At 38.8% G+C, this 144,179-nt stretch overlaps 2 protein-coding genes and 1 long non-coding RNA gene across 7 annotated transcripts; 2 read left to right on the forward strand and 1 right to left on the reverse strand.

The window, feature by feature from the left end:
* Positions 1–1,006: 1,006 nt before the first annotated feature.
* Positions 1,007–82,414, forward strand: col16a1 (collagen, type XVI, alpha 1). Of its 4 annotated transcripts, XM_028461366.1 has the most exons (71): positions 1,007–1,303; positions 6,239–6,356; positions 19,083–19,151; positions 19,229–19,346; positions 28,511–28,634; positions 29,268–29,549; positions 30,670–30,750; positions 34,417–34,485; positions 38,471–38,503; positions 40,334–40,369; positions 40,487–40,537; positions 40,769–40,801; positions 40,964–41,008; positions 44,123–44,161; positions 44,888–44,950; positions 46,863–46,907; positions 46,989–47,084; positions 47,297–47,335; positions 49,154–49,198; positions 49,279–49,314; positions 49,409–49,531; positions 50,116–50,151; positions 51,414–51,449; positions 51,560–51,658; positions 51,897–51,941; positions 52,209–52,244; positions 52,324–52,377; positions 53,267–53,317; positions 53,415–53,555; positions 55,826–55,861; positions 57,838–57,945; positions 58,226–58,345; positions 58,441–58,494; positions 58,570–58,611; positions 59,725–59,760; positions 59,840–59,893; positions 60,313–60,381; positions 60,469–60,522; positions 60,914–60,940; positions 61,602–61,658; positions 62,324–62,368; positions 62,512–62,583; positions 63,197–63,250; positions 65,525–65,575; positions 65,834–65,953; positions 66,095–66,136; positions 66,244–66,315; positions 66,399–66,443; positions 66,932–66,976; positions 70,545–70,598; positions 70,684–70,737; positions 70,866–70,919; positions 71,011–71,055; positions 71,152–71,205; positions 71,295–71,330; positions 73,074–73,136; positions 73,227–73,298; positions 73,438–73,491; positions 73,616–73,660; positions 75,421–75,465; positions 76,958–77,011; positions 77,128–77,181; positions 77,306–77,356; positions 77,784–77,873; positions 77,987–78,022; positions 78,128–78,172; positions 79,113–79,307; positions 79,455–79,518; positions 79,792–79,968; positions 80,076–80,153; positions 82,165–82,414. In XM_028461366.1, exons 2-71 carry the CDS (start codon positions 6,281–6,283, stop codon positions 82,356–82,358), a joined length of 4,818 nt encoding a protein of 1,605 aa, XP_028317167.1. In that variant the 5' UTR covers positions 1,007–1,303; positions 6,239–6,280; the 3' UTR covers positions 82,359–82,414. The 4 variants fall into 4 exon arrangements, with proteins under 4 accessions (XP_028317167.1, XP_028317169.1, XP_028317168.1 ...); XM_028461368.1 differs by lacking the exon at positions 63,197–63,250; XM_028461367.1 differs by lacking the exon at positions 40,334–40,369.
* A 4,729-nt stretch (positions 82,415–87,143) lies between these two features.
* col9a2 (procollagen, type IX, alpha 2) lies at positions 87,144–110,221 on the reverse strand. The gene is made up of 32 exons (XM_028461371.1): positions 109,982–110,221; positions 108,866–108,940; positions 107,012–107,047; positions 106,843–106,905; positions 105,979–106,032; positions 104,600–104,635; positions 99,951–99,974; positions 99,759–99,812; positions 99,617–99,670; positions 97,739–97,789; positions 97,604–97,660; positions 97,447–97,500; positions 94,216–94,269; positions 94,016–94,069; positions 93,536–93,589; positions 93,378–93,431; positions 93,231–93,284; positions 93,076–93,129; positions 92,943–92,996; positions 92,110–92,154; positions 91,982–92,035; positions 91,838–91,891; positions 91,712–91,765; positions 91,547–91,618; positions 91,187–91,222; positions 91,047–91,091; positions 90,581–90,613; positions 90,356–90,502; positions 90,210–90,264; positions 89,866–90,054; positions 89,707–89,784; positions 87,144–88,457 (listed from the first exon to the last, which is right to left on the reverse strand). The coding sequence occupies exons 1-32, from the start codon at positions 110,051–110,053 to the stop codon at positions 88,252–88,254; spliced, it is 2,076 nt and encodes a 691-aa protein (XP_028317172.1). The 5' UTR covers positions 110,054–110,221; the 3' UTR covers positions 87,144–88,251.
* On the forward strand, positions 90,804–98,029 carry LOC114472200 (uncharacterized). Of its 2 annotated transcripts, none has more exons than XR_003675067.1 (4): positions 90,804–90,925; positions 91,067–91,310; positions 91,402–91,514; positions 97,574–98,029. It is a non-coding gene; the product is annotated as an uncharacterized LOC114472200 (long non-coding RNA). The 2 variants fall into 2 exon arrangements; XR_003675068.1 differs by lacking the exon at positions 97,574–98,029 and adding an exon at positions 97,375–97,507.
* Positions 110,222–144,179: the final 33,958 nt, after the last annotated feature.

Below are 144,179 nucleotides of genomic sequence, written 5' to 3' on the forward strand. Positions count from 1 at the left end.
GTCAACATAGTCTCTTCAGCATGTTATGTGTGTCAATATTGGATCTGCGATAAACAAGACTTCATAACCCTGCAGGTTAATGTTCGTATTGACTGAGTTTACTGCAGTTTACAGTAAAATAGTTTTGGACACTAGATGCATTAGTAGTATATTAAAGAATCTCTTCTTATTTCGCAATTACGGCCAAATCTCTGTAAAATCTCATTGGAAGCTTTATGGATAAGATTGAATCTTAGTCATTTTCAAGAAAGAAATTGAGGAAATTAAAAAAACTGGTCACTGATGAACTAATGATACTTGTACCAGTTCTTGTTCCCAATAAATGTATGGCAGTGGCTATCCGTACCGTTGCCATATCAATATACCGACATTCTATCCGTACACAACGCCCCTATTTGGCCAGTTTAGGTCACGTGATAAGTCAGTCATTGGTCAGTTTAGGTCGCGTGACTAAGACTAAACCTTACCCTAAACCTAACCCTAATTTTTTTTTCCAATATTGGGTTATAACCTGACCCTAAACCTAATCCTAAGACGCTACATACTTGTACTTCGGTAATTGTACCAATAGCACCTGGGGTTGTCCGTATGCCAACTGTACAAATAGACACTTTCTAAATGAATACCTTTAGCTAGCCTTTTTTTCCAGGGGTCACCCCAGAAAGCAAACAAAGATTATGTATAAAAACTAAGTAAACGGTTGTATCTCCTCAAGCGGGAAAAAGTCTAAAAGATTAGGAAGCACTGCTTCCTAGGTTATTAGTAGGAATGTACAGAAATTGTGAAGAATACATGAGGACTGTTTTTTTGTTCTTATTATTACTGTGTATTTACTGTGTGGACAAGGTGATGTCACCACGTGTTTCAGAGTGGGATCTCCAACTGTGAGAGAGAGAAAAAAACAGGGAGGGGAAATGGAGGAATGGGTTCTGGGAGGAGATTCAATGAGAATCAGACAGAAAAGAAGCGGCTATAAAAGCATGTAAAAGGAGAAGAAGTTGACAGAAAGAGAGAGAGAGAGAGAGAGAGAGAGAAAGAGAGAGAGAGGGAGAGAAAATCTGGAGTTAGAGAGAGGGGAGGGGGAAAGTTAGACTATCTTGCAGCAACTTTTTTCCCTCCTGGTTTTTCTTTCTTTGTAGAAGAAAAAACAACAGGACCCAAAAACTCACTTTGGAATACTTTTGTTTCACTTTTTATTTTATCTTTAAATAATCAACCAGCCAGATTTTCCATATGGATTTTGACCTGTAGTAAACCTATGAATGGATTAAGGTGGTCACTTTCTGGATTTACATAGTTGAAGGTATGGCCTTTGTGAATTTATGTTCGAACATAATAGAACTGTTTATCTAAGAAGCGTAGGTAAAAAAAAAATAAAATAAAAAAATAAATAAAGTACTGTTCATATTAGTGGCAAACACTAGAGACATTACAATATGGTAAAACATTGTACCTCTGGAAAAAAAAAAAAAAACAATATAAACATTATAAGCAGATGTCTTGACACATAGTTGGCACAAACTATCAAAAAATGTATCTTTATTCTGATAGGTCGTCCCTAAGATCTACTTTAAGGTATTTGGAGGTTTTCAAGTAAAGATGTTAAAAGTCACTGTCATCAGTGATGCAAATTACTCACTTCTTTTTATATACAAGCCATGCACCTCTCATAATGAGCTCAGCTGAGTGAGTCTTTATGGCTTACATCCAGCCCCTCTGGCATGGAAAAACCACATCACAGCACAGCTTGCCTTTGTTAGAACTGCTAAAAATTGAAATAAAATACTGTGCAAATCAGATCTTACCATGCAACTTCCAAAATCCACCTAGAAAACAAAGGGAAATTGCAAAAAGGGAAGACACATCTGCTTTTGTCATTACAAGAACCATTCTGTGTCTGGTGGTTTTTTGCATCCTGTCTGTGTACCCCTTAAAACCCACCCCCAAATGTTCAGCTAGCAACATTTGGTAAAATACAGGATTTGTTTGCAGGCCTACCTTAGCAAACAAAGTCAACACCTAGTAATTATTAAGAATAACACTTTTCCAGTCAGACAGCCAATTACATTTTTTTGGCAACTTGTTACTACAACAAATTGCAACATGAGCTTAACTCTCCCTGTTTTGTTTTGTTTTTTTTCCCCAACTTATATCCATTAGCTAAGGAAACATGATGATGCAGGCCAAGTAGACACTGTACCTCATTTTAGTCCATGATAGTGACCTGCAGTGAGTTACTGCATTCACTTAACTCTGGCATTGTCTTTGTCTCACTAACACCAGGCAGTCAGATTTATGAAGCGGAGCACTAGGAAAACAGCACTTTGCCTCTGCAGTCTAAGAGCTAGCTGGGACACATGGGTTTAAGACACTTGGATCATGACATCCATTCCCCTTCTTGTTTAAATTGTAAGGATGAAAAGTGCTCCAAGGGCATGGAAGATCTATGTTGAACAAAGATATAGAAAGTTCTTTGGAAATAACACTCCCTGTTATGGCTGGTGCTTAACACGACTCACAAAAATTTAAGTTACGGCTTTGAATTTAACGCATGGCAAGTAAAAACATGCCTTAGTCTCCAAAGAGTGTCAGACAGGTTGGGATATTATCTTGGCTTGAACAAAAGTGCATCTTTTGCTTCTAGTCACTGTGTATCTGGAGTGTGTATTAAAGCCTCCGGGCATCTTTGGTTATTTTCAGCCACCTTTAGACCCCTAACTCAACAGGAATGCAATGAGCTTTCATATTTTTCCAAAGCATGTCCAACGTCTGGGGTCAAAAAGAGTGTAACTGTGTGTGTACAATGCTCCTGCTTGCACAGCAAAACGTGTAAGGTGTGTCTTACAACAATCAGGCTGAATATTGACGAGCACTACAGTATTTATTCCTTTTTTTTCATGACATAATATTTTGGGTTAGTATTTTTTTTTTAGTGAAGCAGTCTAGTGAAATGTTTGAATGGAAATAATGTATTGCCCCTCAGTTTTTCTGTTCCAACCATGATGTTGTCAGGGTCAAAATAATAATGTATTAAATGATGATAAAGCAGTAAACAGACTCTTGAAGAAATCTATTGATTAGCCTATATTGTATTGTGAAAGCTCAGAATATGCAATTAGTTTTCTATGTGTGGTTGATTGGCATCAATCAAATCATTTAGCAGTTTGTTTAACATAAGAAGGCAGTAATTTTGTAAGTTATGTATTAACTTTGAATGACTTAAAATTACAACCAGCCCTCTAGTAGTGAGGTGGACATAGACTTTTGCCTCTAAGATACTTGCCTCCTGTTATACTTTACCATTTGTTTTCAACACTGTCAATGGCAATGTTAGCTTGTTAAGGTTAGCTTATGACTTCATTAGGCTACTGTTTTTCTGAAGTATAGTCTTGCAGCTGTTTGCTCTTAGTTTGGCTCCTAAATTATTTGAGGAATGTTAAGTTGTCAAGAGTCCAACCATCTTTTTTTTTTTGTCTTACATAAAAGGGATCAACTCCACTTGTTACAACAAACCCTTAACTGAGCTCATTTGCCCTATTTTCCACTGCAATATTGTAAGGACTGCTTTACTTAATGTTGTTTCCACCTTTATACAAATGTAAATATATACTTAAGTGTAAAACTGGCTTGAAAGTAATAACTTGTTTAGGCCTTTGCCTATAAAAACCTCTGCACTCTCCAGAACTGTGCTTGTATGTCAAAGAAACCATTTATCCACGTCTACCTGTCCTTATATAATTTAGGTCGATTATGCTTGGATTCGATCCAACTTTCATTTCACTTTCCTTTCCAGCCTTGGCTCAGAGAAGACACTCCGGAGGATTCAGTCAGGGTCGCAACCCAGCTGACAATTTAGAGGCTGTTTTTGCAGCTCAGCAGCAAAGCTGCTCTCAGGGTGTGTGTTTTTGTTTGTGTGATCGTTCAGAGTAGATTGGAAGCAGATAGCCTGTGAATGAGCTGTCTATCAATCTTATTCCAGTAAAATGCTGGATGAGACAGCTGGCGTAGCACTGAAGCACCTCGTTGCCCGACAGACACTTAGTCTGGGTTTAAACAAATAGCAACACGTTTATCTCCATCTTATTATCCTTAACATTCATAAAAAGTCATTTCCTCCTCAGGTCAATACAAAGAACTTTTTTAAATTGAAATCTGCCTTTGTGTGTGTCTCTTGTAAAGCGGATATTGTTCTGTCAGGCAAAAACAGAGACTGGAAATTCATGGCGGTATAAAATTAAAACCAAATCATGTCATCATCATGACATTCTTCAAATTAACACATTTTAAATTAGTCTACACAGCCCAGATTTAAGATATGAACATGTTCTTTATCAATAGTATTGACAGGGTTACATTTTCTGGCAGCGATTGAGACTTTTGGACATTGACTATTTATCCTGCAGTTGCAAAGACACACTCGATGGTGACAGATGTTGCAAAGATGGAAAGGAATACTTCACCACTTGTACCATCAATGACAAATCTTGTGGCTTTTAGTATTGAGATAGCTTGTCGCACAATATATCATCCCACTCTTACAATTTACCTCTTTTTTAAATTTTGGAGTGTCCCTTATAATTGGGAATCAAAATATGAAAAAGCCAGGTTTGCAACTAACAAAATCAAGTGCTTGCTGTTTGGTGATTGTAAATGTTGGTCATCTCTTTTGCCTCCTAGTTCCGACCATTAGCTGTTGCATGTTCAACTTCTTAATTGTTTAATTTTCTTTATTAACTCCAAATACAGTAACTGAATGACTCATGAGCCTTAATTCCTACGAGGCCCAAGGCCAACACCGTGGCTTAACCCTACCACCCATTTATCTGCTTTGATTGATAATTGGGGAAGTAGCTACTGTATATGGATAGATGCTGATTAAGTAGTTTTTTAAATTATTGCCATATTCTTACCATTGAGCTTAAAATTAAATGTTGGGTTCATGTGGCATGCAGCCTAAAATAATTACTACTGCTTAGAATGTTCACATTCTGCCATCCAACACCATTATTACCTCATTCTTTGTTTAATCATTCAAAATGCAGACCGTAACTGACTGAAAAATGTCTCAAAATGACCGCCCACATCACAATTGGATTCATAACATCATAACACAATGTGAGCCTTGTCCATCTGTTCCCCCCACAACAAATCGTGGACTGAAACATTATCCTCCACTATATTCTCAGTTTGCAGCTTGCTGTTCACAGTCAAACCTTCGATGATGCTCTGTCCTCAGCCATAGTACTGTAGTCCCATTCTGCTCATTGGAGTGTAAATCCTTTCTTGTGGCAGATGGCACTACTGTGCATAGAAGCAGGTCTATACGGCCTTGGCTACACCTATAAACACTGCAGGGTTATGGGGGTCATTGCACAAGCTGAGGGCAAAGAGGGGTCAGATAGGTTGTTTTCATGTGAACTCTGCCGATGTGTCTTCAAGTGTACCGTTTTTGTGTGTCAGTGTGTGTACATTCTTCCGAGGTTATAATGAAAGAGACCGTCTGAATAAAATGGACAAATGTATGTAGTGTGAGGTGGTCCCCAATGCCAGAAAACCTCTCAGAGGGTCAGTTTGTGTTTTCTCTCCCTATCTATCTCTGCGTGAGCACATATGTGTGTGTCTGCGGGTGTGTGTGAGACATTGTTGATTGGCCACGTGGAAGCATCTGGTACAAAAGAGCCATGGCTCCAGTGGAATAGTCTCCAGATGTGTTTGTGTGTTTTCGCTCTCCTGCCTGCTTGAATCCAGACCAGCCAGCCGGCATTTTACTTTCATGTGTTAATGTTTTCTTATTTGAATTTGCATACCCAGCAGACATTGTTTGCATTATTACTTTAGGACTTTAAGAATGACATCTAAAGCTAAATAAATGTGTATGTGTGTTTGTGTTTGTGACTATGGGTTTATTCTAGCAATATTTACATTTGTGCGTGTGTGGGTTTGGGTCCAGCACCTGCTTTGACAAAAGCCAAACAGATGGACAAGATAATGATTATTATCATCAACTTTATGGAGTTACACTCCCCAAAGAGAGCAATTGTAGTTAATTCATATGCACCGAACAAAACCAGCATCATACCACATAATTATCACATCAACTGTGACTCACTCTTAAATGTCCATCAGAGTCTCTTTAAGAATCAGGCATAATGTCGTGCTCTAACAGAGCACATGACATATTTACAGAATGAGGGGATTTCAATTTTTTATTTTTTCCTTTAATTTGTTCGTCCATCAGGTTTCAGCTAAGGTGAAGAGGTGTAAGCAGAGGGGCGGAGTCATGCAGCTCCTGTGCTTCTTTATGGTTTTGCTGGTTTTAAACCTTGGATCATGTGACACTCTGACGTCAGAGGAAGGTAAGTCACATTTTATTCAAACTTTAAAGACGTCAAGTTCATTTTGCTTTTGTGTTAAAGGGGACATATCATGCTAAATCCACTTATTTAGCCCTTAAATGCATTTTGTTGTATATTTAGAGTGCTTAGAAGTACAGAAAAAATCAAATTAGTCTTATCAGGTGCTCCGTAGATATCTTTATATTCTGTTTTGCTCATATTTTTCAAACTGTTTTGATTTTTCTATTCTCTATTACGTTTTTTGAACTATTACATCACAGTATTTGCAGCGGAACTACCAAATTAGGACATCAACTCCAGGTCCAACACTTCGAGCAATCCGCCATTTTTATTTCTCGCTTTTATTTTGTAGTTCAAGCTCAAGGATGCCGAAGTTACGAGAACATGAGTCAAAATGTTGGGTTGTTGGATGTAGTAACCCACACGCTTCATTACACCGTCTCCCAGCATCAGAACCTTTTCAAAGTGCCTGGTTGAGTTTTATTTTTCACGGAAATGTACCCACATCAGTGGGTAAGGTCATTTTTGTGCGCGCGAAGCACTTCAAGGATGACTGCTTCTGCAACCTCCACCAGTATAAAGAAGGATTTGCTGAAAGACTTTGTCTGATTGAGGGTTCAATTCCTTCTATCTTTGGAGACGACGAACAGAGCACTTCGGTAAGCTGTAAATAACGCTAAAAAGTGTGATAAGACGTCCCTGTCATTGTTTTGTTAGCATTAGCAGTTGCACCGTTTTCAGACTTCATATGTTAGCGCTGTGTGCTCGTTTTAGATCCTTGATGATATGGCCTACGTGATTTAATTTAAGTCTAAAGTTTTCATTAGTCATTTCATTTTGCCGTTTTTGTCTTTGAAAAGACTGTATTAAAATGCATTTTGTGACGTTAGCTTGGCGCTAGCGTTAGCTCGGTGCTTGTGTTAGCTCACTTGTTAGGGTTCTGCAGGTTCATCATCTTCATTTTCATCTCGCTCCACTGGGTCCGACTCTGGCTCAAACATGTAAGGCTGGATGGACAAGTCTTCCGTTGTTGACATTTTGTAAATAACCTCTGAATAAAAAGTTTATGCGCCGCTACATAGCCGTATCTCTTCTATCAAACTACAAAAAAGGGCGAGCAGGGTGGAGTTGAACCGAGTGTCACCTGAAGTGTCTCATTTGCATTTAAAGAGACCGCACCAAAACGAGTTGCTCTCAGAAGCACATCAGAAAAGGGGTAGAAAAGGGGTCTGTGGAGCTATAATAATGAGGAATTCAGACCCAAGCATTGCAGTTCCGCTTTATATTGACCACAACTGTATGATTTATATCTAAAAAGGAAGGATTTAAAACCATGATATGTCCCCTTTAAAGTGATTATGTAGTTATTTTTAATAAAAACAACAAAATGTATCCATCAAAAGGTAACTGGAATACAATTAATTAATGTAATAAGATATTTCATAATTTAACTAACAAACCTCCCTTAGTTTTACAAACTTGTAATTGTCATTTGTGCCACAAGTTGAACTTGTCAGACTCTGTATTGCAAAAGTATTTTATTGACCAACATGATCTCACAAGGGGTCAGTATACTGTCAAGTTAATTTATTTATTGTTTTGTGCGTGCTAACAGGATTTCCTGCTAGTTGGAACAAATTTTCTTTTTCTTTTTTTCGTACTACCTTAAACAATTTTTTTTTTTTCCTCTCTGAAGATAAATCATAACTGAATAGAACCGATCGGGTTAGAGTCAGGGTTAGGGTTGGGCACCAAGAACCGGTTCCAAACGTCCGGTTCAGAAACCGTTACGAAAATGTTTGCATTACGATTCTTTTTTTCAATTCCTAAATGCCCGCACTAGTTTGTTTCCGCGGCTTGCTCGGTTTGTTTACGCGGAATTTGTATAAGCTGCGTGCAGAACACGACTGCAGTCTGTGTGTGTGTGTCTGGCTACGGTTTCGGAGCGAAAGGGAGATTGGAGCTAATCACTGGTAAAAAGCCCAGTAAACCTCTGGAAAACAATCACCAGGAATAAAAAGTTGCTCCCTGGTAAAGATAGTAGCTCTAACAACAGGTAAAAAAATAAACTGGTGATATTACAGCCTGTGAATTCAGTACGGGGATGCATTTACTCCACCTCTGGAGTGTGTGCCAGCCATCTGGTGATGGCCTGTTTCGTTTACCGCGTTTACCGAGGTCCGTATGTGTTTAATAAGTCCGTGTGAAAGTCTGCATGTTTATGTTTCTGTCCATCAACTCTTTTCATTATATCCATGTCTTTTAAGGCTCTTATTAAATAGTGTCGGCTGGAGTCCGGGCTGCTGCCATCTTGAATTATGTCATCACCAGCGCGTCATCACCGCAAGTCGTGCAAGCACAGAACCCAAAATTAACTTGAATTAACTAGAACTGTTGATTGAATCAAAATTGAGAATCGGAATCCAAACGATGCCCAACCCTAGTCAGGGTTACGGTTATGGAAAAAACTTCCGATTGAAATATCAGTATGAAGTTCACTATATGTAGCATGGGAAAAAAATAGGAAATCATCTTAACAATGTTGAAAAATAGATCACATAATTTGCATGATTCAATATTCCTCATGAGAATGGGCTGCTCAAGACCAGGTACAACCTTTTATCACCTGCATGCGTGCAGGGTCCAGCCCAGTCCAAGCAACTAATTATTCCAATTCATCCTCAGGGTATAAGTTCTACTCACTTGGGACTTTCTTGAGCCTCCTTTGAGACATTTCTCTACTTGTTGTAATGTCATGAAGCATGAAAGCAAGAAGGAAATACACAAGCTTAGTTTCAACTGCATCCATTGATGTCGTCTGCGGGCATGTCCAAGTATGTCATGCTAAGGCATCACTTGGTGATTAATGCCAGAGAATAATGTGTTGGGATGTAGGTATTGCCAAAAGAAATGCACAAAAAGATACAAAGCCGTTTCCATTCTGTATGTGTGATATTGCACTCCTTACAAACCAGACATCCTGACATCCCCCATAGCTGAAATCATTATGCTGTGACTAAACTTTCTGCCTCCTTTAGTTGTAATTTCAACAGCCACATATGAGACAAGTATTGATTCCTTCAGCAATAAGCTATCTAGTAAAAGAAAAACAGAATTCTAAAATCTAATAAAAAAATCACCCATACTGACACTGATTGCGCAAAATGAAGTGAAAGTGGCTATATTTGGTTTGTCTGTGGAAAGTTGTCAAAGGCAATATCTTTTGTAACTTCCTTAAGCCATATTTATTGAAGGTTATGATTTTCCACCAGTAGAAGAAGAAGAAGAAATAAATATTTTTTTTTAACCCTAACAGGCTTTCAAGTGAAAAGTCTTTCCACAATAGCACACTTAATATATTGCACAAAACCAAACATATATCGAACAAAGCTTTCTATAAGCCTGTGAAAAGTCCGAAAAAAATGGTTATTGTTTGGTCAATAATACCTCCTGTAGGGCTTAATATGTGACTTAATGTCGGACAAGCCAATCCAACACTTGAAAGAACAATCTTTAAAAACATCTCATCGTAAAGCTGAAAAAGCTATTTGGGTGAAGCACAGGCTTTAGGTAATGCATCTCTGAGTGTGAGTGATAAGGCACAGAGCATGACTAAAAAAACATCCTTGTGCTGGATGCTAGTGGTCGCTATTGGCCACGCTGTGATCACAAGTGATGTGTTGTTAAAACAGATGCATGTGGAAGTGTTTTCATGTTAGTGTATTTGCTCACAAACAGCCCAAATGCACAAGATAAATGACTGCTATTGTTATGTTTTGTTTTTTTTATTAGTCAGGATTAGAGGTTAGATTTTAGGTCTGAGCCCAAGACCGACCAAAAATTCTGGCCTGGTCGGGCCGAGAAGTCACGCATTAGAATCGGGTTAGGGTCTGGTCGGACTTCAACATTTTATTTATTCATTTTTTAAAATCTCTACTACATTAATATTATTTTTAATAAACATAAAAACACTACTATTTTGTTGTGGCATCATATCTAAAGTGATTTCTGCTAGTAGTGGGAATGGATATTGACGGCGTTGTGTTTTGTTGTTCAGCGTTCACATTGACTGAATATTATTTGCTGATTTTGCTCATTCCTCACTTGCTGCTGGAGCACAGGGAACAAATATGATTGTGTGCTTCAGTCAGGTCTGCACTCCATGCACGGGCCGCCTGGTCTGGTCTGCTATGCTGTAACGGACTGGGTTCTATATTCTGGTTCTGATCCACTTGTGTGTATTCAGTGGTTAACTGATGCTGTCATTTCTCATGGCATCATGGTTACGTGCAGCTTTCACTGCCAATGTGTGTCTTTGTTTACATGTGTTCTGAATATTGATTGGCTGGGAGGCTGAGGAAAGGGTGGGCGAGAAGACTCGTGAACAAGTATGTTCCCAGTGTGAGTGTATCACGGTGTAAGACGGTTTTTTGTGTGTTTGATTGTTCATTTTTGGCGTGTTCCTACGAGCCTGTGAAACTGTGATAACAGCTCAAGTCACATCATTACAATACCTGTTGGGCAGAGCTGCGGTGCATGTGCGCGCCCCCCTCCTCCCTAGCCGCACGAGGCACCGCGCTACTAATCTACTGACAGCAATACATTCAATAAAGTAATAATTTACGTCGGGTTTGCTTAAGGCTTGGGCCTACAGTTTAAGTTAATGGGTCAGGCTCGGGTTGGGTCGGCCTTTATGCCCGCGGGCCCGGGTCGGTTCGGGCTAGATTTTTTGGGCACGATCTAACCTCTAGTCAGGATGCAGGAGACTATTGTTATCCTTTTCTTTTCCTTCAGTCATAGATTTATGGCGCATTTCAACTCCTTCAGCAAATGATCGATTTTGACAATTAAGATAAAACGATAAAAAGATAAATCAAAAACTCAGCACAGGGGTGCGTGTGCTTTTGTAATTTGTAACTTTTTTTCAATACATTTTTTTTGCTAACCATTCAACTTTTAAAGTATTCAGCTGTTTGATGGGTAATGCTAGGCTAATGTTGATGCTAGACAAATGCTAATGCTAGGCAAATGCTAATGCTAGACTAATATTAGGTTAATGCTAATATTAGGCTAATTTTACGCTAATGTGAGCAAATGTTAAGGTTAGGCTAATGTTAATGTTAGCTAATGCAAGTTAGTGCTAATGCTAGCTAGTGCTAAGACTAATGCTAGGGTAATGCTAGTTAATGATAATGACATTTTAATGTTAGGCTAATGCTAATGATGGCTAATGATAAGTTAATGCTAATGCCAGAAATGTCTCAATGCCACGGGCCAGCACCTGCATCCTCACTTACATTTTCTTCAGGAAATACATATATTCTAGTTTTGCTTGCAACTGCCATAGCGTTTTATCACATTGCATGTTGGTCAGGATTAGTCTTGTGATACCACTTAGGGGGTAATGAATTTATAGCACTCTGTTGGTAGCTTATGCTATGGCAAGAGTGTGTGCTTGTGTGTGTTGGCCCCCACGAGACCATAGTCTGAGTATTTTAGATTAGACCAAGTCAACGCTCATCTCCCAAAGGTCTTTCCTTTCAATATCTGCAAAGAAATTGTTTTCTCGGATACAACACATCCACCTGCACCTCACAACCACTTTCGCTCCCACACGCCACGAAATATCCCTGATACCCATTCCAATCACTATGTTTGTGTGATTTCTTCACTTAAATCCCAAAGGTCTAGTTCAAAAAAGCAGGTAGTGAGGAATCAAGACGGATTGACTAATGCTCTGATGGTATTAGGCAGAGAAACCAACTTTGTTAAATTATTGAAATTCTTTATGTGTGAAAGCAGTATAGTAATATTTCTGCACCAAAGAGCTCATTCTGCATGTTTTAGAAACAACCCCAGTTCACCACACATGATTGAAAAAGCTTATCAGGCTTTCTGTAGTGCTGAATATATATATTCAGCACTATAGTGCTGAATATATATATTCAGCACTATATATATATATATATATATATAAGATTCAGGTGTTAGGAGCAGGGAGACATGCAAATATGCTGTTCAGACTTAAACACCCCTTGCCATATACTTATTAAAGCCAAACATAAAGGAGTATGTATATTAGATTTTTTTCTCTCCAATGTGTGCCCTTGTTAAATACTCTATTTACCCATAAGAAAGAGATTATCTAGTATCTAGCTCAGAGTAATGATTCACAGTAAAATTGTTTAAAAAAATAAACATTTTCAGCATTTGCATATTATCATACCTTTGTGAAATTGCACAAGTTCCTAATTCTATTCTTTGTTTCCCCACGGATACCAAACTTTAAGCTTTCCAAAACAGTTTTTTTTTTTTTTTTATTATTCAAAAAGGGGTTCCCAAGGTGAAAGATCTAAAAATACTGCTTTGTTCTGTCTGTGCAAACCACCCATGTGCACGCTCCCTGACATGGGTTGCCATTAACAATGTTGATCAGTGTCAATGCAGTCATAATAATATGAACCACGTGTTTATCACTGCACATTTAAAACACACTTGAGATGAAGCTCTGCATTCATTTTCAGTCATAGGATAACATAGTCACTAGTCCAGGATATTGAACAGATTATGGAGGGTTCGTCAAACGTTTTTGACGTTCGATCACTCGTTTTCTGGTGAAAAATAGTGTGTAAATGCGTGATATTGTGAGGTATACCGTGTCATATTAGAGCACAAATTTAAATTAAAAGAGAAAGACAAATAGAGAGAGAGAAATATAAGCATTTCAGAATGAGAATTTTAGTTTTTTCCATCCGTTATCTGCGATCATGAAAAATCAGTGGCCCTATCTGTCTGCTTTGTACGGCTTGATAAGAAACAAACAGTTATAGGCTACTTAGCTTAATCCCAGTCTTACTTATAATTGTTTTATGAAATGTATTAATTTTAGGATTAATCAAAACAAAGTAGATTTACATGATGGTTTTATGTATCCGCCATTGTTTAGATATGCATTCATCGATCCTAACTTGCTGTTGCACATTTAGTACCATTGTGGTTTTGTTTGAAACAAGGAGTGAGTCAACATGATCCTTTTTTATCTTGTGCGTAGTGTGTGTAGAATCAACTTACATCTGGTTGTGAGAATATTGTAGGAGGGATGTTGGAGGCCTACAAAGGGAGAATGAGTGAGCTCATTCTCCAGAAGTCCTGTGTTTAAAGTCTTCCTCTGCTCTCTACGGCTATTTTATCTCTGGCTAAAAAAAAGAAAAAGAAAAAATGTGCTCTCATGTTTAAAATTTGCCAGACGAGTAAGGATAATACACACTCCTTTCTGCTCAAATCTATGTATGAACAATAGGCCATATTTGTTGCTTTAAATTACTTTATGTGACCCAACAGGTCACTTGTCTCTACATAGGACCCAAATCAAAGCTTGTGCTAACTCGTGTGAGTACACTTATTGATGAAAACGCACTTGTCAATTTGCAATTGGCGTTTCTTCTCATTCATAGTATGTCACAAGAAATCAGCATCCTAAAACCCAAAATGATGCATTTTTGATAATTTTTTTATTTTTTTTGGCAAGGTGGAGACTTGGAGAAAAAGCAAGTTTTGTGTCATTTTCTGTCTTGGCTAGACTCGCAAACTGTCCATCAGAGAGAAAGTGGACAGAGCCAAGACCATCAAATCTCTACATGCAGTAAGCAGGATCCTGGCCTAGCACTTCTACTTTGTGCTAATTAGTTTGTGAAGAAGCAAAAGCTCTTCTTTGATCACAACATGAGAGGACCTGAGGTTCAAGTACCAAAGTACAGTATAACCCTTGCCAACCAGCTAAATTGGCTGAGTTTGCAGCACTCCACTATAATGCGACCCTTCCTCTCATTGATGATAAAGTACTTCTTTGCTGAAATCAACAAGAACTTTAGCTCTCAGTTTAACAAGTGAATGCATGATCAGCAATATTGGTGGTAGCAACAGTTCATGATGAAATTGTAGATTTTTTACGTTATTCTTCAATGTTTTAAGGAATAAAAAAAATAGAATTTGGGAATGAATCAATTGGAATGTAAAAGTTGTACAAAAACAGAAATAAATCTTACCTTGGACATCAAGTCAGAAGTGAAAGATTCTACTAATATCTGGGGTCACCAACAACAAGGGCCTGGGCCTTTGAGTTAAAACAAAGAAAGAAAAAAAAGTGGTTTCATCTGGATTTCTTGACATGTATCTAGATTTGCTAGAAACAAACAATTTTATTCCTTAAAGGTTACCAGTACATAACTTTAATTACAAGCTCTATCAAAAGAATGTATATAATACTCAAGGTTTGGTCAGATAATGCTCATCATAAGACCTATAGAAGCCACGAGTATTGAGTGACTAATCCTTCAAGGGCTACAGGTTGTGACACAATGTCGCAGATTAACAGAATTACTGAGTAGAGAATTACTGAGTATGTTTACTGAGAACGAGAACTTACCCGTCTGTCAAGTCAATGTCAGGTTCTGGTTCTCTGACGTACCGGCAAACTATCCCGTCAATGAATGCCATTTGTGGAGAACATCCATGCAGATTTGGTGTAACTGTAATGCAAGCAAACAAACAGTCTGCTATAAGTGTATCTTCTTTACTACAAAAAGACCCAATTCTCAAACAGTTCTAATTAGATCTAACTGCTGTCAAGTATAGTATATTTCTGTTGGCATTTTCTGCCACAGAATCACCAGAATGTTATGAATTACTGTCATCACAGGTATCATCTCAAGTGTTGGAATGAAACAAAAAACAGAACAACAAATATGTACTAAATGGTGATAAAAAGTAAATGGTGGCGATTTCTCAACTTCTTAAATCCCTGCAGTTCGAGATATCACGCGAATCATTGGGCAAACGTTTGTAACACAGAGGGACCAGTAGGGACAAATATATAGACGTGAGGCAAGAATCCTTTAAAGTCTGGATGAGTGTTTGAGAACTTTCTCAATGTTCAAAAATACCGATTTATTTCAGGTTGATTTTTAAATTCTTTATTTATACTGGTGTATTGTTCTTTGTAGGTCAACTCTATCCTATCACTCCTTACCCGAGCTCAAGCATCAAAATGTCATTCTTCTACCCTGCTATGTATGAAAAGGCAGTAAAAGGTTACTTTTCATTTATTTTTTTTAATCTATAATATCTGACTGTGTCGCATTTTTATCTCAGCTTCCCATAGAAGCACTGTTTGACACATTACTCCCACACCTCGATAAGGCGCGCTGGGACATGAAAAACTCGACGAGAATTAATTTTGATAATAAATTATGAAGCAAGAGTGATTATAATCTCTTTTGAGTTTAGCTTAGAAAATGAATTAGTTTCCACTCATTGATTGTATTTAATTAGATAATTCCTTTTTTGACTTCAAAGCATTTCGTGTTCCTATAAAAAACATTTTTTATGAGAAAATATAATAAATGCACAATCATAGATTGTTACGGAGCCCCAGACATGACATGGTAAAAAAAATACTAATTTGCGGCCTCGAAATACTAATTTGTTGCCACAAAATAATACCGTGGCTTTTGTAAACAAGAAGTTACGTGTTTTTGCCCATTGTCAACCCTGTTTTTATTGTATCTTAAACGCTTCTACAACCGCCCCGTTGGCTGAGTGGTTAATGTCGTGATTGTTGCTTTATTTTCTTTCTCAATCGCGGAGGATGGATCGGTACCGTGTCCCGACCAGGTTAAACACAGTGTAGGACCCAGACAGGAACTCAGAAAGACACAGAAGGTTTGATGCTGGTTTTATTCAAACAATAGTTTGTAGGTTGACTGGTATAAGGATGATTCCCAAGAGCAGAGCCTCCCGAGTGCACCAACATGGGATACGACCCGTACAGGCTGGAGGAAGAGCTCTGCTTTTGCTCTTCTTCTGGACACAGCGACAGACAAACACACTGTGCAGGTTTCTAACTGCGGTCCGACTAACCATAGACCAACTGAACCCACTGTAGTGAAGACGTGAACCCACCCCTGCCAGCGTTGTTCACCCATACTTAATATTTAATGCCCAAATTAAATCAAACAAGGAACCTGTGCACACAGCAGACACCACCCACTGTCCTGGTCCCTCCTCCAGCCACACCAACACGTCCTCCCTTTTCTACTGCTGATAGACTCAAACATCCATACTACACACAATCACTCTCTGATTTGACAGACGAATGACACCCACACATACAGACTATACACCTGAGTACACACACTCACACACAACCAACTGTCACGCAAACACCAACACTAAACTACCTAAAGGAGCTGAGACACTGCCACCTACCTGGTGGAGGGTGGAACCCTGTCGGCCCGTTGAAGCAATTTAAAGTGTTTTTTTAAGAAAGTGTCTACTTGTACGGTTGCCGTACGGACAACCCCCAGTGCTCTTGGTACAGTTACCGAAGTATATGTACGAAGCGTCTTAGGGTTAGGTTATAACCCTATATTGCAAAAATTTTTAGGGTTGGTTAAGGTTTAGTCTTAGTCACGTGACCTAAACTGGTCGAATAGGGTCGCTGCGTACAGATAAAATGTCGGTATATTGATACAGCAACCGTACGAATAGCCACTGCCTTTTTTTAATGAGACACATTGTACACACATGTTCATTGTTTCATCAAATTATAGTACAGATTGTAAATTATAAAATATGAACAAGCAACGCAAAGGTGCAAAAACTCATCATTTACTGTTTACAACAGCCGCAGTGAGTTTACTTTGCATCCGGTGTTGTGCATGTGATGTGTCTGTACACACAGAGCTACGCACACTCACTTATTAACACTTTTAACGGTTGTACAACAGAAATAAAAGCAACACGGTGTATCCACAAGGGCAGCTCAGCACCTGCTCCTCTTTGACTGCATGTGCCGTTGCTACAGCAACAAGTTGCTAACCACCAGGAACGTTGTATTTTGTGGCCACGAATTTGTATTTTGTGGGAACAAATTGTTTTTTTCGTGGCCACAAAATATTTTTTTTATTCACCATTTCATGTCTGGGGCTCCGTAGATTGTAGTTCTACAATATATATATATATATATAATCTACTTTATTTTAAGTCCACAAAGCTCTTTTGGCCAGCATGATTTACCAGGGGAAAGTTTTTATATTTATATACAAGTATCTTTAAGGAAAAGAAAACTAACATGCTCTGAATGTACAAATCAAACATCATGTGCGCGGTGTAAAGACTAGCCAGGTGAAAACCTCTCATACCAGATGTAAATGATGTTGGAAGCACTATGGGTTGGCCTTGCTTCAATGCCTGCGGCGCATATAGGAGTGCTGACTTAGCCAGGTTTCACATTCAACTGCTTGAATTGTTCAGTTGAAGTTGAATTTCCATGATGAGGCTTAGTAAATCTATGTCTTTGCATGTTCTGATTAAAATAAGACTTGAACGATTTGAGGTATAGGGTCACATTGTTAAGGAGGGGTCGTCATTCTTTTCTTGCATATTAGTTACCTATGTATGAGTCTCTATCCTGTCTCGTTACATAGAAGTGGCTGATTATGCAATTGAATGTAGTTTCGCTTTTAATCTGTTTATTAATTAGTGAGCAGGAGGCATCTTCACTATTGTTATCCGTTAGTTCTTCTGTCTGTGTTTACTCCTCCTACATCGTTTGTCCGATTTTGACATATAAGCTATCTAATAATTCTGAAGGTTTTATGCTTGTACTTTTATAATTTGTAACTTTTAATCTTTTTGACTTATTTTTGACATATTTACATTTTTTTTTTCTTTTCTTTCCCATTTATTTCTAATTTAGTTTTCTAACCAGAAATTATTATTATTTGTTTGAATGTCTTCAAGAGGACCCGGACCACTTGATGACATGTTACACATATTTATTGTCTATAATTTAAACAAGAGACTTCTTGACAGCCATTTAAAACATATACATGGAGTCACATTTCCCTGCTTGTGATACCAGTGGCAATGCATGATTTACATTAACATTATTATTGGTTATTGATTGACAGCAAATAACTTTATTGCATCATAAACCAACATGCTCTAATTTTTTTCAATGGTGTAATAAAAAACATTGGCTTTTCTTTTGGGTGTGGTTGCATTTGCAACATTAAACATTTAATCATTACATAAACTTAACAAAAGGTGGTTTTATTACTGCTAACAAAAAGTAAAACTCCTTTTGTGTATTTTTTTTCTTTTTTTTTGCTCACCTCATGCCCTTGGTGTTCCTGCTGTCATTGCCTTGGGGAATTTAAAAAAAAATTTTTAATCTGAAATGCGTACCCAGTAAAGCATCTTCCTCGGGGCTGAGGTACTCGGCCCCAAAGAGATCAATTAAACGTAGATCATAGCGATTCACAACGTCTACCTGCACGTTCTCTGTTTTTATACACATCTCACATCTTTGAGCTTTAATTCAGGCATGGCACTCTGACAGATAAGACTTTTCCTCTGGCACCTTTTCCTGACAGGGTGAGAACATATCCATCAAGTAGAGGCGGCCATGACAGACGAGCTTGGTGCTACATAATCTGTCAGATTAGGTTGTGTTTCTCTCTGCAAGGCTTGCACAGTTTCATTCATCAAACTTTTTTTTGAAACGCTCAATTACTACCATTTGATTTAGGTGAATATGCATGTAACATTGGTGCAATTGGTTACCCACAGTACTACCTATTCTAGTGTGAACAAATAATAACACTCCCAGTTAGTGTTACATATTTTCACACCTATCAATGCGTTTTGGTTTTGTCTCTACAGATTTACAATGCCCCTCCTTAGAAGTGGAAGATTGGAAGTTTCCCCAGACTTCAAAGCACAACATCACTGGTAAAAAGGAAAGCTAAAAAGAAAGTTAGTATTTCTATCATGAAATATGTGCAATATTAAATGCCAATTTCTTACAGGTTTTGATCTAGTGAGACAATTCTCTATGATAAAGAGCTCAGACGTTAAGAAGATCCGCAACCCTCGAGGGTTTATCGTCCTCCGCCTGGGCAAGGCAGCACTTATACGTCCTACAGAGTAAGTGGAGTTTCACATTTTCTTTCTTTTTTTTAAAGCGCCTGGGAATGATAACTACCGTTTTCAGATCAATAAACCAAAGGTACTCACAAAGGTTGTAATTGTTGCTCACAAATTTGTTATTGACCCTATCATAAACAAAAAGTGTCGTGTGACTTCAACTTTGGAAAAGTTTTGTGCAATTGTAGTGTTTGGAGTCCCATTGAACAGTGGTTCTCAGACAGTCTTTTTATGTTCAAGTACCCCCTTTCTCTTATTGAATCCAAGTACTTTGTTTGACTTCAACATTTTGATTTTAAAACTATTTAAAAACAACTATAGAGCATAATATTATATATATATATATATATATATATATATATATATATTTTTTTTTTTTTACTGCATTTTAGTAGCAACAAGATTCACAAAGTGAAAGTATAGAAATGCAGTTGTTTAAGATTGTGTTGTTTTAATTTAAAAGAAACAATAATAATAATAATAATACTAATAATATTAATAATATTAATAATAATAATAATAATCTATTTACATTTTTCAGAAAGTTAAGGCAACCCGGCATCCCGACCCAAGGTTGAAAAACACTGATTTAGTGACTTCTGAATACATTTATTTCTATAGTTTTAACTATTTCCAGTCATCTCATGCCTGAAGTGAGACCAAGACTGACACTTTATTTGTTAATTTTCCACTCTTTCACTGTCAAGTACCCCCTGTAGTACCATTACGTACCCCTAGAGATACACGTACCCCCATTTGAGAAAAACTGCCATTGAAGAATGCAAAAGATGGTGCCGAAGCAACAACCTTTCTTCAGGAAGTGATTTCTTTGCCAGAAAAGACAGTAAATCGCTTGACGCCATTTTTGTTTTAATTCCTTGTGGTAGGACGTCACTCCGATTTCAGCCGTATTTGGGTGTTTCCGTGGAACGCATCAATAGTAGATGAGAAAAACTTTTGAATGGAATGCAGGCACAGTTTTAAAAATATATAGTTATCGGACCCCAGCAGGTTTACGACACTTATTCACGTCAAGGAATGTAAAAACGAAGTCTCCTTTACACCAGAGTTTTAGCAGAGTTTCACAACGCAGAATGACTGATCACTCTCTGGCAACTCGAGCCTCAGAACTTCAGCTGTGCGTATCATTGGCAGTGGTGTACAAAGCTGACACTTGGCAAACCCTTCACCGCGGGTCAGTCGGTGATTGCATTTCCAGAAATACCACATCATTTTCGCTTCCTTGTTAGGATGATGTAAGTGCCCTCTGGTTTTCCGGTTGAAACATACATATTTATCTTAACACTTTTTTCATTATGAACCGTCTGATTCATTTGACTCTGCGTAAGCTGTAAGAGTGATGTCTTAATTAGAGGCCCAGTACAGATACAAGCCAACAAGCAAATCAAATTTACAAGCATTTGAGTTTATTGGCTGCATCTAAGATCTTGTTCTGGACTTGATTCTGGGCAAGGGGTAGTGAAGCAATAAAAAACTGTTACGCTGGCGTGCATTTTAAATGTTTGACATAATGTGAGAATGACTTATTAGGTTTTCTCACTTAATTATTCCACAGCTAACTGGCCCATTAGGTTGATTGTGTGTTGATCCTTCCCTTCCTTAATTGTAGGGTTTGGCCGCCGTGTTTAAATTAGCTACACAAATACATTTGTATAGCGCATTCCTTGCCATTTGCCTATTTTCTTTTTTTAGTTTGTTTGTTTGATTTAGAGATGCATATCTCACAGGCTTTTGTCCACAAATAGAAGTTTTCAGAAGTTGCCAATGGGGTCAGCCTGGAGTGTTTTATCACTCACAAAAAAATACTATCCGCCCTGAGCTGTGAAGTGTGGTCTCCACTTGCTTGAAAGCTCAATAAATCAATCCACAAACACATTTTTTGGGCTGAGACATTTTGCTCTAAATGTGTCAAATATATTGTTTGTTTCGGGGTTTGAGAGTCGTCGTTTCTAAGAAAAGAAGCAAAGCATGAAAAAAAAAAAAAAAAAAACCCTCCCAAACTGCCACCTTTTGGAAAATCAGTGGATTAGAGGTATATCTAAAAAAAAAAAAAGGCATGGTTTTGGAGAAAAGACGGCAAATGTGTTGTCTTCGCTGATGGGTGGGGATTTTGTTGTGGTTCACGGTTTATTGAAATTTTAATGACACTGTGAGCTTGGATGTCAGTGTTATAAGTGATGAATGATACTCGTGTGATTCCTTTTTAAGCAGAGATTTAACATAATCAATGGTGGCACCTTCACATTGCTTCTTCCTAAACAAAAAGCTTGCTGACTATTCTAAAAAAATACAATTCAAACCACAAAAAAACATAAGTGGTTCCTCTTTTTACTGCTGCCTGTCTTCCTTTACTTTCATGCTTCACCAAAGCAAGTCAATGAAGTTTAACTCCCATGTTATATCCTCAATATTTTTCATTATACAACCTACATTGTAGTGCATTAAATGGGATTCAAGCAATATGAAAAGAAGTGAAGAAGTGAAGAAGTGTCGTAAACAACGACTGGAAAAGAAAGCTCGAGGAGTAACAACAGGAACAATGACTGCAGACGAGAACACATCACATAAAAAAGGACAAAAAAAAAAATGTTAATGAAAAGATGAAATTATGAAGAAGATGAGAATGTTTGACTAGGGAAGAAACGAGGTTTGATGTAAAATTATCTGTGTTCAAATCAGGGGACGGATCTGGATAAGCATAATGCTTTTTTCCGTCGCCCTTTCCGACATGCAAAAGGACAAAAAAAAAAACAAAAAAAAAACAAATGATGTGATTTTGCTCTGAATGTCAAAATGAATTTCTGTGATTGCAACCATGTCGGAAATGAACTGAATAAATAAATAAATAAATAAATAAATAAATTAAAGGTTGTCGTGATGTGGCACATATGCCAGTTTAGTGAGCAGACAAATTATTTGTCTTGTCAATTAACTGCAGAAAGGATAGGTCACTGCATTGCATGGAGACGCTCTCAAACCAAACGCAAAAAGTGCGCAGAATTCCGCATTTACACAAGCGCGATGGAGTGGAATTCCGCTTGCACACGACATCGCTAAAGTGTGTGAAACGCCCTTATTTATCCATGTAATGTGCGCGCCGGGTGGCTTGGTGGCAACGTAGAACCTTTCTTCTTCTTTGCTTCCTGTTAATCCCAGCGCGAAATGCAACATGGCAAACACAGCGAAACGGACGAGTGGCAATTTGGTGTGGACAGATGGCTAGCTGGAGCTCGGTTGTCATTTTGGAATTTTGTTTACCTCCACTGGCGCGTGCTTGTGATGTCATCTGTTTGCGACGGGAACCGTAGTTTGCCGTTTATACTGCTTCTTACACGGTGGCGAGACAGCAGAGCGTCACCAGGTTTCCCACTTTGGAAGGTGTTCTGGGAGGTGGTCTGGGATTCTTGCGTTCTTACCTCATGAAAACCCCGGTGCCGTTTAAACAATACGGACATCTGGGTAAATATTTTCTGGTTTTCACCCGAGAGCGTTCTCGTGTAAACAGGGCCTAAGACTAAAGCAGAAGAAACACTCACTAACAAAATCCACAGATACCCTTTACGTCAAAACTGTTTGAAATATTACAAATGCTAAAATGCTGATATGTAATCACCCCCGCCCCACCCACCCAATCCCCCATCCCTAGGTTGGCTCTTGATAGACATATGCAAATAACACCTCAGGAGGGAAGCATGAAAACATGAAAGCTATTGCAGAATTACACTTTACACTCACTAACCAGAGCTAATAACCATAGGTGAGGTTTCGAATGTCAAAGAGGAAATCTTTTTGCCTTTCTGGCCCTTCTTCCTCCGCACCAGACCATATGAGCATCGTCACTGTATAGTGCAGATCCTGCCCCAGTCTAACCTTAATCATCTGCTCCATGAACAAGAAACAAAGAAACTTGAGGTCAAATATTCATGACAAACATTGGTGATATCAGAGACAAATGAAATGCAGAAAAAAAATTGTGTACGTTGGTTTCAACCATTGTGCATGTGTTGCCCTGCAATGGACCGGGGCCCTGTCCAGGGTGTACCTCTGCTTAGCCCCCAATGACCGCTGGAGATAGGCAACACCAGATCCCCCCGCAACCCTGAAAAGGAGCATGTGGGTTAGACAATGGATGAATGGATAGGGTTTCAGCCATATTGGCACTTTTTGAGAATATATTTAGTACAGGGTTGAGCAACTTTTGTCACAGCAATTGTCTAATCCAAGGGCAACATTATTAAAATTTGTCAGCATTTAGGATAATTAACAATCTGTAGATTAATACAGAATAATTTGTTGTAATTTTGTACAATTTTCTCTCATTTTGTATTATTTTGTTGTCTTTTTACATATTTATGTTTGGAGTCATTTTTGTGTATTTTTCTGTTTGTTTTTGTAGTCATTTTGTATATTATTCTGATATTTTGTGTTTGTTTTTTTTTTTTCCATTTTGTACTGTTATTTGTAACGTCATTTTTGTGTATTGTTGTATTTTTGTGTATTTTTGTTTGGTTTGTCTAATTCATTTTGTGCATTTACTTTGGGTACCACACAATATTAGACCAAGTGCTGCATGTAGCGACGGGCCGCCAGTTTCCCATGTCTGAGTTAGTATATGTGCACATATTTTTGTAATAACTTTTGTAACATATTGACAGTAAATGAGATCACTTTGAAAGCAGGATAATCCACAGTAATGTATGTGTGTACACTCGTATTCATAAATGTATAGCATTATTTAAGAATATATTGACAGACTTACCCTTAGATGTCCTTAGATTAGTACCACAGTGTTCACAGCATACATCCACCTCAGGTTGTCTGTCTGATTAATTCAGATTGATTAAAGAGTATGATACATGTAGAGTAAATGGAAAGCTGCAATCTGATTTGAATCAAATGCTATGCTACTCAGCAAAGACACTCTAGCACTGAAACATTTTAATCAAAAGTTGAATCTAAATCATGTGAAAATGTAGTAAAAACAACAGATATTGACTGTATAAGCACAAATGTAGAAACAGAAATACTGTATATTTGCTTAAAGGTGACATGTTAATTCTTTACATGCTGACAGTAAAATGAGGATGTGCACCTGAGAAAAAAAAACATACTAGTATTTTACTAGCATGATTTAAACTTGCATTCAAAACAAAAGAAAAAAAAAAAAAAAAAAAAAAAAACATTAAAAACCTTCAATTGTCCAGGCGACATTTGAATGATGGCATTCAACATTGTTGTAGACTCTGTGGAATAACGATATCACATTTTTTTGTTTACCTAAAAGCCCTTCTCTCTCTTTTTCATATTGAATTTCAGTCCCAAAGCTCCTTCAATCCATCACAACATATAACAGGGATTTAAATGTGTTATATGAAAGGCTGGAATTACTAAGTAGAGTTGAGACGTTGTCAAACTTGTGACTCCTTTTTGACCACTGCAAGATATATGTCTTGACTTTTTGATAAAATGCATACAGTGACTTCAGTGATGTGCCGTGACCACTATGGTTGGGTAGGCACGTTGCAAATCGAGACCACCAATGACAATTTCATATGTTTCTGCTGGCAAGTGTTAATTCAATTCAAATTAACTTTATTTGTATGAAGCAATTTACAACAAAGTCATCTCAATGCACTTACCGGAATATAAAATTCTTAATAAGAAAGAAAAAATCCAACAAGATCCACATGAACAAGCATTTAGCCATCTAACAAAATCAACATCGTAAAACACCATTAAAGAAACGTAAACAATTATTTAATATAGCCTCCATACTCTCCCAACAAGATATATCTCATGACACGGCAGCACATCCGTTGTTTGTGCTGGAAACACAGAAACACGAAGAAAATGACAACAACAACAACAACTCAGACCAGCCTCAGTGAGGCGCATCCTAATCAAAATCTCAATTCACCCTTGGGTAGGCACTGCCTACCTTGCCTACCCTGACGGAACATCACTGAGTGACTTAATGATGAGCTTATTTAAATTAAAGCCACCATATGATAAAAACTGGTTGAATGGTCTAAGTAGGTTCTGATTATCGGGTTCAAAATATTATTTCCAGAGATTCTCATAAACCCATTTATTAATGCATCACACAAATTGATGCTAACTGTCACTGATAGCTCTGAATTCAATCTTCACATTCCCCTTCTAAGTTTATCAGTAGCAACTGTTGGGTTATTTTGTGACTGCAGAAGTATTAGGAATTCTTTAGACAAAGCTGACTTTTAGCTATTTTGCAAATACTGTCATACTCATCATCACCAGGTCTAAAGTAGCACATGGTAAACACCGTACCTGCTTCATATTTGTGTTTTATGATGACTTTGGACATTATAGCATACAGGTATTAGTTCAATGCAATGCTCAGCCTCAGTACAGCCTCCCCGAAACGCAAAAATTGATGCAGGCCATTAATCTTAACCAGAGTTCCTTTTATGATTTGACGTTTGAATTAAATTTTGTGCCATGCTTCAAAAAGCCTGGGGTCAGGGCTTTCATAAAATAGTTGATATGAACCTTGGCTGGGCTCTATGAAAAATATATAAACTCTCACATCTAAAATGCATTTCTGAGAATGTTCACTAGGTATGTGTTGCCAGCATAAAACTACTCGTACAGTCATTGAAGTCTGAAATGCTCTCAGAGCCCACAGTATATGACTGTTGATCTAATGAAAAAGGTGTGGTCAGTTGTTTTGCGTTGCACGTTTGATGTTGACACAGTCCCAATAAAATGATCTGCCAAGATCAGGCGATCAAAGAGCAAAGGAGTATTGAGTCAACACGTAATTTCTCACGGGGTGGGATTATTCTGAGTATTCCTGTCTCAATTGCTTTCATGGGAAGTGCCAGGGGATAATGTATTCAATCAAAAACAAGCATACAGTACATCGCAATTCAGCAAGTCTTGAGACATCTTTTTTTTCTGGAATTGTCTTGTCTTTTCAGAATTAAATTGTCTGTAGGTGACATTTTCATTTTTAATGGCAAAACTGTTTTGGAAAATGTATGTTTTACTTCTTTTCATGTTGGATTTGTTTCATTTTCTTTTTTTCATGTTTTTAACCGAGAAACACAATTATTGTTCTCCCAGCTTGGATGAGACATTATCTGACCTTATTCGACCCCATTAGGAGATTTATCTCTTCACTACTTGTTTGTGCCCATGTGTGTCTGTGGGTGTGTCCCATAAGCAATCTTTCAGAGTCTAATAAGACGCATATTAAAAAAAATGAAAAAAAAACCTGTGTTACTTTTGACACCTGTCATTTCACAATAGTGCAAACTAACTTTTTTCTTGCATTCTTTTTTTTTGTTTGTTTTCCCCCCAAAGAATCTTAACATCTTTTTTTAAGATACTCCACCTTCAAAAAGTCAAAATGCAAATTCCTTTCAAAAATACTTTGTCAACAATACTTATTCTTATTCTCCCTTCTGTACTTTGTTGTACTTTCTCTGACATTCTAACTTGTTTTTCTCATTCCTCTTGTTTTCTTTACCTCAATCCCTTTTTGTTTGGACATCATGTCGTTGGGTGTTTTTCCTCAGATCTTCCGTCGGTCATAAATCACTGTCACCCTACTCCTGAGTGGGAAACCAGCTGCCAGCATCAACAGTTCAGTTTGTTTGTCTGTGTGTATGTGTGCGCGCATTTGTGGGTCGCTAAGCATTTTTCTATATCACTGAGCAGACATTTTATTTGGTTTGTTTGTGAGCTTGTCGTCTATCAATACATCTAAACATTTCTTTGTAAATTATTTTTGTGCCAATCAATACTGTATTTTTGATGCTATAGATTAAAATTGAGGAAAGAGCCTCACAACAATAAGGTCCTTAGCAGAGGTAATGAATGAAATTCCAAATGCTCTATGGACATGACAGTCTAGGAGCTAACACAAGTTTACATTACAGCTTGAGTACAAAAGGTTTGGGTGCTGGAACCTGAAGAGCATACATTGCTGAACCACCAAAGTTAAGTTGTCCGGTTGGTGCAATCGGTAGTGGGCGATCATCAACCAGATTTGTGTCAAATATTTTATTTGTTTAGTCTGATCACAGAAATAGCATTCTTGAGCGTTGCCACTGGTGTGAAATCCACTAAATAACAACTTAAAGCCAGTCATTGTAGTTGAAATCACATTTGTAGTACAACGTTTGTAGGAATATGGTTTTTAACTCACTGATGAAGAATCTTTAGTTGATTTTGGTGCTTAACCCATTTACGAATGGCCTAAAGGTGGTGCTAACACTGGAACATATGAAGCACATATCAAGTACATCAATAAAACAAGGTGGAATTGTACTCGAGACGTGGCTGATCCAGAATCAGTAGTTCTTAAGTGACTCATTTAGTGCAAACTTGATTTAAGAACAGCCAAAAGGTGCCACAAGTGCTGTTACACTAGCGCCTAAACTAAAGTATTTGGCACAAAACTGGTTGATGTACTCCATTATGTACTTCAAACTGATTTTGGGGGGTAATTCCAGGAACTTTAGAATCACCGTTGGGGGTTCAGCAATGGATTCCAGCACTCAAACCTTTTGTACTCAAGATGTAATTTAAATTTGTGTCAGCTCCCGCACTATAAGGGATGTCCGGAACCACATTTTGACAGAATAAGAGTATTTAAGTATTTTCTGATACCAAGTGTAGATAAGAGCACCTATTGATACAAATAAGATGCTACAGTGAGTTTAAAATTTAATTTTGTTCATGTTGTTCGTACATTTTACTTTTATTCTCACTGTCAATAATTTTCAGGTATTTCCACACAACTGAAGTTATTTCACAACCAAACTGCCTCATTAATAAATCGAATGATTTGGATGAGGCTAGACTTCCATCTTTGGTATTGGAGCTTGTTTTGAGTGCACACCTCTGTATCATGTCCAATGCCGATGCATCTCTAATTGAGTATATTGCAAAAAGTTTGTATAATTGTGTTGTTCACGACCTTCGCAAAGTCTTCTGGGTCCTAGGTTGTAGGTCATGATTCAGAGTGTAAAGAAAGTCATTTGTTATTAAAATGATTGTATTATGTAAGTATTATAAGTAAAATAGATGGAGAGGAAAGTGTTTACTTTTTATAGTAGTAGCAGAGAATGTCTGACATTGAAGCACTTCTCTTTCAGTGAGGTGTTTCCACATGGCCTCCCTAAGGAGTTCACCCTGATCTTCACCTTGGCGTTAAAGAAGGCTGCCCTGACGGGCACCATCTATCTTTTCCAGATATCAGATCAGCAGGGATACCCGCAGGTGAAGCTCACACCTTCCTTCTTGCATCCTTGTCAAAAACTCTCTTTTAAAAAGCCTTCTCTCTTGTATTCTATTTCCCCTCCCACTTTTTGGATCTTTATTCATTCATGCTGCCTCTTTTTCTTCATTCACATTCAATTTCAGTTCTTTTCTCACTCATCCTTTCGATTATGTGTTAATATTTCTTCACTTAGGCTATATTCCACCTCTTTTTTCATCACAAATTCTTTGGGCTTGCTCCTCCCTCTATCCTCTCCCACACTCCTCCTTCATTCACCTTCATTGTTTTTCCATTGTGTTTGTGATGAAGCATGGAGTCCCTCTGAGTCCCAATAATCACCAAGAGCTTGAAGCTAGATTTAAATACTCCATCTGTATGATGGATGACGGCCAAGTAGCCTCATTAGCTGTGATTGATTGGCTGTGCTGCTGATGTGTGTAGTTAATATGTCTTCTGCTTTAGCTCATCGTCATGTTCTACTGCTTTGTTAGGCTGTATTACTGTGTACATATTACTCATTCCTGATGCCACTGCAGGTCAGACAACCTAGGATATGGTGTACTTTTTCATCCACTGATGCTGGACAATGCAACATGTCTCTGATTTGTTTCCATATCTGTTTTAAAACCCAGCTCTCTGTAGATCTCAATGGCCCTGATGGAACTCTCTCCCTCCGCGCGAAAGGGGTTCAGCCTGGAGATGACCCGGTGAGCTGTGTTTTCGACGGGGAAGGGGTGGAGGCACTAATGGATTTACGTTGGCACAAGCTAGCCCTCAGCGTGCAAAATGGGTCCGCCGCGCTCCATGTGGACTGTAATTCCATTGAGACCAAGCCCCTACAACCCTATGGAATTCTTCCCATTGACGGACACACTTTGCTGGGTATTCGGGCATCAGACGCTGGATCTGTGCAAGTATGGAATATGTTTAAATACCAAAGATACCGAGAACCAATGCAAAAACTTTCACTAATGTAATTCCAAAACATCCCCCATTTGCTTAAAGTAATGAGTTTGGAGAATTAATCAGAGTTAGGTTCAGTCAGGAAAACATGGTTCATCATGAGTAACACTGAGTAATTAGAAAAACTTCAAGTTTCCTGCTGAAGAATATCAGGCTGTGCAGCAACTCTTAAGGAAATAAAAGATCAGCACTGGGAACAAATTAGGGAGCCAAATCCACAAATGGGGCCTAAGTAATTAATCATTACACTGATTAATGTTCTACAAACTTACACGCAAAGGGCCGTGTGAGATATAACTACTACTGGCAAAAATCAAGCAAGAAGTACAAAATAAAAATACCAATGTAAAGAGAGCACAAACTTTTAGGTAGAGCTGAGCCTTTTCATTTTATATTAACTCATCATCATTATAGGTAGTCTGTAGGTAACAAAACAGACTTAAAACCATGTTTTGTTATTGTTGCCAAGATACTAGGTGTGGTACAATATACTGACTTCATGATACGATACAATACAATATTTGTTTGGCAAAAAATATCAGCTTTTAGTTTGATACTCATACTCTTGCATTTACATGATGTGACAATTGAATTACTTGTCGCACAATATATCAACCTGACTTGACTTGTTAATTTACATTAGATCTGAATAAATTTGACAACTACTTGTAAGAAGATTGATAAACTACTTTCCATATACCTTTCTTTGTGCATTTTAATTTTATACCTGATCAAAAAAGCAAGCCGACTTCTACAGAACATAGATCCTTAGACTATAAACACTGACTACATGAAATAAAAACGCATTTAGATTGATGTTCAGTCAAATTGTATTTGACCTGCTGAGTAGGTTTTTCAATAAAGTAAGGGTTGAGTATAATGACTTAGACAAACACATTTGAGCCACCTGATGAAGTACTTTCCAAACGTTTTAGTTAAATTAGCAATCAAATTCCTTTAAACTCGTTTAAACGTTTCAATTACTGAATGTAGCTTGGAAGCTGAACACGTAAAGTGGTATCCCGCCAACTGCAGCAAATGTTCCCAATGCACTTTCCTCCTGTTCTACAGATGGACATTCAGCAGGTGATGCTCTATTGTGACCCTTTGCTGGCTATACAGGAAGCTTGCTGTGAGATACCAGGAGCACGGGTAAGACCATGTTACAATCATTTTGAGCTAAACAGCTTAACACTGGTTTTTACACAGTACCATAACTCAAACTTTTAATTGAAATGCAAAGACAGATTTAGAAATGTTTATCTTCATATAAAATCTTTTCCTAAACTCAACTGGAATATTTACTTCTTTGCTATAATTAGATGCTTTTTCCAGGGAACATTTGATCTTTGGTCAAGCAACATGTTAATGGTTTTTAAGAGAAGTGTATTGTGCAGAAGATGGAGTTTTAAAGCTATTTTCAAGCCGTAGAGCAACAGATCGCAAACTTTTTTTAAAAACAAAACAGAAATGTGGACTAACCTCATGCCGTTATTAATTTCTGGTAAGGAAAGAAACTAACAATATGTGGTAACACTTTTCTTGAAGTGTTATACATAAAGCAGTCATTATTACGATATGACACCTGTCGTTAGCATGAATAAGGTATCGTGAAGACTTCATTACCCTATCCCATTAACCTTAACCCTAACCACTAACCCTATGTAACCCCACTAGATCCCTCCACCTAACCCAAAAAATGCCAACATAGCTCCAAAGGTTTCAGAATTTAGCGAACAACACGTAATGACAGCCTTCATGACGCCTTCTTAATGCTAATGACAGATAGTGAGAGTGTATGTCAGCCTCATGTATAAAACTTCAAGAAAGTGTTAACCACTATGTTTATTCATTGGCACCACTACTACCATATAAAGAGAACATCTGAACACATTTTAGGAATTTGCTTTATAAACTAAAGATAAGATAAAAAAAAAAAGGTTTTACCTTCTTGGGTTCTGACCCAAAATTTGAACAACATTGCTTTAAGCAAGACTATGCTTGGACTTGTTTCTTGTATTTTGCACTATACTGCAAGGTAAATTACAATAATGTGTTTAGTTTTAATCTTCCCCAAGCATGTTTTTGGAACTCCAAAACTATCCAATCAGGAGCATTGTTTTTAAAATTGTGAACTTCCTTTTTCACCCCACAAACATGTTGTCGCCTGTTTTCAATGTTAGCGGTGAGCTCGCTTTTGAAAAAGAAAAGAGTGAAGAACTTATCCATGTTGTTCAAGGTCAAATGAGGAAGCCAAATAAAAATAGATGTGTAAACTGTTTCATTTTTTTTGTTCTTGGAGCAACGACATTGCCAGAAGTTTTACTTTGTAATCTCAAACAGCAGCCAGCAGTGATTGATTGAGGACTCCCGTCGTGCTCATGACAATGCCGCAGCAATACCTATTTTAAAAAGGGCTCACTGATTTAACATAGTTCTTGGGTGTTCAGTGCACTTGCTCTTAACCTATAGGGTTTGCTGACTTTCTCGAGGATGCTTCAGTACATTTGACATTTCCCATTGATGGGCTTAGCTCTTAAACTACCGCCAAGTGAAGCAACCGTAGCCACTTGGCCCGTTTTGTCACTTGAAAGTAATGGTCTAAACCCATTTGTGGTTGCTTTTTAAATGTCATGTATTAAGCTCACTCAAACATTAGAATGTATGAAAGGGCATGTACCAGTTGTCCTCCACAAAAAGAGCCTGGATTTACAACTTCTCCAAGCTTCCCCTAGTTTACCATCTGGTGAAACTCCTACAAAGTAAAAGTTATTTGTCTGGGTTGTTTCACAGAACAATTTTACAACCCCAGTGTTGTCTTTAACAGGTGGAAACAGGAAGGCTTCCCTCTCTCCCACCCACGAGGAAAGGCATATTGAAACATGTTTTCTTAGTAACAACCAAAAAAAAAAAAAAAACTTCTTTCCCCTTCAAACAATGTATACAGGCATTTTTTTTCCTGACTTTATTAGCGGCTTTTCAGTGCTCTCAAGTAAAATATCTTCTTTATTTTTTGGCAATCCAAAAAGTAATAAAATATTTCTCGAGATACTGCAAAAGCAGCCACAACAATAAGAATCCCACACATAGTCACACACTGTAAGTAGATAGAACTGCTAGCAAAAGCTGTCATTACTCAATCTGACCCAGGGTCATTCTAACCGCAGGTGAAAAAACCACAGAGTCAGCATTAGGCCATACAAAGAAAAAAATACTTTGTTGGCTCAATTTACTCTAGAGGTACATATACATTCTCGTTACTTAACAAAACTGTGTCTTGATTACGTGCTATGATTTCCTCATTTGTTTTAAAGAGGAAAAGAACGTTGGCTCATTGCCTTACATATTGTGTAGGTAGAGCTCTTTACAAACAAGTGCTCCCTTGGTCACATTATTGACGCTTCCTTAAAAAAAGCCAGTCAAACTATTTAGACCACTTAACAAAACTCCTCAGAGGCTTTTTGTCAGGATAAGATTCTAAGTTTACAAATGAATTGGGGCTTAAAGAGTCCATTGTGTAATGTATCACATGTGTAATGTGTTGCTCTTTAAAAATGTAAATAAAGTTTAGGGAAATAGGTAGCTTTGGAGTAATAATGAGAAACAAAATAGACCTCTAAATGGTAAGACAAGCTTTTGGTTTCTTTTCAAGTCTATTTCTTTTTTGGATTTAGCTAATTTGTTCTTGTTATTCGACTTGTATTGAGTGTTTGCTTATGTATGTCTACATTATTCCTCCTCATTGCCAAAAAAAAAAAAAAAAGATGAAAAATAAAGTATCTCCTTTGGAAAAAATGATGTTTACAGTCCTCTGCAGGGGAGAGTGAAAGCTGCAAACCGATAACAGGCTTTGAAGACGAGAACCTCTTCCGCCTAAATTTCCTTTGCTGCAAAGCTTCCTCCTACTGGCATTTAAATTTGAAATGAGAAGTGGAAAAGCACTAACCAGTGGAGACAGTCCAATGTATAATAATTCATGACTAAAGAATGTAGTTTTTTTTTTTTTTTTTTCATCTTTTTCGTTCTATCAACTACAGTAAGTTGTAATTGGCGTTAACATTCTTTACAAATTGTCATTTAAAACTCAAGTAAATGCAAACCTGTGGAACCATGTTACAGTTCTATGGATACACATAAAAATCACAAATTAGTTCTGTTTTCCTAATTTAAACACGTTTAGTAAAGTTTTTCCAAGCAACAGCAACAACATATTCAATTCAACTTTATTGATATAGCGCAATTTACAACAGAGTCATCTTAGTGTGTTTATCAAAATTTTAAATTCATATTAAGAAAGAAAAAACCCAAAAAGATCCATGTGAACAAGCATTTAGCAACAGTGGGAAGAAACAACTCCCTTTTAACAGGAAGAAATCTCCAGCAGAACCAGGTTCAGAGGTGGCAGCCATCTGCTGTGACTGGTTGGGGTTAGTGGACAGAAGGACCAACAAAACAGGATAAAGAGATAGAACATCAGAGTGTCCCAGACTAGTTGAGCAGTGAACCGCAGATCAGGAACTGCCATCATCAGCTTCACGACACCTGAAACAGAGCAGGGAAAGAAGGGCGAGGAGAAGGCACTGACTGCAGAAAATTATGATACAGTATTATCAAGCCAGCCTGCCTTGGCCTTGGGCCTCACTCCCAGTGGCCTAGTCAACACTTATTATAAAGGTGACCAATCTATTCCATATAACTGCATACGCAATACTATGGTTTATTATTTATTCTTTACAACATGACCAAATGGAAGGCAACATAATGATTACAAATGCTTAAAAATCTGACTTTTCCTCACCTCATTTTAAAACCTTGTAGTGTCCTCCTGATGCATCCAAGAGCCGCCGTGCTGCTGAAAATGACCTGTTGGATAACACCTTCAACCAGGTACAGTAAATCACAGACACTTTCACAAACAACTCATGAATAATAGGAATCAGCAATTGCAAAACTAAATAAAGTCAAAATGTAAGATTGACCTACTAAATTTCAACATTCAGAAAATTCCCAACAAATCAACTAAATGTGGTATAGATTTGCAACTTTCAACGAAATGTAGACCCAATACTGAAGAAACTTTTGTACATTTAAACCTATTGCAAATTCTCTAAGACCATCACTGTAAAACATACTAAACCTATGACTTCCCATGATTTTTGCTCAATTGACACTGAACTTGCAACAGCAGATCTTCAGACTGTTCCACACCAAATAATCCACAGTTATCAAAATATTGAGCCTACAGTGCCTCAAAATGTTTAAGTGTAAACAGTATTACCAACACACTTGCAAAGTATTGTTAAATACATTTTAAATGATCATTGAAAAAAAATTGCAAACTTTTGGAGTCATTGTAGATGATGTTTGGAAAATATCAGAATTTTACCTCAAGAATTGATTTTATTAAATGTTTTTTGTTTTTTTGTTTTTTTTTTGTTTATTTTTTTACAGCATTTTGAATTTTTCTCTCATACGAACAATTGGAGTCAATACAAAAATAGCATCTTTAAATATCACTTTTTCACTGGAGCTAATGAATCATTAATAAAAACAAATGACCAAGGTTTAGATCCAATATGTGTATTTTTAGATTTTTGTCCTATAAATGAATTTTTGACAGCCGTCCACACTCTAACAGCTGCTGTCTTGTTTTGCCTAAAGTTGCCTGGCCATGACCATTGCTGTGCAGCAGCTAAAATTAAACCTTTTACGCCACACACAGGCACACACACACACTTCGAACAGCTTCATTATTCAATCTGTTCTGAGATTTCAAAGTTGATCCCACTGGCAAGCTTGCACGTGCCTGTATGACTTGTTTCAAATGACACTGCTGTTTTTCCTTGAAACTCGAGCCTATTCCTCTAGTCTTCTATTCCTCTGGTCTACTTCACTTCAGGGTGAATTATGAGTCAAGCCGAGCGTCAAATGCATGACGAGTGGAATACTCTAAAAGACACTGATTGTAGAGTATATTTTACATAACTGGTTGGTTCACTGTAAAATCATTATGGTTTTGTTATCTTAATTGATGATTATTATATGAATGGAATCTACATTGTTGGTGCTTTGTTGAGCGCTAGAGTTATATTGGAGCGCTCGTCAACAAAATAAACATAGATTTTTTCTTACAACACATATATGTAATCCTTCCAAGTTTTTGTTCTCAAGACAATTTCTTGTTGTCTTGTTATAGCATGGCTTTGATTCCAGGTTTTTACCATTTTCTCTTACCTTTTCTACTAACTCATTCATACTCTTACAATCCTGTGATCAGGTGAGATGTTTTAGCCATAGCGAAAACACCTTTAAATTAAGCATACTAGTGTTTGCACTTGGTACACTAAGGTAAATTAATTGATTTAGTTGATTTTCCACAACACAGTTTGTCCAATTTTGTCTTTTTAATTAGCTTCAACTCTTTCACATGGAAGTCTATTTACAGGTTGTAGAACCCAACAGTGTGTGGAAGGAAAAGTCAAATGAAGCCCTTTGTGGCTCCATGCCTCCAGGGGAGCTCCAAATTGCGTCAAGTGTTGTCATTTAAGCAGTGGTAGGTGTGGGTTGGGGAGATTAGCCTGGAGTGAGCGTATCAGATTTCTGTTGCTCACTTTTCATCTCTGCTTGAGGCCCACAGCTTGAAGCCGCAAGATATAGAGGCAGCAAGTAAAGGGGTAACTGTCTGGATTTCTGCAGTTAGTAGTTTGGTTGTATTAGTACAAAATGAAGACACAATTGAGAACAGTAAAATGAAAAGGTATTACTTGACTTTTTTGCTGTGAAAAATCACAAATGCTTCCTTGGTAGCTTGACCAGTTGCTAAGTCGAAAAATGCTGTAAATTTACACGCAAAGCAATGACCAACCAATATGAATCAACCCACAATAATCTAATCTGTGGACATTTAGGGTGCGTTCACATCGAATGGTTCGAAGGCTGTAAGATTTGTTTGCTCGGATAGTCAACCTTGTTGGGCGATGTAAACACGCAAACAAAGTCTACAGCGGATCAAACAGGCAAATTATAGAAAGATTGTTTCTGTCAGTCTTGGAGCATTTCCAATTGAAGCCTGGAGTGATTAGGTTAGCTGTGAACACAATACGTGCTCGGTGCAGACTAAAATCAGGAAGTATTGGAGATGACGTAGAGTGCACGCCATTGTGGGTGGTTAGGGGAACCAGCTATGGCGCAAAACAGAGCATTAAAAACTACCAAAAGTATGTCTGCTTGTTGCTGCTTCATTGTTGAATGTTGTGAAAGAACAAACGAAGAAGGCAGAAGTTTTTATTTTACCCATTGTACTTTACAGTTAAGGCTCAAACATACTCGGGTGGACACCTTCAAAGCGGAGTTCGAGCGGTGGCCGCAAGGAGTCCGCTAGGCCAATTAAATGTGAAACTCAGATTTTATGGCCGCAAGGACTTCTTCGCATAATTAGTGTCATACAAAACACTGCTCGGCATGGTATCGACCCGCATTAAAGGTAACACCGACCTGCATTTCACCCGTCTGGTGAAACAGAACATGTACAAGAGCCTAGAGGAGAGACTGACAGACGAGCTACGACAGTAGCGACACCTTTAAAACACGTCCCAGGAGTACAAGGACTACAGAGAAGCGCTAAGGATTGTGGTAAATGTAGGATTGGAAACTACTATGCGGCGGTGCGCCCCGATATGGATGCTCTGAGGAGATCGCACAGTGCGAGCGGAGTGCATGTTTGAGCATTTAGTCCAGAATTGAGCCGCACAACTTGTACTGAACTATAACATTGGGATGCACATAACCTTGTGCTGGTCATTGGTTAAAGATTGGACTGTTATTTCTCTGTGTCCATCATTTGTCATATACCAGGGATAGACATGACTTATCTATGTATCCCATAGGTACTATATAACTGCAGTGGGAAACCAATTGTATTATCATTAGGTTTTGTCAAAAGCTTTGTTGCATTGGTTCAAGAAGCAGTTTTACCAACAAACTTCTGTTTCTGACTCGATGAACAGTTTTTCTAATGAACCAACTTTCTTCCCCATGAAATGTAATCAATCCTAAATTATAACAAATGCCCCTCATCTGCTTTTAAATATCTAACTTTGAAAAATGTAATCTAGTTTCTTATCTTGTTTATTACCACTGCCATCAACTATAATGGTATTTAGTTTTCTCCAGGCTTTATGTTACAACCCTCAGTACATTGTGACATATTTATTTTTTACTACCAAGTTCAACACTAGCATTAAAATGAGTACTCCTTTATCCTCTTTGATAAAATGTCTTTTCATTTCTCGCTTCCACTTTGCCTTCTTTAATAAATTATTCCTGCTCAGCTTTCCACTGCTTATTTCATCCTGTTTTTTGTTGGCTCCTTACTTTTAATCTGCTTTGTAATTCAACACGCAGTAGGGTTCACTTCTTTGTTTACCTCAGGGCTCAAGAGATGTACTTCTCCCCTCCCTTTCTCCACGTTGTGTGTTTAAAAACAGATTAGAAATAATCTGGTAACTTTCCTTGCATGAAACCATTTTATCTGTGGATTTGATGTGCGTATTCTATGTGCATTTTATTTGATGCAATTAATTCATTGACAGAAATAGGATCAGTTACTGTACATATCTCAAAGGAAAAAAAATACATAAACTGTAGACATAACGTTTTGACAATTTTATAAGATTCCATTTTTACCAGTCAAGGCAAAACGTAGACAGCCAGGGTAGATTCAGATTACTACTATTGTTTATTTATTTATTTTCATTTTTTTGACTTAACCCTAAACACTGTTATAATAGAGAGTAAGGCATTTTAGCCATTAAAAATTTTAGACATAGACAGTGAAAACTGACTGATTCTTCTTCTCTTTTTTTAACCACAGGACATTTTTGCATCGAAGGATTTAGCAGAAAAAGTAAGCCTCATTAATCACATTTACACCTGTGATTGGACTGGATAGAAGTTTTCCATCGAGAACACTCATTACCAGAAAGTAATATCTTAAAAGAAAAAAAATGTTTCCTAGCTTCAGTCACTTTAAAAATGCATATAGTTTCTGAAAGATATACACACACACACACATATATATATATATATACATATAAAGCCAGCATGGTGACTGACTGAGGGCTGCTTCTGCCTGCATGTGTGCTGAATCTCAGTCGGGAGTTGCTACTGCCCATTAATTTTGTCATTCACATGCAATGAACATGTTCTGGTCACAAATAGAAGACAAAACTCTAGATGCTTCATTACATTGCTCCTGTGTGTGCTTACCAACGCAGCTGGCCGCCCCCCCCCCGGCCTTCCTCAGTGAAGGTGTTACCTATTTAAAGCACACCACTTGCTCAGCCGCAAGGAGCTAGGAAACACAAAGAAACAAATGTGACTTCTATTCAGTTCTGTGGGTTTCCTTTTAGTACTCAACCACTTTTTTGACACACGGCATGCCTACAGGAATGCATTGACAAGACAATACCGTACAAAGCATCGAAACCATAAAGTATGCCCTATAAATGTATAAATGTAAAGGCCAAATAGTGTCTAAAACAGTGGTCCTCAACCATTTCAGCCTGCAACCCCCAAAACAGTCACGTGGAGACAGGGCCATTGATAAAGGGAAATAAAGGGGAGAGCTTTTTGGGGCCCATTCATAAAGTCAAAATGATGGTCAATTGTTCTATGAATCTGTGATAACCACTTTGATTTATTTATCTGAATGATATCCACTGTTATCCAGGAAGTTTATATTTATTTGCTCTTTAGTATATAGTCATCTTAAAGATGTAAATCCTAAATGAAATAGGTTAAAGGTGACCAAAAATGGTGGAAAAGGTGGTAAAAAGGGTTCAAAGTGTCAATATTGGAATAATTAGTAGAAACAATTAAACACAATGGGCATGACAAATTGTGAATGTGGTTAAATTGGCAAAAATAAAGAAGAAATGTAGTGAAAAGAGGTTAAATGAATGCATCATTAGTTAGAAAATGTGGTGGAAAGGGTTTAAATGTTTGGTGTAGTTGTAAAAAAAAAAAAAAAAGGTACAATTATGCAGAAATGGGCTTAAATTGAATGCCTCTGGTGACCCCCTCCCAGTGCCTCACGACCCCAAATGTGGTCCTGACTCCAAGGTTGAGAACCCCTGGTCTAAAAACAATAAAATGATTATAAGGCATTTATTAAGCAATATTTTTTAATAAGTAGATCTAAAAGCTTTTAGGCAAATAAAAAAAAAAAAAAAAAAAAAAAAAAACAGCTATGCATTATGTCTCTGCTGTTCCTTACACTTGTTTTTTTTTCTTTTTTTGGTCACGTTAGCAAGCTCCAAGTCACGGCTTTCATAATTATGCTGGCTACCTGTTGTGCAAAGAGTTGTATAGAGAAATACACGCAGATTTAGGGTGGTTAGCTTTATTTCGTTGTTTCTGCTAAACCTGCTAGAGTTATTCATGGGCTTTTTCACGTTTTCTGGAATCGGCATGTGTTTGTGCGTGTGTGTGCGTGTTCTCCTGGGAGGTTGTAGCTGCAACTCTGATCTAGTGTGTGTGACTGTGTGCGCGTGTGCCCACTTGTTATGTTTTTTTTACACTGCATACATTAGCAGTGCAGAATGGTATAGTTTTGTGCAACAGTGCCACTATCAGGTGACAGCAGAAACAACACAATACTTCCCTCCTAAACTCAGTGAACAGACACAATCACTGTGTGAAAATTAATAAGTGTTTCTTCTTTGTGTGCCTGTAGTGTGGGGGTTGTTTACTGCCGAATAGGGAAGAAAATGTAAGGATCGTTGATCTTTACTTTCACTTCTTTTCATTAGATGGTGTTAGAGAAAATTGAAATCCAGGGCATGTGTAGCAGCGTCTGTGTGTGTGTGTGTGTGTGTGTGTGTTTCAGGTTGTGAACTTTGGTGGGATTGCCAGGATTAAAGGAGAAAAAGGCGAGCGAGTGAGTAAGGCTATTGCGGACAGACATATTGTGTATGTGAATGTAATATCTGTGCTATGTGTGACATCATCACATCTGTCTGAACACGCCGAGCTTTATCCATACAAAGACTGTTGGAAGATGCTGCAGTCTTGATGTGATGCTGTCTTTGGAACACTTTCACTGTTGATACTTTCTTTCTCGCACAGAGAAATCTTTGCTCATCTCTTCCTCTTTTTTTTACTATTTCAGGGTGAATCCTGTTCTGGCTCCCATTCAGGCCCAGTAAGTAACTTTTCCGCTGTGTTTCACTCTTTGCTGAAGTGCTTCATCTGGCAGAAAAACAATGTGTTTGAGATTTGGCCTGCAGCACAAGACGTGTGGAATTTCCACCAAAATAAAGTGCGTTGTGATAACAAATGCCAACTAACAGTTTTCTGACCACAGTGTACAGATGGACCCAAAGGCCAGAAAGGAGAGAAAGGTGAAGTGGTGAGTGCCAGTATTCTATAACAGTGTTTCTCAAATGGGGGTATGTGTACCCCTAGGGGTACGCGATGGCACTACAGGGGGTACTTAAAAGAGAGAAAGGGGAAAATTAACAAATAAAGTGTCAGTCTGAAATGAACGGATATGATAAAACTATTGAGATAAACCAATTCAGGAGCGACTAAATCAGTGTTTTTCAACCTTGGGATTGAGACCTCATGTGGGGTCACTGGAGTTTAAATGGGGTTGCTTGAAATTTCTGATAGATTTTTGAAACTATGATTATTATTTGTAATTAAAACAACACACAATCTTAAACAACCATATTTCTATACTTTCACTTTGTGAAATTAAAATCTAGTTAAACTAAAATGCAATGAAAAAAATAAAATATTGAGCTAAAACATGATCAAAAACTATTTCTAGAAATGGGGTCACGACAAAAAAAAAAAAAAAAAAAAAAAAATGGGAACCACTGCACTAAGACTTTGGTCATTCCACTTATTTACAAAATTGGACTCTTTAAAATGTGTGTTTTAACTAATTCATTCAATCATTATGCTCTATAGTTGTTTCTAAATAGTTTCTAAGCAAAATGTTGTAGTCGGGGAACAAGCGGGTCAGAAAATGGATGGATGGATGGATGTTGTAGTCAGACAAAGGGGGTACATGGATTCAGAAATAAGATAAAGAGGGTACTTGAGCCAAAAAAAGTTTGAGAAATACTGTTCTATAGCACAGTTGGATCTGCTCTCAGCTATTTAAGCCAGACTTTTCTTTAAACCCTTATTTGCAACCTCTAAGTTTTAGTCAAAGCTGTTTCTGGCTATACGTGCAGTGCGCAGGTGCATAAAGCTCCATTAGTCACTAGGGGGCCCCAAACCTGATTCATACGCCTTATCTGAGGGAGGAAAAAAAAAGTATGCATCTGTATCCATACATGCCTTAAAATAAATGTAGGATATAAGAAGAAAAAAAGCTGCTATCATAAGTGATGATTAGTGGTTTTCAGTTGTGTTACTGCTTTTAAAACTTTACATTTTAAAACACATTTTTTCCTTGTAATCTAATTTAAGAACCTATCCTACTTTAGTGGCTCAATTTAAAATGTTTACTTTCAAAGAGAGTTTCTAATCACTGTAACCTGTTTAAATAGTACAGTAGAGTAGATTCTAGCAAACCATTGAAAGGATTAGGAAACTCTTAATGTAGCATAGTTTCTCCCAGCCACTTGCATAGGGCCCCAACTAAGGTAAAAACAGCTCTGATTTCAGTGAATTGTGAAAAGAGAGTGATGATAAATTTAATCATTTGTCCATTATCTGCTGCACTTTAGAGCCAAGGGTTCTCAACTCATGGGGCAGCGGGCCCAAAAGTGGGAAAGGGACATATGTATGTGACTTACACAGACATGAAATATTTTGACTGAAACAAACAAATAAGGCAGTGGCTATCCGTACGGTTGCCATATCAATGTACCAACATTCTATCCATACACAGCGCCCCTATGTGGCCAGTTTAGGTCATGTGAGAGGTCAGTCATAGGTCAGAGTAGGTTGCGTGTCTGAGACTAAACCTTACCGTAAACCTAACCCTAAAAATTGTTGCGATATTGAGTGATAACGTAACCCTAACCCTAAACCTAAATCTAACCCTAACAAGTGTTGCGATATTGGGTTATAACCTAACCCTAAACCCAAACCCTAAACTTAACTCTAAAAAGTGTTGTGATATTGGGTTATAAACTAACCCGAACCCTAAACCTGAACCCTAAACCCTAAAAATTGTTGCAATATTGGGTTTTAAACTAACACTAAACCTAATCCTAACCCTATGACGCTATGTACGTGTACTTTGGTAACCGTACCGATAGCACCGGGGGTTGTCCGTACGACAACCGTACAAATAGACACTTTTAACAAATGAACTGAAACTGAAACAAGGGTTTATGCTGTCTATTACACAGTAGGTGGTTAATTTTTTCAGTATTCACCAGCAGTTGTTTGTTAGTCTTTTAGCAGGATTATGTCAAAGGTACCAAAGATAGACTTTACACCATGGAAATTTCCATCAATTTTTGGAAGGGATCCAGATAAAAATACAGTTTTTGGATCAGTTTCAGAATTTGAAAAATCCTTAACTCTCATCATTGGCCAAACTTCAGAAACTCTTATCTCGGTTCATAAGTGACCGATCTTTATGAAATTTGACCCAGTTATGCCAGGTTGCTTCATCAATTAACCCAATGGATTGTATTGGAGTTTGTGTTTTTTTTTTCTTTTTACATTTGGACCTACTGTATCGTTATTAATGGGGATAGAACATTCTTTCAAGCCTTTAAAGTGTGACAAAGATAGTATTTAAAACTTGGCAGAGGTTTGTGTCTTCTATTTCTACAAAAAAGCTTCTTTTCTTTCATTATTTTCAGCTGTTGAACATTACCAACCTCTAGCTTTTTCGATTTAAAATTTTTGATCTGTTTACGTTTGTTGCCCAACCGTCTTGTTTTTATATTTTTCAGGCTATAAAATAAATGACGGGAGCTAATAATGTTCCCATACATGGGTCTTGATTTGTTATCGAAGAGTGATGGCCAGTCTCTACACCAGGCCAGCTAAGAAACACCGCTTTATTCATCATTTTTTGTCAAAAATGACGTGCATATAATGAAAACCGTAGAAATGAGAGATACATATTTCTAAAGAAAATCAGATAGTCCTACTCACATTATTTTCTGTGCCAAAAACAACTCTGATAGGGGATGGACTACAGACTGCGAAGAGTAAAGGCCTTTTAAATGTGATGGATTTAAGGAGACACCCATAACTTTGAAAACCAAGCAAATTCAATTGAAAGTTTCATTTGAAAAGTTGGCAAGAAAAAAAAAAAAAAAAAAAAAGTAGAAATCTAACCTAAATTGTATAAAAACTATATTTGGCTAGTCAAAGATGATTATTTTACTCATATATATGTATGAAGTGTTCTCGTTGGCCCCTGCTGCTTTTCCATATGGGCTGCTGAGCAGTCTGTGCTGTTTCCTATGCTCCAGTGATATGTGATGTCTCTTCAGAGTCGGGTCAGTGATCTGGGATTTGTTTCTATTCCCCTTCTCCACAGGCGATCGCTGGCAACTGGGATGAGGCAGCTGCATACAAGGTGACAAATGTAGGATGCTCTCCCTGATGAACAATCAAGAAATGACATTATCCTTCTTATTTCTGGAAGCACCAACTGTGCATTGATAATGGGGACTTCCTGTGTAACTGAAGCAAGTGAACATAGATGCCTTTAACTTATAGTTTCTTAGTAACTCAGTACTCTAAAATGAATACTTTTTTTTCAGTAATGAGTAATCTAACATGTTACTATTGCCAAACCAGTAATCAGATTATTTAAATCAGTTACTATTTAAGTCGTTTTCCTCACGTTTGCGACAAGTCACGTTTTCAGCAGGAGGAAAACTTTCATGTTACATACTCAGACAAAATATGACAAGTACAGGTACAATACGTCAGGTCAAAAATGACTGTCTATTTTAAATATATTTTTTAAGTATTTATGTTAAGGGAAGTCAAAAAAATAGTGTTTTTATGCTGCTAATAAAGTAACATGGAAGCTAACGTAGTTTTACAATCAAGTTATCAGTATAGTAACAAAGTTACTTTTTAAAGGAGTAAGCAGTAGTCAGATTACTTTTTCAAGGTAAATGTGAATGTTTGAGTCATTTGTTTCAAGTTTAGTGCCATAAAATGACCATTTAACCGAACATGGCAATTCATTTATCTATGTTTTGTAATTAACCGTAATAAAGATGCAACGATCCCAGGGATAAAGCAAATAACTGTCATCTTGTTTATTTGTAACCTTTCTTTCACTGAATAGGGAGAAAAGGGTCAGAAGGGAGAGATCGGCCCACAGGGTTTGACAGGCACACCAGGCAAAAATGTAAGTGTTTTCCTGATGACTTGATCACATGATATGTGCCTATGTGTTCCTTCACTTTTGGATTGTATTTTTGTCTTCATTTTGTGTGTTTTTGCCATTATTTGTTTTGTATTTTTGTTGTCATTTTGTATATTTTTATGGTATGTTTGCGTGTTTTCATCAACCTTTAGTGTGTTTTTTTTTTTTTTTTTTTTTTTTTTTTTTTTTCAGTTTATTTGTTTGTTTGTCCGTTTGAAAAATTAAATCAAAAGTTATTTCACAAATTATGACAACATGTTAAACAAAAATAGACTTTATGCCCTGGAAGATTCCGTTAAATCGAGGATGGGATCCGGATCAACATCCTGATTCTGGATCAGTTTAAGAGATGTTAAAAAATTCCTGTTTCTTATCACAATAGTAATAAAAAATAAATCATAAATGAATTAGCTATTTTTTGAAAAATGTTTTAAAAAAACAACAACAAAAAACAGGTGATAATCAAAACAAATATCAACAAATTGTATAATTTGCCGAAATTTTTTTCAATTTTTAAGTTCAAAACAGGGATTTCGGTGAAGTTTACACGTTTTTATCCCTATCCCTTTTTTTTACCTGTTTGATTTATCTCATTTTTTTTCATTGCTACTATTATATATACATAGTGTAAATATCCTTATGAAAGTACATATCATGGTATAATATCCTATAATACATTATAGATGTCTATACGTATGTTCATAATTGACCGATCTTTATGAAATTTGACTGATAGCGCTTCGAGATGACTATTGTTGTCATTGGCGCTATATAAATAAAGGTGAATTGAATTATGTCAGGTTTGTTTCTCAATTACTCCACTGAGTTTCATTTGGGTCAGATTTAGCATTTCATTGCCCATACATTTGGAACTAGTGTATTGTTATTAAGACATACTGCATACATAATTTATTCCTTTAGTAATTTAATAATTTAAGTCTTTAAAGGTGTCTTTTAAAAGTCTTTTAAACTTGGTGGTCTTTCAGAATGAAAGGTTCATCACTATAAAAGTTTATCACAATAAAAGTGCATTGGTATAAAAAGTTCATCAGTATCATGGTATAAAATATTAAAAACACACAAGTTCAGAAAGAGAGCATTTCATTTCTTATTATTTAGTAGTGATGCTGGTGTCTATGGTGTGATTTCTGCTTTCTCTTTTTGTTTGGATAAATTCTATGTATTTTTTGCTGTTTTCCTGTACACCAGTTGCTTCTGTCTGCACCAATGGTATCCACTTATAGCAGGCTCCAGTGGTTATTTGGTAAACCTATACATTAGTGAGGCTCTGACTCTCCTCCTTCCTGTCTTCCATTGAGTTGAGTTGGTCTGTCAATGCCTCCTGGATTAGATTTGGGCAACAAAGCTCACCACAATCAATGCTCCCTCATCGGCTATGCGGTTTGTCTCCCACAAAGACGGACGTCTTTTCAGGAAGAATTAAACCTTCTAATCTTCCCCGTTTGTTGCAGAGATCTTTTAGACACATGAAAAGTTTTGAGGAACAAATTACAATGTGTGAGTGCTCTTGAGATATTTCTCCGGTTTCAGCATCAGACTAACTCACATGTAGTGACTCATCAGACAAAAGTGCTCGTCGTAGCCAGATGGATTTAGTGGAGGATGGAGTTTTTTAAGCCTCCCATCCATATGACTTCATGAATATGAATGGGCTTGTTGATTTGACTCGAATCAGGCAGGCGGAAAAAATATTGCAGATGCAACAGTGAAGAGAATACATCTTACCGTCTCGGCAATTCTTCTTTCTTTTCCCCCCCTTGTGGAAAGAGAAGTATAAAACATATGAGAGAAATCAACAATTATGAAGACATTTTGGAGACACATCAGCTGATTTTACTGAGTATGTCACCCTTTTTTTGTCTGTCTGTCACAGGGTCAAGGAGGACGCATCTGTGTGGTCGGACCCAAAGGGCAGAAGGTGTGTCCGTCTTAAGGTCGTGAATCTGAAACATCACCTACATCTATTGATATTTTGGACTGATGGACTGTTTTTTTTTAGGGTACCCCTGGTATGGTGGGTCCTGAGGGGTTGGCCGGGGAGCCAGGGAAGCCTGGACTGCCAGGTCTACCAGGTATTGGAAAACCAGGTCTTCCGGTGAGGATGCTTTAATACTTAAAGAATGTTCTGAATCAAAAATAGAAGAAGCCAGTGTTGTTATACAAGTGTTTTTTTAATGTCTGTTGGATTTGATCTCAATGTAGCCAAAGATAGTACTCAGAAGTAACTGCATTTCTTTGTCTTTGACAAAACCCTTTGTCTTTAAAATAAAGTCTTTGAGGTGAACTATATTCCTCTTTTCCTTTCAGGGTCCTCCTGGTGGACCAGGAGGTGCAAAGGGAGAAAAGGTAAACTTGAAAACCGTATTTGGTGCTAACTTCTTCTCTAAACCTCATCTGGTATAGTCATTAAAATCTTGCAGCATTAAAGTTACATGAGAGTACACAACATCCCCTCATCTGTTTGATCACATATTCAAGTACCTTCACAATAGAATTAAAGTGTAGTGAGCAAAATAAGCAGCACACTTCTCTGTGTAGGGATTTTTCTTTGAAGTTCCATTCAGTTGAATTTGGAGTAAATGCGCTTTTGCAGAATTAATCGCTATATATTTAAAAGTATAGTAACAATTATCCCAGATAGCACGCATACGTCTCGCCGATGTCGGCCTCAGATCGTGCGTCGGCATTCTACTCCTAATGCGTCATTTTGTGTGTTTTTTCCACCCAAATCGGTGATACCACTTATAAAATTGTAGAACTGTAAAATGTCACTTCCATGAAGCTGTTTTTGTGCTGGGGCTCTTTTGGCTATGCTGCTGAAAATACATTTATGATCATGAACTGTGTCCTCTTTATTTTGTTCACACATAATAAGCAGTATTTAGTGGTATGTTGTTGTTGTTGTTGTTGTTGTTGTTGTTGTTGTTGTTGTTGTTGTTGTTGTTGTTGTTGTTGTTGTTGTTGTTGTTGTTGTTGTTGTTGTTGTTGTTGTTGTTGTTGTTGTTGTTGTTGTTGTTGTTGTTGTTGTTGTTGTTGTTGTGATATTGCCATATTCCTATCAGATTTAAGTAAATACTCGACTATGGATATGGAGCTATTTATACTAATTGAATGATCAAAGCTAAATAAAGGCTAATATAAGCTGTAAAGAGGCCGATGTCTCTGCGACGTCTGCCCAATGAGCAAACGCTCTCCATAATACTTGTCGCCGATGCAACTTTATTCATCATGCCGACGTTGGCGAGATGTATGTGTGCTATCAGGGATCACACTGACTCAAGGTACAGGCTGAAGCAAGATCCAATAGTGTCAAATGTGAACACATGACGAAACAGTCATACACGAGACGCGTGAACTTTAAAAACAACCCAAGTCAAAATGGTTTTGACCATTAGCAATCATGGATTTTGGCAAATTTGAACCAAAGATAGACCTTATGCCATGAAAGACTTCATTACAACAATACACTGATTCTGGATCATCTTCAAAAATTGAAAAAACCTCATTTCTCATAATTAACAAAATTTATCATATCTCGGTACATAATTGACCAATCTTTACCAAATTTAACTCAGTTAGTGGTTCCTCAATCAAGGAATTCCTCTACGCCACCGAGTCTTACACGTCTTTAAAGTCTGAATGATCGAGGTACAATGATGAGAGTGCACTGATCCAGATATCTGTGAGAATCTGGAAAAAGGAGATTTAGTTCTTGGCAGACGTTTGCGCGCTATAAGTGCTCTTGTTTAGTGCTTGTAATATTTCACACAAAGAAAAAAGCAGGTCTCCTGACATCATGACAACCAAACAAAGTACTGTGGAAAACACAGCATTATGTATAGTAGAGTTGATCAGGTACTTGGCCTATGTAGTGCAATGCAACTCCCCAGAATCTAACAGGCATCTGTTCATAGGTAAAACATCACAAACTCTGCTTGATTCCATTAATAAATCATTTGATTAAAATTCTTTAATGACATAGCAGATAGTTAAACTCAGATGACAGGACTGGCAGAGAACTCTAAACCCCAGTTACCAAAACACATTATTCTATTTCACTTTAAATATAGGGAATCATACCATCTTCTTTTATCAGTTCCTTATGCAAAGCACATTCACACACTCTTGTCAAGCCATGTCTTAGTTTTCACTTTGTGCATACAGGGTGAAACAGGAACTTCAGGAGAAGATGGAATTCCGGGAGATCCGGTGAGAGACTCTTTTAAACTTTGATTGGTATTCAGTGATAAACTGTGAGCTGTTTTAGAATGATTCTGATGTTTGCACAGGGACCAAGAGGACCAGCAGGGTCTAAAGGAGACAAGGTGTAGTATTATGATGTGATACATATCTTTATCTACGTGTTGATAGGCTTTCTCTGTGTGTAAATTGTGCTTCCTGTTTATGTTCATTGTTCAGGGTGACCCGTGTGAAGTGTGCCCAGTAATTCCTGCAGATTTAGACAAGACTGTGGCAGTACAAGGGAAACCTGGGCCTAAAGGAGAACCTGGCTTACCAGGGATTGGAGAGCAAGGGCTGCCTGTAAATACGACATTTTAACCATGATGTGCAACTGTAATGTATTCTGCTTTTTTGTAATTTACAATCACAATTTTATGATGTTTCTGAATGTTTTACAAGGTAAAATACATTTTCAATTCATTAACAAACTGAGAGAAGGTATGACTTCTATTCCAACCATGAGGTTGTAGGTGTCCTTGTAATTTTCTTAGCATTGCCACAGCTTCAGTTGAAAAGGCAAAGACTTTTTTTTCCTCAATATAATCTTTACGCTTTTCAATCCTGTGAGACAGGAAAGACTGTTTGCCTTCCTGTTCATCTTCCCACTTACCCCTAGCAGGTGAAATAGAGAATGATTTTAAGGGGGGAAAGAATATAAATCTGAAGTCTTATGAGATTCTCCGTGTAACGATTTCCAATAGCTCCAGTAGTTGTCTGTCATACTTGGTTAAGGCAGAGGGAGAAACAGGCAGAGCCCTCTGCAGAGTGGGAGGAAAAATATTTGACCTCCATCACACGGAGTTGAATAACAAATGCTGAAAGTCAGTTCTGAATTTCCCAAGCTTTTCTTATCTATTGTTGTTTTTTTGTCTATTATTTACCAGGGCCCTCAAGGGGCAAACGGCAAAGCGGGACAGAAGGTATGGAGCCTTGCTCTGATTTATTTCCTACTTAAAGCTGATTCATAATCTTTGGCAGTGTGACCTATGCATATCTGCGTTCCTTCTTGTTTGGAGATGCTAAGATCAGCATTGTTGAGCTATCCTCCAAAGTTTTTCCAAAGTCATCAGAAAGGATAGTTCGGTCCACAGACACAGTCAGCTTATGCACATCGACCAAAGTAGGCTTCAACTTTTGTGTTGCATTGATTGTGATACGCAGTCATGTCCTGAGTTAAGCATTCCACAAAGTTGCAAAACTGAAAATATTAAGTTAAACCTTATATTAGTATTAATGTTACGTTTATCTAGAAGTTTTAATCAACATAGAAATCCTCATGAGAAAAAACATAGGGTTTTTTTTGGGAATACATTTGGTTTAAATGGAATGGGAACTGATTCTGCTTTCAGTTTAGGCTCCGCCCACAAAAGTCACTTTGTTTACAAACAGTTCAAGGGTAACTATTTAGCAATGTCTGGAAATGTGAATTAATACAGCAATATGCTGACTAATGCCCAACATAACATCTACAGACAACAATAATGGTTTTATGAAATGATCATGCTAAATCAATCACTGCTCACTAACACATTTACATTACACCATTAAATAAACACAAACCTGAGACATTTTAGTTTAAATTGAAGGAACAATAGAGAAGGTAACAGCCTTGTGTTTTAAGGCAAATATGGCTAACTGGTAGTCCGGGGGCCACATGCAGCCCTTTAATTTTGTTAGAAACATGACGACTGCAAAAAAAACACACACACACAAAACAAACAAAAATAAATTAAAAAAACACAAAATTGCCTCAAAAACACATAAAATCACAACAACAATAGCAACAAAAAAAAAAACACCACACAAAACTGCCACAAAATCTCACATTTTTGCATCAAAAACGAACACATTGGCAACACAAACACACATGACAACAAAAATACACAAACTTACTACAGAAATATGTGAAGCAGCAAACATACACAAAACAAAACCACAGAAAGAACAAAAATAAACTAAATATTCTAAAAAAATGATGGGAAAAATACAAAATATTAACAAAACCAAGCCCTCTGTATAAAAAGTCAGATTGGTTATTTATAATGCTGACGTGAATGTGGTCCTCACATCAGAGAAGCACATTTGTGTGGTCCTCACTGTGATAAACATTACCCAGTCCTGCTTTAAGGTGATTTAGATTGTATAAATGCATCTACTTTAATGTATGTTCCTGTGTTTACAGGGTGAACAAGGATCAAGTGGGACCAAAGGAGAAAAGGTCAACTTAGTGTTAGCTTTTTCAATTACATATTTTTGTTGCATCAACATGTAAACATCCTGGCTTGTCGGAGAAAAGACATGACACCCATATTGAACTTTGTGTGTTAGGGAGCGTCGTGCACAGTCTGTCCCAGTCTGGGGGATTTGCCCGCTAACCTTTTGCCTGGTGTGAAAGGAGAGGATAGGGTTGGACTGAAAGGAGAACCCGTAAGTAACTTAAATTATTTAAAAAATATATCATCAACAATAGTACAGTATATGTTTGTAATTAAAACAAAGTTATAATCTATTATTGCTTATTAAAGTTAAACAGAATGCACAAAAACAGCTTATTGAACGTATTAACACATATGTTGTTTTCCTTGGTGTGTTTGTTTGCATGCGTGTGCAGTGATAAGGGTCTTCATTAAAAATGATGTATCATTGCCTCTTTTCTGCTCTTCAGGGCGAGCCGGGCAGTGTAGGATCACCTGGTCTTAATGGAGTGAAGGTAAGTTTAATGGACGAAAAAAATAAAAAATAAAAAAAAGAGCTCCGAGAGTAGTTGACCTCAATAAAGCGAGCGGAGAATGCACACAGCAGAGGTCTGAGAGGGGCTCTTAATGGACTTCATGAGGAAGATAATCACAGCAGTGCACTCATTTCAGGGCCAAAGGGATCGTCCTCAATGGGAAATTATTAAGTTTATTTGACATGTCTTTCCACTGAGTGTAGCAATTATATACATATATTAATACACATTTTTTGTTTTCAACAGGGTGATACAGGAGCTAAAGGAGCCGATGGTAAACCGGTAAGTTGGAACTCCGAGCCTTGTGTTTGACTTGACAGTAGGGCTTTGTAGTGATTGAATGTGTGTGTTGGTGTAACAGGGGAAACGTGGTCCAATGGGACTCAGCGGCACAGATGGCCGGAAAGGTGACAAGGTAAGGGGTGATGCACATCATTTTTGTTTGTCTATATGTCCCTTAGAGATATAATTATTAATATGCTCACTCTGAGTAAAAGATAGAACGGTTAAAAAAAAGTTCTCAAAGAGCTTAGACCAATATGCTGTAACTTTGTTTCCTATTTGTAAAAAAATCAAAAATAAGTGAAATATTTGCTTTTCAATGAAGGAATTACTGAATGTAGTAATGAAATATTGAATGTACTACATAAATTCAAATAAACTAAACTTTCAATTATGTCTAAACAAGTAAATTGTTGTGATTTTCTGATAAGAAATCCTCACAAACTGTTTTCATTTAGAAAATTGTTCTTAATCAATCATGATGTAAGTCATCTGCCCAAATCAGAATTATGCACTCAAAAAAATTGTGGTGGTGGTTCTTGGCTTCCACTTCCAGTAGGGAAAACGATAAATGAAAAATAAAGGCCTGTATAGTATAAACACAAATAAGAAAAATGACAACAACAAAAAACAAAAAACAAAAAAAACACAAAATAAACAAAATGACTTTGGAAATGCACAAAACAGCTACACAAATAATAAAAACACACAAAAATTAAATTAAAAAAAAAGAAAAATAGCTACAAAAATGCACAAAATGACCTCACACAAAACAAAAAAAAAGATTGTCCACTTGGGGCATTAAGATGTTTGCAATAGTTCACTGAAGGAAACAAAATATTCTTGACTATTGAAGAAATCCTGGCGACTCTAATAAGCATAGATATTGAAAAAATAACTCAGCATTGATGCAGGCTGACATCCATAATGGTTTTTTTTTTTTCATTGAATCAAAGAAGAATAGGAATCTTTTGATCATTTTGATTAAATATTTAACTGTTAGAATATTTCTCTGCTTACAGGGTGATCAAGGGTTACCTGGTCTTTCCCTACCTGGCATGAAGGGAGAGAAGGTGAGTGGATACGACACATGGGACATGTTTTTTTTAGCCTCAATAATAACCTGACTGTCATGCACTCAGACCTTGATGGCTCTCTATCCCTCCCTAGGGCGAGTGCGGAGTGTGTCAGCCACTCGAGGTTGTCAACGGAAAAACCAGTATCAAACTGCCTGAGGGAACAACAGGCAAAGGTGAACCTGGTCTCCCAGGGCCTCCTGGACCCCCGGGTCATGGTGCTGATGGTAAACAGGTGCGTTACAGTACTAGTAGAATCAGTCATGCATTCATCATTATCTGTTTATCTTGTAGAAGGAGCCAATCCATGACTCTCCTTCAACAATGTCAAAACCGTTTAAAAAGCTATAATATCAGTTGTGGGATGATGAGCTATTTGTTATTTGTTATTACTTTTGGTTCATTTCTTAAAGTCCTTTTTTTTTTTCTTTGAATTTGTTGCATCAATTTCACAGGGGTTTCAGTTTGACTCTGTGGGTCTTTTTATGATTTCTTTCATGGTATTGTTACAGTTAAGTACATTGTTGAACCCATTCCTATCTGTTTCTGTCAACACCCGTCTTGTCAGTGAGTTAAGGCTGGGATACACAATGTGTTGGACCAAGAACTGGCTGGAAAGACGTGGGCAGTACAGTCCGTCAATTTTACAGCGGTCCTACAGTGTCCGTGGCACTGCTTCAACAGTGTTCAACATGTTTGATTTCCTTACAACCACACAATTGCTGATCGGGAGCCGGTCGTGGGGTGTTAAGCGCTTCTCGTGACCCCATGTATACTACACCATGTATACTACACAATGCACGACACACAATCTAACAGAGACTCGCACGATCCCACAGAATAGACGCACGAGTCAAAAATCGTCTCAAAATAGGCCCAAAATTGCGCAGTATATGCCTGCCTTAAGTGAGTGAGTGAGTTAGCAGAGGGGCAAATGTTTGCTATTGGCCCTCTCACAGGTGTGGTCCATCTCCTAATGACCCTAGTTTAAGATGAGGGTGCTCACAGGGTGTTTTCTGGTTTGTCTGGGACATTTTGAGTAGTACGTATTACTTACTTCATTCACTTTGTATTGTTGATTGACTGATTGTATTGTATTTACTGTATGTACTTTGTGAATAATGTTTGTTTTGTGACCTGCCAAGGGACTTCACATGCAAATTAGCATTTTTGCTAACTCTGGCGCATTTACAATGTGTCATTTTTACATTTGTTCATCAAAGTGCACTGTCCATTTCAAAAAAAAAATAAAAAATAGAAAGAACTGCAGCTCAACGTGACGGACAGACACATTTGCCTGCTGACAAACTCCAAAATAGCTTCAAGAGCACAACAGCTAACACACACATGCCTTTGGATACTCAGCGTCATAGAGACTAGCGACACGGAGACCGAGACAAACAGGGAGACGGACACAGATACAGGCATACCAAAATAATCTCACTCCCACACACCTGTGCAAACTTACACCTCTGATCAGACACTTAAAAAAGGCACAGTAGACAGAATTAACCAACCGAGCTGAGGAGGAGAGAGAGGCAGAAAGCCTCAGAAATACCTGGAGGGAGGCTGTCACACACACTCTCCCCTTTTTTCTTCTCCGTTGTGTCATATTTAGCGCAATTGTATCTGGTTTATTGTTTCTCACATGTTTTGCCCCCTAGAAGAACCCCTCCCCTTGGGAGCATGCACCCCTGTTCTAGAGGGAAACAACCCATGTGTCAACCAATCCTCTTTCCCCAATTTAATTCATTTGGTTGCCAATAAAAATTAATTTAGTTATTTTTGATTATTTTTGCAAAATAAAAGCGATATTTCTAATGTTGACAAAGTATAATTGCGCTTTGAACGTGTTTCCATTGAACGTTGTTTTGGGCAGGGGCCTCGTAACTCCCGTGAAATCTCATCCCGCGAGACTTCGCTATAGAAAGACGGATGCACAGAACCGCATTATAATACTCTGCATTCCTTTGTTGTTTCACGTCTAATGTGGCAGTAATAATTTTAAAGTATATTGCTAAGAAATCTCCCGGTTAACACGTACCTCGTCATGTTCTCTTGGAGAGCAGTGGTTATGTGACCTGGTACCTCACGTCACGTGACCAAGTACGTCACGTTTTGTGACGTGTATTTGCGGAAAAAGTGTTTCCATGGTGCTTTTGCGACACATTTCAATACTAAAACGTCTGAAATTCCTCCTCATGAAGCGTCAAAACCTTTTAGCAATTTTTGAGTGTTTTTTCAAAACTCAGGTGTTTCCATTACCAATTTTTTATTGCGCTATTTCGATTTTGCACATTTCCAGGGTAATGGAAACACAGCTTCTGTTAACTTCTGACACCACACCTTATTACATGCTCTGTGTTTCTCTTGTTAGCCATAATGTCAACTGTTTTGATTTGACCTTAGAGGCTATGGCATTTACTGTACTTGCAGGTGACTGCACTTATGAATACACTAGTGTTTTTCAGCGTATGGTCATTGCTTTATTTTTCGCTTCCACAGGGCCCGCCAGGTCTGAGTGGTACCAAAGGAGAAAAGGTAAGTGCTCCCACTAAAAGTCTTTGAGTTGCTCTCTTCAAATAAAGCTGTTCTTTATACACGTTTTTTTTTTAACTTTCACATCCTGTATACACATGACAAGATAGCAAGAAGCTCATGCCACATTAAACATTGCTGCTGTCAGCGGAAAAATTAAAACAAGAAATCAAGTGTCTTGAACTCCCAGTAAGCTTCTAAATTTGTGCATTGTCCACATATCTAACACAGCCTTTCCTTGAATAATTTATGGATAAACTCAGAATTAATGAGGCTGCTTTCAGTCACTAATGGGATTCTAATGACATTCTCGACTAATTTTCCCATGTACTGAATCCAATTGTCGCTGTAAAAACCCTCCTCCAATGTTGTTAAAGGGCTTTTTTAAGAGGAAGACGATCATCATAGGCATGACATAGGCTCTGTCTTTTGCACAAAAAAAAAAAAAACCTTAATGAAATAGAGCAACACTTAAAATAAATGTTTATGCACAAAATGTGTTTAGATTTGGTTAGTATTAGAAAGTAGATAAAAATGGCTTAATTCAAATGGTATTCATTAAGGGGTCTATTCTCCCGTCTGGACTTAAGCGCTTCTTTGCGCACCTGCAGTTACGTGCTTCTCTCCTACGCGTATTCTCTAGTCTAGGTTCCTGACACGCCCACCGCACGTAAGGCCAAAAAGCACGTAATCTGTGAATGAAGGCGGGCTGAAGGAAAGGAGGCGGTGATGTCATTTTTTTGGGCTGTCTAGAAATCACGGAACCTGGAGTTTTCCCAACACTTGTAAATGTCATTGAGATAGGAGATATGAGGAAATAACGCAGCCGCAGAGCGTCCTGCTTTAATACAGAGGGATGTTTACAGTGAAACAACTATTGTAGTTTAAAGCAACCTGAGCTGAGCTTCATTAAAATATGTTTGGGAACAGTTTGTGGTCCATCCTCATCTGCATATGACAGCTTGTTTCACTCTGTAACGGATCAAACTGTGACTTTATGTTGGACATATTATGAAAATAGCTGAATCACTGTGACCAACGTGGACAGAAATCTGCGTCTGTCAGAGTTTTAATTAATCCCGCAGCAGCTGAGTGATTACAGCTGCTGCTACACGACGCATGAGTTCGTGTGGCTTCAAATGTAACTAAGTCCATATTTCTAGTGCAATATAATGTTTCACCCTATCGGAACGCTGCACTTATTCCAGGGTTAGAAGCATGTAAAAGGAAGAGGACTTGCGTACACCGAAATAATGTGCATAAAGCCAGATTTGAATGTTAACACCCACATTTCAGGGCTGCTCCACCCACTGTGCGTAACTGGGATGAAGGCGCACAGCGACTGACTTAAGTACAGGGGGAGAATAGGGCGCATCCAAAAACAGCACCGCTTTTTGGACTTACAGGCATGGGAGAATAGAACCCTAAATGTTTTAGAGGTAGGGACACATTGATGCAAAACAGATAATGACATGATGATTCCTGAGCTGAGTAAATGGTCAGGGAAGTTTAATATGGGGCTTGGTAGCTGGAATAGAGTCAAACATGGAGGCAATATAAATGTTTATACACAGCAAAATAAGTTTTTTAAACAACGTTGTAAGATCAGAACTACAGAAATACACCACACATAACAAAGTTGCATTTGCCAATAAATCCTCCTGATGCCTGTGCCAAGGTAAACATGCTCAAACTGGATTCATGGCCAACAAGTGTTTTAATGTATAAAAAGATGCAGCTGATATTGTGTAAAAAATAACAACTGTAGCAGTAGATTTAAGTTTTAATCGTTATTATTCTGCTAGCTTACTGAAATATTATCTGGAGTATCTAAAAACACATTAGCATACATTAACAGAAGAAAAATGATTCTAGAGACTCAACTAAAAAACAACAACAATACACTCAAACGAGAATAACATTTTTTAAATGCAGCAAATTTGAACACTGTTTCAAATCATAAAATTCTAATTTCCCAGGGGAATCAAGGAGACCAAGGAGACAAAGGGTTAGATGGTGCACCAGGAGTCCCAGGACTGCCTGGAGAGCCTGGTCAAAATGGACTACATGGCCTAAAAGGAGAGAAGGTATGATGGTTGGAAAACTAAATTATCTCAGCTTGTCCACCTGAATATTAGCTTATGTGTTCTCATTGTTTGCTAATGGTAAATGGTAAAAAGCATACTGTAAATGTTATTCACAATTCTCATATTTTATGCAATTAGGATATGAGACATTTATGTCCTCCTTTTTTGATTGTCTTTGCATTGTTTTTAGTGGACTATATTATCTAAATAAGGACATTAAGTGTCTTGTTTTCTTACAGTGGTCTTCCCATCACAGTGTGGAATGTTTGTGTTTTCCTAGGGGGATGCTTGCACCACTTGTCCCTCTGTTACTAGTGGGAGTGATGTTGTTAGTGTATTTGGTCCTAAAGGAGAGAGAGGAGACCCTGGTCCCCCAGGAGAGGGAAAGCCCGGCAGGAATGTGTGTACAGTTTGCCCTAATGGATTCTAGCCCAAAGCTCTAAAAAAAAAAAAAAAAAAAAGAACTAATGAGCACTTGATATATTTTGATTTTAGGGGAAACCAGGATTACCAGGTGTTCAGGGCCCTGCGGGTCCCAAAGGAAGCAAGGTTTGAATCGCTGTTCCGTCGTGTTTTATATATTATTCATGTACAATAAGACATGCTATATTTTGCCCTTCGTAGGGAGAGGCTGGAGCTGCAGGAGTAGGCCTTCAAGGAATACAGGTAAGCTACTGTTCTACAACAAATACACAAAGTCCTTTTGGGATGTAGATGCAGATTTTATAATGCTCTTCTTCACTCTTTAATCCCAATTTTTCTCACAGATGTATAGCAAGTTGCTCATCCAGAGTGGAAAAAACTGGCTTTGTTTTACAAAATCATCAATTCTCTTAACCCTCTTTTGGTTTTCAAGTCAAAATTACCTGATCCCGAGTTTAAATAGTTGAAAAAGCACCTAAATTAATTATTTTCACCTTTAAATGAAAAAAACATTTAGTTGTTTCAACTTTTCATGCAGCCTAAGTTGTACAAAAAAAGTTGGAAAGTCAGGATCACATCTTCTGTTCTATTGACCAAATCTGACCCAAGTGGGGTGAGACAATTGGTCATAGTTTCCTGATATGCTGGAACAGACAGACTCCGTCGATTGGAATGTAACAGTATTTACATCTTGTCTGTATGTGCGCAGTTTCACACCCCATTAACATGTGTAGCAAGTGTTGCTGTATATTTCTGCTATATACAGCAACACCTTTTATACTAAACTATAGAACATCCTGTTTGAATATTTCTTGCCACCAATAACTTTGAAAATAATGGTCACATTATGTTTTATTTCTTTTAATTGAATTATTATTGCTATTATTTATTTTATTGTTTAAGGGATTGCTTTCTATGTGTATTAAACTAAATTGTGTGCATGTATCAATATGCTTATCACAAGGGGAATGGACTAGTGGGGTAAAAAGGGTGGGGGGGCAAAATGCATAAAATAACTGTTTGTAAACTACAAATTACAATGTTATCACTAACCACACATGAATAAAAAGTTGATCACAAACAAAAAATGATGGTCAAAAATAGCGTTCTCTGAATAAATGCAATATTTTCGCCGCATGTACAGTAAAGAGAGTAAATTCAGGTAGTCTTACACAATTTGAGGTGAATCACACGTTTTTGCAAAAACAAACACATTTGGTGTTTGAAAATCAATTAAGCTGCATTAGTTTTTTTTTTTTTTCTTACAGAAATGTAAAGCCTGAAACCCTTTTTCAAATACCCTGGACCTTTTTCTATCCTTTTAATCTTATTACCATACTTTATTTTTTGTCACAGGGTTACGAAGGGCCACGAGGACTACCGGGACATGTAGTGAGTCTCTTTAAGAGTCGTAACTCTTCCATTTTTAACAGAATTCTGGTTTGGTTACACCTGTTCCACTTTTCAACAGGGGCCACCTGGTGTCCCAGGGTTACCTGGTCCTGTAGGCCCTGTAGGGCCAAAGGTACCAGTAGTTTACTAACAATATAACCATCAGGTTTAGGGATGCACTGAATTTTCGGATTCCAGACTGCTGACGTGGTTGATGACGCGCCGTGAAAACCCTTTATAAATGAAAAACTTTGTCGTGCTTTTTTTGAAAAGCAAAGGCTACTGGAATATCTAAAAAATGTCAGTGTATTCAATAAACATTTACTTTCTTTATAAAACACGTCAAAAAATGTATTCTAGGCTATGTATGCATGTATGTATTTAAAAAACAGTGAAAAACTTAACAAGCGCATTCGATATTCAGTAGTCGGCCAAGCGTTTTTATTTCATCTGGCTTCGGGCACAAATTTTCATTTTAGTGCATCCCTAATCAGGTTTTTTCTGTATGTTTAAAACTTTTGGATTTACAGGCTGGTTGGTTTCTTTTCACAGGGCGTCAAAGGTGACGCAGGGATCCCTGGACCTCAGGGACCAGCAGGCATCGGAGCAGTAGGACCCCCAGTAGGAACACATCTGTTTCAATGAGCATAATGATGTCAGGTCTTTTTAATTTCAAATACCGAGTCCTGTTCACGTTTTGCCTCACAGGGCAGAGACGGTGCCACCGGCTATGTGGGACTGCCAGGAGCTGACGGCAGACCTGTGAGTTGTTTCACTTTGTGTTTTTGTTAAAGTGTGTTTTTTCATTTGCATCGTTTATACATGTGCATCAGTAATGTGAAGAGCTGCAAAAAAAAACAAAAAAAAAAAAACAATTAAAAGTTAAATATGATTTGCTAGTTCTGCATAGTTTGTGCTTCTTTGGGATTGTCCTTGATTTAGGCATCATTTGTAACCAAGGATGTCTGCCTCCATCCACAACAGAGGCGATGTCTGCTCCCATCTCATCCTCTGTCCCCTGAACTCCACTCAGCTCTCTGCCCTGTGAGCTTTCCTTCACCGCAACAAAGCAAGAGTTACTAAATCTTTGTCTTGTGTGTGTGTGTGTGTGTGTGTGCGCGCGTGCGCATTTGCTTGTCTCTTTCCGTCACAGGGTTCTAATGGATCCAAAGGGGACAAGGTAAGTCTACCGTTTTATTTTGGATGAAGATAACTGGAGGGGTTTGAATAGAAGGGGGTGGAACAGATGGTAATCGCAAGAGATGTTTCGAAAACACTTACTAACCTCGCCACACTACACATAAAACTTGTAGACGCCCACTTGCGCACGCTGGCCTTGGAGCTCAGAAAGATGCACGGCGTACTGTTGTTGTTTGACAGGAGGAGAGACTGTGTGAGACAATTAATTACAGCATTCATCAGGGCTACAGTCTGCACCGGCACTGTGAGGGATTTAGAGATGATTATACTGAGATTTAGTTGTCAGGTGCCCCATAACAAGTTGGAGGCAAGTGTTTGTAAAGGTTAAAGAAAGATTTGAAAAATGAAGAGAAGGTAGGCTTAGAGCAGGTGGGGGTCAATTACATTTTGAAATTACAATTACATCTTCAATTATCCGTGTTCCATTACAACTCAATTCTGGTTGCATTTTTTCCAATTAAAATTACAATTCAATGAGTCACAATTACTGAGCCTTTAATAAATAAGCCCATAGAACGTAACCTTCTTCTTGTGTTAGTTTTCTGTTAGTTAATTTTAATAAAAGTTAATTTTACAGGCAGTGCTTTAAAAATGTGCAGTCGCTATATATACATATTTTTTTTTTTCTTGATGCATTTTAGGGCGAACCTGGAGAGTGCAACTGCTTACCGCCGGCACACATCGGAGGAGGCGCTCCTGTAAGTTCAGCCTTACACACATATATTCAAATCAATAATGGTATTTGGAGTTAATGTGATACAATGCATTACAGCGCTACACAATGGAATGTTTCTGACTTGAACAAAAACCTTAGCCCTCGTTAACTCATTCAGTGCCAGCCATTTTCATGAATTTCTACCCCTGTCAGTTTTAGAGCATTTTGACTGATTTTTAAAGACCCACAGAATATTTTGTACTATGACGATCTGAAATCTGGCACCAGATTCCGAAAGATTAAAGTCTCTACTTTTGTCATCAAAAAAAGAATGTTTGTAGCTTGTTTCGTTCTTCCGTAATCAGCCGCTGAACAAAGCAAGTTTTACTCAAATCGCCAGTTTCAGAGCAAAAAGCTGAGAAAACGGCTTTTTCTAAAAAAAAAAAAAAAAAAATCTGTCAATGACTTTGAAGCAATTGTTTTTGCTTTATTGAAAACTGTAACATCTGAACATTGGTTTCCTTCTAAAAAAAACACTGAGACAAGGCTTTTGATGGCAAAATTATTATTATTGCTATTTGGCTCACAGTTGAATGTTGTGCTTACTGTATTTTGTTTGTGTTTGCTTGATATTAAAACAGTGCATTCTTCTCTCACTGTGGACTCAATACCCACTGCTGCTCTGAATTAGCTTTTTATTCCTTGTAGGGAGCTCCAGGAACTCCAATAAACATTTGGCAGCCCGGGCCTCAGGTCTGAGCTTTCACCCATGGGTCTTCTTTGACAACATTTGCTCTCCTTGACAGCTCTATTTCTCTTGTTACCATGCAATCTTCGTTTATGGCATTTTTCATCTGTATTGTGACTGTTTTTGGTTGTGCCGTGTTATGCTTCAGGGCCCTCCAGGACCTCCTGGCCCTCCCGGCCCCCCAGGTCCAGAGGGAGTGAATGGAATTCAAGGACCCCAGGTAAGACTTTGGGAAAAAGTAGGAAAGAGACGAGATAATATTTTGATCTCATTGTCCTAGACTGCTTCAAAGCTTGAACTAAACAAGGAGGTCCTTATCATGCAGGCTTATGGCATGGGCAATTTGGGTACATGCTTTGCATCTCAGGGGTTGATGACGTTCTTAATATGCATGTAGGGAATGGATTTTTGCAAAGGCTTGAACATAAATGAGCAAAGGATCAAATCAAGTTTAAATAGCACTAACCCATCTAGTGCTTCATGCCTTAACCCATGTGGGAAGCAAAGAGCAAGCTTTGTCTTCAAGACATGTACAGTTATTTGAAGGTCTAACTTGAAATTTGAAAGTTTTCCAAGGACACGCTGCTCATCTAAAAAGATGGATTTGAATAGTTTGGAAATTAAACACCTCTTTATAGACCTTCAAATAAAGTGATTCTCTGCGCTGCAAGATTAAAAAGGTGCATAGAAAGCATCAGCGGTGGTGACTGAAATGCAAAGAAACAAGGAACGGGGCCTGACCTTTTTGACCCTGTCATGATCATATGGTGGAGATGGGAGTGGTTAGTTCTTGATTGGGAGCAGAGCAGATCAACCTCAGTTCCTTCTTTCAGGGTATCCCCGGAAACGACGGGATACCGGGGACACCAGGTTTACCAGGAAAGATCGTAAGTAATAATAGTGTGAAAAGAAGGAGGCTCATGTCGACTGGGTCCAGAATGGGGTCTCCATGTAGAAATTATTTAACTGTGCAAAACAGATGCAGAAAAACTGTCTGTAATACACAATGGTTGTTTGGTGAGTGCTTTTTGTATTAATTTTTGAACCACTTAAGGGCAATGTGAAAGCTACAGTTACAGCCCACACAGCCGTGTTGAATTTTTATGCAAATTGTGCTGCACACAGACTCTCAGCAGTAATTGAGGTGCAAATAGAGTAAAAACATCGCTGATGTCTACACTTAGATATCCATCCATCCATTTCCTGTACTCACTTATTCTTGCACATGGGTGGTAGAGTTCTTCTGGTGTCTATCTCCAGCTCACATTGAAAATTAGGTGGAGTACACTGTGGAAACATGACAGCAGTCAATCACAGGGCCAACACAATGGGATAAACAGCCATTCACACTTTACAACTACACTAGTAGTACAACTAGTCCCAAAAGGACAATATATAAAACAAACTACTAAAGTATAAGTAACAGAGTCATGTAATTGTTGGTAGTAATTTTGCAAAGCCATGCGTTGCAACCTATCTCTGGTCATTCTATGATAGAACGACTTCTTTTGAGAAAGGCTACTGAAAACCTGCTCGCTATAGTCAATGCAATGTAGCATTTACTTGCTAATAACTGCCATTGAACAATGCCAATATTGGTACTGACTTTCAAACTAGGCCAGGTGCACGCTTAATCGTGGATGGGATTTCATTACGTGGATGGGATTTTCATTCGAGGGGTATCTGATTGATTTGGTCAGTATGTGTGGCTTTTGAAAATTGACATGAACTGAATTATTGCAGCTTTGACAACTGGCAGCCCATGTGCACCAAAGTAATCTGTGAGTTGTGAAGTAAATGTCAAACTGAAACTTATTTAAGCAATTGAGGAGCACTCTATTAGTTTATAAAATATATTAGTAATAAGGTGCTTTTCTACCACCTTCCTACTGTTCTGTTACCTCTGTCCTTGTCACGACAACACAGTATTGTCTAAAAGTCTTCAAAAAACTGAAAACTATGACGTTACTCAGAAACTATCTTGTTTCTGAGTAATGCGTCACATTATCCTTCACATTATAAAGGGTGTTATAGGAGGGATGATGGTGGAGGATCGGCTAAGATTAATAAGGAATAAGGCTAAAAAAAAATCCAAATACCAACAAACGAAAAAAGGTCACACAATAAATCTGGCTAAACAGGCTGAAAGAAAGAGACTGAAGAATGACAACAAAAACTGTTGGGAAAGATAATACAATTATCCAGCAATCCTTTTTTGCTCAAGCAAGCCTTAAGTAGTGAGTAAAGGGCAATTAAGAGATGGGGCACACATGCGTGGAGACAAAAGAGAGGAGAAAATCCTACTCATTCTGCTTAGAGTTACACACGGACAAGACAGGGAGTGTTGTAAACGAGAAGCGACCAAGACTAAGACACAGAGAAACAGGGAAGAACAAGACTAAAATATTAACAACTAAATCAATAGCACCAATACGATCACTGAAACTGAATCATAAAAACATATGAACTCACCCACATAGCCTGGGAAAATAACACAATTCTTACTGGGATGTAAAAAGTCTGGGTAGTTTAACAGGATTGTGGCTCCGGTGTTTTCTTAACTCTCCAGCAGAGTTCTCTCAACAACATCGGTCAATTGAACCTGAAATAATGAATTCTACATTAACCAAATACTATTAATCAGAGTTAGCCACCCGCCCTAACTTTTCGGAAAACCGTATTCAAATATATCACGTGAATAAACTTGGAACAACAGTGCTAGAAAATGTTATCAACTTTTCTGTAGCATCACCTTGTTTGTGTTTTTCTACACACTAATAAATTAGAGACATACTTTACTTTTGTGTATTAGTACTATTTAGGCACATAGAAGAAAAGAAAAGTCAAATGTCTAACCAGCTGGCTTTAGTATACAAACTATATATATATTTAAAAAGATGACATAGAAAATATAGACATTCTAATGCATTAAACTCTAATATTGGATGTAGATTACCTCTTGTATTTAGGTTGTATAAAATATAACCCAACAAATGTTGGTGCTTGGGGTTTTAGTTGTGGTGAACAGAGAATTTTGAAACCGTGTTGCTTTTTTGACGTGGATGAAGAGTAGGTAAAGATAATGTTGATTTTCCTTAATCATGGTCTTTGATACAGTAAATAATGGGATGAATATTAATCTTGTTCCCCTTCACCTGCAGATTCCTCCAGGGCAGCAGGATCTGCCTCAAGATTCTGCAGAAGGAACTGATGTGAGTTAAAAAATCGAACTGGTGTGATATGATCATGATACGTGGATATTCAATATCTACTTTGTTGTTGTTTTGTTGGTTGAAAGCTCTTAGCCACCCTTTTGAAGTGTGAATATATGTTGATTTTTTTAATATATATATATATATATATATATATATATATATATATATATATATATATATATATATATATATATATATATATATATATATATATATATATATATATATATATATATATTTGTATGGCTATAACAGGATGGTTGTGAAGGTGGATGCTCCCAAGGGTCACCAGGGGTGCCAGGTATGGCTGGTGCCAAGGGTGAAAAAGGAGATCAGGGAAAGCCTGGTGCAACGCCAATGGACGGTTGTGACAAGGTGAGCCATACAATTTCTTCAAATTCTCATTCCTGTCCTGTATTGTTATCATGTTGATTGCAATTGAATGCAACATAAGAATCCAATTTGTTTTGTCATTTCAAAGCATTACTGGTAGAACCTTTTCTTATCTACTTGCAGTGTTTGGAGAAATTGAAGAATGAACAGGCAACACAACCAGCGGTCGGTTACCATCCAATAGACTTTGAAATACAGCCCCATACAAACATACATACATACATAGATACATGTGTGTACATTTCACTATGAATCTCATTTCTATGTGACAGGTTGATCGATCTTGCACTGGATCTCCTGGAATTCCAGGAACACCTGGATCACCAGGGATACAAGGAGAAAGGGTGTGTGGGTTCTTCATTACAGGGTTACCTTACCTATGGTTTGTAATAATCTTTGTACTTTCTTGTTTTTTTTACCACTTCAGGGGATACCAGGAGATAGAGGTCCTGCTGGAATTCCAGGAAGCATGGTTTGTTAAGAACTAACCATTCAGCCTTACCAGACAGCTCAGTACAGCACATACATCTACATATTTCTTTCTGCAGCACTTATTCTGAGTATTTTTTCTTCAAAATAATAATCTAAGAGTTAATGAGTGTTTTAATAAACCTCTACAGAAAAAAAAAAAAAATGTTATCCATTGATTTAACAACTATCAAGTGAGCTATTCATGAGTTGTCATTCTTATGTGGCTACACACTGAAGATTATTGACATTATCATTATTTCAGGGTTTTTGACTCAAAGATTAGATTTACTTTAATATTAGATCCTTCACCATTCCCTGAACTCATAGAGCCCCCTATTGGCTGGAGAAAAATATGATGCCCAAGCTGTGATACAACATTCTGTCTCTTAGGTGTACTAGCTGTCTGCTGTGATGTCAGGCAATAAATGTCAGGAAGATCGTATTTTCCACATGTTCAAAAGCATTTTCTCACTTGTTTTATCCCAACAGGGTCCCCCAGGTTTCCAAGGTCCCCAGGGCCCATCTGGCTTACCTGTAAGTGCCATTCACACCTCCAGCCACTTTGTTGATGAGATTTATTGTATCACTGCTGGACGCTGGAGGAAAATAGATTGTCAAAAGCATGAAACATGATAGTCCAAGATTAGAGAGATACCACTGAAGCATTAGTATTTATCTTTCTTATTCTCAGTTCAATGTCAATACGGTACAAAGCAACATCCACCACTAGATTGGGACCAGGGTTTTAAGGACTATGGCAGAATACGTAAGCAAAAGGCTTAGCAAAACCTTTATTGATTGCCAGTCTACTGATCGAACATGTGGAGACTGACAATCCCATCAACGAATACATTCATTCATGTAGTCAGTTTAGTCACTATGATATAGCTAACATACACATACGTGTTTTGGATTAAGAACAAACTGGAAGATTTGAAGAAACCACACTATGTTACAATCATCTTAACTCATTCACTGCCAGCCCTTTTCAGAGCAGCTAACCCCATATTGCCATGCGTTTTAGATGATTTTCACTGATTTTTTAAGACCCATATAATATGTTGTACTATTTTGCTTTAGTGACACTTCAACATTAGTTTTTTTCTATAAAACTACAAAAACAACACTGAGACCAGGCTTTTGATGGCAAAATGATTATTATTTTGCTATCTGGGTCGAATGATTGCATTTCTTACTGTATTTTGGCCGTCCTCCATGTCTCTCCCCCGTCAGTCTTCCCACACGTAACTTCTTCCTCCTCCCTGATTGTTTTCTCTCACTATCACGACACTCTCAATAGTCCACTTAGTTCTACACATGCTCTGGTCGAGTGTGCGCTTCAGCATCAACTCTCGTAGCGCTATTTTCTGTCTGGTAAACTATTTTCTTCTTCCTCTGAGCTCTGCCCATAATGGGTGATCTCTCATTCAAAGGTGCGCTACTGTCACCTATATGTCACCAGTTGGTCACAACATCATGATACAAGTTAGATATTCACAGGAGAGCTTTGTCACACTGTCTCCTAGCAACCCCAAACGAAAAACACAATTAACGTCTATAGACGTCTTTGGCAGTCAACGTTACTAAACCAAAAAACGTCTTTAGCCGTCAATGAGTTAATAAAAAAGTAGTTGATAATGTATGTGTAGTTTTCCAATTATCTATTTTAAAAATAAAGATAGATGCAATAACCAACCTACTTTAAAATGTGATAGTGAAGTTTTAGCCACAAGATGCTCCTGGAGATAATGAGTGTTAGTATAACAGGAGAAAAAGAAAGTTTTATAATGTCATCATTGACGAAGGCTATTTTATTTAAAACGTTATCTACAGTTTCAAGACCTAAAATAAGTCAGGACAGCTACTCACTACAGGCATCTAGTTTACAAAATAGAATCACCACACCCTTACACATGTTTTGGTCACACTTTACTTGAAGTTATTAAAAGGCTGACATTACATTACAGTCATTATCTGTCATTAGTATGAGTTAGGTGTCATGAAGGATGTCATTAAGTGTTTTTTGCTAAATTATGACACCTTTCGCTAAATTATGACATCTTTGGAGCTATGTTGGCATTTTGTGGAGTAGATAGAGAGATCTTGTGGGGATAGGTAGGGTTAGGGTTAATGATAGCCTTCATGACATCTTATTAATGCTAATAAGTGGTGTCATGTCTTAATAATGATGACGTAATGTCAGCCTTATGCATCAAACTTCAAGGAAAGTGTTACCCATTTTTTAAAGTTGTGCTATATAGAATTTTGACCAAAGTCCACAAATAGCCCATAACAGTATAGGAAATGGAAATGGGCGTTTCCAAAGTAAAAGGTCTGTCTTCAAACCGTCAAAAAACATGTCTGACAAATGGAGCATTTACAATAAAGATAATAATATTTGTGTGATTTCATTTGTGGTCTTCCGATACACTTTTTCAAGTGGAAGTAGGAAAATCCAGCAAATCCGAGTTAGCTTGAATGCAGCATTTCCAATGTGGGATGCCCATTGATTTATGCTTTCTTTAAGGTCACAACTGTGTAGACATCAGTACTTAGGGTACTGCAGTAATTCACTAATTATTAGTGACTCACTAAGATGTTTAAAGTGTGAATCTCATAAGGCTCCATGTACACTTTCATACGTTTGAAAACATTTTTTCCATCATCCATCTTTCTCATTTTCTCTCCAATTTTGCTTTTTTTTTTTTTTTTTTTCTTGAATCTGCATCATCTGTAAATCAAGGCGCCCTTGTTTATTCCATCTCTCTCATGCACAGCTTTTAGTGAAATATATAGAGGAAGCACTTTGGTTCTCTAATCCTGCTGTTCAATTATTCTAATGTCTGTATGATGGAAAGCTGAGCTGCCCTTGAAAAAGAAATCCCTCTGTTTCCACTCCCCCCTCTTAGGCATTTGTTGTTTTTGAATAATAATAATTAAAAAAAAAAGAGTGCACCATGTGAGCACCCAATTAAAACTATTAATTTTTGCAGCTTTGAGCGTGTTGTTGCAGGTGTTGCCTTCTGCTGGGCTGTGACATTTCTGTTTGTCAGAATACGATGGAAAGTAGTGTAACCCTGCTGCTTGGTGTCACTCATATTCAGAAGAAAGAACATTTTCAAAATAATCAGCCAAACTGTTCTTTTATCCAACAAAGCCCCCATGCAAACACAATAATCCCCGACAATCTGTTCTTAGTTTTCTTAGGTGCTACTTCCACTTAAAACCATTACAATAATCATTACTGTATTGATTTTTTTTTTTTTTTTTTAATGACATTTAGTGAGCAGTGATTTGAATGAGTGTTTTCGTTTTTTTTTCTGTAAACTCACTGAATTTTCTGGCCCTAAGTCGTGACCTCATTTTTATATCAGAAATTTCTGGCAACGTCAGATATATTTTTTCTCTAGAAATAGTTTTTGAATGTGTTTGTTTGTTACTGTGTTACAAATACAAAGAAGCTAGGATTAGTGCACAAAGTGACACGATGCGTCACCTCAACTATCCTTATACTTTGTATTTATTTAATTACATTTTATTTGAACTAGATTTATATTTCAGAAAGTGAAAGTATAGAATGTATAGAATACACAGTTGTTTGAGATTGTGCGTGGTGTTTTTATTTGTTTTGTTTTTTTTAATTATTTAAAAATATAACTTTAATCAGTATTTTTTTCAGGATACCATCATTGTATTCCATGACTCTGAAAGGATTTAAAGTTGAAAAACAAAAATATGCACATAAATATACACCAGCAACAAATAGTGAAGAATAAAAGTGGTAAATCAAAGGCAAATGTTCAAGTGTCAGTGTCGCATATGTTGTGGAAAATTAATCAGCTGGCCTGAAAGTGCTGTGCAGTGCCTGGAGGTATCACCATCCATGAGCTAAATTGCCAATGCCGAAACGTCACAGAGGTGTAGAACACAATCAGATGGAGCCAGTTCCACGGGGAGATATTTCAAGCCTGTTAGCCATTTCCTCTCGTTTATATTGACTTAACATGTCATTTTTCATTTTCGTCAGGGGACCGCTCTTGCAGATGCATGTATTACTAGCTCCACTTGTTATCTAATCTCTCCTCCCTCCTGTCATCCTCAGGGTCAACAGGGTGAGCGAGGGGAACCCGGCATCGTGGGGCTGAAGGGTGAACAGGTAAGTGTGGGAAAACCTGCATTTGTTACGTTGGAATGAAATAATTGTTTTCTGTCTTTGATTGATTTGTTTATCTTTCCCGCAGGGTGTTTCGGGGACGCCTGGGTATCCAGGAACCATGGGGCCACCTGGACTGCCTGTAAGTTTCTCTCTGATCATTATAAGAAAGTATGGGGTCGATAACGCTGTGACAGCTTTCATAGACAAGCATGGAGGTTATACTGGCAATTCACTTGATGCTGATCCACTGCCTTTCTGTCTTTATAGGGACTGAAGGGCGAACGTGGGAGTCCAGGTAGTGCAGGCCTGAAAGGAGAATCAGTAAGTTTCCCCAACCCTGTCACATCACAGGAAATTAAACTCCTGTTTAAGTTGTGTGTAATATCGCCAAACATTTTCTCCCATTCCACAGGGTCCTCCTGGTAACCCCGGGTATCAAGGACAGGCTGGCTCACCGGTCAGTGTTTCATTATTGGATTGGCTCAGCTCGTCTGTGCTTCTTCAAATTTAATTTCAACATTTATTAAGATGAGAGAACATTGTGTGTCTGCAGGGCATTAAAGGTGACACGGGGCCAGCTGGGCCTGTCGGGCCCAAAGGAGATCAGGCATGTACAACACAATGTGTGACATTCATGGAAGTCTAAATTTGATATCTGTGGGCGGGAAAAACATAGTATATCTACTTTTCTTCAAGGGTTTCCAAGGGCAACCAGGTTTTCCAGGACCACCAGTAAGTTTGCTTTATATACTCAGCAATGCATTGATGTCATTGATTATAAACTTTCTCTTGTGAAGATGAAAATGATGTGAAAATATGTAGAAAACAAGCAACAAATGGTTAAAATGTACACTATACAAAAACGGTCAGCTTACTTTGTTTTATTTTAAATAATTTTAATGTTAAATTCTCTGGAAAGGTTTCTACAGAAAACATCTACGGTTCCATGTAAATATCTGTATACTGTAAATGATTCTGCAATGAGGAGGGTGTGGGGGCGGTGATCAAGGGTTTAAATCCATGTCCTCACCGTTTTGTGCACTTCCTCCTCTAATTTGCAGAAAAGTATGTGGTTTTTTTTATGGGTGCACCCAAAGTAAAAAAAAAAAAAAAAAAACTGTAAATGTTAAAGCAGAACTAAGTAACTTGCACTTAGCGCTCCCCCTAAAGGTCCCTTTTGGTTTTGTCACTGTCGTAAACACTCTGCACCCCCCGCCACCTGCCCCACCCCACAGCTACATGCACACCTTTGCGCTCCCAAGACGGTAGCAACCGATCACTGAAAAATCCTCATACAACAGTGACACTAAGGGTGCTTTCATACATATAGTCCCATGTGACCATGTGAACAGTATGAGAAGGAGAGACAAGTAAAATAAATGAATGATGAGGGAGTGACGCAGAAGGGAGTGTGGAAATGTGTGTGATCTGTGTTTGTTTGTGTGCTGACAAAGCGGCTCTGAAAATGGATGGATGGATGGATGGATATTTGTGTGTGTGCTGCCTGATGGAGTGCTGGGTTGCGAGTGTGTGTGTGCCTGTTGCCGCGACGACAGCGTGTGTGATTGCTGTGTGTTGCTGCTGAGCTGTCACTGCATGTAGTTGCTCCGTTCCTCGGACAAAGGTTTTCTCTGCCTTTTTTTTGCTGGCTCCGCCATGATATAAGTTAGACAACCGTGGTTGTAATCTGACATTAGTTTGTATTGGGCTGCTGTAAAGTAGTACGTCTTGCCACCGGGTCGGAGGCAGGGAAAGTTGCAAGTGCGGTTTTCTGGCCAGAGAGAGCAGTGGGAGATGAATGACCCCCCAATCAACCCATAAACACTTGTATTCCCCTCACAGGGACTTCGAGAAGGATTTATTAAGGTGAAAAAGTTACTTAGTTCTGCTTTAATTAGAAAAAGAAAAAGAAAATAGACTTATAGAAACTGTATTTACTGGTTGTAAACTTCATACATTATACATGATAGTTTGGTGGATGAAAAATGAACCATGTAGAGAAATGACTGCATTTCATCTCTGAAGGCTTGCTCTTTATGGATGAATTAAGATGGGTAAAACAAAAATTATCCATTACCTTTTTGCAAATTTTATAGGGGCAATATCTTACCAAAAAAATAAAAGATGAAAAAATATATTTAAATAGTTGGTGTTATGCTGTAGTAATTCTGACACATTAATGATAAAAAAAATCAATAAAAATAGAGAACAGGTCAGTCATCCTACAATGTTTTACAGTTCAAATCATAACAAGCTTGGTACACAGTATATTTATAATGTTTTTGTTCAAGTTGATAAAAGAAGCAAGAAAAGCTAAAAGAGCATGTTGTTATTTACACACAATAATACATTTTTTTCACTTATGAATGTTTCATTTATTCTTTTTACCTAATTGTAATCAAATCATTTATATGTAAAACATCCTGCCTCATAGAGTACAGTATTACATTTCTGTATTTATGGATGTAACTACAGGGTGCACCAGGTCCTGCTGGCAAACCAGGCAGAGAAGGACTTTCTGGGCTTAAAGGTGAAAAGGTGAGCACACCGACCACTAGCTGAGCTGTATCTGAATTACTCTACATGTTACTTCATCATCCACTGCACATGAAATATCATCCTACTCAGGGCAACGATGGAGTGCCGGGTTCTCAAGGACCAACAGGACCCCCAGGCTCATCTGGCTCCCCTGGGTTAATGGTACTTGTATTTTGTTTGTTTATTTTCAAAGTATTATAAACAAGTTTGACCTCCTTCGACTTGTCGAAAGAAGTCAAAGTGTATGCTATTTCAAGCGTATGCTATTTCAAGCGCTCATTCTCCACTATTGTGATTAAAGGGCCCCCCTGGCATTGAAGGCATGGATGGAAAAGATGGAAAGCCAGGGCTACGGGTAAGTCACTCTCGGATTCTCAAAGATGTCCTGCCCACACACATGCAGATTATCCAAACAAACAATGTGTAGAGAAAGATTTAGTATAATTGCGTGACCTTAAGCCTCTTTTTCCTTTTTTCAGGGGGAGATTGGCCCTCCAGGTCCAGCAGGACCACGAGGAATCCCGGTAAGTATGACCTCTGATATTTACCATACTGTAAAAATGTGAACAAAAGGATTTCTATTTAAAATTAGCTAAATAATGCAAATGTATTCATCAAGTGTGTTCAGAGAAAGGAGCTATCAGTATTTTGCCAAAATTATACCGAAGAAAACAATACATTATAAATACAATGTAAACTTTGGTAACCTAAATGTTGTGTTTCCCTTGCATCAACCTTACGCTGTTTCTGTTTCTTTTTTCATATTCACATTTAATGAAAAAATTTTACTCAAATAAAATGTTTGCGATAAACTCAGAATAACCAATTACTTAGCATGTTTTCGATATGTCCCAAAGTGACAGAAATAGCAGTTAGCATGTGTGTAACCAGTAACTTCAAAGATCATCTTTTTTGATTTGTTGGTAGATGCCCACACACTTCTTTATTTCTTACAAATGCTTTCCAAAAAGAGAATGTATGTTGCCATTGGCTTTGGTAGATGCTACCTTGGCACAGGCAAGGAATTATGGGGGTTGTAGTTGTTGTTTTGACAAAATATGTAGCATTTTCTTGACAGTGTTTGTGCTGCTAAGACTCCATAAGCCCGTCAATTAGGGCTGCACGATTATGACCAAAATGATAATCACGATTATTTTTTATCAATATTGTAATTACGATTGAAATCACAATTATTTATCATGTTAGGTGAAAATCTGTATTTCTTTTGCACGATTAAAAAAAAAAAAAAAAACAGTATATGAACAGTTTACAGTGCAAAATGAAGCTTTAAAAAAAAAAAGATACAAAAAAAAGAAAACAGAAATGAATCCACAAATTTGAAATGTACCAAAAGTGAATAAATACACTATTAGAGAGTGTTTTCAAGATGCAGTGGCTATCTGTATGGTTGCCGTATCAATACACCGTCATTCTATCCGTACGCAGCGCCCCTCATTAGCCAGTTTAGGTCACGTGACTAAGACTAAACCTAACCCTAAACATTTTTGCGATGTAGGGTTATAACCTAACCCCAAGACGCTACATATGTGTACTTCGGTAAACGTACCAATAGCACTGGGGGTTATCCATACAGCAACCGTGCAAATAGACTCTTTCAAGAAATGCAACTCATTGGAAAAAACTACAGCTCACATCAATCCACCAAATTGCTCAAAGCCCACATTTTAATTGTAAATATTGCTGACGATCAGGTTAATTTAATCATGGCAACCAAAATTGCGATCACAATTAAAATTTGATTAATTGTGCAGCCCTAGCGCCAATCCCACATTTGTGCTTTTCATTAACTTTTTTTTTTTTTTTTATTCAACCATTGGAATTGTTGAAGTGTTGCGATGATATTCATTCCTAACCAATCTTGTTCTCAAGTTTTACCTACAACTTCTTGGATTTAATTCACTCTGTTCTTGCTGGTGTGCTGAAATAATTTCATTTGTTAATGTCACTTGTGCTGCGGTCCCATTAAACTTTACAAGCTTCCCATCTTATTGTCAGATCTTTCTGTCTTGTATACCCATACAAAGCTGAATACGATGAAAGTGACACATTCTTGTCAGCCTCTGTGAAGGAGATGTGCATCGCTGCCTCTCGCCTTCCCTCTCTTTCATTTTCATTCGCCCCTCGTTCTTTTTTCCCAGTTTATGTTCTTCCTCAGTGCAGGTGTTCGGAATTTCAAAGACATGTCTGCTTCTTCTTTTGGCAGCCCTGACTTTGTGAATTTTTACACTGTACCAATCTCATATTCTTTGATGTCTTTTCTCAGGGATTCAAAGGAAAAACGGGCCACGTTGGCTTTCCTGGACAGAAGGTTAGCCAACAACTTGTCGCAAATGTGCCATTTCACAAATTTCATCTAATTATAAGATAGTAACCAGGGTTGGGGTCAATGACATTTTTCAGTTACAATTACGTTTTCAGTTATCCATGTTCAATTACAATTACCACCATTTTTTTTCCCAAATAGAGTTAATTTAATTATTTTTTTTATCCTCAGAAAATCAATTACAATTACATTCTCAAATGCTAAAGTTCAATTACAATTAATCACAATTACCGAAGCTGAAAATAAATAACCTAATAAAAGTTACCCTTAACTTTCTGTTAGCATATCTTATGATAATTGGCCCTAAATCAGCTGTAAAATACTCTAAAATACACAAAAAACAAATATATATCATCTATTGGTGACCTTGTTACGCTTCTAAATCTATTAAAATATAAGTATTTTTTTTTTAAATGGTAAAACATGGGAAAGCTTGATATGAAACTAAATATTTTAACAATTGTTAACTACACATGTGTAGAACTTGACTTTAACACATTAGTAATGGCGTACAAGGCACTTAATAATATTTTCCCTCCTCACATCCAGGAGCTTTTTGAACACAGGAAAAGCTAAAAACAAACAACAACAAAAAAGTCAATGTATTTCTGTAAGAGGTGTTAATCTGTGGAACGACTTGAAAGATCAATTAAAACAGTCCGGAGCAGTCAAAGCTTTCAAAAAGATCTACTATAATTAAAAAAATATATACTGTGAGCTCAGGATGAATAAAGCAACTAATGAAAAGACTTCAATAGATCCATAACGGATGAAATAGATAAAATGATGAAATGATTTAGTTTAAAAATAAAATAACATAAAACAAAATGTATATATACGGTACATATATATTGGAATATTGAAATGTATGTTAAAAGAACAATTCTAAATACGTGTATTACTCTTCTGTTGGACACGTGAAATTGTTTATTATAAATATTTGTGTTTTTGTCTCGTAAACAGAGTTAGGCATAATAAGTATTAACTTCAGTCTACATCTTTTCGTTGGTGCTGTACACAAAATAATGGAAATGTTTTTTGTTTTTTTATTGTTTAATGGAATGAAATGACCAAATAAACTACTATTACATAGAACTGTAATATGGTTCCTCAGTTTTGCATTAAATTATAATTGACAATTGTCATGGCAATTACAATTACAAAGTCAATTATCTGAACTCAATTACAATTTAATTAAAATTATGACAGCAACAGATTATTTAAATTACAGTTACAATTATAATTATGCCATAATTGTGATTCATTATTCATTACGCGATTACAATTATAATTGACCCCAACGCAGATAGTAATTGTCATGTTTTTCCTCACTCCGGGAAGCCAAACAGTTTTATCGTGCTGCTAAGTTGAAGTATGATGAATATGAATTCAGAGAGTTGCTGCACTTCAATGAAGTAATCAGACCATTTCTAGGTGCTTTCATGCTAATATTAATGTTTGATTTAATATCCTCCAGGGTGAAGTTGGACCTAGTGGCCCACCTGGACCCCCTGGCAGACAGGGACATGATGTAAGTGCCGTTAACTCCCTTCTCAACAATATTCTGGCTTGATCATTTTAGGTTTAATGAAAACAAACTTAACTGTGCATGAGAGATAACTGGAGTTTATCTTGTGGCTTTTCAAGGGTGACCCTGGAACACAAGGACCTCAGGGACGACCAGGGCCTCCTGGTCATTTGGTAATATGGAACAATAATAATAATTTAAAAAAAAAAGGAATTCCCACTTAGTTTCCTGTTTTTTTTTTTTTTTTTTTTTAATATAATGTCAAAATGTGACATGTATCTTCACAATTCTCTTTAGGGCTCTACAGGTCCAGCTGGATCTCCAGGACCTCCAGGCCCATCAGGAGTTGTAAGGAATAATCTCACTTGAACAAAATCATGATTATCATAATTAACACTACCCTCGATATTGTCGTCTTACCCTTAGAGTTATCCTCTAACATCCCTACAGGGAAAACAGATTGCTTTTTCAGTAGTATGAAATGAGCAGATGAAGAGAAACAACCCCCTTCATGCAGACAACAACACACATCAACTTTAATTACAGTCGCAGAAAAATCAATCCTGCCATTACCCATTCTGAATAAATAATTAAAACGCGTGACCATTTAAATCATACTTGAGTTATGAGGTGTTTGGAAAATTCTGCATTATTGACTGTAATTATTGTCGATTTATCTCGGTGTGCGTGTGAAGGAAGGTGGAACTGAACGCAAAAATTTAAATTATTTCATTACACGGTCAGATCATTTGTCTATTTCTCTCTGGCTTTGTAGGGCATTAAAGGAGATAAAGGCCAAGCTGGAGAAATGGGCCTTCCAGGGATGGCAGGAACCCCAGGACCACCTGGACATCCAGGTCTAATGGTACGTACTTTGCCATTTGGGAAAACATTCCTCTTCACATTGATGATGATTCATACAGTAGCACCAACATGTCTAATTTAACCTTGTTTTTCTGCTATGGCTTTGTGTTCAAGGGGGAGCCTGGCAATGATGGAGCAGCTGGAAAGGATGTGAGTCATGTCTGGGCGTTTCACTCCTGACTTTAAAGTGTAAAGGAAAGAGATTGATGGGAATTTTTCATTCAATGATGGACATTTATATCTTTATCCTGACAGGGGGCGGCAGGCTTACCAGGGGACAGCGGGCAGCCGGGTCAAAAGGTAAACGCCAGCTCAGCATGTGTCGTCACGCTGAACGTCAATCATCCATTACCTCAGCAGACCCCCGTCTAAAGGCAGCTTCAGCCCAAGGAGACTTATGCCAGCACACTGTGGTGCTGAATATGCTTGCTCCACCCATTTCTGTCTGCTCAGCACACACACATAACAGAGTCATCAGTTCCCAAACCCTCAAACCTTCCCTCTTGATACCTTGCTTACTCCTTACCTCAGTTCACCTTTCACCAAACTGGCAGGTTGCTGCTTCCTTTTCCTCCATATTGTCAATTGGATTTGTCCTTAGACGCAGGATTACAGTACGTGGGTTCAGTGATGAAGTTCTTCTCCTGCCTCTGGGATAATGCTATAAAGGATGAGAGGAGATGCTTAGATGAAGCTATTTGTCACACTGACAGGATGGCATTGTCAGGGCTTTAGCTGTGCAGAAAAGAAGAACAGAGTAGGAAGACATAAATGGACTCTGGTATTGTTCTAGCTCCTCATGTATTTGAAAAGTCTCTGTCTCTTAGTGATGTCTAAACATAAGACCTCCATTATAAGCTGCTTTGTCTAGAATAAATCATTGTCTTGAGCAATATTTGCACCTACATAGTGTAATACACTGCTATGTGGAAACTGGTGTTGCTGCAGCTGGGTAGACGTGCCTTTACAAGCACATGCCTTGCCTCATTTTTAAGGGTTTGTTTGGGATAGATTTGGGTATTCTTGAATTAAGACCAAGTTATTGTTATCTGCATTGTATGCTAAACTATTTAGGTTAATGTATACCCGATTTTACTAGATGATCTTTAAGATAAACTAACCAGTCCCAAACATTCACATCAATGTGTTAACCTACTAATGTAACTATAGCTGCATGTTAGCCACAATATTGTAAATAGACATTTTCTGAGTTACATTACCTTTTGCTTAAATCTTCCAGGGTGAGGCGGGGGCAGCTGGGCAGAGAGGTCCTCCAGGTGAGAGAGGTAGACCAGGGCCCCCTGGTGGAGGAGGATACCACTCTAAGGACGCACAGCCGATGATTGGCCCAGTTGGGCCTAGAGGGGAACGAGGAAATCCAGGATCAGCAGGACCTCCAGGACCTGCTGGATCTCCGGGGTCACCAGGAAATGATGTAAGAACTTCAGTCATTGCACATTTTGTAAATGTCTATGAGCAAATCTTTATTATTACCCAATATATATATACATGACGTCTGAAGAAAATAGTTTTTTCCCCTCATGTTTCTAATCTTACTGTCTTATTGTTCTTCTTTAAATAGGCAGTGGTCAATTATGATGAGATCAAGAATTTCATTCGTCAACAAGTAATGAAAGTGTTCGATGGTAAGGGGATAGAAACATAAATGTATCTAAGAATGATTGTGATTGTGAATGATTGATGTAGTAGGTTGTATACAAAGTTACAAAGATAAAAAGAAACAATTTAAGACAGACAGAAATGCATACTTTTTAAATGGAAGGAAGATGAGCAGCGTTGTTGAAAGGATACTAAACATAGATTCTATGTCTGTTTTTTTGAAAAACAGCCATAACCCAAATGTCACATCAGAGCTGAGTGTGTATTTGAACCTTTTTCTTCTTCTTTACTGTCTATAGAGCGAATGGCCTACTACATGTCTCGCATGCAGACGCCAGTAGAGATGGTTGCATCCCCTGGTCGGCCTGGACCCCCAGGGAAAGACGGTGTTCCCGGTAATCCTGGAGCCGCCGGTGTACCCGGACTCCCTGGCCAAATAGGCAGACAAGGCCGGACAGGACCCCAGGGACCTGCAGGTGAACCGGTCTTGCTTGTCTAACATGAGAGTATTGCCAAGTTGCATCGGGAACTGACAGAACTATTCACCTGCCTTTGGTCACATTGTGTCATGCTTTTGCTACAGGTCCTCAAGGCCATCAGGGAATTAAAGGAGACAAGGGTGTCGGAGAGCCAGGAGACATAGGGCCTCCTGGAGCACCAGGTAATGTTCCCCACAAGTTAATGAATTAATAAGCCGTAGAATGGCAGCGACTTAATTTGTGAAGTGTCCTTTTATCTTTGGTCTTGGTCGTTTGGAACCGTTAAAAATCTCTGACATGTGACTTGAGTAGACATTTTAGTGGCTCTTAATAGTTAATAATTTCTCCTGTCACATTTTATTGAAGTACTCTCATCCATGAGATTCTTTTCCTAGACTCTCAAAGTCAATGACACTTGTCCCACATTTGGATACATTTACATTAGTAATCCTAACGATTTATACATATTTTTGTAAATCAGTGTCAAATTCCATTTTTGTTGGCCAAATTCATTAACCAAGTTAGCACATAAAAACTCATCAATCCACTGGAGCAAAGAAAGCATTTGCTTAATTACCAAAGTAGCATTAGAAGAAGTGAATATGTTTTCACTATTGAATATGTTCAATATAAAAGGGTAACACTTGAAGTTTTATACATAAGGCTGACATTATGCTGTCCTTATTATGACATGACACATGTCATTAGCATGAATAAGGTGTCATGAAGGCTGTCATCAAGTGTCCTTCCCTAACCCCACCAAATCCCTCCACCTAACCCAAAAAATTCGAACATTGCTCCAAAGGTGTCATAATTTAGCGAACAACACTTATTGACAGCCTTCATGACACCTTATTCATACTAATGACAGATAATGACAGAAAAAAATGTCAGTCTTATGTATAAAACTTAAAGTCAAAGCTAGGGTAGGTAAATTTCTCCAGATACACTTTTTAAGTTTTTGGTTGAAATTGTCTTTATGTCCTGACAGAAATTGAGATCGTTTGTGCTCTGAAAAAGGAACCAAGAAAATCTGTCATCTGTAGCAGCTGTGAACCTGTAAAAACTTCAACCAATGAAAAAGATGTTTTTTTTGTTTTTTTTTGTTTTTTTTTTACCAATCACGTTTTCCTGTCCCCCTGCTCGTTCTCGACATCTAGCGTGCACGAGCCCACACTCAAAGCGCGTCACCGGTGACAGAGTTAAAAAATAGAGAGAATGTCTTTATTGTCACTGTATGATGAGATTAAAAAAAAAAAGCCAACTCCAATAACAATGAACAGTGTAAGAAATACACAATATATACAATATAAGCATAGGACATAAATAGTACAAAAAAGGAGGTAAAGTGAACAGTCAGAGTATGTACATTTTGCATAAAAAATAGCTACAGTGCTATATACAGTGTTTGGTGTATATGTGTATTACACATTATCTATACATCTATATACTGCATACAGCTGAATGGTATTTCACAACAGTGATTAATTGTGGCTGAGGAGAGTCCGGGGGTATGACTATGAGATCAGTGCATGTGAGAGTTCAGAGTGGTTATTGCTTTTGGAAAGAAGCTGTTTTTCAGTCTGTTCGTTCAGCCTTAATGCACCTGTAGTGCCTCCCTGAGGGCCACAGGTCAAACAGGTCAAAGCCAGGGTGGGAGCCGTCTTTGGTGATGGTTTTACCTCTGTTGAGGCAACAAGAGGGGTAAAACTGAGTTTTTGGTCACGTTTTTTAACATATATGAGACGACAAAGTTTCTACACAATGCAAGCGATGAGCTTAGGTCTGCTATTGGGGCACTGGTGCTCGTGCATGTTAGCGAGGGATGCGGCTTGAGAGGTAGCACAGAGGGGAGGGGGGAAAGGCGGAGCCCTCAGTAGATGCTACATTCAAAATCAAGCGTTCAGTGACAGTGACAACTATTGCATACTATTGTTCACATAGTAACACATCTAACCGCCTCTGACACTGACATAACAGGAAGAGGTTGTTCATTAAGGCATGTAGGCATATTGTAAAATCAAAAATCAAAATTAGGAGTCAAACTTATCTCTTATCACTGTCTCTCCATTGTCAAAACTCAGTCTCTAGAACTAAAGACCCTCTGGCCCCCGGACAGTTATTCCCATTACCAAGATGATGTTCCAGTAATGGGGAAAGTTTTGACACTGACACCTTTTCCTTTACTTCCAGGTATTCCAGGCCCTCAAGGCTATGGTAAAATGGGACCCCCTGGTTCTGTTGGTCAGCAAGGAGTTCCTGGCATCCCAGGACCTCCTGGACAGCCTGGGGCGAGGGGGAAAGATGGACGGTGTAATCCTGGAGACTGTATGAGCCATCAAGTAGAATACAGTCCCAAGGGTCCACCTGTCAAGGGCCCTTGGTAAAGGGCTAGGAAGGATGGAGGAGAGAGGCAGGAGGGACTGGAGCAAATAGACTATATGGTGAAGATAAAAAGCCAAAGACCATGACCCAGATCTTATTAAAACTGAACACAAGATGGAATACCAGGGCTCCCTTTGTTGTTGAATAGATACATTTACCCACAGAGATTTCTACTGTGGTTTGAAACAAAATCCTGCAATTTCTTTTTCAGAGCCCCGCTGGAACTGAGGCCTGCAAAACACACCAGCACTGCATTCTTCATGCATTTACAGAGCGCTGTCAGAATCTAAAATAGCCCACTCTTGTCATGGTTGGGCTTCTTCATATTGTGTTTTATTCAGAACATTTTCTAACAGCTCAGGTGAGGGAGCAGTATTGGCAGTTATTGCAAATATGGTTGGGATACATAAAGGAAAAAAAAAGTTAAAAAGGCTACTAAATCAAGACTGTTTCATCACAATTAACAAACTGTGCTTCCATTGGTGCTTTGCATGATGCGTACTTGAGTGAAAATCCCAAAAATGTTTATTCATTCTGTAAAAATTTGCTCTCAGTCAAGCATCTTTTATTGGCAAGTTGACTGTTTTTGTATATATTTTGTACTTTCATACAGCAGCTTTTTATACTTTGAAAAGGCTTTTATGCAATACAAAATACAAAAACACGGCTTTCTAAAGTTATGTGTTCAGAATTAGACAAAATGTTTATTAAGGTTAATGCACTATGCAAAAGTGCATTTCCGTGCTTACCATAATAAAGTAGCTCATCTCATTTCATGTTCTGTGAAAAAGCTTCACCATGGGCACTGTATCATTACACAATTACTGTTCACAGCCGCTGAAACTTCACACAAAAAAAACACATTAGTGGCTACTTCATCACTTTACTGTATTATAGGGGAGTTGTTGAATATTTTTGTACCTGCAAGTCTCTCACAAGCAAACATGGATTTTTTTTTCTAAAGTTATTAAAGTGCTTTTCAAAGCAGCTGTGTGATTCTTCTGGTCTGCCTGTTTTGCATTAACCCTTCTTTTGCTCAAACAGAAAAATAATCTCAGACAATTAGCCAATTTTACCTTCTTGTAGTGAATTTCTAACTATCTGCTATATTTTTTTTTACCTTTTTTCTTTAGGACACTGTTTTTTGGAGGTCAGTAAACCTAGTTAAGATAACTCCAAACTAGGAATCCGATTTGCCGATATTTTACTACTCATTTGGTCAATAATCAATAGCAATACCTTTATTTCCCCCCCACACACCCCTCGTTGCAGAGACCATCTATTTTCTATAGTGGAATTACCATGCAATATTATTCATCATAGTCTTTGTAATGTTGGCCAACTGGCAAATGCAGACATGAGATAAGGCCAAAAGAGATGTAACATCCATAATCATTCCTCGTGCAAAATTAGAAAAATACTTAGTTTAATGTTTATGTTATACGTATTCATATGTATTGTTTTTAAACAGAACATTGAAGATACTTCCAGCCATCTTACCTAAAACAGTGACTTCCTATACTAGCTCACTTACAGTCTGTATTTGAGTTCCAAGCATTTTTGGTCATGGCAATATATGACGAAAAAAAATCGAATTATTTCAAAATTGGAAAATTCAGTGAGTAATTTCACTTTGGGCTTCTTACCTCTGTTGGTTTACAAGCACTCCTGCAGCTTCCTCCCCACACACACACACGATGGTGGCACTTAGTAACACCTCTCCACTTGTGATGATGCGTCTACGTATGTCATGTCTATGAGTTGATCAAGAAAGCAAAGAATGTTATTTTATTAATTCATTATATTGTTCCTCACGGACACATATACAGGTTGATTTGATCAGATTACTGCAGTGTGAGTAATCACACTGCAGTAATCTATCAAATCAACCTGTTACATTCTTTATCAATGAAGGCGTTTCAAATTGAATCATTTTCACGGATCTCAATGACATTTACAAGCATTAGGAAAACTCCATTTTCCATGATTTGTAGACAGCCCAAAAATAATGACATCACAGCCTCCTTTCCTTCAGCCCTCCTAAACGCTTTTGGTCGATTTAAGCGCGGTGGGCGTGGTGTCAGGAAGCTGGACCGGAGAAGCGCCTAACTGCAGGCGTGTAAAAAAGCGCTTAAGTCCAGTTGGGAGAAAATACTCCTATTAGCACTACTGTAGCCTTCATGAAACCATAACATGAAAAAAAGTGTTTAAAAATAAAATCACACTTACCACAGAGGCTGATTTATACACAAAATCCATTCTCCGTTCTTTGCGCAGGAAGACTTCAGTGACTTTCAGCTCTAACAGTAAATCCTTGACTCAGAGAGTCACTCTGTCCTGTTGTTGGAGTCCTGCTGTTTGACAGTCGTTCACTTGAAAATACTGGTCATTTCCAGCAATACCTCAGAGGCTGTAAGCCAGTGGTACCGCTCGTAGGCAGAGGTAAACGCTGAGTCATGTTCACCAGCTTTAGGCTCTTTTCACTGTTTCTCACTTCTCTTGTTGAGTCAGTTTGAAAAATGGCATGTGAATATTGGTGACCAAATGTGTCTTTCCTCCTTCAGACATCATGGGTTGATTGAAAAAAAAAAAAAAATGCATCAGTTTGTAGATCTAGACAAAAAGCTCATTCAGGTTGCATCGGTGTCATCAAGGTTGTGTGAGGACGCTGCATAACGCTGTTCTCACTAGTGCCTATCCCATCATATGACAGTACCTGCTGATGTTATTGTAAGCCTGCTAACTGCCCCCAAAATCTGATTGGTTAATGCAAAATTTAAGTTTCCATTCACTTTAAAGAGTAACTAAACCCCTAAAGTTTTGGCTTAAGCTGGAAATTCAAAAAATGCCTCGATTTTGGGTGAGGCTCCTGGAGCAGTTAAGACATATCCAATCTATACTATCAAATCTCCTAAGAACAGTCTATGCTATGCTAACTACGTACTCAATACTCACCTCTATTCACAATTATCTCAATCCAACCTACTCGCAACGGATAGCAGAGCTGACACGGGCTAGTTTGTATGGGGGGGGGTCAACAAAGGTAGTTAAGCGATGAAAGCTGCCTCCAAAATATCACAAACCACTATTCTCTGTCAATAGTAAAATTTGATTGTAAAAAATTATAATGCAACATATGGCAAATGGAAATACGTTGACAAAATGTCAATAGCTGGACAAGAATCAGTCAACAACACTACATCATACCCAAATGCATTTTGTTTCAGCCGAAAAAAATGGGTTTATTTACTCTTTAAGCTAGAGGTGCCAGCACTGATTCTGAAAGATTAGCCTCCAGAATCCCAACTTGAGGCTGGAATCAGCGCAACAAAAAGAAAAGCTATGAATATAAGAGAATACACAAAGGGGAACAGTTTAATACCCATTTATGGGAAAAATATTCTAATCAAAAATTACATTTTGATGATATTTAGGCTAACAGAAAAGACCTTGCTAGCGGTGACGGCCCACCACTGCTATGTGGCATTGTTTTCTTTGATGGCTTTTAACAGTGTATTGTAATGAGAGCAGTGAGAGAGTAGTTCAGTCCTCATTCTTTACAACACAAGTCAGACTTTTATGGGAATGATTTACAGAGTTATAAAAACTGATAGATCTTTTATGTATTATGTGTTAGCCAGCTGCTTTGTGAAACAGAAGACATGTCTAATGATGCTGCCTCTAAGCTAGAAGATCATGGGGTTCCAGCTTAACCTTCCCAAGGTCTTTCTAAAGGGGGGTTTGCATGTTTGCCAAAGCATGTGTTTTTATTTTCTCACTATCACCCTGAGGGTAATTGGATATATAAGTGTGGGGCGTAGGGGCCACCGACTTTGTAATTTTGGTCACTTACAAAGCGATGGCACCCCCTACATTCAGTTTTTAGCAACGTAGGGGGGTAATTTTCTTTTTTAATCGTTACTGTCTTTTTTGTACTTGGACACAAAAGGGACTCAAGGTGTGCACAGAGTTTTTTTTAAACTCTCTTTTTAATTTGAATAATCCAGAAACTCATTCATTAGCCGCGCCGTCAATGCTGCCAGTGTGCACCGTCCAATATAAACAGTGCAGCTTCAACCAGACGTAGCTTGTAGCATCACGTGAAGCTGCTCGTCATGTTTATAACTCACAACGGATCATTCTACGTGCGCACGCACAAATGTAAAATGTGTTCGGGCTTAAAGAGACATGGGCTTCATTCTGGTCGGACGGGTTCAGGCCGTGTTTTTTCGGCCCGATTAAAGTTCTAATGTGTGCGTCCTCTGCGTGTGTGCTCCAATATGCAGGTCCCAAAATATTCCTCATTTAAATTTGAAAAGCGCATCTTGGAATCAATCTTTTGAAAAGAATGTTATTTCTTATCTATACAGTGTCAGTGAGTGTTTATTCTTAGACAACCTATACCAAGCATGAGTAACTAACTACATTCATCATGACCCTTCACAGTAAGGCTGGGACAAAGACGAAAGAAAAAAAACAACGTAAAAACTCAAATTTCCAAATTTTTGCTCGCATGCCATGCGATCCCCCTATGCTGTGAAAAATTCCTGGTGAATATATATTAATTCTTACATGAGAATAATTTTTGTGCTACATTCAGTTGTAAATTAAGTGTTCTATGTGGAATAAGGATTATAAGAGAAGCTGAGCATATGGAGCTTCCTTTGGGTTATTTATTGCTACGGGTGACTTATGATTTGGGAGGAATGTCACTCTATTTTATTTTTTAAAAAAAGGAAACTGAAAAATACACATTTTCATTCTCAACATGATACAGAAAAGCATTCGATTTTACAAAAGGTTCCGCTTTATTAGCTTGGGTTGACTTGAAGAATCAAAAAACCCTTCTTTCCACACGATTATATAAAGAACAATAAATAGCTTGTTTTATTGTGAACAAATCCGTCATGGAAGCTCCAGCATCCTTCGCAAAGTTGTCAGTGGCGATGAAAGCACATTTCAAATGCTGACTGATTGGTTTGGAAGAGAAGTCGTTATTTCTGCAGTATCATTCACTGATTTCATTAACACAGGATTTTTTTTTGGCGCATATCACAACCCATTTCTTTTTCTCTACATAATAATCAACACACATTTACAAAGATTTACAGCACTGCATTGTGGGAGATGGGAGTACCCATCGGGATATGCTGTTGCCTGGCAACAAGAGGAGACAAAGCTAGTTTGTTAGTTTCTAAAATGAGACTTGGGTAAAAAGCAAGGATTTAGTGTGGAAGGAAAAGAAGTGGAATGGGAGCAATGTACACACGAGGTTAACAGGGGAATTCACTTTAGCTTACAAATGACAGTACATTAATATACATTACAGTACTGATTGGAATATTAGACTTTGATCATTTATTTATCCTTTCTTTACACTTTCAAGGCATCATGCGTTATGAAGCCAAGATGTGTATAATTGATCTTTAAACAACATTTCATTAAAATCTTGTTGACAGAAAACTATTTAAAGTACTGATGGTATGTAAAGTTATTCTTCAACAGGTTTGGCTTCCAGGCTTTTCAGAAGGAGGTGATCTGTATCTGTTTCATGTACGCGGATTGGAGCAGGGCTGCAATATTTGGATGGGACTGACAGGGACATCGTCTAAAAGCACCAGAGAATTCAGTCGAATGTGGGTGACTGTGAGCTGCTGTTGTCATGGAGATGTGGGGGGGGGTACATGAAACTGATGTCCCGTCAGTCAAAAATTCAGGTCGTCAGTTCCAGTTGAGAGATGTCCAATACATCCTGCCGTCATGATATTTATGTCCCTAACCCCTTTTGTTCTTGATGCTGTCCTACAGAGAAGAGTGCCCTCTCACCCCCTCTCCTGCTTTCTCTCCTGGTGATGTCAGCTGTGTGATGTCAGCTGCCGATGGAGAGATAGGCTTCTAAACATTTGGTCCTTTGATCCTTCCTGCTTCCTGTAGTCTCGGTGAGGTGTAAGCAGATGCAGCGAGACACATTGCTGCCTCACAGTATCCTGGGAGGCCTGTCGGGCCCGCCTTGCCTGGGCGACCGGCCTCTCCGGCGGCTCCCTGAGGTCCTCTTTCACCATGCCTGCCGTCCCGAGCCACACCATCGACCCCAGGAGGACCTGTGAGGCAAGACAACTCAATATGAGGAAAGCACTTTCACATTTCTCGCCTAAATGACACACCTTTACTGTGTACATACTTATGGTTAATATTCAGAGGTGTAAAGAGTACTGATATATCCTACTCAAGTAGAAGTACTGTTACTTGATTGAAATTGCACTCAAGTACAAGTAAGTCATACATAAAACACTCTAGTACAAGAAAAAAGTAGCTGAATTAAATATTACTCAAAGTAAACTAGTTATTCAAATGTATTTTTGGTAATAAATCTTGCCATGGTTCCCTTGCATACAGTAAACATCTCATGGATAAACCAAATCTTGTAGAATTGGAACTTAATTTATTTTCTACAAAGGCATCTGTAATCTGTAATCTGCAATTCCAAATATAATAAAATTCTCAGGCTCTAAGTATAGTCACATTTATGAACTCTAAAACAGTGCCGTGCCAAATATGCCATGTGGGTAACATAAGAGGTAGAAACCACAACCTGAACCAAAGAAAGTGGTAAAATAACCAGCATTCAATGCTGTTTTGGCGCAGTGCATTACGGTGCATCTGATTGGTCGGCTATGATGTAATGCATTTGATTCTTGTCTCGAAATTTAATTTTTGTAGTTTCACAAAGTCCGTTGATCATTTTGAAACAAAAAATAATTTACTCAGTAATGGCTGGGTTTAGACATGTAACACATTACTATACTTCTTTTAAAACATACTTAAGTACAGGTAAAATTACTGGTTTAGAAATATGAAAAAAAAAAAAAATAGAAGTACCCATAAAAGCTCTCAATTACAGTAACGCGAGTACTTGTAATCCGTTACTTTCACCTCTGTTAATGTCTGTGTTGGTCTGCAGTGTTAGTACTGTATCTGCGTTTGCAGTTTTCATTTGATTGCATTCTTATTCAAGGCATTCTATGATTCTCCTGAAGTTACTGGTGCCTTTAAAGTCCTTTGGGCAGTAGGTCTGCTGTGGTGAATTCATCAAGGCCAAATCATCTATTCAACTGATTACTCACACCACTACTCCACTTATAGTAAGCATGAAAGGCCCACTGACTATTGAGCGCAGCTGCAGAGTTTAACAACCTTATGGTCAAACCTTGCAGCTCTATTTGGATCTAAATTCATAAAAATGACTGTCAATACAAACTTGTGTCAAAGCTAACTGAAAAGATTCAAGATTAAGAGTTGGCCAAAGTAAGGAGTAGGAATGTGTTTATGGGGTTTCACTTGACTATTTACCTTGTATTCCTGGAGGTCCTGGTGGTCCTGAATGGGGTTTACCTGGATTACCTCTATCTCCCTTTGCCCCTCTCTTTCCTGAGCAAGACATGCAATGCATCAGCCTCAATGTTCAGTATTTTCAGTAAACATGAAAAGCATCAACATTGCCATGTTTACCTTTAAGCCCTGTGTTTCCAATCTGCCCGGGGGCTCCACTTATACCCGGTATGCCACGAGCACCAGGTAAACCATGTGGTCCTTGAGGGCCGGCAGAGCCTGGGGGTCCAGGTGGCCCAGGAGGTCCCATTACCCCAGTTCCACCTAGTACAGCCCTTTTGGCACTCACTGCAACAGCTGCCAGCTTCTCTGAAATAGCCAAGACAACATCAGCATTTTAATGAAATGATGAACTTTGATCGTGGGCAACTGATGACTGGGGAGATGAAAGTTATCTCAAAAAGTGAGCTAATCCAATCTCCCCTATCAACATCAAAGATTAATACTCGGGCCTGGATGCTCACCCTGCAACATCTTCAGCACTACTTCTATAATATGCTGGTCTGATGCATCACGTCCCTGGATGAGATGAAGAAGAGACGAATCATTAAAACAAACTAATAATCTTATTGAAAACCAATCTGTGTGGCACGCATTAAACTGGACTGACTGGTGATCCCTCAATGCCTGGCATGCCCGGTACTCCCCGCTCTCCAAAAAGTCCTCTAGGACCTGACAGTCCTGGGGGTCCTGATTCTCCAGGTTTACCAGGGTCTCCAGTGGGTCCGTTGTTTCCGGGGTCACCCCTGATTCCTTGCTGCAAGGAGAAAAACATTGAAAAAGGCTGTATATGTGTCAGGAAAGCTGAGGAATTCCCAGGTTGTGTGATTCTTACCTGTCCTTTAGGCCCAGGTTCTCCAGACAACCCCTATAGGAAGAAGCACCATCTTTACAGTTATTTCCCATTGGTTGAACATCATTGTTCAGCCAGAATAGTAAATTAGATGCTGAATTGTAAACTAAGGTCTAAAATTCCAGTTTGGAAAAGTTGAACAGCATGCCAGCTTCACTCTCTAATACGTCTGGGCTATTTATAATCATTACTATAAGGCCGCACACCTAAACTCAAAACAGGCTTTTCTTGTCTTCTTTTTCAACTTTGGCATAATTTCTACTTTTTGTGCTTTATTTTCTTCCACTCTAATGCTTTCAGAACCAAGAAACTTGAAACCGTCTTATCGTAAGTAGGAAAGCTTCGGTTTTTATTGAGTTTTTCAAACTTTTGCACTCTTTCATGGCAATTTGTTTTTCAAGCACTTTAAGTTGTGCTGCAATATCTTTTTTTTGTTTGTTTTTTTTACCTTTTCACCTTTTTCACCAGCCAATCCCTCAACGCCAGGGTCACCCTGAAAGCAACAGAAGGGGAGAGATGAAGAAGAGGGAAAAAGGTGCCTTTGAAGGCTAATGGAGAGGGGTTAGAAAATGCAGAAATGGGACTCACGATGTCTCCTTTTGCTCCCACTTTTCCTTGGAAACCCTGAAAAATAAGAAGCATACAGAGCATGCGATTGGTGATACGTTTACACATTTGGTGTCTTCAAAACAAGACGTAAACACTGAATTAGGTCAGTGACACTTGAGATTAAAAAGGATCTAATCTAAGGGTGTGGAGGATGATTTGATTATCATTTATATTGCTTATTTGTATCATTTCAGCTCTCACTGATCCGCTTTGGGTTCATTCCTGTGTAAACACTGCCCCCATTGAGACGACTCTGTGCAACTACACCAGAAGGAACAAACACTGCACATTCAACACACGCTAATAGGTATGTGTAGGTCTACACAAAAGCACACAGACCTTGTCTCCTTTAGTCCCACTGAGGCCCTGAGCCCCAGGAATACCAATGGGGCCTCTCTCTCCCTTGCTTCCCTGTAAAAAGAATGATATAATGCTCAATAAGAGTCAGAGCTTATCTTGAATTTAAAAGAACTTGTCTTATAAACTGATTAAAATGCCACTTACAGGCTTGCCAACAACGCCCTGTGGTCCGACTTCTCCACGCTGGCCTCTGTCACCCTGCACAAGTCAGCTGAGTAAGATTGGAAGTTGGATTTTGGAACATTTGGTTTCAATATTCGGGCTTTGTACCTTTGGTCCAGGGACACCTTCCATACCAGCCTCACCTGGTACTCCAGGTTCTCCCTAACATAGAGAAAGAGTATAAATATGTATGCTGGTGTCAAATACTAAAAACAATCAGATAATGTGACAGAGAAATACAGGTTAGTTTACCAGAGGTCCTGGAGCTCCACTCAAGCCAACATGGCCTCTTGGTCCAGGTTCACCCTAATAAGACAGCATGGCGTTATGTTAATTTTCTTTTTCTTTTTAAGCATAGCATGATGTGGAATAATTTGTACCTTTGCTCCTGGTCCTCCCTTTGCACCTGGACTTCCAGGTAATCCCTATAGATGGAGTTGATGCAAAGTTTGAAAACAAAGCTAAAAACAAACAACGACGGCTGCAAGTGGTCTAATAATATAGATATCAGTGTGTGGGTGTAGATATAGTGGGTGGTAATAAAGTTGAAATTTGGCTGTGTCACATTACTGAAAACACTTAAAGTGACAGCCAAAGTTAGTGTGTGTGTGTGTGAAGATGGTGCATCACACTATGGCAGAACACAAACTGAGTTACAGTGTTCAACTTTGGCGATATCTACGTGTCACTGCTGTGACCAAACAGCAAAGTGTGGATGTCATGCTCCATTACCTTATGGTCAGAACACGCACACACACACGCACACGCACACACACACACACACACACACACACACACACACACACACACACACACACACACACACACACACACACACACACACACACACACACACACACACACACACACACACACACACACACACACACACACACACACACACACACACACACACACACTTGTGTAGGCCTCATGGAATGATTGTGATAAATTGCTTGCTGTGAAAGGGAGAGAGTCCTATATCAAGGTGGTTGGTAGAATAAAACTCTGTGGGTCATACTGGATGGTTTCCAGAAAGCAAACTACAAAGCAATTAAAGGCTGTTTTGTTCCACCCAGTCTGTTCCCACACTCTACACATTTGTTTTTTATCTTCTGGTCAAAACTGATGCAGGTATGCATTTATTTTAGGTGCTTTTACTGAGCAATTCTCAGAAATATCTCCTTTCCTAAACTACACTATGAGTACTCACTGCTGTCCCCTGAGGGCCAGGAGGGCCGTGCATCCCAGGCTGCCCAAGGCCACCCTGCATAAAGAAGGGAAAAATATAGAGTTAATAGTCACTGTATATTCTTGGAGTATCTGATTTCCTAGACTTCTCTTACCTTGGTTCCAGGAATTCCAGGTGTGCCATCCTTTCCATCAATACCTGGCAGACCCTGAAGAAGCAGGCAAAAAACTCAGTGATATGTTGTATTCCCTTTTTACCATACATGGAGGGAAAAAAAAAAAAAATATATATATATATATATATATTTACATTCGCTCCCTTTTTGCCAACTGCACCCTGGGGGCCCTGGATACCTCGGTTGCCCTGCAACAAAACACAAAATCAGGAACATCATCTGGAAGATGTTTGCCTAGTTTGATGATAATCTTTGAGGTTTGACTTAAAACAATTACATACTTTGTCTCCTTTTTCTCCTGGCTCTCCAGGTGGACCCTTAGGTCCTTCCTCACCCTAAAAGACAGAAGCAAGTCCTTGACCCAGATTTTATTGTTTTTTTTTTTTTATTATATTTTTAACAAAGAATCTAAGCTTTGTGTGTCTGTGTGTGTTCTTACGGGAGGTCCTGGAAGGCCTATGGGTCCATTGATGCCTTTGTAACCACGAGGGCCCTGCAGGAAAACAATAACGATTGTTTGCAAAGTCACGGTGGCTCATTATGCATTGGTGTGCAGGGATAATTAGTGCTCGACTTACTCCACTTACTGGAACTACACAGAGAATCAACCATTTTTGCTTTGTCACTAAGCCGGGGTGCTAATGTGGCTAATGTTAACAGTAAGACGGATGGCTACAGTGGATCATTAACTACAGATGGAAGCACCGTGGACCCAGACAACCCCAACTCATTAGAGGAGGAGAGAGATTTGTGTTAGCATCATTTCCATACGTCCCTATTGGTGGTAATGGATGGTGTTTGTGTAGTAGGGAGCAAGTTTGGCAGAGATTACTTGGGGCTGTTTTAGTAATGAGAGCAGCCTTACTGTACCCAAAGAGGACAATAGATGGAACACTTCTGTAAAAGTTGTGATACTCACTGCCTCTCCTTTAGGGCCCATCATTCCTGGATAACCCCTCAGACCCATTGGACCCTTTTAGGAAGACAGGTCACAGTAAGATTCTGGACTCATCGCCAATCGAGTTAACATAGTGAAGAAAATATCAACTATCAACAGAAAGACATTGATTTCAACCAACAATATCTATGCTGCAATTATACATTGGATTCTTAGCATACCGGAGGTCCTGGGATTCCCTGTTCCCCTGAGATACCAACATCTCCCTTAAGGCCCTGTTGGGGGAAAAAAAGAAAGTAATTAGATGTCCTGCATTTTTTTTTTTTCACTGGAAAAAAATCGAAAGGCAAAACAAATTGCTTGACCCTGGTGGAGTGCTCAGTTAGCCTTAAAAGTGGAGTCCAACACATTCTCTAATCACTTTCTGATTAAACTAGCCTACCTTCTGTGGATAGCCGATAAGTTAGACTTGTAATTAGTAGACATCTTTTTGGAGCTAATAGCTAGCACCACAAGGAAAATGAAGAGAATAATTAATAGAAGCTGTCCGAATAAATGCTAGATACTAGTTAAATCAGTTAGTGTGTTTCCAACACTTTGGAAAAGAACAGTAGATAAATTAGGCTAAAATGGGAAGACGTAGGAAATATTGACACCCACTACGCAGACTATAAAGTGCCACTTCTATGGAAAAATGAATCGTTAGTGCTGAATGGAAGTTTACAACGGCCCCTGCATATCTGCATATTTACTCATAGTGGAATAATCACACTTCTCATGTTAGATAGAATATACTCAACCTTGACAGAAATGCAACACTACACAATTTGAAAACCTCTTGTTTAATTTTTTTGTATTATATTCATGAGACTACCTTTTAGTTTTGTAAATATTGATTACAGTGTGTGAAGTGTTACGTAAGGTTAAATGTATTTGGTAAGATACATGTTTTGTTGTTGGTTGATAAAATTTGAATGGAGGATATTTTATAATATTAATTTATTTTTAAGAACCCCCCCCCCCTCCCCCCCCCCCCCCCCCCCCCCCCCCCCCCCCCCCTTTGAGGGATTGCCACTTCATTATGCTCAGGGGTTTGCGTGCCTCAATGACCTTAAAAGCTATACCAGCAGGAGCTTAGTCTTCAGGTGGGACACCCAAGTTGGACAGGCCTGACTAAGTGCAATCCACTTCTCTAGGTGGGGTTGGACACAAAGCTAATGCTGAATTCAATTACACTCGGAACCCGGAAAGATCCGGGTCATCAATTTCGACCTCCGAGTTAATGCGTTTCATTCAGTAAGCTCGGAAACATGGCTGGCCACAGCAAGCTGATGTTTGTTTTTATATTTTTTGAGGAGCAAAAATGCCTGCTGGGGAAATATACTGTATATTAGCTCCTTGAGAGAGAGAGAGAGAGAGAGAGAGAGAGAGAGAAAGAGAGAGAGAGAGAGAGTGGGGGGAATCCTGCATGCTTAATTGAACCATAGACTGTATAGTGTGTATTGCACTATATGGGTCTAATTACTTACACAGAGTGGCGTTGAAATGAACAGGGTGGGGGTGGAAATACCACTACAAAGTTATTCTGCTCTTTCAGTAACACACATGCTAAGTTAGACGGCACAAGGTTGAGGTAAAAGTTGAGGAATAAGTTCCGAGTGCAATCAAATGTAGCATAAAAACCCAATTCATTGAAGAAAACTCTTACTATAAGCACAGGGGAAACAAAGTGTTGGAGCATGATGTGTACATATGATGCCCCCTGATATATGCCTGCCTACAACCGACCCTGATTGTTGCTAAGCTGCATCTTAATATTGTTTGAATGTAAACTTTGAGTTGTTCCAAATATTAATCTAGCTGTTATTTCACAATATCAGCTCAGTCACCCATTCACACTCACATACCAATGGGACAGAGCTGCCATGCAAGGCGCTAGTCAACCACTGGGAGCAACTTAGGGTTCAGTTGTCTTGCCCAAGGACACTTTGACGCATAGACAGCTATAGACTGGGATTGAACCCCGCATAGACAGATGTAGACTGGGATTGAACCCCCAACCTCTCGATCAGAAGATGACCCCTCTACCACCTGAGCATTCATGTATTTAAAGCAGAAACCTTTACGTTTGGTCAGTATTGCACAGATCTATGGCAATAAGCAGCTCATGGTAAAAAAAATAATAAAAAAAAAGTCAAAAATAAAAAGCCACTGCAATAACACACAGCTCTAACCAACAAACCCCAAATGATCCACATGGATGTAAGGAACACAACACAAAAACAATCTTCTACATTTTGTAGAATATTTTGTTTTTGATCTTGTTCATTGACTTCTCAGTACTTAGAGTAACTAAACCCCAAAACCATTCTGGTCCATCTCTCAACATTTTAGTCAAAGTATTTCAATTTGGCATATTTTGTTGTAAAATGTCAGAGTGACTGCCCTCTATGGGCTGAAACCCAGCTATTACAATTGATTTTTGCTATTGGCTGAGAACAGGATGATGTGATGTTTTGGGACCATCTTGCATCAGAAACAAGCACTTTTAGCCCCGCCCCTTTTATAAAAACTAGTACCTGTGGGCTCTACAATCTGTAGTGAGTAGGTTGGATTGAGAGAAGAGTGAATAGAGGTATATTGAGTAGCTAGTTAACATAGCCTAGACTGGGCGTGTCATAACTGCTCCAAGGAGCCCTGCCCATCTTTAAGATGTGTTTTTTTTATCAGAACTTTAAATCTACACATGACTTCTGAATTCCTGAACTGAATCCCCACACTTTAAATAATAAAACAAGCAGATGTTTAGTCAGGTTTGGAAATGAAACATAAGTGCATCCACATTTTTGAAGTGTTTTATACTGAGCAACACTTTTCTTCATCTTTGAGCAATTCCCCTTAAGGGGTTGACAAAGTGGATCATTTCCCTACATGAAACATTGTTTAGCCTATTTGGCCTGTGGCACTGAAAGCAGTTCCTTCTGACTGTGTTAGACTTTGAGTGAAAATGTATTATCATAATACAACCTTGATTTGAAGCAGGCTTAGGATGCTGGTCATTACTCAGTGTTTTTAGCTTCTAAGCTGGAAGGCTGCCCGTGTGGTGGAGATCAGATGCTAATTCCTAGGGCTCACCTAGCCCCGCCCCTTGAAGCCCACTGTGAACTCATTAGCTTTGCTTAACATAGCGAGGTGAAAGGGGCTGACACGTTCATCCGCCCCTTCATGTACCTGCCTCCCTCATCCCTCCTTCATCCGGCTCCCCCGCACGTTAACTGCAAGACCAGGTCCAGGCTTGACTAATCGCAGCTAGATTAGTGCCAGTCATGTGCCTCAGGGGGCTTCATTAGAGCTAATCCTTTCTTCTTCTGCTTCTGTAGGGTGGGTGAGCGTGAAGGACAGCTACACACTGTGTATGGAAGCATGCATTCATTCTGTGTTGTGCAACTCACACTTGTCCCAATGTTACCCGGCTCTCCAAGAATACCAGCACGCCCTTTGTGTCCCTAGAGGGCAACAATCAGTCAGAAAGTGTCAAAAAAAAAAATAAAAAAAAATATGTTTTTATTGTTTTTGCAGGAACTTGCAGGAAACCAACAACTCACTCACTTTGACTCCCTGCAGTCCCTGGGGGCCTTTTGGCCCTGCTGGACAGTTAAGAGGACACTGTTGAAAAGACAGAGAGAAAGGAAACAAAGTTGAGCCAAAACTGTCTTTTGAGAGAAAGAAAAGCTAAGATTATACCTGGAAATCAGCACTGCCTTCGTCACCACCAATAAACTTTCCTGGAGGGCCCTTGACGCACACATGAATATGGAGAGCACTTAGTCATCCATCAAAAATAACACTTTCTTTTAACTGTGTCAACCTAATTTCCCTTTTACCATTTCTACCTTTATTTGTGGAGCAGTTAGAGTAAAGCTAAAATGAAAACAATACTGGTGGCTTTTAATGATGCCTTTAGAATCCTGCTCTGTTCTGAAATTTTACATTTAAATTTAAGATGTGGTTGATCCTTGCATTGTTTGAGCCTACATTAAGTGACACAAGATATTCCTCCTGTTATCGGAAGCATTGGCGGAAATGTGTGTATGTGTTTTAACTATATGCGCTATGTGAATACATTGTACTCATTGTTGTTCGTTGTTTGTACTTCCTTTATATGGAACAAATTGGTGTGAAATAAAGTTGAAATGAATTATTATATGTTGAGACCTGTACATAAAAGCAAAGCTAGCATTAAGCTAGCTCTTAAGCAACCTTTCAGTAAGTAAGTGCATTTCATTTCTATAGCGCTTTTCACAGATAAAATCACAAAGGGTTGTACAGGCAAAAATGAAACTAAAACAACAGCAGCAACATTACAAAACGAAAATAAAATGCAAGATAATTTTAAACAACAGTAGGTGCATCATAAAAAGATAATAAAAAATTCAAAACAATTTAACCAAAAGCCTTTCTGAAAAGTCCTCAGAGTCAATCTCACGGAGGGACTGATGTAGGCTATTCCAGAGTCTTGGCGCCACGGCCTAAAACGCTAGGTCACCTCGGGGTTTAAAATGAGTTTTTGGGGTCATGAGGAGACCCTGGCCTGATGACCGAAGGACGCGCCCTCAAGTGTAGGGGCACAACAAGTCAGTGATGTATTGAGGGGCCTGACCATGCATCGCACAGAAAGTAAGGACTAGAATTTTAAGCTCAATACGAAAATTAAGTGGAAGCCAATGGAGAACGGAAAGAATGGCCTGATTGTTAAAACACAAAAAAGTTGGAGACAAAAACTCCTGCCAAACAACTCACGCATCTTTCTTACTCCCTGTTGAGACTATCTGTGATAAAAAATAAAAAAAATACTACTAGTGGTGAAAAGCTTTCATTACAGTTTTCCCAAATTCGTTCAAACACAAATACAATTCTTAATATAATGTAGATAATATACAAATATCTTGGATGCTCAAAACAATGACTGTACAAATTACATGTGAATTTATTTGTTCTTTTTTAAATACAAGTTATTTTTTGGTTTTCAAGTCATGGACCATCATCTTCTGTTGCGCAATTCTTGTAAACATTTTTTGTCAACGTTATAAATCATGTTACTCATAATTTTTGCATTATTGTATAAATTACAGATATTGTGGTTGGCACTAATCTCTAGATTGTCTTTATATTTAATTATATATATATTTTTTTTTTTGCTCCCCCCCGGCAATAATGTCAAACAAAAATTTGTCCCACATGGCTGAACAGAAAACTGTGCAGCTGTATTAGATTTCATAAAGTCAAAAAAAAAAAAAAAAGATTTCACAAAGTCACACAGTATTGAAATCTATATTTCGTCTGCATGTATAATGATGAATGATGCTAATCGACATCCATATTTCACATTTACAGAAAGTGAAGGCGAAAACATTCAGACACTGCACAGCTTGTATTCTCTACAATTATATATTTTTAAGTAAATTGTAAAATGTTTTTTGTAGTTTTTTTTATTACTAACTTGTTATTTCTATCTGCTCAAGCATTTTTTTATTTTTTTTTAAGAAGGTTTTTATGCCTCACTTATATCAGAAATCAAACAAAGATACAAATGACTTAAAGAGAGTTTGAGTGGTCACATACAGGTTTTCCAGGAGGACCAGGCAATCCTGGAGCTCCAGGTGCTCCCATGGCACCCTAAAACAAGGCAAAAGGGATTGAATATTCAAAAGTACAATTATCATTGAGGTAAAACATGTGTTTTAAGTTGAAGTTGATGTCCTACCTTAGACCCAGTGGCTCCTATTTCACCAGGAAACCCAATTGGCCCGGGTACACCCTTAATCAGTAAATATTACACAGTACATTATCAGTTAATACAAATAAAAACACAATCTATTCACTCGGCATACAAGAGTCTAGTACTAGGCTGTTCAGACATGACAGAACAAAAAGTATAATGACATGTGCTACTTACAGACAGACCTGGAAGGCCAGATCCCTGTATAAAAGAAAGAGACCAAGGGTTAAATGATTGTACAAGTGTTCCCAATCCATCAGAGTCAATTAAGAATTGAAAGACACAGTAATCCTCTGTGCATGTGTACCATGTCAGTAGAGGCTAAACATTGCTCCGAAAACAAAGACACAGTACATAATCAGTTTGTGTTTGCTGTGCCTTTTGCTTGGAATTAATTATGACAAAATTAATTATTTCAGTTGGCCTACCGGGAGGGAAAATAGCCTTTGGGGCAGAATGGCCTATCTGTGCAGCGTGAGGCAGCTGGATAGCTGCATGGTCCATTGATAAAAGCTTGTTAACTGCTAAACAAAGGATTAACTTAAAATGTTGTATTTAGGCGTGACTTTGAATGTCCCTGTCAACTGAAAAATGTCTGAGTAATGGAGACCTAGCATCCCCTAGTGGTGCCCAAGTGAGTTGCAGAAGCTGTCGATTGTGGCTTTTTTAAGTTTTTTGTGTGTGATTAAGGTTTACATCAGCTGTATAAAACATATGTTGCGTCTGTTCTACCATGCACCGAGGGCAGGGCCACAGCTGGTCAGGCATTCAGGCATGACTGAGAACTGAGAGAGAACTCATGGAGACAAGCCTTGTGAAACCAGCTGGGTGACAATCTGTTTGCTTTGAAACTGACTGGGCCTTAAATAATAGTCGATTCCATCAATCATCACTCATTTCCTGAGCAACGCGGCCGCCTTGTGAGACGATGCAGTGTAATTAGTTGTGCATTAATTGCAATGATATTAACAGAAAGCAAAAGTCCTCAAGTCTTGAGCTTAAGTTTCAGTATCTTTACTCTTTCATTTTGATGAAACTTTATTCAGTCATTTACAATATTTACATTATTATCCAGATACCAAAACTGCTAGCCTATAGCCCGTGGGACAAAATTCAACCAGTCCCCCTTCCTCTATCAATGTAATATAGTAAAAATCAGGAAATTCTTGGCTCCGTGTTGATGAAAAACTAATCCATGTGTTACAAACATCAAAGTTAGATTAATGTAGTTTTTTTTAATATTGTCAGGATGTTCCAGTAATTCATTAAAACACCTCCAATTGGTTCAAAATGGCTTAAACAGGTACAAGCAAGAGATAACATATTGACGCTTATTTACCAACTGCATTCTATGCAGGAACCAAGAACTTTGTTCCGACCAGTAGCACCACAGACGCATAATTTGCCACGGGTCGCCTTATCAGGCCTGCTGAAAGCTCCAACTCTAAGGGTAGTAAAAGTACTTTGCAAACAGAACAGGGGGCCTCATTTATAAAATGTTGCATGGAACCCATGCTAAAAGTCGGCGTGGGCAGAAAATCTAAAAATGGGCTTTGCCAGAAAAAAGTCAGATTTATCAAACAGTGCTGAGCTCACCTGCACACACCTCCCTTTATAAATCACAGCCCAGCCAGAAGATTGCACAGGTGAATCAATTTCATATCCCGCCATCGACACACATACATTCTACCATTAAATGGTCAATGCAAAACAACTCATGAATGTTTTTTGCATCAAAACAAGCTTCTGACCATTGGAATTCTATGACCGTACATGGCAGAGGTGACAAGGAAAAATGGATTTCAGAATGAGGAAGAGACACATTTCAGTGATGGAGGCCAGAAAAACAGTATTTAGTTGGTGGTCACATTAATGGCAGCACCACTAAAGGACAAACAAAGTTGTTTACAGCAGTCGTTACTAGTGATGAACAGGTTACTGTAATTGATTACTTGTACCAATTAACGAGTAAGGGATTATAATTAAAGAAACAATTACATTACAGTTATTTTCACGCAAGCAGGCTGCGTTACTAAAAGAAACCGTCTCGCTACTGTTTGTTGGGCCACCGTAGTCACTAAGCCAGTGACGTAAGCATTGGAAGTTGGAAGTCCAGACATTATTTTGAGTTTATTTTTTTATTTTTTTTTTACCCCTGGCTGATACCCTACACTTAAAAGCACCAAGAACTGTTGGTTTGTAAGCAGCTTATGACTTGATTATTGGCTTCTCTTCATTGGTTTCCAGTAAAAAAATTGAAAAATAAAAACTCTTAATAATCAAGTTAAATTATATATAATAGACCTGTTTATGGTCTTAAATACACTTAGAATACTTGGATCCAAGGCTGCTGGTTTCCTGCATGTTCCTAGAGTATCTAAAAGTAGAAAAGGATGCAAAACATTTAGCTCGGTACTATTTAGCTCGAAACTGGTCCATGCTTTTATCTCCAGCAGACTGGACTATTGTAATGGTCTTCTGACAGGAATCCCCCAAAAGAGCATCAAACATCTACAGCTGGTTCAGAACGCTGCAGCTCGGGTCTTAACCAGAACAAAGAGGTCAGAACACATTACTCCAGTTTTAAAGCCTTTACACTGGCTCCCAGTCAGCCTCAGAATAGACTTTAAAGTTCTGCTGCTGGTGTATAAATCTGTGAATGGGTTTGGTACAGAATACATCAGTGACATGTTAGTCAGGTATGAACCCAGCAGGTCTCTCAGATCTATGGACACAGGTCAGATAGTGGAGCCCAGAGCTCACAGTAAACATGGTGATGCTGCTTTTAGTTGTTATGCTGCAAAGAAGTGGAACAAACTGCCAGCAGAACTGAAGTCAGCATCTAATGTGAACATTTTTAAATCAAAGTTAAAGGCACTTTTTTTCTCTACTGCATATAATTGAGAAAGAGATTTTTTGTCATGTTGTTGATGTCATGATGATTTTACTGATGATTTTAATTGATTTTACTGATGATTTTAAATGTTCTTATTGATTTTAAACAATTGAATGTTTTATCATGTAAAGCACATTGAGTTGCCTTGTGTATGAAATGCGCTATACAAATAAAATTGCCTTGCCTTGCCTTGCCTTATTGTCTCTTCATTTAAGACAATACTAAGTACTTATTTATTTAAGAAAGCTTATAATTATGGCTGGTTCAGATAATCCTGAGACTTTTTACAGTTATGCTGCTATTGGTGTAGCCAATTAGGGAGCCTTTTTGTGGTGCACTGAACAGTTCTGTTGTTTACTTCACATGTTAATTTTCAACGTCCCTCTTTTCTTGCATTCTATACTTTCCTCTCATCTCATCTTGCCTTCCCTCTCTCTACCTTTCGCTCTCACTGATTCCATCTCTCTATTGTTCTGTTCCCACCTTTTAACCCAACCTCATTAAGTTTTGTTCTCCTGGGATGCTTCCTCTACTGCTCTCCTTCACAAATATTTGTGGGATTTGGGTTTTTAGTAGTTAATGTTTTGACACTTTAAACAACAACAGATTTGAATAATTCAAAATGACAGGTCGTTGAAGAAAAATGCTGAAAAATGATAGAAAAAGGCTTTTTGTCAATAAAAATTCTTCATATTTAATAAGATTTGAGATTTGCTAAGTCCCTCTATCCTATAACCGCTTTCACCCTATTTAAATCTAAAGGCTTGCTATTAGGTGACGCACAATGATAGAACAAATCTGTGCTTTATTTTTGCATTTTGGTTCAGCATTTATCAGTGTTTAAGTTTTAATATACTTGGTTAACATACTTTAAAATCGTAGTTTTTTTTGTGTAAAACACAAAACAATACATTATTTTTGGCACACTTAAACTCATGAGCAGAGCTTCATTCGGGCCGGAGCAGGATTCGGCACCTTCCAGATTTTGACCTGCACTTATTTGATTGGATCCAATCAAATAAGTTCAAACCCCTTTTTCACTTTTAGGTGTTTGATTAAATTTTGAAGTATTATAATTGGACATCTGTGTCTTTTATTGAGGTGAAATCACTGGAAATTTCATTGTAAACACAAAATTTAATGTAGACACACAGAGCTAATGTGAGAGAGTGAGTCAAGCCACACCCTCATGCTGAAGACGGTAGGAAATGGCTGAAAAAGAGCTTTTTTAAGCCATTAAGTGAAGCTAAGCCTGAGGTAAAGGTTGTTTCTGTGGAAATCGCGGAGGAGAGCAGCAGCAGCAGCACAGTAGCAGTTAGCTTAGCAACTAGCAGCACCTGTGCTGCACCTATCCAGTGGACATGAGGAGACTCGTGGCTTATGAAAGACAAGGCAGGCCTCAGCTGTTAAATATGTTAAACAGTTGCAAGGATACAAAGGCTCCATGGCTGTTTTTTTTGGCTGTTTTGACAAATACAAAGTAAACGCACATTTTATTTTCATTTTCTGCTGTGTTGTTGAATCATTAGATGAGTTGTGGCCTTTTGTTATGGGTGAAAAAGTTTGTAAATATTTTGTATTTGTGGGTTTTTTGTGTTCTGAAAGTTTAGTGACCTTTGTGGCTAAATTAGCGGTGATCTTGCGCTGTCCTTGTTGCTGAAACACAGCAGATATTGACAGCTGTCACTCAGAGAGTGAGAGATGAATGCTCTGGAACAGTTGATAGTCAGTGCTTCTTTAACAATGATTGGTTGTTTGTGTTCACATGATATTATTGGCCCATTTAGTTAGCAAAACACGCTTTAGAAAATGTATTCCGTGACTTTTTTGTCTCTCTCTTAGTGCCGGAACAACACCCGGCGTTTGCTCTTTCAGCTGATGACTGAATTACAAATTAAACATTGCTCGTAAGTAAGACTAATGTACTCACTGGAGGTCCAGGTTCACCACTTGGACCTGGTTGGCCCTGCAATAAGCAGAAAATACATCTCGTTAAATAACTATTTACAACAACACATGGCAACGGAGTTCTATTTCATAGAATTTGTGAGATGTCTCAATATGGGATGCACACCCTATCTGCAGCCCCTCAGAAGCATCTTCCTTCCAATTAAACACCTTTTTTGGTTTGGTTTTTTTGGTTTTGTCAGCTTAAGAGTCCACAGGTGGATCTTCGGCTTCCAGTCGACAGACACTGACAAAACTGACGTCCTTTTTTTGATGGACCACACCAGGTCGGGAAGGAAAAGAAACGGCGCTTTCCTGGCTCTGCTCAGTGAGTGAACCCCCGAGACTTGGCTCTGGCTGACGGCTCACTCCAATGCGGACGTGTCGGCGCACGTTGGACTTCCTAGCGGCTCTCCCACTTTGGTGACCTCACCGCAACATGCTCCGCACCGCAAGCACACCAGGCTGTAGTCTCAGACCAACTGCCCTCGACGCCTCCGGGCTCTTGCTCATGTTGGTCCTCTCCCTGGGCTCTCACGATGGTAGACAGCCCAGCTCCAGCTCCTATACCATGATATCCGGGCTTTCGAACGCCAGCAAACCAGCTGCCGCTTCGAAACTAACGCTGTCCTGGACGTCTTTGACACTCCAGCGCACGTTGGTTTGCATCCCTGCTAATATCTGGGTTGTGGAGGCCGTTGCCTTGGCTTATACGAGTCAGGGTCTGAGGGTCTGCGCGCACACTCAACTCGGGGTCTCACCACAACCTGGGCTTTGTTCAGGGGAGTGTCTGTCCAGGACATCTGTGTGGCAGCAAGTGTCTTTTGTCTGGTTTTACATGCTGGACGTTTCTGCCTCGTGCGTGGCATGGGCGGTTCTAATGTCCTGATGTGTACAGACTTCTGCCCTGCGGGCTGGCATCCGCTCATTAAGCATGTCTACAATACGGGAGCTACCATATCCCATAGTGAGACATCTCACAAAATATTATGAAATAGAACTTTAGATTATTTATATAACCCCGGTTCTCTGAGTAATTATAAGTGAGATGTCTGACCAGACAACCCTTCTTACTTGAAGAGGTGCTTATTTTGAATGCAGAGTGTCTGTCTGCCTCCTCCTTTTATAGGAGGTGGGAGTGTCTGTGGCGAACAGACACGTTTCACCAGCCAATCAGGATTGGCAGATTGAGAAAAAGGCTTCTGAGGGGCTGCAGATAGGGTGTGCATCCCATAGTGAGACATCTCACTCATATTACCCACAGAACTGAGGTTATGTAAATAATGTAAAGATAAGAACTATATCATGACACAATGGCGAATGTTTTCTGCTTATCTTTTCAAACAATATTTAGACACTTGCCTTTGGGCCAGGTTTCCCCATGGGTCCTCTATCACCCTTTGCTCCGATTAAACCCTACAAGTGGAAAAAGGAGAGGAAGTTTAGAAAGCAAAGAAAAAGGGGAAAACCTCATTTTCCCCATGATTTTCAGTGACAGCATGTGAGTTTACCTCATAATTCCACATTTATCCAATTTGACAATGCTCTTGTAAATAATTGGGAAATAAACTTAAGACTTAGATTCCAGGACGGATTACAGGCTTAACGCCTTGGGGGGGAGGGGGGCACCTGACCAAGACCCAATTCCCTCTAATCAAAGGTAAACCAGAGAATCCTGCACAAACGTCAGGGGAAAAAACAAACCTACACACCAAAGTAACTGAAGAAGTGGGAAAAAAAATAGATAAATAAATTAAGGGTCATTAAGAAAACTATTTGAATCTCATGGTGTACCTAATAGTAAAACATGCTCACAGACATGTTCACATACAGTACAAAGTTACAATATTAACTCAAAAATTGGCAAAATTATGGGTGAACATTGCGAAAGGCTCCTTTTCATCAGCATGAAAGTTGTCAAATCTGTATTTTCTTGAATTGTAAAGCTCTGGCTAAAGCTAACAGGGATGATAGGGGTCTAAGAATGAGAGAACTAAGAAGATTCATTTGATTTTTAGACGATGTCATCTAAAAAAAAACACTTAAATAATTAAATTAAACACTAATGAGTATGAAATATTCAACAAGATCCAGAATAACATTAGTCAACATTTCTTCCAGTTGCTAACAGTATGTATCCGTCACAGAGCCCTTTAGACATTCCTTCTGCTTTATTATAATGACCATTTTCATTCCTTTCTCGCAAAAAAACTCCAGATTACTCACGTCAATGCCGTTCTCCCCTGGGGGTCCATCAGGACCAGGTTCCCCTGGTTCTCCTTTTTGCCCCTACAGTGAAACATCAAGTAGAGTTCTCAAGAAATTTCACTCAAGGTAAAGAAAACTCCTGAATAGGCACAAATAAAAGATTTTAATAAGTTCATTTTAGACTTACTGGTGGGCCAGGGGGCCCAGAGGGGCCTTTGTCTCCCTGTGGAGAAAGAGAGTACACAGGTTAACTGCACAAACCAACACAGTATTAACATAGTGACATTTTATGAATAGAGCTGCTAAAAAATATATATTATAAATGAATATATTTCATTTGTGCAGCTCTGTCAGAAAGCTCATGTTTTTCAGTGTGTCTTGATTAAAACGCTGACACAATGGTTGATGGAAAATAATAATAATAATAATAATAATAATAATAATAATAATAATAATAATAATAATAATAATAATAATAATAATAATAATAATAATACATCAATTTTATAAAGCGCTTTTTTGGACACTGAAAGTCACTTTACAGAATTAAGAGAATATTCTTTCACTCCACACTTAGTGGTGGTAAGCTACTATTGTAGCCACAGGCCCAGACCTGCTTAGCTTCTGAGATCGAACAAGATCGGGCAAAGACAGGCTGGTATGGCCACAGTTTCATTCATATTTATTCTACATTTGTCTATTTATTAACTGTGCTGATTTGTGTTTATAATAATAATAATAATAATAATAATAATAATAATAATAATAATAATAATAATAATAATAATAATATTAAATATATATATTAATAAATAATAATTATACTAACAATAGTAATTTATTATTAGTATTAATATTGATAGCTTACAATGGACAGGAATCCAGGCCCATGTGACTGATTAATAATGTGTGTAACATGAAAAGGTGAAGGGATTGTTATAGTTGTTCATAGTTTTAGGTTGATGGATCTTAAATTGTGTCAGATAAACCAAAAAATCAAGTTTATACTTGATGAGGTGACAAGTCACAAAGTGCAAATACTTCATTACTGTATGTACTGTAAGTAGTCTTTTCTGGTATCTGTGCTTTACTTGAGTATTTATTTTTTTGGCGACTTTTCACTCCTTACTTTTTCAAACAAATATCAGTACTTTCTACTCCTTACATTCTAAAACTTTTCAGACCCACTTCTGCTGCTTGTGAAAGGCTCTTCAGTTCAACAGGAGTCATTTTCAGAGCAAAAAGAGCTCGTCTCCATTCCAGAAACCTGGATAATATGATTCTTTTGAAGCTAAATAAAAAGTTTTGATAGTTTGAGGCTTTTTTTTTTTTTCTTGCTCTGACTTTGAGCATTTGCATTTTATTTATTAGTGCTAAATTTGTTTTACTTTTTTACTTACAGTAAGCCCATTTAGTAGCATGTACTTTTTTTTTTACTTTTACTTAAGGGAGCAACTTTCATTTACCATAGTCATGTATCATTCAACTATCTATGCTTTTACTTGAATACTGACGACTAATACTTTTACCACCTATGATAACCAATGATAAGTATAAAAGATTCTCCATCAGGCTCCCACCTAATGTTTTAACATACAAGAAAAAAATTCAACATTTTTTTAAATATATAAATTTATTTATTTATTTTACAAGTATACAAAAAACATATGTATTTGAATTCCATGGTGAGTGATAGAGCATCTTATCTATAATCAACCCCACTCTGTGCTGCTCTACAAACCTTGTAGCCTCATTTTCCAATATATTCATCTAACCTGGCTGAAACTAAACCCAATAATAGCTCGCATGTATCACATTACTGCGACTTAAACCCAAGACTGACCCTGCACCGTCTTCCTCAAAGACCCTCTCTCTGCTTGGGAACAGAGCTCTTTTGTGCCTCTGTGTTTTCATTTGCAGCTCTCCCTGCTGGCTGCACTTCAGAACTGCAGAGCAGCACACAGTTTGGGATTTATCCAGCACAATGAAGACCTTTGTGGAACAAACCTGTCAGGCCAACCTGTGCTGATGATATACTCACATCGATGCCATCCGACCCGGGTGTGCCAGATGGGCCTGGTGGGCCGGGCTGGCCCTGAGGTCCAGGTGGACCCCTCTGAAACACAGAACAAATAGTCAAATTAGCAGCTACAATAGAGAGTAATAGAGAGTCATATGGTTAAAATTGTATTTTCTTGCACGAGAAAAACTTTTCAATATAAAAAGTGTACTTTCTTCAGTAAAGATATATATATATGTTTTTTTTTTTTTTTTTTAATTGAAACTCAGTTGAAAACACAAAAACGTGTGTAAAAGTTGCACATTAAGAATACCTATATTCAGTATTTAACCTAAAGAGAATTCTGAAATAAAGTTTACAGTGTGGTATGTTTGAAATAAGCAAACTAAGAAAATGACATGACGTTCAACAAGCTAAGGTAATTAGACAAGTTGTGTATGGAACAAACAAAGAGGAAGAATTAAACCATTTACAGAGGAATTTAAAAGGAAATGGTCACAAGACTGCTACTGTTAACCCCCCCCCCCCCCGTGCTTCACATCCCACTGCTTTCATTAACTATTAGTTTAATATCTGAGTATCCAGCTCAGAATTCCACAGAAAAATGAATTCTTTGGATAAAAGACAAGACTGTAGAACGCCGCAGTACGACACATAGGTGTCTGTTAGTCGAAGGGCTTTCACACTCTGTGGACAAACTCTGAGTCACTGCAGGGCAAACTATTTAAACTTTTAACAGATAAAATGACTAAACATTGGCATATTTCTTTCTCAATGAGTGGAAGAACAGTCCTCATAGCTTCAGGATGGCAAGCGTCAAAAAATAGGTCCTTAAATTGGAAAAGATAAAAGTCCATTCATGATAAAGACGGGGATCCAAAAAAAATTATTCCACTTCTGTTTTTACTCCAGGGAAAATAGTCCATTTCTCCATCATATCTATTTCATATTGCCTTGTAGCAATACTACAGACTTCCACATTAGTTTCCTCTGCAGCAAACTAACTGAATCATGCCTTTCACATCACCCCATGATATCCAGAGCCTTCTAGCCATTATTGTCCTGACTGATTCAGAAGAAAAGGTGAGTCGAGCCCTGAGGCTGGGAGCTGCTCTCATCCTCTCCAGATCCACTCACCACTTGGGCCAGAGCCAGGCACAAAGTCTGCAGTAAAACCCAGCTCTTCAGCAAGGCAGAGAGAGCAGCCATGGTCCCTACGACCTGTCCGTATCCCTTTGCTCCTGCAAATCCGCTCTACTCGCTCCGTTTCCTCTGCTTTACCTCGCACCAGGCCGGCACAGTGCGGAGCTAGTGGACGAAAGTTGTCCGATTAGAGAGGTGGTGGGAGGGTGGGAATGGGGAGTTGTGGGTTGGTGGGTGAGGGGATGGGAGCTGAGCATAGTTTCAAGAAAAAAAGAGTCAACTTAGGAAGAAAATACCATAGAGGGGAGTGATGGATGGAGAGAAAGAGAGGGGTGTTTAATCCTGCCCCATGCACTGCCAGTGCTGATGATCAGAAGGAAAAACACAAACACCTGATTACTCACAGGAGAACGTTGGGCTTTTATTCTTCCAAAAGAAGCTATCTACTTAAACTCAATGAGAATATGCTGTTTTTCTCATTTAAGGTAATAAAACAAACATTTTCCCACACACAAAGCTGTCTTTTGCCACACTTATAGCCAGAATATATAGACAGAATAAATGTAACCATCCAACATTTACACAGTGGATAAAAGACATGCTAAACTTCCAGTGACGTGCAGTCAGGGTAGGCAAGGTAGGCAGTGCCTACCCAAGGGTGAATTGATATTTGGAATATTTGTTGCAATTATAATATAATTATAAATGAGTTATTTTCAATTTTCCAATAGCCTACAGTACCTATAAGCTTGAAAGTGTCAGCATTTTGTGTGTTTCATAGACCAAATGACTAAACAGCGCTATTTCCTGGTACGGCTGCACAATCACTCCGCTGTAAGCCAGGAGGAGGCCACACCCTCTCCAAAAAAAGCACACTGCTGCTCTGCTTCTGTTTCCATAGCGTGTTTTTATGTGTTTGCGCATGCGCAGTCAGTTCCCCAAGATGAAAACCATTTACGTAAAAAGACAGCTCTCTACGCTGCCTTTGGATGTAACCGCGCTATGCTAATTGCTATACGTAAGTTCACAGTGCATTAGTGAATCGATACAGCGTGGACGCTGCTACGTTTTCTAGCGAGTGGGCGGGATAACACTACAGGCAGGATGACAGCGCTAGAGACGATAAAGAAAGTTTTTTTTTGAGGAAAAATGACAGCTTTTAAAAGATGGGAGACCAACACCTGAGCTACCAGACCTTCAGCAAAGGAAAGGTTAGAAAATTGTCCACATTCCACAGTGAATGGTACAAAAGAAAAAACAATGGCTTTGTGGATGCGCCTCACTGAGGCTGTTCTGAGTTGTTGTTATTTTCTCTGTGTTTCTGTGTTTCCAACACAAACAACGGATTCGCTGCCGTGTCATGAGATATTTCTTGTTAGGAGAGTATGGAGGCTATATTAGATAATTGATTATGTTTCTTTAATGGTGTTTTATGACGTTGATTTTATTTGATTAACACTTGCCAGCAGAAACCTATGAAATTGTCATTGGTGTCGACATTGGTGGTCTCGATTTGCAACGTGCCTACCCAACCCTAGTGCTCATGGCACGTCACTATATACTTTGTTAAAATGTAGAAGATCAGGTATACTGTCAGGGCGTCAGTTGACAAGTTCTTACTGTCATGGCAGCCATTTCTAAGACATGTTGAACGTCTAAGCGCTGATCATTTTATCAATGAGTGAACTTTAAGTTCTCTCTGTAACAGGCATTACAAAACCAGACATTGGAAACTTTCTGTAGATGCCCTGTTGGTTCACATGTCACTGCTCCTTGCTTCTGTGCATTCCAACACCTGTTTGTGACCAAATATGATGTGACATTTATTTTAACGCACCAGACTGTATTTTGTTCACTCACCCTTTTCCCCCCCTTTATGTTATTGTTATTGTCAGGTATTATCATTATTATTATTATTATATTTATTATTTGTTCTTATTTCAAATAGGAGAACTGCATATTTGTAAAAAAAAAAAAACATGAATAAACCTTGTTTAAAGAAAAAAGAAAAATATATAAATCAATAAATTGTTGTCTTTGTATATACACTGCAATTTCAGACAATACCGTAAATAAAAAACTGAATTGGGTGAACACACTGTGAAAAGTCAACAGCAAAATATCTGATGTATGATGACATCTAGTGGCTGTTTCACACAGAGCACCCGAGTTCATGCCAAACCTTGAGGCCATTTTCAAAAGCATAAGTAATATAGTGACCCCTATTGTACAGAGATTAGATCACACCAAACAATCAGTGTAACTAGTTGACCACTAGATGGCAGCAAATTTGCATGAAAAGATACTGGTTTATTAAGGAGTTAAGTTGCCATAGAGACACAGACAATTTAATTAATAAATATGACATATATGTGGTTTAATAACTCCAATGAAAGGTTTTAAAAATAAATAAAAAAATAAAATAAAAAAACAAGAAGCTATTTTCAGCGCAAATATGAGTCTTTGGCCTTCTCGGATACAGAAAACCACAACTTGTGATAGAATTGAGATTGTGAAACTTGTCAGTAAATCAAATTGGAACAGTTGTTGTTTTAAAGAGGAGGTGGATATGAAAAGCCAATGGGACCCTGAACTTTGTTAACCAGTTTTCAGGAATTCCAGTCGACTCTCAAAAGAGTGACATTGTGAATGTAAACAGTGGAATTAGAGCCAAGCCTCTAGGTACCATCTTTAAAGATGGATAAAACAAATTAACTGCTTCAACGCAACTCTGACAGAATTGCAATTTATCACGTGAATTTGTAAGACAACACACTGGATCATTTAGTTACTGCACAGAAAGTGTTTATTCTAAAAAAAAAAAAAAAAAAAAAAAAAAAGTGAAATATGTAATTGCATTTGTTTTCACAAAGAAAAACACTTAAAATTGAGGAAGGTAAACCATGTTTACTTCAAGTTTAGACAATTCCAGCGTCAATAGGAGGAAACTCCAGAATAAATTTGAACTTTGATGAAATCTGTTCAAACTATTGCTTTTACATTCAGCTGCTGAGGCTCAGCAATCTGTCCAAATTAGCTACTTGATAGCTACTATCTTACTAAACTACTATTATCATTAATAATTACAATATTTTACCAATATATCTGTTTTTAGTCACAGTTTAGAAGTGTTGCACTTGGGTATCTGCATAGTAACGGTCTGCAGATTCACTCACAGTCAAAGCAAATGACTGCAGACTCAGAGCCGTGACGCACAGAGACAGATGTCACTGCTCACAGAGGTGCAGTGGTCACATGTTAGCGCCACATAAGGAACCATTTTCTCTTCCTTGTGGTTAAATAATAAGCTCAATCCCTGAAAGCCGCTCCACCATCCTCTCAGTTCCAGATCTTCCTCCATTATTGGGACATCAGTTTAACGTTCACATTTAGTGATAGCCTCTGCTAGTTTGTCTGGAAATGGCAACGTGCTTGGTAATGGCAGTGAAGACCACTGCTGGACCGAGGTGAGGGTGAAGGGAAGAGGGAAGAGGTAGGAGAATTGAAGGGGTGGGGAAGAGTCGACTGTTTTAAGGTTAGGCTCTCGCTTGGTGGCGGGGATTTAACGGTAAAGAGTTAATATTAGTAAATAAACAATGTTTGACTAATCTAGGCAGCGGGCCACCATGTTGAATTTCACAGAGTGAACATATCGCGTGACTTATCTCTCTTAGCAGAATTTTGTAATCATTTTGATTTACCGTGCGTCTCAAACAAAATTGTACATTGAAAAAAAAAAATACAAATAAACACTTTCTTGAAAAAAAATTAAAAAAATTATACAAAAGGTAATACGGTTACATATATATATACATACATACTGTATATATTGGTTGATTAGGGGAGCACAACACTGTTTAGAGGTGTACCGATCCAATATTAATATCGGATATTGGTCCAATATCAGCCAATATCGGATTTTATTGGACTGCATCTAAAATCACCGATATAAGCTCGCCAATAAAATGTTCAGCTCCAGCACTTCTATTCATATGTGACTGTGGTTCACACACCAACAAATTAACCTACTGTTGTTGACTATTGTTTTCTGAGTAAGATCACTTGATCAAGCCTTTTCTAACATTCCACAGTACAAAATAAGTAATAAAAATATGTATGATTTGTGCTGATATCGTATCGGATCAATATCGGTATCATATCGGAAGTGTATCGGGATATCCCCAATAGTGTTAAAATAAAAAGACCCTGTGGTTTTTCAATGTGGAGTTGGCTCTGCAATAAACCGGTTTTCCCCGTAAGTTAAGGATTCTAACAATTTTAAGTCTGCCACAGGGGACAATTAATCTGACAAAAATCACCTCATCCAAGCAAATCAGTACAGCAGCGACAGACATAGCACTTTCACCACACACAGTGAACTTAATAAAACAGAGAAGCACAAGCTCCAGAGGTTTTAAAAAAAAATGTAAGATCAAATGCTTGAAAATGCATTGGAATCCTAAAAAAAGCCCCGCTGTGCTCATCTTCTCATGGGTGAAAGAATCATCACCTCGTTGTTCTCATTACAAACGATTCCCAAGCTTCCTTTAACTTTGACTTTTGATTCTCTTAGTTCTGAATAATCCCTTTTCTCTCTGCTTTCTGCATCTCCCTCCTGTTTAAAATCTCAGGGGAGTCCGACTCAACTCAAGGAGCCAAGTGTTGCTTCAAAATGAGATTCTTCTCTTGTACCTTGCTGAAAAAAGCATGAAACAAGACGCGATTGTGACACATTTTCTGCACAAACCACCTGGTAGTTCTGAACAGGACTATAGAAGTAGAAATCAAACAAACATTGCATATGCCCATACACAAAGGGCGTGCTGATGCATATAAATAGCTCATAATTCAAGGGTTGCAAGTGACCAAGGAGGTTCTGCTCACAAATTAAGTGGCCACGTTTACATAGGAGCTTTAAGTCCTCTTTAATTCAGAATAAAAGTGAAATCCTCTTTAAACTGACCTTCTAAACACTTAATTTGTAATGCAAATTTATTTCGACCTTAAACTTCAACCCGAAGTAGTTGGCTGGTTTATTCCGACACTTAATTTTGCTTTCGGTTAATTACAGTCGTTCTGCACATGCACGACTTGTGGCGATAATGCGCTGAGGACGGCATAGTCCAGGATAGCGGCCCGGACACCAGATAAGACGATTTATTTAAAAAAAGCCTTAGTAACATGGATGTAATGAAAAGAGTCAATGGACGAGAGCATAAACATCCAGAAATCCACACGGACACACAGACTTATTACGACATCGGCAAACAGAACAGGCTTCACCGTTACATGAAGCACCAGAGCTTCACTGATGATGCGCGGATCATTATATAGTTCATTTTTCACTCAATGTCATGTATAGTGGAGGTAGGACAGCTGTTGTATTAACCACTGGCTTTGATTGACCAAGTACGAACTTCTATCTCCTTCTCCTGCTCCACGGATGAAAGCTAAACCGTGTGTTATTGTCGAGCTGTTGTTTCAAAACTACAATCAGAATGAAAGTGAGAACAGTTCTCATGTGTGGTCTATGTTTTTCCGATAGACGTGAATACGGAACGTTCTTCCAAATGTCCACTCAGAACCTTCCCAACCCCCAGACCTAAAGCTGAAATAAATAACTTAGTGTCTATAGATCCGGACCTCAGACAAACCTGACTAGTTCCGGCACTTCCTGTGTTTCGTCACCGCCAAACTTTTTCTACATAAGCGTAATGTGCTAGGATGGCTGAGTAGCCTGACCCTTAATTTCCACTGGATGCGGCTCCGCTGCGTTACGTCACCGCCGCGTCACCGGAGCTGATTGGTTTCCACTTTAGTCTATGTGTTAATTTCCACCGGGTCCGCTGCAGTAAGTCTGCTCCTTCCCAAATGCGGTAGTCCGGTGCCCTGTGCCAGATGTACGCAGGGCTTCTATTTCTGGCGGATACTGGAGCGTGACGCATCAATCAGAACAGAGCAAATGAAGCTAAACAGGAAATTTAGCACGTACTGCGCAATAAAATATCGGGTTACTTTTCCAAATAAAACACTTCAGATTATATTTCTAGTAAATACATCACCAAAACGTCAATGTGTAAAAACAAATTCACATCCACTATATTGATTCCTCTCATACTGTAACTGCACTGTAAACTGCAGCAACTAATTCCAAATTAAAAAAAAAAAAAAAATCATGTAGCCGTGGTCAGTGTTCCGTTTAAAATATCCGTGGGAGAAAAAGGGGGAATGGAAGACAGCATTATTCAAAATTAGGAAGAATGCTAAGAAACCACACGTCTGTCGTGGAACGATGATGGACAAGGTAAATATTGATCTTGAGTGCAGGTGCAAGGAGTAGCACTAGAGTGATAACAGAAGAAGAGGTCATTAGGAACCCTGTGGATTTTGAGGCCTGACCTCTAAAGCCTGGGCTGCTTCAGAATCTCTATTAGAAAGTCATATAGCTTACAGACGGAGGAGAGCTGACACATTGATGATTTACAGACAGAGGTTATTGGTTTATCTGGAGTAAAACATATTCATAAAGTTAAGTGGTTCGTTTTTTTGGCAAAAAAATAAATACATCACCCCAGCTACTCTGTGGTGAAACTCTGTCATTAAATTATTGAGGAATTTTTGGCGGTGAATAACATTCTACGAAATGATTTGGTTGTCAGTCACATAGTCGACAGTGTGGTAGATTTCAGGGCGTGTGAATGTATCGGTGATGTTCACAAATGACCATGGGATATTTGCACATTTCTCATTGCCAAACCGCACAAAAGCATCACATTTTGAGTGCAAAGTCAAAGTAAGTTTAATACCCGTGATGAACTGATGCGGTGGTGGGACGCAGCTGCAAAGGTTCAGACAAAAATCACATACAAATAGATAATACCTCTACGACATCCACTGACCTGAATCTAATTTAGTTAGAGGTTAAAAAATGAAAAAATGTGCAACACAACACAAATATATAAAACGACCCATTCAATGGATCCAACAGATGTAGGTTTTATGTATATAGGTTTTATTTGATAGATATAATTTCTAGACTTCCCAGATAGAGGGTTATGTGATTGTTGCAGTCACACTGAACTTCTCACCAAAGCCCTTTCAAAAATCTGGCACTTTTGTGGATGAATGTATTTCTACAATAATAGCCATAAATAGAAGTACTGAAGACTCTAGGGACAGGACCAGGCGGGGCCACACAGTAGAATAACTGAACCCTCGAAAAACATAGCTAGATATGTGTAGCAAATTTTTCCATAAATATTAAATAAATCAAAAACAGCAGCTACATTTGTCGCTAGTCGTTTTTCATTGGTTGTTTTTTTCCCCCCCACCTTGTCTAAAGATGCTGTCAAAGGTCAATACTACATGTAGTGCAATATTTTTGCAACAGCCATGCATGATTTATTATTGCAATTAGACAAATACATTCATTTTATTGCATAATTGTGATCATCACCGCCCATCCCTGAGGAATAGATAGGAAAAACCATTAGAGTGAAGATATAAAAAGAGAGGGCAGTGATACACTGAGTGAAAGGGGGAAATTAACAGGGAAGAGGGAGTTAGGGTGGGATGCTAGTCATTTTTACAAAAATAAAGTTATTGGGGGTTGTAAACTACATATATATATATATATATTTGTCAAGTTTTCTCATTTACAACCAGTGTTTAGAGCAAATTTGAATACTTACAGTTAAATCTGAATAAAAATATTAAGAAATCTATATTCAGAGGGATAATGTAAATATTAGGGACTTACATTCTAAACAAATAATTAGGGACTTACATGTTTGGTAAGCTCCACTTTGTCCCAGAAGTAGGGCTATATACCGTAAGTTGTTTCAACTTCTCAACAGTGGTCATCTTTCCAACATTGTTAGCTGGTAAAGTTGTCCACACAAAAAACACTAAAAACATTTAAAAAGCAAAGCAAAGGTCGCTCATTGTAAACCATTGATTTTTTTTGTTGTTGCATGCTCTCCCTGATAGAATAGGGAGAAAAGAGATTTAATTGAGGTACTGAAATTTAATTAATCTGACAGAACATGAATATTTATTTAGTGACGTGATAGATGGGGTATCAATGTCGGTATAAATATAATCTATATTATAAACATAGATATAAATAAAAAGGAAAAGTAAGTATTAGGTAAAAACAGGTTGTTCTTCATAATTTTGAGATTGGGAATTATGGTAGATTCCTACCGGAATATTTCGCAACATATTGTGGTCCCAAAGACAAGAGGGTCCATCCTTTGATCAGTCCTGATGGCCAATGGGGCTTTTCTTTATGGAGCTTGCATGTGTTTCCTGTTTTAACTCGGATTTTCTCCAAGTACTCCTAAATCCTCCCACAGACCTAGAACACGCATGTTCTGATAACAGTGAAACAGCTGTTAATGTGAGAGGGGGACTTAGTATGAGTGGAATTGATTTTGGCCTTCAGTCAAGAGCTCAATCTAGATTTCCCATTTGAAGAATAAAGACATAAAAATGTTCTTGCATCACTTAAAACAAAACAGAAAAAAAAAAGTTGCTCAAACTACCCTCATTTAATCATTAATGCAAATCCAACTTAAGTTATTCCATAGAGCATAATTAATCAAAGTATTGGCCAATTGTTCTAAGAGTGTGTCGCCACCATCCAATGCAGAAGCCAATTACAGTCATAGTATGTTAACTTTACCTCCCATCTGACCTGCTTTTCCGCTTGAAGGACCACTAACTCCCCAAAATATTCCTTCAGTCTATCCAAAAACAAGTCAAACGATAATTTAAGAGTGTTTTGAACCTGTGCTTCACTTGGAGTAATAAATGTTGTGTCAAGCCGTTAAGTATGCACTACAGAAACAGTCGTTCATAAAAAAAAAACACAGGTCAAACAGCAAGGTCTGTGCAAGGAGAACAAAGCTGGTTCAAAATGTTTTGTGTTCAGTGTGAGTTGATGCATTAGAACAGTGGTTATACATGTGTGTTGTTGAGTTCGTAAATGCTACACATGTTTTTACACACAGCTCCGGCAACATTCTTTAGGTTCCAATGAAATGTCTGATAGCTCGCTGCAAAAACAAGCGCGTGGTGATGCTTTGCCGTGACATAAAAGAAGACAAGACAATTTCATGCAGGTTCAATGTAATCAAGCACCGAGGCTTTGGGGAGGTTCTTTGTACAGTGTGCTGACATGTTTTTACAAAAGCTTGTATGCTTGTCTTTTCATTACCTACACCAATTTGCCCACACACAATGAAGAACACACTTAAAATGCCAACTACAGAAATTTCAAGATGCAAAAACTGCCCAAGATCCCTATTGTAAAATACTTGTTGAATAAGGAGAGGTTTCATGAATGGCTGACTCGGTTCAGTTCATTCTAATGTGCCAAACAAAGGTATTGTATCATGCATTACTAAAGCTTATTGTGGACGTGAGAGTTAAAACTTCAATTGCAATGATTCAGTTTTCCAAGATTAAGCCTTTTGTGAAATAAGTAATTGAAATCATATCATAACAAGTCATAATATTAACTAACTTTATAGTTTCCTGTAGATATATAAATGCCCATTCAAGAATAAAGGGATGTTGGAATAGACGTGGACTAATGTCCTTTTAAAGGGGACATATTATACCCATTTATCACCTTTTAAAACAGTTCCCTGTGGTCTAAATTACATATCTGTGCTGAGGTTTGGTCAAAACATAACACGAATCAAGCAACAGGGGAGGTTTATGACCGTGTATAAACCAGCTCTTTCAGAGCGCTCCGTTTTGGCGCGTGTGTCCCTGACCTCACTCTCCTCCCGCCCCTTTCTTGCGCAGGGTGTGCAGAAATGAGTTCAGCTCAAGGTTCGAAGCAAAGCCACATGCTGGTCTTTGCAACCTACAACCGAGCAAGTTCTGTATTTCGTTTTACCGGTAGCCATCACTCCTTCGCTAGCAAGACAAACAATGGCGGACTTTCGCAAAAGTTCTCATAAGGTTGGGGTTGGAGTCCATGGGTGGAGATACCAGGGGAGGGGAGGGTATTTTCTTTCCTGATTCAACTTGTGATGTCACAAACTGAGAAAATTTGAAAGGGAGCACGTTTCTCTGTGTTGTAAGACTTACACAGACCACAAAAAAAGGACTGGATGGGTTTCTTTCATATTTTGTGTGCCAGTGGACACTCAAGTTACCTCATACTGTATGTGTCCAAAGACACTGCAAACGTGTATTTTTCATAATATGAAAAATCAACAAAAATATAAAATCAAATAGGAAGCAACCACTGCACATGTTTCTTTTCTTACAACATGTAAACACAAACATATAACTAATTAACCAACATAGCAATATGGCTTATGTCTATGCAAGTAATCAGAGAAACTATCACATCCATCACATTAAAGAACCAATTTGTGGTGTTTAACAATAAGCACTAGTAAATTAAAGACAAGTATCCAGTAGTTTTATTTCAATTTTTATAGTATACTAGGTTATTAAAAGCAGAGGTGTTTACCTATATGGTAGATATTACTATAATTTTACATTATGTATTATATTGTGTATCATACATAATGATATATTATTAAATCATAATGTATATTAATACTTGAATCCATAACATATTTTATTTAATCACAGTTACACAGTGAACATCACTTTTGATGGTATTTCCTCAATATTCATAATGTAAAACTTAAAGGCTTCAATATTGTTAAATTTGACAAATTTGTTCCTTAATGGGATGCTACAGTCATCCTGTGAACAGAAGCTGGCTGCTATACGTAGTTAGTCCCTGGCAAGAGGGCGTCCATCTTTGGACCATTCTGCACAACAGTAGAATGTCAAATGTGTCCTATCTCCATGTATATACTGTATCAATGCATATCCCCAGTCTTTTAGCATTATTACTTGTGGGCTACTACTACTACTACTACTTGTATTGTCTGGCTGAGTTTATCTAAACATTGTTATTTTTGCAATAATAGGCTGTATGTAAGTTTGGATTTAATACATTAATATGAAGGGATAGGTAGTTTTTACTTCCTTCCACTCTCTTTCAGATGTACAAATAGTAGTCATAAGTACTGTAATCGTGTAGTTTTGTGTGTATTGGAACTTATTCCATCTTTTATTGTTTTATATATACTGACATCTCTGCTTGATTTCCTGTTGAAAAATTAAAATTGATCTTTCAAATCCAAATAATGCCTTACTGACACCATTTTTAGTACATTTATATGCATTTATTTATTTATTTATTTTTTTTTTTTTTTTCAATTCCAATCCACCTACTGTTGGGTTGCAATTGGGTGTGGCCAAATCTTTTGTTCAGGCTATTCAGGCTACACTCTTAACAGGTTATAAGTTTGTCAGTAAACAGACCTTTTGTAAGGGAGGAACAGTCCACCCATCTCTGATACTCTCTGGGGTAGTAAGTCATAACCCTGCTACATCGTGGGTGGTTGGGTACACTTTAGAGAGGTCAACAGTTCATCAAAGACAAACTAAACAAAAACAGAGACGGGCAATAATATAAATGCACAGTTAAAAACTCTTCCTTGGACAGACAACTGTAGTACTGGCTATATAACATGTACTAATGCACTCTAAGAGGACCTGTAAATTCTGCAAAGGAAGACCTCTTGAGCAGTGTTTCTCAAATAGGGGTGTGCAATGGCACTACAGGGGGTCATTAAGACAGAGAGAGGACAATTAACATGGAAGCATGTTTATTTTATTTTTTTTTAATTATAATCTTGATGGTGGAAATTATCTTCATAAGAATATGAACTGAAATTACAAGGGGTGTGGAAGAAGATGACTGGAAATGATCAAAACTATAGAAAGAATTATATTCAATAGGCAGCAAATACTGTTAAATTCCACTTATTTAAAATGTAAATGAATGTCTTTAAAATGTGTGTTATCACTCAGTCATTCCATTATTATGCTCTATAGTTGTTTTTTTCCACTGTATTCTGAGCAAAATGTTGTAGTCGGACATTCAGAAATTAGAGAAAGGGGTACTTGAGTCAAAAGAGTTTGAGAACCACTGCTCAAGAGCACTGGAAATTCAACACTCCACATAATATAATATATGTATTACTCATGAAAAAGTGTGTAAATAGCTGAAAAATAACTAATAATTGTTTTCTTGAAAATACAAACACTTTATTATCATCATCCCTGGATTATCAGAATGTAATTCAGATTATTATACAGGCAAATTTATTCATTACAGTTTTAAAATACATTTTCTACAAAACAGAAGCTAAGAGATTAATGCTGCACGTTTATGGCATGTAAACAAAGACACATTTCTAACATTGGCACATTTAAATAGTTCCAGATAAACATGCCAAAATCCTATGCCAACTGTGACACTGTGTTGTCAGCTCTAAAACGGATTATCAAAAAAAGCCTGAGCATAATTAATTTTGTAGGCAGGAGGCACAACCTCTGCTCCCCGTTTCAACATTCTATGTTTTTTTATTTATACACAGTGTGTTCAAACACACAGAATGTTTCTGCTACTGTGATAGAAACACTACCTACGAGCTAACGCATTATAAACTCGTTCAAAAAACACTCAAAACTAGCCAGTGGTAAAGCATACAACTTCTCTTTGATACACATGCAGCAGACACAACATCAATGACTTAAGAATATCATGGATATTGGAGGAGCACTTTTCAAGCACATATTAGAAACTCATGTTTGTGGGGGAAGAGTTTAACATCGATCTACTCAACCCAAATAAACAGAGGTTTGCATCCTCTAATACCTAAACCGAGTAGAATTACAAACCATACTGCTACCTTAATAGATAACATTTATACCATTGAAATAGAAATTATTACAGTCAGCAGATTAATGATAAAGGATATTATTGATCACCTTCCACTTTTTCTATTACACAAAAATGGATATTTAAAAAATGAAGATTAAAACATGCATTGGTTTAGAAGGGTAAAAACAGAGAAATCTATTGATGCATTTAAAAAGGAGCCATCAACGCAAGATTAGAGTATTACATACAGAGAGAATGATATAAACATACTATAATAAAAATTGCCCAATGAAAAAAATACTGGAAAAAAGAAAGTGCAAAGAAAACCCATGGATGTCTAAGGGATTGCAAAATGCATGCAAGAAAAAAAAATTCCTTTACAAAAAAATGTATAAATAATAGAACAAAAGAAGCTGAGGATAAATATAAAGAAATACATAAAAATAAATTAACAGCAATCATTAGAAGATGTAAACAGAATTATTATAATCATTTGTTAAATAGTAATAGGAATAACATTAAGGGCTTATGGAATATCTATAATAGCTTCATTAGAAATAATCCAAGAACGACCAATTATCCACAATATATCAAAGATCAGGATGAAATTATAAACAATATGAATGAGGTAGTAAATACCAGTGTTGGGAACGTTACTTTAAAAAAGTTATTAGTTATAGTTACTCACTACTTGTTCCAAAAAGTAACTGAGTTAGTAACTTAATTACTCTATAATAAAAGTAACTCATTACCAAGGAAAGTAATAATTTTCAAAGATTTTAGAAAAGGTTTTCAATTCTAGACTCGACAACTTTATTGAAAGTAAGAAATTACTCTCTGATAATCAGTTTGGTTTTAGGAATAATCACTTAACATTGCATGCGCTACTTGATATGACTGAAGAATTAACTAATGCTGTAGACAACAAAAAAAATTGCAATAGGATTATATATTAACCTGAGTAAAGCATTTCACACAATAAATTATGATATATTAGTTAATATGTTATAAGAGTATGGGATTAGGGGGGTTTTACTACAGTGGGTTAACAGTTACTTGAAAAATAGAAAACAATGTGTGAAAATATTTGTAAAACATCTCAAATACTTAGATTTATCTTGTTTGCAGAAGATACAAATATTTGCTAACTATTGCACTGGTATGGGGTAGTACTTATCAAAGTACATTAAAACCAATAGTAATGCTGCAAAAAAGAGTTGGGTACTTGGACCACATAAACTCATTAATTATAAAACCAAAACTCAAAGTTTTGTGACATTGTTGAGTTCCAAACAGTACAGATGGTATACAAAGCAAAGTACAAAGAAAGTTCCAAGAATGTACTGATGGTTATGAATTATGTGAAGAATTAAATTTTAGGACAAAAACACAGCACGACCTTGAAATGTTTTAGTCATACAATTAATGGAGTACAATTGTGGAATAATTTGGAGATAGAGTTGAAACTATGTAAAATCATCAACCTGTTCAAATAACAATAAACAAAAGATATTTGAAAAGTATAAGGATGAAGAAACGAGTTGGCAGAATCAAATTACAATTTATTTATTACAATTTTTTGAGTGTTGTTGCTGTTGCTGGAACTGTCATTTCTATTGCTCAAAAATACAGTAAAGAGAATTAGGGTAGGCGAGTTATGGGCCTGTTGAGCGGGGTCCCCCCATCCAACAGGCTCATAAAACCTTGTCTTTTAATGCACCACACAGCATAGGAACATCATCAACAAAGTCAACTTGATAGGGCAGCTGGGTGGGGGCTTGTTGATTGTGGACTACTGCCCACCTCCACTGGCCCATTCTACACCCATTCTACACTCTGACAAGAGCCACAGTTGATTGGTAAAAATTGTTTATTAAAATGTAATATGAATGGCAACGCTGTCACGGCTGTCTTTGATACAGGTGCTTCCTAAGTAAGACTGATAGACCAGGCATGGAAACGGAGATGCCTCATCAAAAAATACATCCTCTGAGTGAACTGATCGGTGATTGTGATATCAGTGTCATGGCAGCCGAGACACAATCCCTTATGATGGATAGAGGTGATTGTAAATCTGGAAATGAGAACCCAAACTACTCCATCTAAGTCCCATTCCTTGTGAGCCAAGTCCATCTGCTGCAACCGCTGCTTGGCTTTAATGTCAACCAAAAGATCATCCTAAGTCAGGGAGATGAAACTCCAATCTCCTCAAAGGAGCCATGTAGATCAAAACTGAAAAAATTGAAGCAGTAGTAAACTTCATCGAGACAGAGAAAAAGACTGACAAGTATGAACAAGTGCTAGCAATGTTGGGTTATAATGACATTGTAGTTCACCCAGGTCAGATGGCTCATCTGAAGTTTTCAGTACCTACCAGTTTCACCCATTCCCTAGTCCTCTTTGAAACTAGCCCTGATGATCCATGGCTGGAGCAGTTAAACATGGACGATTGTCTGGTAAAGTAAATCACACAGAGCGACTGTATGTTGAAATCCCTGTGACAAACCTCACCGAGCACGACGTAGTTCTGGTCAGCTGTACAGCCCTTGGCAACATTCAACCGATTGACAGAATCTTTGAAACAGACAATGTGAACAGTGTTCAAGTGAATGAAATGGGAACACTTGCTCCCGCTGCAGCAGAATTGTGGCATCCATCAGTTGACACTGGCCATCTGCATGAAGAGGAACAAATGTGTGAGACAATTAGTGAGACAAATGCTCTATGAAGAGTCAAATGCTTTCGCCCGTGACAATGATGATATTGGCAGTATCCCCAACCTTCAAATAACCATCACCATGAAAGATGTTATCCCTGTTCAACGATCATATGCAGCTATACCCAAGCCACTTTATAAAGAGGTCAAAGAATGCATTCAAGACCTGTTGGCCAGAAAGTGGATCGTTAAAGGGGATATATCATGGTTTTAAATTCTTCCTTTTTAGATTTAAATCATACAGTTGTGGTCTATATAAAGCGGAACTGCACTGCTTGGGTGTGAATTCCTCATTATTATAGCTCCCCAGACCCCTTTTCTACCCCTTTTCTGATCTGCTTCTAAGAGCAACTCGTTTTGGTGCAGTCTCTTTAAATGCAAATGAGACACTTCATACCCCACCCCCTCTCCAGGTTCAACGCCACCCTGCTCGGCCATTTTTGTAGATTGATAGAAGAGATACGGCTATGTAGCGGCGCAGAAAAAGTTTATTCACACATTATTTACACAATGTCAACAACAGAATACTTGTCCATCCAGCTTTACATGTTTGAGCCAGAGTCTGACCCGGCGGAGCGAGATGAAAATGAAGATGATGAACCTGCAGAACCCTAACAAGTGAGCTAACACAAGCACCGAGCTAACGTTAGCACCAAGCTAACGTCACAAAATGCATTTTAATAGTCTTTTCGGAGACAAAAACGGCAAAATGAAATGACTAATGAAAACTTTCGACTTAAATTAAACCACGTAGGCCATATCATCAAGGATCTAAAACGAGCACACAGCGCTAACATATGAAGACAGTGCAACTGCTAATGCTAACAAAACAATGACAGGGACGTCTTATCATCACACTTTTTAGCGTTATTTACAGCTTACCGAAGTGCTCTGTTTGTCGTCTGCAAAGATAAAAGGAATTGACCCCTCAATCAGACAAAGTCTTTCGGCAAATCCTTCTTTATACTGGCGGAGGTTGCTGAAGCAGTCATCCTTGAAGTGCTTCGCGCACACAAAAATGACCTTACCCACAGATGTGGGTACATTTCCATGAAAAGAAAAGGTTCTGATGCTGGGAGACGGTTTAATGAAGCGTGTGGGTTACTACATCCAACAACCAAACATTTTGATTTCTCCTCTCGTAACTTCTGCATCATGGAGCTTGGACTACAAAATAAAAGCGAGAAATAAAAACGGCGGATTGCTCAAAGTGTTGGGCCTGGAGTCGATGTCCTAATTTGGCAGTTCCACTGACGTTTTTTTTCAAAAAAATGTAATAGAGAATCGAAAAATCGAAACAGATTGAAAAATATGACCAAAACAGAATATAAAGATATCAACGGAGCACCTGAAGAAATAAATTTGAACTTTTCTGTGCTTCTAAACAATCTAAATATACATCAAAATACATTTAAGGGCTAAAAAAGTGGATTTAGCATATGTCCCCTTTAAGCCAAAATCACAATCTTCTGCTCCAGTGGTGTGTGTACGTAAAAAGGATGGAATGTTAAGGCCCTGTGTGGATTATCGCCTGCTTAATTGTAAAACAGTCCCAGACAGACACTCACTCCCACGCATCCAAGACCTGATGAATACGCTTGGTGGATACAGCCGGTTCTCCATCTTAGACCAGGGGAAAGCATATCACCAGGGTTACATCACAGAGAGATCCAGACACCTGACAGCATTCATCACCCCCTGGGGGCTCTATGAGTGGGTTTGCATCCCCTTTGGACTCTCAAATGTCCCAGCTGCATTTCAGAGGTGTATGGAGGTGGTGTTGGACTCCCTGCGGGACGAATGCTGCATCCTTCACCTGGATGATATATTGTGCTATGCAAAATCCTTTAAGGAGCATGTGGAAGGCTTGAAACGGGTCATGGAAGCTCTCCAAAAGCATTGCATCAAACTCTTGGCCCACAAAATGTGAGTTATTCAAGAGGGAGGTGCAATAGGTTGGAAGGCTTGTTTCAGCCGAGGGGTGAGGATCGATCCAAAAGATTTTGCGCAGTCCAAACATTGAATGAATGAACTCCAAGCACTGCAAGTGATGTTCGTAAACTGGTGGAATTCTTATCCTATTACAGGTCATTTGTGCAGGACTTCGCTAGAATCGCAAAGCCATTATATGACCTTTTGCAAGTGAAGGGAAGTCAGGCCACACAACCACCAGTGAGAAAGGGAAAGGAAGTCCTCCAGAGCTCCCGTCCAGGTGGCATTAGAACATCAAGAAGTTCTTGACCACCTGATAAACATCTCATCAAGCCCACCTGCGCTAGCTAAACCCAACTTTGACCTGCCATCGGTGTTACACACTGATGCATCGGCTAACGGCCTTGGTACAGTCCTATGTGATGAGTACAGCAAAGCTGAATGCTGTAGGCCACAGGTGGGTTGGGGAGTTATCCGACTTCCGGTTTGAGATCCGGTATAGGCCAGAAAAAGTAAACATTGAGGCAGAACTGCCACTTCATATGACTGAGTATGTAGCTGCCTGTACAGAAGAAACAAAACTGCACACACCTGGTTCCCAGTCGACCATCAGTCATGAAGACCTCAAGAAGGCACAGAGAGTACATGACCATCAACAAAGACATCAAACTAAAAGAAAAGTACACTAACCTAACAAGTCAAATCAGAAAATGCTTCAATGGTCCGGTAAAGAGACTAGTTCAAGAGGTGGAAAGTCTTCAGCTGGTGAATGGCTTGCTGTGGAGAAAGACACTACAAAGAAAGCAACTGCTACCCGAAAAGTACAGAGCTATCCACGAGAGTCTGGCAGCAAACCTGTGAGGAACGGAAGCACAGTTTGCAGCCTGCCATAAAGAGAAAGAAAATGTTTTTCAACCTTGGGGTCCTGAAATGTCTACCAATTTATAATGATAAAAATAAAATAAAAAATACTGATTAATAAGGTGTTTTAAATTTTTTTTAAATGCAATGCATGGAGGCTCCTGACTGCTGGTCGATTTATATTCTAGTTTCCAATCATTATTATTTTTTTTATTAATGTACCCCCATGACAATTTGCATACCCCTGGGGGTACCCGGACCCCACTGGGATAAGCTTGCCGTTATGTGCATCTGAACTTTAATGCATGTTCACTTAAATGTGCCATTTTCCTGCACTTATTACCGCATGATGTACAATGTTATTTGTCTTTTACAGATGCATATCTATCATTCCTGTTGGCTGTAAGCCCACTGCAGAATGCTGCATGACATGTTGCAGCCAGTTTCACTGCCCTCTGTGCAACAACGTCAAACCAGGAAAATGGTCAAGGCTGCAGAGGCATTTAGAATCACATTTAAAGGTGGCATTTCATTTAAAGGCAAGATTAATGTATTTGTCCCTATGTTTGTACTCATAAATCTGAGAGAATGTGGTTTGGCTGGGGAAACGAAAATCAAGGGAATGTACATTGCACTGAAGAACACCTGAAAACTCACTTTTCTGTATCATTGTTTTGACGTTATGTTTATGACATTTTTAGACACCCCGTTTCAAAAATAGGAAAATGCAATAACAGAAGAGTTTGAAATCCTCTGTGAGTTATTCCGTAACAGCCAAATCAATAGCAGAAAATGAAACGTGTGTGTGTGTGTACTAAGACATATTTTTATTCTTGATACAATTATCTGCAGATGTTCATTGAACTGCAGAGATGAGGGACACTATCATTGTCCTGGGATTTTACAGTAAAATGTTCTCATTAATTATTAAAACATTTAGGGTAGATAAGGTGGCACCATACAATGCTAATGTAATGGCATGCGTGTGACTGCATGAAGATTCCTGACTGCTGGGGCCATGTGTGCTGTGATGTGCATGACTGAGGACCATGTTTTACAGCACTAGCACTAGTACAGTGCCCGTCGGAAGTATGTATTCATGTGGGAGCTTAAGTAGAGTTGTCAGTTATGACCCAGGTCGGGCTGGATTCTTTGGGCCCAATCTAAACTCTAGTAGGAACCCCTGAGTGAGCAGAACTGATAAAGCTGACAGCAAAGCAAACAGAGGGTAAAGTAGATATGTTCAGGATTTGTAAAATGTAGCCAAGCATCCCTATGCCCTTTTATTTTGTTTTGTGTTTGAGTTTTTGGTTTACTGTTTTGGGGATTCACTGTAACTATGTTATACTGGCCAAAAAAGAAAAATAAATAGAAAAGGTTTAAACTGGATTCTGTTCTCAAGTCTGTCTGTCCCCTCCACTGCCGGTCATCCTACCACAATGATGATGATGAGGGTCGACTATCTTCTGTTTGACTTGTAGCATCTTCATGCTGATGGTAATAAAGATAATCAGTCAGATCTATTGCATTATGTCCTTTAAATATACTAAGATCAAATTATTTTGTTTTTAGTAGTTGTAGTTAGGGTCTAGGCTGCATAAGCCAAGACTTAATATGATTATTTTTTTTCACAATTTATTACAACCATGCAAAAATATTTGCTCACTGGACCAAGGAGTCAAAAGCTCTTCAGTTTTTGGACTGGCAAGGAGAAAGACATCTGAGGTCAGTTTGCAGCCATTTTCAGAAAATATTATACCAATTTATTTTGCAATTCCCCCTCCCAGGTCATTGTTTGAGAATTTTACTTTGTGACCTGGCTTGTTTTTAAATTAAAATTAAATGTGTTTAGGGAACTCAAGAAAAGGAGTGCAAACATTGGAAAACTGCTTTTTACGTTGTACTGAAGTAGAGGTAAACATGATCTCAAGTTCCATGTTCTCAAATTTTTGTGAGAAGAAATTTCATGTTTTTCAAAATAATAATTTTTTTTTTCTTTAGACTCCAGCAGTGAGCTGAGACATTGTGGACTCCAGAGCAGCAGAATGGCTGATTGAAAACCACGCAATGCAATGTGGTGGAAAAATAAAAAGTCATTGTTGAAAGTTTTTGTTCTTTTTACTTGTAAAAGAAGTTATTGGCTATCTGGTAACTGGGTACTTAGTAATTTGAGGCAACTTCAGGTGGTTTGCTAACATAAGGTATGAAATTAATACAAGCAATAATAAGCAATAGAATTATGACGAGGTGTAAGTAAAACAATTGCAAACACACACAAGGTATGCCTACATAAAAGTAAATCATTATGTTGTGGCGGTCCACTAGGGGCACTCATCGCCAGATTGGCCAGGGTATGTGTCACGGTGGGATTGGTTGCACAATCAGGAAGTCTTGTATATATGGTGGTGTTGTCTTGTAGTGAAGTCCTACAATAAACCGCTGGCATCTACTCCGTTCTCTCCGCGCCTCTGTCTTGCCTTGCCTTCCACATTGGTGACCTCGACGTGAGTTTCTTTTTCCGCTCTCGACCATGTCGCTTGCCGCTGGCGATGCCGTTCCGCTTGCGCCGGTTGTTGCTCCTGCGGTCTATGCGGCTACTGTTAAGCTTCCGGAGTTTTGGCAGCACGACCCCGAGCCCTGGTTTCAGCATATCGAGGCTCAGTTTCGGCTTCGTGGGATTACTGTGGATGACACCCGCTACTACCATGTTGTCGCTGCTCTGGATGCTCAGACTACGCGTCGGGCGATGTGCGTGTTGCGGGAACCCCCGGCGGACGGTAAATATGCCGCTATTAAGGCTTTGCTTTTAAGGCTGTATCAGCTGTCGGATGCCGAGCGGGCCGACCGGCTCCTGTCCCTCAACGGTTTGGGGGATGGTAAGCCGACGGAGCTGATGGAGAACATGCTGGCGTTGCTCGGTTCGGGGGATGCTTCCTTTTTGTTTGTGCAGCTTTTCCTCCGTCAGCTGCCGCCTCCTGTACGTACTGCGCTGGCGAGCTCGCCGCTGGTTGCTACCAAGGACTACAGGGGTTTGGCGGAGGAGGCGGACCGGATTCTGCTGGCTAACCGGCCGTGCGGCGTGCATGCCCTGCTTCCTGAGCCTTCCTGGTCGGCGCCGGACGAGGTGGGCGCTGTGGCCGCGGTGACGGACCGTCGCCGGCGGGAGGACGCGCTTTGTTTTTACCATCGGCGGTTCGGTGCTAAGGCTAAGCGCTGCGTGCCGCCGTGTGCTTTTCTGGCTCAGGGAAACGCCAGGGCCAGTGCTCAGTAGCGGCTGTGGGCGCTGGCGGGGTGGCCAAGCTGCTGTTTGTCGTGGATGACGTGTCGGGACGGCGTTGGTTGGTGGATTCCGGCGCCCAGAGGAGCGTCCTGCCTGCGTCTGCCGTCGATGTGCTGAGTGACAGCCGGGGACTCCCGCTGAGTGCGGCTAATGGTACTACCATCCGTACGTTTGGCTCCAGGTCAGTGACTGTTTCTTTTTCTGGACGTCAGTTTTTGTGGGATTTTGTGGTTGCCTCAGTCGCTGTGCCTATTTTGGGTGCAGATTTTTTGTGTGCTCATGGGCTGCTCGTTGATGTGTCTAATGGCCGTTTGATTGACCCTGTCTCGTTCTCCACCTACCCCTGCTCTTTGGGGGGGGCTGAACCGGTGGCCCTGCCCCGGGTTCTCGCTGTTGGGGATGTATATCAGCGCCTCCTCGCTGAGTTTCCTGATCTGACTGTGCCGACGTTTTCGGCAGCAGTCGCTAAGCACGGCGTGGAGCACTTCATCCCTACAGTTGGGCCGCCCGTCTTTGCTCGTTCGCGGCGTCTGGACTCTGCTAAGCTGTCCCTGGCGAAGGAGGAGTTTGCAACTATGGAGCGCTTGGGGATCGTACGGCGCTCCGACAGTCCATGGGCCTCGCCTCTGCACATGGTGCCCAAGCCGGGGGGGCGGTGGCGGCCGTGTGGTGATTTCCGGCGGCTGAATGCTGTCACCACACCAGACCGCTATCCTATCCCGCACATTCAGGATTTCTCTGCGCAGCTCGCTGGAGCTTCCGTTTTTTCCAAAGTGGATTTAGTGCGGGGCTACCATCAGGTGCCTGTGCATGAAGCGGATGTTTCCAAAACTGCTATTATAACCCCATTTGGATTATTCGAATTTTTGCGGATGCCCTTTGGCCTGCGGGGGGCCGCGCAGACCTTTCAACGACTCATGGACTCTGTGTTACGGGATTTACCTTTTCTGTTTGTTTATTTGGATGACATTTTGGTTGCCAGTGCTTCGGCAGCCGAACATCTGGAGCATCTGCGTCTGTTGTTTAGGCGGCTGAGTTCTCATGGCCTGATTGTCAACCCAGCAAAGTGTCAGTTTGGGCTCTCTGACATTGATTTCCTCGGCCACCGGGTGTCCTCGCTGGGGGCTGCTCCGCTACCTGCACGGGTGGAGGCAGTTACGGGTTTTCCACGCCCGTCTACTGTCAAGCAGCTCCAGGAGTTCCTGGGCATGGTGAACTTTTATAATCGGTTCATCCCTCGTGCTGCTCACCTCATGCATCCCCTGTATGAGGCTCTTCGCGGGATGAAGGGGTCGCAGGAAGTGGCCTGGTCCTCTGACAGGTTGCAGGCGTTCGAGGCGGCCAGGGCCGCTCTGGCGGGGGCTGCCTTGTTGGCGCATCCCTCTCCCTCGGCTCCACTGGCTCTCACTACAGATGCGTCGGACATTGCTGTGGGCGCGGTGTGTGAGCAGTGGGTGGCTGGAGCATGGCAGCCCCTCGCTTTCTTCAGCAGGCAGCTCCGCACTGCAGAGAGGAGATACAGCACGTTCGACAGGGAGCTCCTGGCTCTTTTCCTCGCCACTCGTCATTTCCGTTTCCTGTTGGAGGGCCGCCGGTTCACGGCGTTTGTGGATCATAAGCCGTTGACCTTTGCCCTGGTCAAAGTCTCGGATCCTTGGTCTGCCCGCCAGCAGCGGCAGCTGGCCGCAATCTCAGAGTTTACCACGGACATTCAACACGTTGCTGGTAAGCACAATGGGGTGGCGGACTGTCTGTCTCGTGTGTTGGTTTCCTCTGTGCATCTAGGCTTGGATTATTCGGCTATGGCGGTGGATCAGGACGGCGATGCAGATCTCCAGGCCTGTCGTTCTGCTGTGACGGGTTTACAGCTCGTGGACGTGCCCTGCCATGAGGATGGGACCACTCTGCTGTGCGACGTGGCCACCGGACAGCCGCGGCCTCTGGTTCCTGTAGGCTGGCGTCGCAGGATCTTCGATGCTGTTCACGCCTTGTCTCATCCCGGTGTTAAGGCGTCTGTGAAGCTGGTGAGCGCTAAGTTCGTCTGGCCCAGGTTGCGCAGAGACGTCAAAGGATGGGCCGCTGCCTGCGTGCCTTGTCAGCGGGCTAAGGTCCACCAACACGTCAGGGCTCCGCTGGAGCCTTTTCTGGTGCCGGAAAGGCGTTTTGACCACGTGCACGTGGATTTGGTCGGTCCTTTGCCCCCTTCTCGTGGCTGCACGCATCTCCTGACTATGGTGGATAGAACCACTCGGTGGCCGGAGGTGGTGCCCCTGGAATCTACGTCGACGGACGTGGTGGGCCGGGCCTTCATCTCTGCTTGGGTCTCGCGGTTCGGCACACCTGCGGATTTGACTTCGGACAGGGGGGCCCAATTCACATCGGGGCTGTGGGACGCCATGGCTGTGGGCCTGGGGGTGCGGCTCCATCGCACTACGGCCTACAACCCCCAGGCGAATGGCCTCTGTGAGCGTTTCCATCGCTCCCTCAAGGCCGCTCTTCGGGCCAGCCTCACGGATGGGGGCTGGGTTGACCGTTTGCCGTGGGTCATGTTGGGCCTGCGCTCTGCTCCCAAAGAGGATCTTCAGTCTTCTGTCGCTGAACTGGTGTATGGGCAGCCTCTGAGGGTCCCGGGGGATTTCCTGCCTGCTGCCTCGGCTCCGGCGGTCCCGATGGCCCCTCGTCTGCCCATTGAGGGGGCCGCAGGGGCGCTGGCTCCGGTTCCTGTGCACCACTGTTTGCCTCGTTTCCGAGTGCCGAGGGATCTCCTGTCATCGAGATTTGTGTTTCTCCGGCATGGTGGCCACCGCTCCCCGCTCCAACCTCCATACGATGGGCCCTTTCGGGTTGTGGAGGCGGGGCCTAAGAACTTTGTCATTGACTTTGGTGGTCGCCTGGAGCGGGTCTCTGTTGATCGTCTGAAGCCTGCTCACCAGGACCCCGACGGGTTGATGGTTCCGGCCCTGCCTCCTCGCCGGGGTCGTCCTCCTGCTGCTGCTGCTACTGCTCCTGCTGCTGTTCCTGCTTCTGCTGCTCCTGCTGCTGCTACGGACTCTGTTCCCCGCCTGGTTTTGTTGCCGGGTGTGCCCCCTCGTCCGGGTCAAGCCCGCCGCCGTCGTGGTCGCCCCCCGCGCCTGCTGGTGTCTGACTCTCCTGGGACTTTTCGAGTCAGCCGTTATGGTCGTCCTATTAGACCTCCTCGGGGGACTTGAGGTGCTTTTGCCCGTTCTGGGTTCATGTTTTGTTTTTTGATATGTTGTCCTTTCTTTGACGTGTTGGTGCTGGGTTTTGTTGTGCCTGGTGCCCATTCTGTCGTTTCGGGGGGGGCCTGTGTGGCGGTCCACTAGGGGCACTCATCGCCAGATTGGCCAGGGTATGTGTCACGGTGGGATTGGTTGCACAATCAGGAAGTCTTGTATATATGGTGGTGTTGTCTTGTAGTGAAGTCCTACAATAAACCGCTGGCATCTACTCCGTTCTCTCCGCGCCTCTGTCTTGCCTTGCCTTCCACAATGTAATGTAAATGAATCCATTGATATGATAAAGAAGAAAACAGTCAGTATAATGCTTCTACACACCTATTGCTGTCAAATATTAAGTAAGTTAACTTTATAGAGTGCTTTTGACGGACAAAGGTCAAAAAGTGCTTTACAACAATAGGTTAAAAAATGACCAGAGAATTTCTATCATCTGTACATAACAAAACAAAAAGACATATATATATATATATATATATATATATATAATTAACCATAAGCCTGTCTGATCATGTTTTAAACAAGTTTTTTTCCAAATGTTTTTATTACAAGATTCGTAGAGAAAACCAAATAGCTGTTCATTTTGCAAATTAAATGAGAAGAATTCAGTTTTTAAAGGAGATGATTATAAAAAATTGCTGATTATAGAATAGCCTTAAAAGTGTTCATCTCATGTTTGTGCGCTTGCTTTCGTTATGAAAGGCTTCTGGTCATCGCAGTGCAGACAGAAATCATAGTAACATTATACACATGAAACAAAACCCCAAGAAATAAAGTGAACTCTGCGACCCTGAAAAAAAGGAACAAGTGGGTCTGAAAATGGATGGAAGGATGGAAATAAAGTGTATTAACATAGGAAGCAAAAGCTACGCACTGTCCGGTGCATTCACTTTTATTTTGAAAGTCAATCAATTTTCGTGGAGGTCTGCAGACACAAATCATAGGAACAATATATACATACAATAAATCCTTAAGAAATAAAGTATATCCACATAGGAAACGAAAACTACGTAATTTCTGGTGCAGTCGCTTTTATTTTAAAAGGCAACAAAAACTACGTACTTTCCAGCCGGTGCAGTCACTTTTATTTTGAAAGTGTAAGACGAGTCACTACAGTGGAGAGGACTTCTCAGTGCAGGTCTGCAAGGTAGGGTCATGACAGTGCAGGTCTGCAGCCAGACCCCTCTCGAGCTATTGCCTTAACTCATCTCCATGACGAGATACGCCATGTGGGAACTGAAAGAGTGGTTAACCTAGCCAGGGACAGATTCTACTGGCCTTACATGCCGAAGGAAATCGAAACAAATGTAACTCGAAAATGCCCATGTATCAAGCAAAAATAGCCTGTTATGGCACCGATGGGGTCCATTACACACCACAGTGCCGCTTGAGTTAGTGTATATCGACTACCAGCAGCTGGAGTGGAGTGTTGGAGGGTTTGAGTACGTATTGGTAGTCCTTGACCACTTTACCCGGTTTGCTCAAGCGTATGCCACTCACAACAAGTCAGCAAAGGCCATAGTGGGAAAGCTGTTTGACAACTTCATTCCACGCTTTGGATATCCAAAACAGCTCCATCACAACCAGGGTCATGAATTTGAGAACAAATTGTTCAAGACCTTGCAACGCCTCTGAGGAGTTGGGCACTCCTGAACACCATCTCATCACTCTCAGTGTTCAGAAAGATTAAACAGCAACTACTTTAAACACTGAAAGACAAAGAAAAATGCAGATGGACAGAGCTTTAACCACAGATGGTCCATGCCTACGATTGTACTAGGCCCAGGGTTCACACCTTTTTACCTAATGTAAGGTTGCCATCCTTGTCTGGCTGTAGACCTCCTATTTGGACTGGGAACAGAGGAGGAAGTCACATCCCCAAGGGATAATGTAAAAAAGTGAGCAGCAAGAATGAAGGAAGCCTATAAAGTTGCCTCTGTAAGCAGTTGCTAGTCGAGTGCCAGGGGAAAGCAATACTATGATCGGCATGTGAAAGAAATTACATTGTTGCCAGGTGATCATGTCCTAGTCCGCAATCTGAGTGAGAAGGGAGGTCCTGGAATGCTGAGATCGTACTGGGAAGACGTGTACAGAGTCAAAGAGCAACTAAACAGCGGTCCTGTGTACAAAGTGTGTCCAGAAAGGGGAGATAGCAGAACTCGTACCCTTCAACTCAACCTGGTAAATGGTCAACACCAAAATGAACTGGCTGCAGACAGTGAGTTATCAGACTCAGATGAAGAGGAAGATGCCGGATACTGGCTCCAAATACCTGAAAGAAGTAATCTTGCCTGCGAACCTTCAAGACTCGTGCAAGAGTCAGAGACTGACCCAGCCCACTACCTCCTGCGAGAGACATTATATGATGTGACTGAAGGCCCAGCATTTAGCCCAGAGCCAGCAGATGAGGAGAAAGCGTTAGATGGGGCAGGGGCACCAGAGCAAGACAGATTCACATCTACCTACTCACCTGGTAATCAGCCAGGGATCCTACCAAGTCCAGTTGACCACAGTGCAACAGTTAGAAAATCCACATGCAACAGACAGCCTGCCCTGAGGTTGACTCATGAGTCTTTAGGTCAACCTTCTTTACAGCCACAAGGTTGAGTTAATGTTGTTAATGAAGAATCACATATGCAGATGTGGGAAATGTAGCTACAGATCATCCCAAATCAGTCAACATACGTCGCAATACCAGCTACCAATGGTTCCCTTGTAATTATGTTGCACCTTATGATACCTCTACACAAGTATATTGAAGAGTTAAGGTGTGTAACTCAGTCTAGTTGACGATGCCAGGAGTCATTCTTTTATTTGTTGGGGAGTATGTGACGCTCACTAACGTGCGGTCACAGGTAGGGTGTTGTAAATGTTTTTACATTTTATCTATTCATTTATTTTCCTTGTGATACATTGTCCAATCAGTAAACACAAACCTGTTGTGTGCCTCCACAACAGTGGGGACAGTATTAGACGGGCTCAGCTGTTGCACTGCACTTATACAGTGGGGGGCGCCACCTTTCCCCATTGAGTTTGTGACACTGAAATGACTGGCATCCCATCTCTGTCTCTCTTCTTTATAACTGTTTAACAGTCATACAGGGTCGTCTGGGATCAGAGACGGAAAATAAACAAAATGATTAACTGTATACATGGTCTTCACTCTTGGACCTGTAACATATGCATACAGGTAAAATATGCATAACATATATAAACTAATCTTTTTTTTTTCATATTAGTTTGTTAAACTGGATTTCCACTGTCAGAGTTGGGAAAAGAGATACCCAAGTAGATTTTTAGATTTTGTTTCTCGCAGAGGAAGTTGCGTCCATGACCAAAACCTTGAGAAGTTGAGAATCTGTCTTGTAAAAATATACAACATAAAAAAGTAGCTATCCTTCATGAGGTTTGGAAACTTTTTTAATCAAAACTGTCTTTTATTTGCCCTTTTTCCCACACCCCACTGTGTATTTTTCTCCAACACTTATAGCCACACTAAACAGTTGCTTCAAAGGCTGTATCGACACCAAATACTAATAGCTTTCAGAAATGTTTGGGATTTTTTTTTCTAAACTTTGCACTGATTTTTAAAAGTATATTTGATTTTCACAGAAATTCAGGACAAATTGCATCCTTTATCATTTCAATACTATAAGGATTTCTGATACAAAGTTGCAACATTAAAGATAAATATGAAGTTGACAAAAAAAAAATGTTTTTTTGCATCTTAAATGAGTCCACCTAGAATGTTTTAGTCCACACTAAAACAAATATTTAATAAGTCACAAATTAATTAATGTTTAAGTGGTTTTGACACATTGGAATAGACAGATTTTAGAATCTGATGCAGAAACTCAGGCAAACCCATGTATTTGCCTGAGCTAATGCTAGATGTTATTTAGTCGAGGCGGTTTATGGCAGGTAACAGTAATAGGAGTATCAGGGCAAAAAGAAGCAGTAGTGACCCGTACAGGCTGGGGGTCCCAGCAGAATAATGTGGGTCTGCAGTGACCCGGCCAGGGTTATTATGCAAACCTTTTCACGTCAACTTGGGTCTGTTGCTTCTCCAGCCTCCTGCAGCTAACTTTGCAGGCAGGCTGATGCAAACTCAATCTAAACAACAGAAGACATGCTGTGACAAAGATAGCAAACTGACCACTTATTAGAATGCAACAATGAATAAGAAATTAAACACAACGGTCAGACTAATACAGAATTAATCTTCATAAACAAGAGCCGGGGACATGCATTCAATTCAGGTAAAATGGTTTTTGACAATGTTATTACATAGACCAACTAAAATACTTACTGGTTAAAAAGTACTCTTGCATGTATTGCAAAAGAGGCTAAGGGTGCATTCACATGGATGGATCCCAGAGTTTCTGAAACCCTCTAGGATTCATTTGCTCATTTTCTTTGGGCGATGTGAAAATGCAAACCAAGGTGATAATGCATCAATTTATATAGCGCTTTTTTGGACACTCAAAGTCGCTTTGCATTATTAAGGGATTATTCTATCACTCCACACTTAGTGGTGGTGAGCTATTGTTGTAGCCTCCAACCACCACCAACACTCACTCACACACTACATTCATACTAGGCAATGTGGGTTAAGTGCCTTGCCCAAGGACACAATGACAAAGCACTGAGGTGACTGCCACCCCACTGTGGCACCTGGAATTCTCAGTGGTCTCCCACCCACCTACTAACCAGGCCCAGACCTGCTTAGCTTCCGAGATCTAACGGGAACGGGCAATGACAGGCCACAAAACTATCTGGTGATAAAACTATCACCTGTCCTCCGCCCATTCGTACTGAGTCGAGGACAAAACTGGTGTGAATGCACCCTATAAGTCCCAAAAGCAAGACAATAAACATTCAAATAAGAACAACTAAAACTACTAGGCCCTATACTGTGAAACTGGATGAATCTATCCAGGATATTTATCCGTTATCAGGCTTCAACTAACCAAACATTCACAATCCCAGAGTAGTTGTACTATGACGCAGATTATTAACATGTTAACTTAGACCAGCTGTTTTTAACCTGGATGTGTGGGCACTTACATAAAAGGGGCAGAGAAACACCATGCCGAGCAGCCTGCATTACGGACTAGGAAGGAACAGACCATTCTCAAAAAGATGAAGAATTAATATCCATAATCCAGGCCTAAAGCAATACTGGTTCCACAGAAAAAGCCAGGAATGAAGAAATAATGGCACAAATCCAGTGGAAAAAGAAAAATAAACATCTTAAAAACAGACTTATCTGCCCGACTCTCTCTTACCTGCCATTAGCAGTCAAAGCATGTGTCCATATGGCCTCAAACACAGAATCTCTAATTACTCACACCTGTCTGTACAGGAGGGGAAGTGCTCTACCTGCTCTATAGGGGGCATTGCTTAGCTTAGTCTTTGACATAGTTTCCAGTCTTCGCTCATAGTATGACAATGTTTATTTGCAATATTTTAGTACTTGACTTTCAAATTAGGATTTTTTGCTCAAACTTATCTTTTGTGCACATGAAAATCCTGAATCCTTTTATTGACATGCTCTAATCAGAAGTCTAACAGGGGTACACACAGTATATCTTTACTTAACACTTGTGGTTTGCGTTAAATATATTTATTATGGTGCCATTTGTGTGGCACCATAATTATTTTTTCTTCCAACTAGAAGACATCAGAGGTGGCAAAAGTACTAGTCTTCAGTACTCAAGTCAAGTATAGATACTTTGAAAGTAAAAGTATTGTAGTTGCTCCCTTACTTGAATAAAAGTAAAAAATAAATAAAAATACATGCTATATACTGAAGTAAAAAAGTAAAACGAATGTCCCTTTAATGATAAAACAACATTTTTAAACCAGCAAATTCCATATGTTTTATTTTTTAAGAACTTGTCGAACACTGGTACATGGAAACAAGTTAAATATGTTACCTTTGAACACCTAGAGAATTTAGTGCTCATAATGAAAGATAAAAAAATTGCTGCCAATATTTAATAAAACCCAGAGCAACTTTGACTTTAATATCTTTAAGAACTTGTAAAAAACTGGTACATGGAAATAAAAACAAAATCTGTTACCGTTTATGAACACCCGGAGAATTTAGCACTCATTGTAGATACTATTTGTAAATAAAATGTTTTAAGAAAAATAATGCAAATGCTCAATTAAACCCAGAGCAGCTTTGAGTTTAACATTTTTAAGAACTTGAAAATGTTAACCATAAAACTCAGGGACCTGCTTAATGGAAAAAAAAGCTCAAACTACGATAATCTTGCGTCTTTTAAAGTTGTGGCATCATCTTCGAAGGTCCTAAAAGTAACAAGCTCATTTTTTAAATGTAAGGAGCAGAAATTACAGATATTTGTTTAAAAAAATAAGAAATTAAACTAAAAAAATCACCAAAAAATAAATACTCAAGTAAAGTACAGATACCAGAATAAACTGCTGAAGTACAGTAACGAAGTAATTGTACTTTGTTACTTGTCACTTCTGGAAGACATTGCATGAAGAGTCAAACAAGGGCACAGAAGCAAAAAAGAGTTAGATATTTTTACAAAAGACCCCATGTTGACATGTTCTTCACTGAAGCATTCAAACTGGCTGGTATTCAATACTTTAAAAACACACGCACACACACACTTAATAGACAGTATACAGTATATATTACTGGCATCTTCTTTAGTAATACAAGATAATACGGATTCAACATAATATCAAGCAGTGTTAACATTGCAATGCTGACTTTTCTCTGGATTTGTTTTAACAAGCTAAAACCTACTTTCCAAAAACTCAAGTTGAAGTTATTTCAGGGAACACAGCATCAGAGCTTTTCCTAAACATACCCACAGCCATGTTGTAAAGTAATGGGAGCTGTGTTTTCATAGTGTGAGATGTTTGTGTTTTAGAGCTCAGATGTAATAAGCAAGGCTATGGTTTGATGCAGTGTGCGTGTGTGTGTGTGTTATCCATCTCTTTTCTTGAAGGTCTCCATGAAACAGTCCAGCTGAAAAATTACCATGAGCCCCCATCGCCCCCAGATATCCATCCAGCACCTGTGCTCATTCTCCGTTTTAATCTCTTTCCCAAAGCTGATCTCCCGCATTATGTTTCCTCTGGGACCCTAAATAACTTCGCCGATCTCTTGACTCTTTGAATTCCTTTCCTCATTATTACCACTTTTCTTCATTTGGGCAATCTTACTTCATCTGCATCATGTCCAGCAACAGCCATTTGTTTATCTTCCACTCATTCAATCTCTGTCAGTCCCACTCTTCACCCTATAACACTCAACCTTCAGAACTCTAGTGCTGCCATTTGTCAGTGACATTACGGGCAGAGATGACCTGCCTTATTTTCTCCCCCCACATGGTTGATTGAAACCCTTAGTGGCTAGTGATCCATATGGCTGACAATGTTGTACGTGAACACTTCCTCTTGAATTAAAATCTCTGCAGTGTGAAACACTGGGTGGTCTAGTGGGCAGCAGTGAATTGAAAAATAGTATCTGTTTTTAGGTAACAGATATTTAAATATTTTAAAGAAGTTAAGCGAACGCTATGGCTAAATTAAACGCAATTCTTCTTTATTCTTGATAGTCAATCATGCTAGTTAGGTGGCCTATGTCAAGATATTAGAGTTAGTTTAGCAAAAGCTAGAATTCTAAATCAAATTTGTTGCTTTTTGCTGGTATGTTGCATGCATAAAACCACTGCAAGTCAGGAAAATTATCTACAAAAATGTTTTAAATTGTTCAAGTTATAGGAATCAGCTTTATCAGAATCAGCTTTAATGGCTATGTATGTTTAACACACAAGGAATTTCACTAAAGTAGACTGGGACATGCATACCCCTACTTATAATAACCCTTACTGTCTGTTTGCAGCACATGTAACAAAAGGTAAGAAGTTATTCTGTTTGGATAATCAGACAACCATTGGCCACAACTTAAGGTACAGTATATTGCCAAAGGACACGTCAACACAGACAGGTAAAGCCATGGGATCTAACCCCCAACCTCTGAATCAGAAGATGGCCCCTCTACCACCTGAGTCAGGGTCATAGATAGCAATGCTTTGGTCTTTTTCCCAAAAAAACTGTGGACTTTTTGTATGCTATCATTAGCCATCAGCTAACTCAATCACTGTGAGCTTGGGTTACAAACTAGCAACTCTAGAGCAGTGGTTCTCAAACTTTTTTTTGACTCAAGTACCCCCTTTCTCTTATTTCTCAGTTCAAGTACCCCTTTGTTCGACTGCAATATTTTGCTTAGAAAACTTTTTAAAAACACCTATAGAGCATAGTAATGGAATTAACAAGTGATAAGACAAATTAAAAATAATTTCATTTTGCAAATAAGCAGAAAGAAACAGTATTTAGTGCAGTGGTTCAGAACCTTTTTTTGGATTTGATAAAGAATTTCTGGCAAAAAAAAAAATCTAAAATTAATTTTTGATCATGTTTAAGCTGTTATTTTTTACTGCATTATTGTTGAACTGGATTTATGTTTCACAAAGTGAAAGTATAGAAATACAGTTGGTTAAGATTGCGTGTTGTTCTAATTTAAATTTTTTTAAATAATAATTTAAAAAAACTCAAAAATCTATTGTAATTTTTCATAAATTTCAGGCGACCCCAAGGTTGAAAAACACAGATTTAGTTGCTCCTGATTTGATTTATTTCAATAGTATTTATTATTTTCGGTCATCTGACATCTGACGTGGGACCAAAACAGATGCTATTTGTCAATTTTTAATTTTCTCTCAAGTACCCCTCGTAGGTCCATTACCCCCATTTTAGAAACACTGCTCTAGACTGATGAATGTTCGGTTATGGTATGATACATTAGGTACAGTATGGGTAAGTGTGTAGGTTCAGTAAATTCATCATGATCTGATCTGCCAGAGAGAACAGTCAGAATATTGTATTGTCTAGCTATCACAAATAGAAGTGTTTTCTTTTGTTCCGATTTAACAAAAAAATAAATAAATGATGAATCATGCTAGCTAGCATAATTCAGTGTTTATGGTTAAACTTGTGTTCATCGGAACAGACACTGGCAAACACAATAAATCTAATTCACAGTTAACATGGCCACTGGTTAGGAATAAACCTGCATTTTTCCTACACGGTTTGCAAAGTCTGAAAAAGCCTGTATACTGTACAGTACAACAGTGTTAGTTCAACTTTTTTTAAACAACAAAACTACATGTTCAAGGGAGATTTGTGGAAGAAAAGCCTACGTCAAATCGATAGTCAATCAGTGGTGATGAGTCACAAAACAGATAATGGAAGGGCCAGGAATGATTTCATGGCACAAGACATGTAATGAGCCAGCATCATAGGGCACATTTTCAGCAACAATTACTCGC

This window comes from Gouania willdenowi, chromosome 11 (assembly GCF_900634775.1).
Source record: "Gouania willdenowi chromosome 11, fGouWil2.1, whole genome shotgun sequence".
Lineage (NCBI taxonomy): Eukaryota > Metazoa > Chordata > Actinopteri > Blenniiformes > Gobiesocidae > Gouania > Gouania willdenowi.

Bases quoted from the DNA above. Each gene is read 5' to 3' on its own strand.
- col16a1 (XM_028461366.1), top strand. From the start codon at position 6,281: ATGCAGCTCCTGTGCTTCTTTATGGTTTTGCTGGTTTTAAACCTTGGA. The intron at 19,152-19,228 runs GTAAAAAGGAAA...AATTTCTTACAG, and splicing joins TTCAAAGCACAACATCACTG to GTTTTGATCTAGTGAGACAA. The intron at 73,492-73,615 runs GTAAGTCACTCT...TCCTTTTTTCAG, and splicing joins ATGGAAAGCCAGGGCTACGG to GGGGAGATTGGCCCTCCAGG.
- col9a2 (XM_028461371.1), bottom strand. From the start codon at position 110,053: ATGGCTGCTCTCTCTGCCTTGCTGAAGAGCTGGGTTTTACTGCAGACT. The intron at 99,813-99,950 runs GTAAGTAGCACA...TTACTGATTAAG, and splicing joins CTGGCCTTCCAGGTCTGTCT to GGTGTACCCGGGCCAATTGG. The intron at 93,130-93,230 runs GTAAATATATAT...CTGCTTCTTCAG, and splicing joins TTGGCAAAAAGGGAGCGAAT to GGTCTGCCAGGTATTGATGG.